This window comes from Hemitrygon akajei, chromosome 13 (genome assembly GCF_048418815.1).
Source record: "Hemitrygon akajei chromosome 13, sHemAka1.3, whole genome shotgun sequence".
Lineage (NCBI taxonomy): Eukaryota > Metazoa > Chordata > Chondrichthyes > Myliobatiformes > Dasyatidae > Hemitrygon > Hemitrygon akajei.
Genome location: NC_133136.1, coordinates 15,980,241 through 16,124,419, shown reverse-complemented (window position 1 = coordinate 16,124,419; position 144,179 = coordinate 15,980,241). Strand labels below are relative to the sequence as shown.

The following is a 144,179-nucleotide window of genomic DNA, read 5'->3' as shown; positions in this document are numbered from 1 at the left end:
GCACATTACAGGCCCTTTGGCGCAAAATGTTGTGCCGACCCTCAAACCCTGCCTCCCATATAACCCCCCTCACCTTAAATTCCTCCATATACCTGTCTAGTAGTCACTTAAACTTCACTGGTTTATCTGCCTCCACCACTGACTCAGGCAGTGCATTCCACGCACCAACCACTCTCTGAGTGAAAAACCTTCCTCTAATATCCCCCTTGAACTTCCCTCCCCTTACCTTAAAGCCATGTCCTCTTGTACTGAGCAGTGGTGCCCTGGGGAAGAGGCACAGGCTGTCCACTCTGTCTATTCCTCTTAATATCTTGTACACCTCTATCATGTCTCCTCTCATCCTCCTTCTCTCCAAAGAGTAAAGCCCTAGCTCCCTTAATCTCTGATCATAATCCATACTCTCTAAACCAGGCAGCCACCTGGTAAATCTCCTTTGTACCCTTTCCAATGCTTCCACATCCTTCCTGTAGTGAGGTGACCAGAACTGGACACAGTACTCCAAGTGTGGCCTAACTAGAGTTTTATAGAGCTGCATCATTACATTGCGTCTCTTAAACTCTATCCCTCGACTTATGAAAGCTAACACCCCATAAGCTTTCTTAACTACCCTATCTACCTGAGAGGCAACTTTCAGGGATCTGTGTATCTGTGTATAATCATATTATACATCTCCAAATGTTCATAAATCCTGCCTCTCAGGATCTTTTTCATCAACCTACCAACCACTGAGGTAAGACTCACTGGTCTATAATTCCCTGAGCTATCACTACTCCCTTTCTTAAATAAAGGAACAACATCCGCAACCTTCCAATCCTCCGGAACCTTTCCCGTCCCCATTGATGATACAAAGATCATTGCCAGAGGCTCAGGAACCTCCTCCCTCACCTCCCACAGTGGCCTGGGGTACATCTCATCCGGTCCAGGTGACTTATCCAACTTGATGCTTTCCAAAAGCTCCAGCACATCCTCTTTCTTAATATCTACATGCTCAAACTTTTCAGTCTACTGCAAGTCATCACTACAATCATCAAAATCCTTTTCCATAGTGAATACTGAAGTAAAGTATTCATTAAGTACCTCTGCTATTTCCTCCGGTTCCATACACACTTTCCCACTGTCACACTTGATAGGTTCTATTCTTTCACGTCTTATCCTCTTGCTCTTCACATACTTGTAGAATGCCTTGGTGTTTTCCTTAATCCTGCCCACCAAGGCCTTCTCATGGCCCCTTCTGGCTCTCCTAATTTCCTTCTTAAGCTCCTTCCTATTAGCCTTATAATCTTCTAGATCTCTAACATTACCTAGCTCTCTGCACGTTTTGTAAGCTTTTCTTTTCTTCTTGACTAGATTTATTACAGCCTTTGTACACCACGGTTCCTGTACCCTGCCATAACTTCCCTGTCTCATTGGAACGTACCTGTGCAGAACTCCACACAAATATCCCCGGAACATTTGCCACATTCCTTCTGTACTTTTCCCTGAGAACATCTGTTTCCAATTTAAGCTTCCAATTTCCTGCCTGATAGCTTCATAATTCCCCTTACTCCAATTAAACGCTTTTCTAACTTGTCTGTTCCTATCTCTCTCCAATGCTATTGTAAAGGAGATAGAATTATGATCACTATCTCCAAAATGCTCTCCCACTGAGAGATCTAACACCTGACCAGGTTTGTTTCCCAATACCAAATCAAGTACAGCCTCTCCTCTTGTAGGCTTATCTACATATTGTGTCAAGAAACCTTCCTGAACACTCCTAACAAACTCCACCCCATCTAAACCCCTTGCTCTAGGGAGATGCCAATTGATATTTGGGAAATTAAAAACTCCCATCACGACAACTCTGTTATTAGTACACCTTTCTAGGATCTGTTTCCCTATCTGCTCCTTGATATCCCTGTTACTATTGGGCGGCCTATAAAAAACACCCAGTAAAGTTATTGACCCCTTCCTTTTCCTAACCTCCACTCACAAAGACTCCGTAGACAATCCCTCCATGGTGTCCACCTTTTCTGCAGCCGTGACACCATCTCTAATCAACAGTGCCACGCCCCACCTCTTTTTTACCTCCCTCTCTGTCCTTTCTAAAACATCTAAAACCCGGCACTTGACATAACCATTCCTGTCCCTGAGCCATCCAAGTCTCTGTAATGGCCACCACATCATATCTCCAAGTACTGATCCACACGCTAAGCTCATCTGCTTTGTTCACAATACTCCTTGCGTTAAAATAGACACATCTCAAACCTTCGGTCTGAGCACGTCCCTTCTCTATCACAAAGCGGAATATGAACCATCCACGACCACCATTTGCCATCTGTGGGCAAGCCAGTTCTGGATCCAAAAGCAAGATCTCCTTGGATCCCATTCTCCTTCCTTTCTGAATGAGCCTCACATGGGGAACCTTATCAAATGTCTTACTGAAATCCAGATACACTCCATCCACTGCTCTACCTTCATCAATTTTGATTACATACACAGTACATTGTACAAATGTTTTTGTTACATCTCAAAGAATTCAATCAGGCTCATAAGACACAACCTACCCTTGACAAAGCCATGCTGCCTTATCTGATCACATTATGTCTCTCAAAATGCTCATAAATCCTGCCTCTCAGGATCTTCTCCAACATCTTGCTCATTGCTGAAGAAAGACTCACTGGTCTATAATTTCCTAGGTTATCTCTACTTCCTCTTTTGAACAAGAGAACAATATTTGCAACTTTTCAATCTTCTGGTACTTCTCCCTTCCCTATTGATGATGCAAAGATCATCGCCAGAGGCTCAGCAATCTTCTCTCTCACATCCCACAGTAGCCTGAGGTATATCTTGTCTGGTCCCAGCGACTTATCTAACTTAATGCTTTTCAAAAGCTCCAGTACATCCTCTTTCTTAATGTCTATATACTCAAGTGTTTCCGTCTGCTGTAACTCATCTGCACAATTGCCAAGGTCCTTTTCCCTGGTGAATACTGAAGCAAAGTATTCATTAAGTGCCTTTGCTATGTCCTTCGACTTTGTGCACATGCTTCCACTCTCTCTCCTGATTTGTCCTGTTCTCACATGGTTCATCCTCTTGCTCTTCATATACTTGTAGAATGCCTTGGGGTTTTCCTTAATGCTCCTCACCATGGCCTTCTCATGGCCCCTTCTAGCTGTCCTAATTTCATTCTTAAGCTCTTTCCTGGCAACCTTGTAATTTTCTAGAGCAGTACCTAGTTTCTTGAACCTTTCGTAAGCTTCTCTGTTCTTAACTAGATTTTCCCACACCCTTGGTATACCATGGTTCTTTTACCCTACCATCCTTTCCATGCCTCAATAGAACATACCTGTGCAGAACACCATGCAAATATTCTCTGAACATTTGCCACATTTCTGCCGTGCATTTCCCTGCGAACATCTGCTACCAATTTATGCTCTCGAGTTCCTGCCTAATAGCATCATATTTCTCCCTACCCCTAGTGAATGTTTTCCCAATTTGTCTGCTTCTATTCCTCTCCAGTGCTATTGTAAAGGATACAGAATTGTGATCACTACCTCCAAAATGCTCTCCCACTGTGAGTTCTGACACATGACCAGGCTCATTTCCCAATACAAGATCAAGTACAGCTTCTCCTCTGGCTTATCTAGATATTGCATCAGGAACCTTTCCTGAACACACCTAACAAACTCCACCCCATCTAAAACCCTTGTCTAAGGAGATGCCAGTCAATATTAGGAAAGTTAAAATCACCCATCACAACAATCCTATTATTATTGCACCGTTCCAGCATCTGCCTCCCTATCTGCTTCTTGATGTCCCTGTTACCACTGGGGGGTCTATAGAATCACCCAGTAGAGTTATTGCCTCCTTCCTCTTTCTGACTTCCACCCACATGGACTCAGTAGAAAATCCCTCTATGGCTTCTTCCTTTTCTGCAGCCATGATACTATCCCTGATTAGCAATGCCACACCCCCACCTCTTGAGCCTCCCTCCCTTGTCCTTTCTGAAGCTTCGAAAGCCCAGCATACTCAACAGCCACTTCTGCCCCTGAGACATCCAATTTTCTGTAATGGCCACAACGTCATAATTCCACATATTGATCCACGGTCTAAGTTCATCCGCCTTGTTTATGATGCTCCTTGTATTAGAATGGACACATCTCAAGCCATCAGGGGGAAGGCCACAGGGATGCTCTCCTCTACCTGACACTCTCCCTTCCCTCTCCTGATGGTCACCCACTTATCTGTCTCCAGTGTGACTACCTGTCTATAGTTCCTATCGATCACCTCCTCACTTTCCCTAACAAGCTGAAGGTCATCGAGCTGCAGCTCTGGTTCCCTAACTCAGTCAGTAAAAAGTTGCAGCTTGAAGCATCTGGCATAGGTGTGGCCATCAGACAGCATGGAAGTCTCCCAGATATCCCACATCTGACACCCAGAGCAGAAAACTGGCCTTGCAGTCATACCCACTATTCTTAAGTTAGAGGAAAAAAGAGGTATGAAAGTAACTTACTCCTTACCTTGCCTAGGCCCGTCCTTGCTAAAGCCCTACTACTCTGACTCTCACTACTCCGATGACCACTCCACTAGGCCGTGTCTCCCTTTTATCGCGGAACCTTCTCAGTAGCTTGTATAATGACAAGCTACTGCATCTGTGCACTTCTCCCAATTGAAGCTCCCACTGAAAGAAACTCCTCGCTTTATAAATCTTCTCAGTGGCCCTGCACGATGATGAGCTCCTGTGTCTGCACAATTCTCCCAATCAAGTCTAGAGAGAGTTAAATGCACCAAGTTCTCGGGAGTTCACATCATGGATGACCTCATCTACTCCCTAATATCACCTCCCTGAACAAGAAGGCACAGCAGCTCCTCCAGTTCCGGAGAAGACTGAGGCTAGCAAGGTTCCCTCCTCCCCCATCTTAACTGCGTTTTACAGGAGCACCATTGACAGCGTCCTGACAAGTTGCGTCTCCGTCTGGCATGGGGTCAGCCGATCATCGGACTAGAAATCCATACAAAGGTCTGTGAGAACAGAACAGCTGAGAGGATTATAGGGGTCTCTCTGACATCCGTCAGGGAAATTTATCAGGAGCGCTGCATTCAAATAGCCCTTAGTATTATTAAGGATTCTACCCATCCATCCAGCATCCTCTGAATTTCTACCATCAGGCAGGAGATGGCGATGCATAAAAACGAGAATGGTCAGAATGAGAAACAGTTTCTTCCCCCAGGCCATTCGACTTCTGAATTACCTGCTGCATCGTATTCAAAGTATCTCTGGTTAATCTGTTCCATACCTTACAATATTTAGTATTAATGCACTTTAGTTTGTGGTTTATGTGTGATTCATCAGTAGATTTTATCCTTACCCTCATAAGTTATCATGTGTTACGTTGTGTTATGTTTGTTATGCATGCTTTACATCCTGTGTTTGGAAAAACATTGACTCATTTCTAGATACATTATATGGCTTATACATTATATACATGTATATAGTTAAATTAACATAAACTTGACTTGACCTGATACCTGCCAATCTGTATCTGTGCTGCAAGTTCATCAACCTTAGTTCAATACTACTTGGATTCAAATATAACACCCTCAGTCCTGTATTCACCCTTTTCAATTTTGCCTGCTTTTCACATTGCAACTCAACAGCCTCTCCTCACTACATGTTGGCTCTGTTTGTAAACCTGCCACCTCATCTTCAGCACTATTACCCAGCTTTTCTATTGAAATATACGCAGCTCAGGCCACTAGTCTGTTAACGTTAATGTTCCTTCAATGACTTGTGCTTTCTTTGTGTCAGCCACGCTATTGAACTTTTGTTTCTCGTTAATAAAATTGTATTTCAAAACTGTAGAATGGAAGTTGACGATTTACCCCGATAAGAGGTTTAGATTAATTGAGCGGATGTTGTTTTATAAAATACACACGAGCCATTGTAAATTCATCTGCAACAGACTGTAAAATGTATCTTCGTTGCATCTTTCTCTTCCTCTTTCTCTGTGCTCTGCTGGACTGTTCTGTGTTTTATGTTCAGTGTTGTTTTAACTTCAGATTTCCAAATGTTTGCTTTTCATGCTAGCAAACCTGGACTACTGTCATTCTTGGCAAAGTCAATACTGTCCAAAGCCAAACCACGTACCCTGAGGTTATTCTTCAACGAGATTAAGTTTTCTCTTTATCACCCTCTGCAGCCCTTCCTGCCCTTCAACAGTTTATCAACAGTGGCATGGTGCAGCAAAGCACAGGAGAAAGGAAAGGCACAAGGAAGTTAAGCATCAGATTTAAGCACAGCGATGATTAATTGTGCATGTGTATGAGAAATTAATTAATACATCTTCTCAAAGTGTAAAATCAAGATTCAGCTCACAGCACCATAAGCAACAGGAAAATTAATGGGTCCAAATTTACATTTAAGAGGGGAGTGGAAACGTCAAATGAAAATAACGAATCATTAAAAGCCACAATCAACAAAGCAGCTATTTTATAACTGAAATACTTTCATCGTGAAAGAGTCAGCTTTCCTTCAAGGCTCTATCTTATGCTTTAGGTGTCATGAATGTTTTGTTATAGAGATTTTCATAAAACTTTGTAAGCGATATGTGGGAATCTAGTCATTGTCTGCTTTCTGGCTTGCATTCCACATCCAAGGAGTTCTGTAAACCCTGTGTCTGAGTTCTTATTTCTTCTTTGACCTTGCTCAGCTTTCTACACTCAGTGGCCACTTTTTCTCAGTACACCTGTACACCAGCTCCTCTATTGAATCAGCCAATCATGTGGCAGCAACTTAATGTGTAAAAGCGTGCAGACATGGTCAAGAGATGCAGTTGTCATTCAGACCGATCATCAGATTGGGGAAGCGATTTGCTCTAAGTGATTTTGACTGTGGAATGATTATTGGGATCAGACATGGGCTGTGAATATCTCAGAAACTGCCGATCTCCTGGGAATTCCATGCACAACAGTCTCTAGAGTTTACAGAGTTTTTAGCCGGAGAGTGGTGAATCAATGGAATTCTTTGCCACAGGCAGCTGTGGAGGCCGAGTCTTATGTACACTTAAGGCAGAGTTTGGTAGGTTGCTGACTGGGCAAGGCATGAAAGGATACGGGGGAAGGCAGGAGATTGGAACTGAGAGGAAAATGGGATCAGCCATGATGAAATAACAGAGCAGACTCAATAGGTCAAATGGCCTAATTCTGCTCCGCTATCTTTGAATCTTATGGCCTTAAATTAAAAGAGAAAATCCAGTGAATGGCAGTTCCATGGATGAAATCACCTTGTTAATGTGAAAGGTCAGAAGAGAATGGTTAGACAGGTTCAAGCTGACAAGAAGACAACAGTAACTCAAGTAACCTTTACTAGAATACGGTTTGTTGGAGATTTGGAGATTTCTTCACCCTAAAGACAATGACTTTTCTTTTTTTTCACATGTACATCATAAATACTCAGGAATTGATTATTTTCTGTTAGATATGGGATTGGTGTCTTTTGTTGCTGATTGCGTGTGTGATGCTATTGCGCTGCCGGATCGTGCGCCCATGAGACCTACCCTGAAGTTTTCTGAGAATACATGGGATGCAGCTCAGTGGAGATTTAATGCAGCATTGCTTCATGACTCAGCGTCTGTAAGTTTTATAAAAGAGCAAATCTCTTTATTTTTCATATTCAGCAGCTTAAAGAAGGAAAACTAAAGCAGAGCTTTCAGTGATACTAACAGGATTAAAGAAATAGAAAAAGTTTATTCAGTATCACCTACTGAAGATTTATATAAGGGTGAAACTTCAAACACAGCATGACTTGCTATTGACTTATTCCAATGAGCAGCAACTTTTGAAATTGAAAAGTCAATTTTATATACATGGGAGTTAAGTCAGGTAAATTGTTGGCTGCTCAACTCAAAGCAACCATGGCTAGAAGGCAGAGTTTGAAAATACAAAGATCTGACAGAACTGAAACATCAGATTGTCAGAAAATTAATAAGGCTTTTTTGGACTTTCACTCTAATCTTTATAAATCTGATTTTCCAGCCAACACTACTTTTATGAATGAATTTCTGCAAAGATTGAATATACCCCAAATCTCACCTATGCACCCATTAATCAAGAGGAAATAGCAAGAGTTATATTATTTTAGAATGTTTTACTGGGCAATTAATATTCATTACATCTCTTTTTGGATTCATTTTTCAGATATACATGACTGTCCCTTATGGGTGGATTTGGAGAAAAACTCGGTGAAGGTGTATTCATTGGCTTCTTTACTGGGAGCTCCTCTTCCTTTTTTGCTTTCTAAGATTAGTAGTCGAGACATTAATCCTATTATTAAACATACATTAAGAATTTTGGTTTCAGTTTCGTAGATCCTTCGACTTTAATAATTTTGTCTTTTCTAGTAAAATCCATCTCAATTATTTTTTTAAAATATCAATTTCCAATCAGACCTTTTTAACTTGGAAAACCAAAGGAATAGTAACTTTGTTAGATTTGTTTATGGGCAATTGTTTAATGTCTTTCACTCACTTGGTGGATAAATATGATCTATCTGATGCACACTTTTTTAGATATTTACAAATTAGGAATTTTCTACGTAGTTTACTTCCAGATTTTCCCTCGGCTTATTCACCCAGTATTATTGATACTCTTTTTCAGGTTAAACCATTTCAAAAAGGACTGATAGCTATAATTTATAAATGGTTATTGAACGTGCGTATGTTATCTAATGATAAAATTAAAGCTGCATGGGAATTGGAGTTTTTAAAGTTACTTTCAGATAATCAATGGGATAAAATTTTTTATTTGGTAAATACTTCATCTATTTGTGCCCATCATTCCTTGATACAGTTCAAGGTAGTGCATCAGGCACATATGTCAAAGGACAAATTAGCCCGTATCTTTTCCAATATTAATCCTATTTGTGATAGATGTAATATTGAGGGTAACACATATGCTCTGGTCTTGTATCAAGTTAGATAATTTTTGGAAAGAAGCGTTTAAAGCTTTATCTAAAGTCTTGAATTTGGATTTACAACCGAATTTATTTACAGCAATTTTTGGGATCATTCCATTGGAAGCAGGAGATATTCCTGTTTCCGCTCAATGGATGATAGCTTTCACAACTTTATTGGCTAGGAGAGCCATTTTGCTTAAATGGAAGGATTCTAATCCACCTACTGCTATTTATTGGCTGACCTCCATTATGTCTTGTTTAAGTTTAGAGAAAATAAGAAGTCGGACATTTGATACATCCTTTAAATTTGAGGAAACTTGGTGACCTTTTATTCAATATTTTCATATGCTCTGACTTTCAGTCTTGATCGCAGACCTGTTTGAAAGGCGGATCTTTTTACACACTCCCTCTCGTTGATTACCCAACTCTCTATCTTCCTTCCCCTCCCGCCATCTTTTTTCTTGTCATCTTCTCCCTTCCTTTTCTGTCCCAAAATGTCAGAGTTTTATTCTTTTCCATAGATGCTGCCCGATCTGCTGAGCTCCGCCAGCATTTTGTGTGTGTTGATTTGGATTTTCAGCATCTGTAGATTTTCTTGTATGTATAACTAAATATATTCTATGGTCAATGAATAAATATGAACAGGGAAACCAAATTTGAAGCAGTCTTTACCCATGTTTCATCATTGTTTAATGGTATGAATTTAACTGTCCTCTGAGGGTAGATCTGATTTCTGGTTTAATTAGAGGAACACTATTCTGACAGTATTTCCAGTGATTATCATTATTATCATCATTAAGTGGCATGTCATATGACGTGAGCGATCATGGTCTAATGACCATGATTGTTCTTGGCAAATATTACTACAGAAATGGTTTGGCATAGCCTTCATCTGTCTTTATAAGATGGGTGACCCCATCCATTATCAATACTTTTCAGAGATTGTCTGCTTGGTGACAGTGGTCACATAACCAGCACTTGTGATATGCACCAGCTGCTCATATGACCATCCACCACCAGCTCCCATGGCCTAACATAGCCATGATTGAGGGGCTACACCTTGCCCAAGGGTGATCTATGGGCTAGTGGAGAGAAGGAGCACCTTACACCTCCCTTAGTAGAGATGTATCTCTACCCTGCCTCCCATAATCCAGTGACATGCAGTCTAATTCTCAGTGAAAATCAGAATGTATGTTTGAATTTGAGTACTTCTTACCTTGTCACTAAGAGTCCAATTTCATTGCCACACATTGATTACACCTGGGAATTTCCAATCCTGTAAGATGTGTTTCCTGAAGGAAACACTCAATGAAAAGAAAATGTATTTAAATTCTAAAATGTATGCTGAACTCTCTTCTACTAAAATTCACCCATCTGATATACAATTACGAGGAAATCTGCAGATGTTGGAAATTCAAGCAACACACACAAAATGCTGGTGGAACGCAGCAGGCCAAGCAGCATCTATAGGAAGAAGAAGAGTTGACGTTTCGGGCCAAGACCCTTCGTCAGGACTCATAAAGGGTTTTGGCCCGAAACGTTGACAGTGCTCCTTGCTATAGATGCTGCCTGGCCTGCTGCGTTCCACCAGCATTTTATGTGTGTTGCTTGATACACAATTTCTTAGTTTCAGTCATTTTTCCCTAAGATGGACAGCATAATATGTTCAATCCCATTGCTTCCATCCTGTGTTTCTTACCTTGTATATCATTCATGCTTAAGCGGAACATGATGGGAAACTTGACTCTGAGGGTCATTAGAGTGTCAAACGAGCTACCAACACACATGGTACATGTGAGCTCGATTTCAACGTTTAAGAGAAGTTTGGATTGGTACATGGATGGGAGAGGTATGGAGGGCTATGGTCCCAGTGCAAATTGATGGGAGTAGGCAGTTTAAATGTTTTGTCTTGGACCAGATGGGCCGATGGGCCAGTTTCTGTGTTGTACTTTTTGATGACTCTACAACTTTATGTAGTACATTGCTTATTTTACCAAAAGAAAAGCAAATCTGTGGAATAATTTCTTTATACAATTTACCACCATTAATCTGTATTAACTTGGAATGTTAAGGCTAGTTTAAGAAAATCTTCTCTGCAAAAGAATCAAAAGAATGTATTCAATCAGTGTCATTGTTTGAACTGTGAGGAATGAGGCAGAGAAATTAAACAAACTGCATATGCTGGGAGTGAATAATCAAAATTCAGCTCATCTGAAAGTCTAGACTCTGAGGCAAGTGGAGCCTTCAAATGCAAATATAAATGTTCAAAGCCATAATCATCACTTCAGTTGTTAAACTTAATTATTCCATGATGAAAGATTTTTGCTTTAGAAATTTTGAGAGAACCTTTTGAGGGATTTGTGGAAAGACTATTATTTGCAGTCTCCTGATGCAAATTCTACATCCAAGAAGCTGGAACCTTATGACCAGAGATTTTGTTTCCTTTAGGACTTTGTGCCAATCTTTCACAGATGTGCTTATTATCTAGTCCAGTGTGTTTCCTGTTAGCACTTTTATAAATATTTACAATGCAACTATATTATGCAAGTTCTGAAACCAGTTTACTTGGAACCTCTTCAATCCCATTACATTGCTGTTCTGTGAAAATGAAGCGGAGAACATATTTTACAAACATGCTATTTCTATTTACTTCACATAATTTAATTGTTCAATTGGATACACTCCTAACCCTTTAAACTATTTTGCTATGTTTTTCTGCAATCATAAATTTCTGTAGAATTTACTTATGCTTAATTTTGGCTTTTATTGTTTTGGATATTCATTCTATTGTAGGTTACATGGTTGGCACAACATTGTGGGCTAAAGGGCCTGTAATATGCTGTAAATTTCTATGTTCTACTTTCTATGTATTATTATCATCAGTTATTTATTTAAATTTTTTTTTATTTCTATACATCTCAAAATCACAGCTGTTTCAACATTTTAAATGAAAATACCTCTGGACTATGCCTCAAACATTCTGTTTTTCAATGTTTCTTATAAAATACAACCTCAGTTGGGGATGGAACTGCTGATATTTTTATAATGCTGCAGGATGATATATTGGAACATAGAGCATTCAGTGGAATATAGAACATAGAAGAGTAGAACACAGTCTGGACCCTTCAGCCCACCAAGTTGTAGCTATTCTAAGATCAATCTAACTCTTCTCTCCCACATAGCCCTCCATTTTTCTATCATCCCTGTATCTATTTTAAGAGTCATTTAAATGTCCCCAACGTTTTTACCTCTACCTCTATTGTTAGCAACATGTTCCACATACCCAACACATTCTGTGTAAAGAAACTACCTCTGACATCCCCCTTATACTTTCCTCCAATCACCTTAAAATTATGTCCACTTACCTTAGGTGTTTCCGCCCTGGGAAAAAAAAAGTCCCTGGATAAACACTCAATCTTTGCTTCTTATCATTTTGTACATCTCTATCAAGTCACCTCCCGTTCTCTTTCCCTTCAAAGAGAAAGGCAATAGCTTGCTCAACCTTTCCTCCTAAGACATGATCTCCAACCAATTCTGGTAAAACTGTTCTGCTCCCTATCTAAAGCTTTCACATCCATCCTATAGTGTAGAGTTCTGGATCACTGGCCTTGATCTAGCTCCCAGCAGACTGCAAACCTCAGCATTGATCCATGGCTTCTGGTCTGGGCATGTCCAGTATGCTCTTGAAGACCCACACTCATTACACTGGTCTTAATGGAGTTGGTAACAACTATGGCATATTCAATTAGATCCAAAGATAACTCCCTGTACATGAACCAGTCCACTGATTCAAAGCAGTCCTGTAAATGCTCCTCCACTTCCTTTGTAGTCCTCACCACAGGTGCTGTCGTGCTCATTCTCTGCCCGTATGCACAGAGTAGAGGTACAGCCAGGCGACTGGACTTGCTACAGTGTGGGCATAGGAAGGCATGGTAATATTTCTTGATGGCGATGAACAGTGATCAAGTGGTTTGTTCCTCTGGTTCCACAGGTGACATGTGAGTGGCAGCTAGTCAGAGTCTTTTTCAAACTGGCCTGGTTGAAGTCCCCCACAATGATTAGGAAGGGTGCACTGTCCCCTGACTGCTGATCATGTTGCTCAGCTTCTCCAGTGCCATTCTGGCTTTGGCTAGGTGTGGAATGTGCACTGCAACCAGGATGACGGTGAAAAATTCCCTTGGTAGATAGAATAGACATCATTTGAAAGCCAGATGTTCCAGGGGAGCAGCAATAGGGCAGAACGGCCACATGTGTGCATCATGATGCATTAGTCACTTTGAACTTTCTCTTAATCTTAGAAATTGGCTTTTGTTGCCTTATTATTCCAATAATTATGAAAGCAGAAAATGTGCAACAGTCATTTGACACCTGAAGATGCTGACTATGCAGATGAAATAATTTCAAGTCTATTTAAGCCGTTTAATGTCACTTCCAATACACAAGTATAAAGGAGAACAAAATCACTGTTACTCCAAATCCGATACAGCACTAAAGCACATAATAAGATAAAGAACACTATGATAAAGCAACACAATGAATAACACAATACAACAAAAGATCAGGATGATTTGGCAGATAAATGTGTGGCTCAGAAGCTGGTGCAGGGGGCCGGGCTTCAGGTTCTTAGATCATTGGGATCTCTTCTGGGGGAGGTATGACCTGTTCAAAAGTGACTGGTTGCACCTGAACCCGAGGGTGAGCAATATTCTCGTGGGCAGGTTTGTTAGAAATGTTGGGGAGGGTTTAAGTTAACTTGGCATGGGGGTGGGACCGAGTGTGGAAGGACTCAGGATAGGACGGATGGTAAAAAAGTAAAGACAGTGTGCAGTCAGACTGTCAGGAAGGGAAGGCAGGTGATGGGACTTAGTTGCAAGCAACAGGCTGAGTATTCAATCATTAAGGATGCAGAATCAGAAAGGATAGCAAATACGGTGCTCAAGGTGTTGTATCTAAATGCACGTAGTATAAGAAATAAGGTGGATGATCTTGTTACAGTGTTACAGATTGTCAGGTATGATGTTGTGCTCATCACTGAATCATGGCTGAAGGATGGTTCTGGTTGGGAGCTGAATGTCCAAGGTTACACGTTATATCGGAGGGATAGGAAGGTAGGCAGAGGGGGTGGTGTGGCTCTACTGGTAAAGAATGATGTCAAATCGGTAGAAAGATGTGACATAGGATGGGAAGATGTTGAATCCTTGTGGGTTGAGTTAAGAAACTGCAAGGGTAAAAGGACATTGATGGCAGTTGTATACAGGCCTCTCCATAGTGGCTGGATGGTCGGCCATAGATTATAACAGGAAATAGCAAAGGTGAGTCAAAAAGCCGAAGTTATGGTAGTCATGTGAGATTTTAACATACAGGTCAATTGGGAAAATCAGGTTAGTAATGGATCTCAAGAGAGTGAGTTTGTTGAATGCCTAAGAGATGGCTTTATAGAGCAGTTTGCTGTTGAGCCTACTAGGGGATCAGCTATACTGGATAGGGTGTTATGTAATGAATCTGAGGTGTTTAGGGAGCTTAAGGTAAAATTACCCTCAGGAACCAGTGATCACAATATGATTGTGTTCAACTTGAAATTTGATGGGGGAAAGTCAAGTCTGATGTAGCAGTATTTCAGTGGAATATGGGAAATTACAGTGGTATGCGAGAGGAGTTGGCCAAAGTAAATTGGAAGGAGCTTCTGGCAGGAATGGCAGCAGAACAGCAATGGAGTGCACTTTTGGGAAAAATGAGGAAGGTGCAGGACGTGTGTATTCCAAAAATGAAGACATACTCAAATGGTAAAATAGTGCAACTGTGGCTGACAGGAGAAGTCAAAGCTACTGTAAAAGCAAAAGAAAGGGCATACAACAAAGCAAGAATAGGAAAACTGATTATTATCTGAATGGTGGCCGATTAGGAAAAGGGGAGGTGCAACGAGACCTGGGTGTCATTGTACACCAGTCATTGAAAGTGGGTGAAAAAGGCAAATGGTATGTTGGCATTCATAGCAAGAGGATTCGAGTACAGGAGCAGGGAGGTTCTACTGCAGTTGTACAAGGCCTTAGTGAGACCGCACCTAGAATATTGTGTGCAGTTTTGGTCCCCTAATCTGAGGAAAGACATTCTTGCCATAGAGGGAGTACAAAGAAGGTTCACCAGATTGATTCCTGGGATGGCAGGACTTTCATATGAAGAAAGACTGGATCGACTAGGCTTATACTCACTAGAATTTAGAAGATTGAGGGGGGATCTTATTGAAACGTGTAAAATTCTAAAGGGATTGGACAGGCTAGATGCAGGAAGATTGTTTCCGATGTTGTGGAAGTCCAGAATGAGGGGTCACAGTTTAAGGATAAAGGGGAAGCCTTTTAGGACCGAGATGAGGAAAAACTTCTTCACACAGAGTGTGGTGAATCTGTGGAATTCTTTGCCACAGGAAACAGTTGAGGCCGGTTCATTGGCTATATTTAAGAGGAAGTTAGATATGGCCCTTGTGGCTAAAGGGATTAGGGGGTATGGAGAGAAAGCAAGTACAAGGTTCTGAGTTGGATGGTCAGCCATGATCATACTGAATGGCAGTGCAGGCTCGAAGGGCCGAATGGCCTACTCCTGCACCTATTTTCTATGTTTCTATGTTTAAAAATTAGTCAGAAGATAGAGGATTGGGAAGTTTTTAAAAACCTGCAGAGAGCAACTAAAAATCAGTAGAAGGGAAAAGATGTAATATAAACGTAAGCTAGCAAATAATATCAAAGTGGATAGTAAAAGTTTTTTCAAGTAAGTTAAAAATAAAAGAGAAATGAGAGTGGATACAGGACCACTAGAAAATGAGACAGAAGTAATAACAGGGGACAAGGAGATGGATGATGAACTAAATGAGGATCTTGCATCAATCTTCACTGTGGAGGACACTAGCAGTATGCCTGATGTTGTAATGTGTGAGGTAAGAGAAGTGAGTGCAGTTACTGTTACAAGGGAGAAGGTGCTCAAAAAGCTGTAAGATCTAAAGGTACATAAGTCACCTGGACCATGGGAACTGCATCCTAGGGTTCTGAAAGAGGTAGCATTTGAGATTGTGGTGGCATTAGAAATGATCTTTCAAAACTCATTAGACTCTGGAATGGTTCCAGAGGACTGGAAAATTGCAAATGTTACTCTACTTTTTAAGAAAGGAGGAAGGCAGCAGAATGGAATTATAGACCAGTTAGCCTGACTTCAGTGGTTGGGAAGATGTTAGAGTCAATTGTTAAGGATGAGGTGATGGAGTACTAAGTGACACAGGACTAAATAGTACAAAGTCAGCATGGTTTCCTCAGGGAAAATCCTGCCTGGTGAACCTGTTGGAATTCTTTGAGGAAATTAAAAGTAGGATAGACAATGGATGTCATATATTTGGACTTTCAGAAGGCCTTTAACAAGGTGCCACACATGAGGCTGCTTACCAAGTTAAGAGGCCATGGCATTACAGGAAAGTTACTAACATGGTTAGAGCATTGGCTGATTGGTAGGAAGCAGAGAGTGGGAATAAAAGGATCCAGTGACTGGCGGTGTTCCACAGGGGTCGGTGTTGGGACCACTTCTTTTCATGCTGTATATAAATGATTTAGATAACGGAATAGATGGTCAAATTTGCAGATGATACCAGGATTGGTGGAGGGGCAGGTAGTGTTGAGGAAACAGGTAGGATGCAGAAGGACTTAGACAGATTAGGGGAATGGGCAAGAAAGTGGCAAATGAAATACAACGTTGGAAAATACATGGTCATGCACTTTGATAGTAGAAATAAATGTGCGGACTATTTTCTAAACAGGGAGAAAATCCAAAAAACTGAGATGCAAAGGGACATAGGACAGAACTCCCTGAAGTTTAACTTGCAGATTGAGTCGGTGGTGAGGAAAGAAATGCAATGTTAACATTCATTTCAAGATGGTTTGAATACAAGAGCAGAGATGTTATGCTGAGGCTTTCTGAGGCACTGGTGAGGCCTCACTTTGAGTATTGTGTGCAGTTTTGGGTCCCTCATCTTAGAAAAGATGTGCTGGCATTGTAGAGGGTCAAGAGGAGGTTCACAAGGATGATTCCAGGAATGAAAGGGTTATCATATGAGGAACTTTTGATGATCCTGGTCTGTACTCGCTGAAATTAAGGAGGATGATGGGGGATCTCATTGAAACCTTTTGAATGGTGAAATGCCTAGACAGAGTAGATGTGGAAAGGATGTTTGCCATGGTGGGAGAGTCTAGGATAAGAGGGCACAGCCTCAGGATAGAGGGTCACCCTTTCAAAACAAAGATGTGGAGAAATTTCTTTAGCCAAAGGGTAGTGAATTTGTTGAATTTGTTGCCACATGCAGCTGTGAAGGCAAGTCGTTGGATGTATTTAAGGCAGAGATTGATAGGTTCTTGATTGGACATGGCATCAAAGGTTACGGGGAGAAAGCTAGGAAATGGGGTTGAGGAGGAGAAAAAAAAGACTCAGCCATGATTGAATGTCAGACTAGACTCAATGGGCACGATGGCCTAATTCTGCTCCTATGTATTATAATATAAATATATAAAATTTTGGAATTTTATACTTCACTTTAAAGAATATATTTGTGCAGAGGAGTACCTTAAGCTCATTCCAATCTAATTGATATTTTTATATTTCAATAGGAAAGGATTTAAAACATTTGAGCAAAAGCAAACGTCTGCCACACTTGTGAAAGACTCACCTTATTCGGAGCTTCCTTAACACTTTAAATGCATCAAACTTTCTTTATATTTTATGGCTTATGATTAAACTTCAGATAATTCAAACAAACGATAAAAGGTTTACTATTGCCATATGCAATTACGAAAAAGATTAAAAAGTTCAAAATTCAATGCAAATTTATTATCAAAGTACAAATATGTCACCATATACAACCCTGATTCATTTTCATGTGGGCATACTCAATAAATCCAATAACCATAATAAAATCAATGAAAGACCACACCAACAGGGTGGACAACCAGTGTGTAAAGACAACAACCTGTGCAAATACTAAAAGTTGAATAAAAATAATAATAAATAAGTAAATTTAATAAATAAGCAAGATGTTGCAAGATATATCTTATTTAATTCAATTATTTAAAAGAAACTGATATTGAATTATAGTTACTTTCATCCTGTGGATCAAAGAGCTTATTAATATGTTGCATCTTTCAAAATCTCGTGAATTTTAATACTTTGTCATATAATGTTACCAAAATATTTATAAACAAAATTAATGAAAATCTTTTATTTTATACATGTACTAGCATACTATATTATAAATAGTACAATATAGAACTGTGCATCCGTCATTCCATCTGTGATACACTGAAGGGCTTGTTTCCATGTTGTATCCCTCTGAAGGTATAAAAACAGTTTTCAAATATTTCCAGAAAGGTTGGTCTCCGGCACTCTGCCAAGATCAAAAATTGAAACCCTGGAGAGTCTGTGCATAATATATTCATCTACAGAGCACTGCAACTATGTTTTTCCTTATCACATCTTCAGGATATACTCAGAGCATGCAAGCTGCAAGTTATTTTATGAAATGAAACACCCACTGACTTACAGGCAAATGGTCGTATCTGATTACCAGATGCTTGAGTTTCCACATCACCAATTAATAAGTAGTACAGTGAAAAGCGAAAAATATTCACTGTCACGGTTAGCATAACACTTCGCAGTGCAGGCGACCCAGGTTCAATTCCTGCCACTGCCAGTAAAGAACTTGTATGTTCTCCCCTTGACCAAGTGGGTTTCCTCCTGATGATCCAGTTTCCTCCCACTGTCTGAAGACATACCAGTTGGTAGGTTAGTTGGTCATTGTTAATTGTCGCATGATTAGACTAGCATTAAAATGGGGATTGCTGGGTGGCGTGGCTTGAAGGGCGGGAATGGGCTAATCTGTGCTGCATCTCGATAAAATAAAAAACAAAGGTAAGAAGTAATGGCTAACTAAAGTAATCTTGTACTGATAAAATTAAAATCAATTGAATAGATTTATGTCACTTCAAATATTCCACACAGAAATACACTCAACATGAGCACTTAAAATTTCATGATTAATATAATCTTTCTATTCAACCATATAATTTTCAGAAAACTCTTAGTTTGTGCCCCATCCATCATGTCTTTAAGTATATCTCGTTGTTGGTTTCTTTCACTTATTTGGGAGGAAAATCGAGCAAACTGAATTGTGGATCAGTTTGATAATTTTTTAAAAATCTACAGCACGTTACAGGCCCACAATGTTATGCAGACCATATAGCATACTCTAGAAATTACCTAGAATTTCCCTACCACATAGCCCTCTATTTTTCTAAGCTCCATGGGCTATCTAAGAGTCTCATAAGAGACATTATTGTATCCGCCTCTACCTCCTTTGCTGGCAGTTCATTCCACACACCCACCACTCTGTGAAAAACTTACCCCTGACATTCCCCTTGTATTAAATTCCAAGAAACTTAAAACTATGCCCCTTTGTGTTAGCTATTTCAGCCCTGGGAAAAAGCCTTTGGTTATCCACATGATCAACGCCTCTCATCATCTTACACACTTCTATCAGGTCACCGCTCATCCTCCGTCGCACCAAGGAGAAAAGGTCAAGTTCACTCAACCTATTCTCATAAGATATGCTCTCCAATCCAGGCAATATCCTTGCAAATATCCTTTGCACTCACTCTATAGTATCCACATTCTTCCTGTAGTGTGGTGACCAAAACTGAACAGAGTACTCTAAGTGGGGTCTGACCAAGGTCTTTTATATCTGTAACGACTCTTGAACTCAATTCCATGGTTGATGAAGGTCATCACACAATATGCCTTCTTAACAGCACTGTCAACCTATGGACACGGACCCCAAGATCTCACTGATCTTTCACACTGCCGAGTGTCTTACCATTCTGTCTTCAAATTTGACCTACCGAAATGAACCACTTCACAATTATCTGGTTGAACTCCATCTGCCACTTCTCAGACCCAGTTCTGCATCCTACCAATGTCCCACTGTAACCTCTGACAACCCTCTGGACGATCCTGAATACCCCCAACTTTTGTGTCATCAGCAAACTTACCGACCCACCCAGGTCATTTATAAAAATCACAAAGAGGAGACCCCGGCGGAACACCACTAGTCACTGTCCTCCATGAACACTCACTTAAGGGGAGGATTTAAATAGTTACGTTCCTCTGGACAAGGCTATTTATACAGTAGAGCCACTTTATGCTCATTTGCACAGGTCCAGAAAATCTCCATGCTATTAGTTCTTCAAAAATCATTCGTTTAATTTAAACTTAAAATTTAGTGTCAGCTAGTTTAATTGACTGGTTGAAAATATTGCTGAGACCTTGGTTAAAATCAAAATAAAATCAGGATTTTTCAGTAGCACAAAGATGAGAAAATCTGCAGATGCTGGAAAGCGGGATCTCCCGGCGGCTACCCACTTCAATTCTACATCCCATTTCCCTTAAAACTTGTGAGTCCTTGGCCTCCTGTACTGTTGCGATGAGGTTGGAGGAGTAACACCTTATATTCTGTCTGGGTAGCATCCAACCTGATGGCATTGAATATCGATTTCTCAAACTTCTGGTAATGACCCCCTTCCCCCTTCACCATTCCCATTTCCATTTCCCTCTCTCACCACATCTCCATACCTGCCAATCACCTGGTGCTCCTCCCCCCTCCCTTTCCTCCATGGTCTTCTATTCTCTCCTATCAAATTCCCCCTCCTCCAGCCCTTTATCTCTTTCTCCATTTGGCTTCCCAGCTCTTTACCATCCCTGCTCCTCTCCTGGTTTCACCTATCACCTGTCACCTTGTACTTCTTCCTCCCCTCCCCCACCTTTTGCTCTAATTTCTCACCTGCTTTTCCAGTCGTGATGAAAGGTCTCGGCCTGAAACTTTGATTGCTTATTCTTTCCCTGGCCTGCTGAATTCCTCCAGCATTTAGTGTGTGTTGCTAGGATTTTTGATTGCTTAGGTTAATCTAACCACTCAAAGAAATTTGAATTCTGAGAGCATGCTGAAAGCATAGTGAACTGATGTGGCGTTTGTTGTTCCACTGGTACCTACTTAACCCTTTGTCTCCCCTCCTAAACAAAGATATTGCATTCCTTCATATGCAATTTAAACACATATTTGTGATGGAAGCAAGTGAGGCTTCCCCTCCCACTCCACTTTAACCAATTTTTACAGGATCACCATCCAGAGTGTCCTGACTAGCTGCATCACTGTCAGGTACGGCAATTGCAAGGCACCTGATTGTAAGTCCCTACAAACAATTGCAAGGGCAGTTGAGAGGATCATTGTGGTCTCTCTTCTAACCTTTAGAGATATTTATCAGGAACACTGAATATGCTGGGCCCATAGCATTGTCAGTGATCCTTCCCATTCATCCAATAATCTCTTCGTCCCCCTACCATCAGGCAGGAGGTACCACAACATTAGCACAAGAACCGTGTAGATGGGAAATAGCTTCTTCTCCCAGGATGTAAGATTATTGAATTCCCTGCCACCACCCAGGTTTCATCACTTATGAAGTGCCAGTAGCATTATACTGTTTACTTTTTAACTTGTGTTGTAAATGTATATTATTATTTGTTAATTTATTTGTGGTAATATGACTTTATGTGTTGTGCACGTGTGTTATATGTACCATGTTGAGCACATTGATCCAGAGGAACGATGTTTCATTTGGCGGTATATAATTGTATGGTTGAATGACAATTAACTAAATTTGAATTAACTTCAGCTTTAATTAACTAGAACTTTCTCTTGAAACTACTGAACAATCCAGTGTCCATACCATTAGACAGAGCTATATTTTTCTTATACAGAGGTATCTATTTCTCTCTTAAATCAAATAATAGCTTATCAGGCCAATAGGGTCTCAAGGGTAGTAATCTCAGGATTGCTGCCTGTGCCACACGACAGTGAGAATGGGAATAGAATGAGGTGGCAGATAAATATATCACTGAAGAATTGGAGCAGGGGGCAGGGATTCTGGATAATTGGGACCTCTTCTGGGGCAGGTATGACCTGTAAAAAAGGAACGGGTTGCACTTGAATCCGAGGGGGTCCAATATTCTTGCAGGCAGGTTCATTTGTGCTGTTTGGAGTGGTTTAAACTAATATGGTAGGGGGATGGAAACCAGTATGATGGAGTTGAGGATGAGCCAGCAGGTTTACAAGTAGATGATGGGTGTAAAATGAATGTAAGGAAGGACAAGTCAATGGTTGGGTATAAATGCAGACAGAGCAAAGAGTTAAATTGCACCACAGGGGCAAAATTCAAAAGGGTGAAAAATACTGGACTGAAGGTGCTGTACTTAAGTGAACGTAGCTTTTCGAATAAGGTGGATGAACTTGCGGCACAATTAGAGATTGGTCAGTATGACATTGTGGGCATCACTGAGTCGTGGCTGAAAGAAGGCCATAGTTGGGAGTTTAACATCAACGGATATACTTTGTATCGAAAGGGCAGGCAGGAAGGCATAGGTGGTGGTGTGGCTCTGTTGGTATGAAATGGAATTACATCTTTAGAAAGAAGTGACATGGGGTCAGAGAATGTTGAATCTTTGTGGGTGGAGTTAAGAAACTCAAAGGGGTAAAAATACCATTATTGGAATCATAAAGAGGCCTTCAAATAATAGCTGAAATGTGGGGTTGAGATTGCATAGGGAGCTGGAAAAGGCATGTAATAAGAGTAATGTCACAACTGTAATTGTAAAGGAACACTTAGGAGGCAGTCATCATATTATGATTGAATTCATACTGCAATTTGAGAAGGAGAACCATAAGTCACAGGTATCAGTATCACAATGGAATAAAGGGAATTACAGAGGCATGTGAGAGGAGCTTGTCCAGGTGGTTTGGAGGAGGATACTGGCGGGGATAACAACAGAGCAGAAATGTCTGAAGTTTATGGAAATAGTTCACAGGGCGCAGTATAAATATGTCCCACAGAAGAAATTGCTCTCAAATGGCAGGAGTAGGCAATTGTGACTGATAAGGGAAGCTAATGACTGCATAAAAGCCAAGGAAAGGGCATATAAGGGAGCAAAAGTGATTGAGAAGTTGAATGACTGTAAAGCTTTTAAAATCCAAGAAAACACAACTGAAAAGGCTATAAGAGGGGAAAAGATAAAAACATGAGGACAAACTAGCTAATAAAATAAAGCAAGATATTACAAGTTTGTTTTTGGTTATTTAAGATTGAGGTGAGAGTTGATATTGGACCAGTGGAAAATGATGCTGGTGAGGTAGTGATGGGGGACAAAGAAATGGCAGATGAACTTAGTAAGTACATCGCAACAGTCTTCATTGTGGAAGCCACCAGCATTGTGCAGAGGTCCACGACTGACAGGGAGAAGGAGTGAGTGCCATTGTTATTACAGAGGAAAAACTGCAAGGCAAACTCAAGGATCTTAAGGTGGATAAGCCACCTGGATCAAATGGACTACATCCCAGAGACCTGAGAGTAATTGCTGAAGAGATAATGGATGCGTTTGTCATGATCTTTCAGGAATCACTTGATTCTGGCATGGTACAGAAAGGCTGTAAGATTGCAAATTTCATTCCACTCTTGGAAGGGAGGAAGACAAAAAAAAAGGAAATTATGGGCCAATTAACCTAACCTCAGTGGTTGAGAAATTGTTGGAGTCTATTATTAAGAATGAGGTTTCAGGGTACTTGGAGACTAATGATAAAATAAATCAAAGTCAGCACAGTTTCTATAAAGATAAATCTTGTCTGACAAATTTGTTGGAATTCTTCGAAGAAGTAACAAGCAGGGTGAAAAGGAAAGGAAGTGGATGTTATTTACATAGATTTTCAGAAGGCATTCAGAAGGATAAGATGCCTCACATGAGGCTGCTTAACAAGATAATATCCTGTGGTGTTACAGGAAAGATATAGGAATGCCATGGATTTAGGAATGGCTGAGGAAAGAGGCAATGAGTGGGAATAAAGGAGGCCTTTTCTGGTCGGCTGCCAGTGACTAATGGTGTTCCTCAGGGGTCAGTATTGGGACTGCTACTTTTCACATTGTTTGTTAATGATTTGGATAATGGAATTGATAGATAGATAGATAGATACTTTATTCATCCCCATGGGGAAATTCAACTTTTTTCCAATGTCCCGTACACTTGTTGTAGCAAAACTGTTACAAACAATACTTAACTCAGTAAAAAAAAATATGATATGCATCTAAATCACTATCTCAAAAAGCATTAATAATAGCTTTAAAAAGTTCTTAAGTCCTGGCGGTAGAATTGTAAAGCCTAATGGCATTGGGGAGTATTGACCTCTTCATCCTGTCTGAGGAGCATTGCATCGATAGTAACCTGTCGCTGAAACTGCTTCTCTGTCTCTGGATGGTGCTATGTAGAGGATGTTCAGAGTTATCCATAATTGACCGTAGCCTACTCAGCGCCCTTCGCTCAGCTACCGATGTTAAACACTCCAGTACTTTGCCCACGACAGAGCCCGCCTTCCTTACCAGCTTATTAAGACGTGAGGCGTCCCTCTTCTTAATGCTTCCTCCCCAACATGCCACCACAAAGAAGAGGGCGCTCTCCACAACTGACCTATAGAACATCTTCAGCATCTCACTACAGACATTGAATGACGCCAACCTTCTTAGGAAGTACAGTCGACTCTGTGCCTTCCTGCACAAGGCATCTGTGTTGGCAGTCCAGTCTAGCTTCTCGTCTAACTGTACTCCCAGATACTTGTATGTCTTAACCTGCTCCACACATTCTCCATTAATGATCACTGGCTCCATATGAGGCCTAGATCTCCTAAAGTCCACCACCATCTCCTTGGTCTTGGTGATATTGAGACACAGGTAGTTTGAGTTGCACCATATCACAAAGTCCTGTATCAGTTTCCTATACTCCTCCTCCTGTCCATTCCTGACACACCCCACTATGGCCGTGTCATCAGCGAACTTCTGCACATGGCAGGACTCCGAGTTATATTGGAAGTCTGATGTGTACAGGGTGAACAGGACCGGAGAGAGTACGGTTCCCTGCGGCGCCCCTGTGCTGCTTACCACCGTGTCAGACCTACAGTCTCCCAACCGCACATACTGAGGTCTATCTGTCAAGTAGTCCACTATCCAATCCACCATGTGAGAGTCTACTCCCATCTCCGTTAGTTTGTGCCTTAAGATCTTGGGCTGGATGGTGTTAAAGGCACTAGAGAAGTCAAGGAATGTAATCCTCACAGCACAACTGACCCCATCTAGGTGAGAGAGTGATTTGTGCAGCAAATACGTGATAGCATCCTCCACTCCCATCTTCTCCTTATACGCAAACTGAAGAGGCTTTGTGATGGCTTTGTGGCAAAGTCTATGGATAATACAAACATAGTTGCAGGGGTAGAGGGTGTTGAAGAAGCAATGTGATTGCAGCAGGACTTAGATAAATTGGAAGAATGGACAGAAAAATGTGGTGGATGGAATACAGTGTTGGGAAATGTAGGATAATGCATTTTGGTAAAAGGAACAATAGCTCAGACTATTATCTAAATAGGGAGAAAATTCAAATAGGTGCAAATGGACTTAGGATTCCTCGTGCAAGACTCGCAGAAGGTTAATTTACAGCTTGAGACTGTGGTAAAGAAGGCAAATGCAATGTTGGCATTTATTTCAAGGTGAAAGCTTTTATTTTATTTTATTTTAAAAGCTATTATTAATGCTTTTTGAGATAGTGATTTAGATGCATATCATATTTTTTACTGAGTTAAGTATTGTATGTAATTAGTTTTGCTACAACAAGTGTATGGGACATTGGAAAAAAAGTTGAATTTCCCCATGGGGATGAATAAAGTATCTATCTATCTATCTATCTATCTAAAAGAATATAAAAGCAAGGAGGCAATGCTGAGACTTAATAAGACACTAGTCAGGCCACACTTAGAGTACTGTCAACAGTTTTGGGCTCCATATTGCAGAAAGGGAAAGGTCCAGAAGAGGTTTACAAGGATGATTCCAGGAATTAAGGGGTTAACATATGAGGAGCGTTTGGCAGCTTTGGGCCTGTACTCACTGGAATTTAGAAGAATGCAAGGGGATCTCATTGAAACCTACTGTATGTTGAAAGGACTAGATAAGGTGGATGTGGAGAGGATGTTTCCTAGGGTGGGGGTATCCAGAACTAGAGGGCACAGCCTCAACATTGAGGAGCAAACTTTAGGAACAGAGGTGAGGAGGAACTTTTTTTTTAGTAGGAGTGTAGTAAACCTCTGGAATGCTCTGCCCCAGACTGCGGTGGAGGCCATTTGTGGGTATACTTAAAGCAGAAGCTGATGGTTTCCTGATTGGTCAGGGCATCAAAGGATATGACGAGAAGGCAGGTGTATGGGGTTGAGTGGGATCCGGGATCAGCCATAATGGAATGGATGAGCAGACATGATGGACTGAATGGCCTAATTCTGCTCCTATGTCTTATGGTCTTATGGTCTCATCCCACAGGTCCACCCCACATACTACAGTACAATGTGGATATAGTCATATTTATGCTGCAATAAATCACCTAGCAAAAATTGTTCTGTAAAGGAAGTAGTGTATTTATAGTTACTTTGTTAGTTCCAATATGCACCATAGCAACAATATCTTCAACTAGTCCACGAAGACCTTTTTTCAGTCAAAGCTGAGTTAATTATGATGTGCACAAATACATATATGCATAACTGCAGCAGCATCACAGGCTGATAGAATTACACACAGCTTATATGAGAAAGTACACAATTAAAACAAAACAAAAACAGTTTCATTTTCATGCGCAGTGATCAAAGTGGTCACAATGTCTCTAACCTGTGTTGATTAGGATTTTGCTGGTTTGTTCAAGAAAAATAAAACTCTGTGGGACTACAACCTGAGGTCATGGATTAAGGGTAAACAGTTTAAGGGGAATGTGGTGAAACGCTTTCACTCTGAGGGTGGTGAGAGTGTGGAATGAGGTGTCTGCACAAGTGGTGCACGCAGGCTCGATTTCAACATTTAAGGAAAGTTTGGATGGGTACACGGATGGTATGGATATGGAGGGCTATGATCCTGGTGGAGGTCGACGGGGCTAGGCAGTTTAAATGGTTTAGTGTGGACTAGATGGGCCAAATGGCCTGTTTCTGTGCTGTACTTTTCTCTGACTCTAAATGAATGGTTGAAGGGAAGTAGCTGTTCTTGAATCTGGTGGGGCAGGGCTTCAGGTTTCTGTACTTCATGCCCCATGGTAGCTGTGAAAAGATGGCATGGCCTGATGAAAATTTACATTGCAGATCGATAAAACCCTGGTTAGACCATACTTGGAATATTGCGTTCTGTTCTGGTTGCCTCATTATAGGAAGGAAGCTTCAGAGAGAGTGCAAAGGAGATTTAGCAGGTTGCAGACTGGGTCTTAAGAGGATAGGTTGAGTAAGTTAGGACTTTCACTTTAGAAAGAAGAAGAAGAATGAGAGGTGACATGATAGCGGCATAGATAGAGTGGACTGCGTGGGACTTTTCCAAGTGAGAAAATGGCTAAAACATGAGGGCATAATTTTAAGATGATTGGAAGAAAGTATAGGGGAATATTGGAGTGATTATTTTTACAGAGTGGTGGGTGTGTGAAATGCTCTGCCAGAGGTGGTGGTAGAGACAGATACATTAGGGACATTAAAGAGACTCTTAGACAGGCACGTGGATGATAGAAAAATTGAGGACAATGTGGGAGGGAAGGGTTAAATTGATCTTAGAATTTGTAAAAAGCTTGGCACAACATCATGGGCTGAGGATCTGTATTATTCTGTACTTTCTGTATTCTATGTTCTAGATGCTGCTTGAGTCATTGAGTTCCTATTGAAGGGTCTCGGCCCGAAATGTCGACTGTACTTTTTTCCCATTGATCTTGCCTGTTCTGCTGAGTTCCTCCAGCATTTTGTGTGTGTGAAATGTGAGGAATTTTATTCTTTGAAATTTAATTTTAATTTTAAAATATAAAAAGGGTGCAGAGGAGATTTACAAGGATGCTGCCTGGATTGGGGAGCATGCCTTATGAGAATAGGTTGAGTGAACTCGGCCTTTTCTCCTTGGAGTGACGGAGGATAAGTGGTGACCTGATAGAGATGTATAAGATAATGAGAGGCATTGATCATGTAGATAATCAGAGGCTTTTTCCCAGGGCTGAAATGGTTGCCACAAGAGGACACAGGTTTAAGGTGCTGGGGAATAGATACAGAGGAGATGTCACAGGTAAGTTTTTTATTCAGAGAGTGGTGAGTGCATGAAATGGGCTGCCAGCAACAGTGGTGGAGGCAGATACAATAGGGTCTTTTAAGAGACTTTTGGATAGGTACATGGAGCTTAGAAAAATAGAGGGCTATAGGTAAGCCTAGTAATTTCTAAGGTAGGGATATGTTCAGCACAACTTTGTAGGCTTAAGAGCCTGTATTGTGCTGTAGGTTTTCTATGTTTCTATGTTTTAATTGGTTCAGAGAAAGAGCTCAGAAACAATGCACAATTACACCCATGTGACCAATTCATCTACTAACCTGTATGTCTTTGCAATGTGGGAGGAAACCTGAAGCATGCAGCAATGGAGAGAACATCCCAACTCCTTATAGACAGAGGTGGAAAATGAAGCTGGGTTGCTGGTGCAGTAATAGCATTACATTAACTGCTATGCCCATGTGAAAGGTTTAATTCAGAGTTCCTATGAATTACGAATCTAAATCAGTTTCCATAAGACATAGGAGCAGAATTAGACCATTTGGGCTATCAGGTCTGCTCCACCATTCTATAGTGGCTGATTTATTATCTCTCTCAATGCCATTCTCTGTCTTCCTCTCATAACCTTTGACGTCCTGACGAATCAAGAACCTATCAACCTCCACTTTAAGTATACCCAATTACTTGGCTTTCCCAGCCATCTGTGGCAATGAATTCCATAGATTCACTACCCTCCAGCTAAAGAAAATCTTCCTTGTCTTTGTTCTAAATAGAAATTTATTTCTATTCTGAGGTTGTGCCCTCTCGTCTTCTCCACATCCACCCTGTCTGGGCTTTTCAATATTTGATAAGTTTCAATGAGATTCCCTGTCTTTCCTCTAAACTTCAGCAAGTACAGGTCCAGCACCAACAAATGCTCCTTATTTGTTAACCCTTTCATTCCTGGAATCATTCTTGTGAATTTCCTCTTGACCCCCCCCCCCCCCCAAGCCAATACATTTTTTTCTAGAAAAGGGGCCCAAAAGTAGAACATAGAACATTGAAAATCTACAGCACATTACAGGCCCTTCAGCCCATAATGTTGTGCCGGCCATGTAACCTACTCTAGAAGATGCCTAGAATTTCCCTACTGGATAACCCTCTATTTTTCTAAGCTCCATGTACCTACCCAAGAGTCTCTTAAAAGATCCTTTTGTATCCACCTCCACCACCTTCGCTGGCAGTGCATTCCACACACCCACCACTCTCTGTGTGAAAAACTTACCTCTGACATTCCCCTTGTACCTACTTCCAAGCACCTTAAAACTATACCCCCTTGTGCTAGCCATTTCAGCCCTGGGTAAAAGCCTCTGACTATCCACACGATCAATGCCTCTCATCATCTTATGCACCTCTACAGTCACCTCTCATCCTCCATTGCTCCAAGGAGAAAAGGCCAGGTTCACTCAACCTATTATAAGGCCTGATCTCCAATCCATGCAACATCCTTGTAAATCTCTGTACTCTCTCTATAGTATCCACATTCTTCCTGTAGCGAGGCAACCAGAACTGAACACACTGCTCCAAGTGATCACAATAATTCATGTGTGTTCTGACTAATGCCTTATAAAGCTTCAGCATTACAGCCTTGATTTTATATTCTTGTCCTCTTTTAATAAATATCGACTTTGTATTTGTCTTCCTCACAACCAAATCAACCTGCAAGTTAACCTTTAGGGAACCCTGCACGAGGACTCCCAAGTCCCTTTGAACCTCTAATGTTTGACTTTTCTCCTTATCTATACCTTTATTCCATCCAGAGACAGAGAAGCAGTTTCAGCGACAGGTTGCTATCAAAGCAATGCTCCTCAGACAGGATGAAGAGATCAATACTCCCCAATGCTATTCAGCTTTACAATTCAACCGCCAGGAGTAAGATATGTTAAAGTGCCGGGGTTAGGACTCTATTTAAGTAAACTACTTAAGAACTTTTTAAAAGCTATTATTAATGCTTTTTGAGAGGGTGATTTTAGATGCATATCATATTTTTACTGAGTTAAGTATTGTATGTAATTAGTTTTGCTACAATAAGTGTATGGGACATTGGAAAAAATGTTGAATTTCCCCATGGGGATGAATAAAGTATCTATCTATCTATCTATCTATCTATCTATCTATCTATCTATCTATCTATCTATCTATCTATCTATCTATCTATAAGCATGCAATTCCCTACACAATATTCTCAATGTCATTTCTTTGCCTTTTGCCCCAATCTCTCCTCCAGCAGATACCCTGCCTCTCTACCTATCGGTGCATCATCTGCAAACTTCGCCTGAAAACCGTCAATTCCATCATCCAAATCATTGACATATAACATGAAAAAACAGTCCCAACACGGCTCCCTGTGGAACAGCACTAGTCACCAGAAGCTAACCACAAAAGGCCCTCCTTATTTCTACCCTTTGACTTCTTCCAGTCAACCTGTCTTCTATCTATGCTAGTATCTTTCTTGTATCACCATGGGATTTTATATTGTTATGCAGCCTCATATGCAGCACCTTGTCAAAGGCCTTCCGAAAATTCACATTTACAGCATCCATTGACTGTCCTTTGTCTATCCTGCTTATTATTTCCTCCAAAAATTCCAACAGATTTGTCAGGCAAGATTTCCCTAAAGGAAACCATGCTGACATTGCCCTACTGTATCATGTGTGTTCAAGTACCTTGAATCCTCATCCTTAATAATGGGCTCCAACATCTTCCCGACCACTGAAGTCAGGCTAATTGGCATATAATTTCCTCTGGAAGATCAGAACAGTAATCTATGCATGGAGAGAAAGAGATGAGGGAGATCTTTAATAGAAGTTTTGCAACTGTATTTATTTGGAAGATGGACTCACAGTTATAAAAATGAGGCAAAGCAGCTTTACAGATTATAGAGGAGGAGGTGTTTGCTGTCTTGAGGCAAATTAGGGTGGATAAATCCTCAGGGTCCGACAAGGTGTTGCCTTGGACCATGTGGGATGCTAGTGCAGAAATTGCAGGCACCGTAGCCGAGATACTTAAAACATCCTTAGTCACAGGTGAGGTGCTGCTGGATTGGAGGATAGCTAATGTTGTTCCATTGTTTAAGAAAGGCCCTAAGAATAAGCAAGGAACTAATAGGCCAGTGAGCCCAACATCAGTAGTGGGAAAGTTATTGGAAGATATTCTAAAGAACTGGATATAAGTATCTGGATAGACAAGGGCAGTTACTTAAAATGGCTTTGTGCATGGTAAGTCATGTCTAACCAATCTTATGGATTTGTTCGAGGAAGTTACCAGAGAAACTAATGTAGGCAAGTCAGTGGATGTTGTCTACGTGGACTTTAGGAGGGTCCTGCATGGGAGGTTGTTTGACATTCAAGATGAGATAGTAAACTGGATTAGGCATTGGTTTTACGGGAGAAGCCAGAGGGTGGTAGTGATTGGTTGTCTCTCTGATGGGAAGCCTGTGACTAATGGTGTGCTGCAGAGATCAGTGCTGGGTCCATTGTTGTCTGTCATCTATATGAACAATCTAGATGATAATGTGGTAAACTAGATCAACAATTAAGGTACTTGGAGGTAGGTGCAAGGGGGTTGTCAAAGGTAAGTTTTTCATGCAGAGTGTGGTGGGTGTGTGGAATGCACTGCCAATGAAGAGGCGGACACAAAAGGATCTTTTAAGAGACTCTTAGATAGGTACATGGAGCTTAGGAAAATAGAGGGCTATGCCGTGGTAAATTCTAGGCAGTTTCTAGAGTAGGTTACATGATTGACAAAACATTGTGGGCCAAAGGGCTGTAAATTTCTGTGTTCTACATTCCATTGTAGTACTGATATATCTGACTTTAACTTCTCCCTCTCAAACCGCAGGGTGAATTCTATGTTATTGGAATTGCTGCCTTCTAAGTGTTACTTTACTTTGAGCTCCAAAATCATCTGTGGTTCTTTACAGAACACAAAATCCAAAATGCCTTTCCCCTAACAGGCTCAAACACAAGCTGCTCTAAAATGGCATCTTGTAGGATTTTACAAATTACATCACTTGGGATCCAGGCCCAATGTAATTTTCCTAATCTATCTGCATTTTGAAATCCCCATGACTATTGTAGCATTACCCTTTTTACATGCCTTTTCAATCTTCCTTTGTAGCCCATATCCTGACTGCTGTTCAGGGGCCTATATATAACTCCCATTAAAGTCTTTTTATCTTTTCAGTTTCTTAACTCTATGCATAATTGTTAAGGATGAGGTTATGGGGTACTTGATGACACAGGACAAAATAGGATCAAGTCAGCATGGTTTCCTTAAGTGAAAAATCTTGCCTGACAAATCTGTTGGAATTCTTTGAGGAGACTGCAAGTAGGATAGATAAAGGGGATGTAGTGGATGTTGTATATTTGATTTTCAGAAGGCTTTTGACAAGGTAACACACACGAGGCTACTTACCAAGTTAAGAGCCCATGGTATTACAGGAAAGTTACTGGCATGGTTAGAGCATTGGTTGATTGGTAGGAGGTAGTGAGTGGGAATAAAATGATCCCATTCTGGTTGGCTGCCAGTGACTAGTGGTGTTCCACCAGGGTCAGTGTTGTGACTGCTTCTTTTTATTTTGTCTATCAGTAATTTAGATGATGGAATAGATGACTTTGTTTCCAAGTTTGCAGATGATATGAAGATTGGTGGAGGGGCTTTTAGTGTTGAGGAATCAGGTAGGCTGCAGAAGGACTTAGACAGATTAAGAGAATGATCCAAGAAAGTGGCAAATGAAATGCAATGTTGGAAAATGCATGGTCATGCACTTTGGTAATAGAAATAAATGTGCAGGCTATTTTCTTATCAAGGAGTTCAAAAAATCTTAGATGCAAAGAGGCTTGGGAGTTCTTGTGCAGAACACCCTGAAGGTTAACTTGCAGGTTGAGTCGGTGGTGAGGAAGGCAAATGCCATGTTAGAAGTCATTTCAAGAGGTCTAGAATACAAGAGCAAGGATGTGATGCTGAAGCTTTATAAGTCACTGGTGAGGCCTCACCTTGAGTATTGAGAACAGTTTTGGACTCCTCATCTAAGAAAGGATGTGCTGCCATTGGAGAGGGTTCAGAGAAGGTTCACAAGGATGATTCTGGGAATGAAGGGGTTATCATATGAGAAATGTTTGATGGCTCTGAGTCTTTATTCACCAGAATTTAGATGGATGAGGGGGTATCTCTTTGAACCCTTTCTAAAGTTGAAAGGCCTATACAGATTAGATGTGCAAAGAATGTTTCCCATGGTAGGGAGTTTAGGACGTGATGTGTGTGCACCCATGCTACCCTCCGCCACTGGAACTCCTTCCCTGCCACCTGTTCCAATCCCTCCAGCAGCACTCCATCCTCACTGTTCCCAATACCCTTTGTTCCTGCCAGATATACAAACTCTTTCTGCACTCCACCTTGACAAATACAGTACAGTGCAAAAGTATTAAGCACCCTAGTTGTATATGTGTGCCTAAGACTTTTGCACAGCAATGTATGTCTTTGTGCCAATATATCCCTTGACTTCCAGCTGCTCCCTCTCCCATATTAGAATGCTGTAGACCTGATCTGAGGCATCCCTGACCTTGGCAACATACCATGTGGGTATCTTGTTCACGTCCGCAGAATGACCCGCCTGCTCTTCTGTCTATCGTCACTGCACTCCTCTTCTCCATCCTTCCCGTCTGAGACACAGAGCCAGCCTAGGTACCAGAGACCTGACCGCTGTGGCTTTCCTCTGCTAGGTCATCTCCCCAACAGTATCCACTGCGGTATACATGTTATTGAGGGCAATGGCCACAGGGCTACATGTCATACAATCACACTATTAATTTTTTATTTGATTTTTAGTCCAGGATCACAACTATCTAAGTGTAACATGACAACCCATTGAAATTGAGCAAAAAGATAATTGCGTTGTCTTGACAGCCTTAAGGTTTCTCTGAGCTATTCAGAGTGACAAGAAATCAGAAGGAAACAGCATGGCAAGAAAAATTATTCAAAAAAGAAGTTCAGAAGGTTCTCAAATTGTAAAAGAAATTAATTTGGCCAATTTTTTGATCTTCAGGTCCCATGAAAAATTTATTGCTTCAAATCAACTTGATTGCTTTCAAGACACACACACAAATAAAAACTAGGAGCAAAAATAGAGCATAAATTCCCTCAGATTTGCCCCAGGAATCTACATACATAAATATGGATGATCTTATAGATACTTAACTAGTCTTCTTCTATCTGAATGTAGATTTTTGTCCAATGGGAACACATTTTAGGAATTAGGGCATTGGGCATCTTTCTGAATTCCTGAATTTTCTTGCTGGCTCTGGTGAAAGCTATGTCCACATTACATTGACAAGGTTTCATTCTAACAGAGAAAGCTAAATACATAGGAACTTTATCCAGCCATATAATATTCTTTACTTTATTCCCCTGATATTAATTTAGACTTTATTGGAATAACATCTAATTACCAGTGAAGCCTGAGACATTTAATTATTTGGAGCTTGCATCCCAGTGAATTGACTAATTACTGTGACCATCATATTAAGTACTCCTCTACACCTGCTCAGTGATGCAAATATCTAATCAGCTAATCATGTGGCTGCAACTCAATGCAGAAAAGCATGCAGACATGGTCAAGAGGTTCAGTGGTTGCTCAGTCCAGACATCAGAACCAGAATCTGATCTAAGTAACTTTGACCGGGGAATGATTGTTGGTGCCAGAGGAGGCGATTTGAGTATTTCAGAAATTGCAGATCTCCTGGGATTTTCACACACAAGTCTCTAGAATTTACAGAGAATAGTGCAACAAACAAAAATAAAAATTCCAGTGAGTGGCAGTTCTGTGGGTGAAAATGCGTTGTTAGTGAGAGAGGTCAGAGGAGAATGGCCAGACTGGTTCAAGCTGACAGGAAAACGACTATAACAAGTAACCATGCATTACAGCAGTGGTGGGTAGAGGAGTATCTCTTAATGTTCAGCATGTTAAACCTTGAAGTGGATGGGCTAAAGCAGCTGAAGATCATGAATATGCACCCAGTGGCCATTTTATAAGTACAGGAGGTGCTGAGTGTAGTGGGGTGTTTAAGGTGCGATCTGAGTTCTGGTAAGGGGAAATTAAGAAAGCTAAAGAAGAAGAACAAATCAAAGGTGAAGGATAATAAAACAAGTGGGCATTGTCAGCATGCTATGTTGTGGCCAGAATACGTGGCAACCCTTGTGAGCTGCCTCATTTATTGCAATAATATATAACAGTGGATGGTAATCACAGGTAAGTAGAGATGTGGATTGTGCTAATGTGGTAATGGAACCGCAGACAAAGCCTAGAAGCAGAGACATGGAATGTAACAATGACAAAATCGAAGTTTCAGGAACTTCACTAATTATGTTATAATTTCCACCCATTGTTGTAATAGAAAATTGGATTTGCTGTTAGACCTGCGGGTAATCATTTTACTCTGAAATGAGAATCTAATCTGTACTTAATTTTTTAAGTCTTCCTGTAGCCACCATTCATTTATCAAAATGTAGTTTTGCTGGCAATCTCATCAACTGAGAAGGTAAAAGCTGTATCAAGTTCACGCTCAGGTAGGTTGGCTTTGGCTGGTTTCCTGGTGCGCACTCGTTATTTTGAATACCAATTCTGTGTGACCTTTCAGTTTGCTTCAACCAGATCCTTGATTGATTGTTAATGCAAGCGCTATATTTCACTGGATGTTTTGATGTACACTCAAAGGCCACTTTATTAGGTACTTCCTATAGCTAATGAATGCTCACTGTGTGTGAACGTGATCTTCTGTAGCACATCCATTTCAAGATCAACAAACTGTGCATTCAGAGATGCTTTTCTGCACACCACTGTTGTAATGCGTTGTTATTTGAATTACTTTCACCTTCCTGTCAGCTTGAAGGAGTGTGGTTCTTCTTCTCGATCACTTTTATTAACAAGTTATTTTTGCCCACAGACTGCCTCTCACTGAATGTTTTTTTTTTGCATATCGTATCATTCTCAGTAAAATCTAGAGACTGTTGTGCATAAAAATTCTAGAAGATCACCAACTTCTGAGATACTCAAACCACCTGTCTGGTACCAACAATCATTCCATGGTCAAAGTCACTTAGATCACACTTCTTTCCCATTCTGTGTTTGGTCTGAAAAACAATAGAAGCTCTTGACCATTGCCAATGAGTTAGTAATAATGCATACTCAAACTCCTCTGTTTAGAAGACTGAGCTTTCCAGTCTTTGTGGAAAATTGAGAAGCAATTGTGCTGCAATGCTGTGTCTGAAATGGTGGGTGTGAGCTATGTTTCTGTGAACACAGCAGTCCCTCAATTCCACCTGGTACTGCAGTCTTGCTTTGAGGTTGCTCTCAGCTTGTAGAGTGGCGTCACAACATGAACCTTGCACTCAACTTCAGTAAGACAATAGAATTGATCATAGACTTCAGGAAAGAGAAGTTAAGGGAACAGACACCAGTTCTCATTGAGGGATCAGCAATGCAAAGGGCGAGCAATTTCAAGTTCTTGGTTGTCAACATCTCTGAAGATCTATCCTGCACCCAACATATTGATGCAATTACAAAAAAAAGCCATGACAGCAGCTATATTTCTTCAGGAGCTTGAGAAGACTTGGTTTGTCACCAAAAACTCTTGCAAGTTTCTACAGATGTCCTCTGAAGAGCATTCTGACTGGTTGCATCACTGTCTGGAATGGAAGGGCCGCTACAGAGCATTGGAAAAAGCTGCAAAAAGTTGCAAACTCAGACAGCTCCATCATGGGTACTAGCCTCCCCAGCTTCCAGGAGACATTCATAAGTCAATACCTCAAAAAGGCTGTATCCATTATAAAGGACCCCCATCACACAGGACATGCCCTCTTCTCCTTGCCACCATCAAAGAGGAGATTTAGGAGCCTGAAGGCACACACTCAATATTTCCAGAACAGCTTCTTCTGCTCCACCATTAGATTTCTGAATGGCCATTGAACCCATGAACTCTATCAATATTTTGCTCTTTTTTGCACTATTGATCTAATTAATTAAAAAAATATTATTATGTATTGCCAAGTTGCCTGTACTAGTATCCAAAGTTAGCTCCAGTGGACTAGGTGTTGAGATCTACTGTGAGAAACAATGGTGAGGTTCTGCCACGCTACGTGGAGAGCAAAAGGCATGACAAGATTCTGAAGATGTCATGGTCATGGCCACTTTTTGTCTGGATTAAATCGAAATTCTCACCCCTGCAGTTTCATATTTAAAATGTTCACTTTTGTCATAGAGATCAGCTAGGTTTGCCACATCTCCGAATGAGATTTTCAATCTTGTTTCCCAAGCTCTTGTCGACTGAGCAAAAATTGAATCACAGTGTCAAAAAGAACCAAGAAATGTTTTAAGCAGCAGCCTTTTGACAACCAATGCACTGATGTGTGCAGAAGCAAGTGTGCAAACTCTTCATTGTCATCTTGGCATAACTGGCAAAATATTCTACTTATTGGATGAGCTTTAATTTTGTCGATAGCAGATATTACAGTAGTCATTCTTGAAAAAAGTCACTGACTGAGGTTTTTGGCTGTGAGATGTTGATGGTGTGGATTGCAAACAGACTTGGGAATTTCTTTTTTCATAAATGCCACTAAACCAGCATGGCAACCTGTCATATATTGGTGCTCCATTTATTGCACGTGAAATCATGTCCTTAAACTGAATACTTTTATCTGTAATATACATTTTGAGCTTGTTGCAAATTGATTCTCCATTGATAATTGCTTTTAACTTTTTACAAAAGAGAATCTCTATTTCATAAACGTGTCCATTTTTGATAAATCATACATATGAAATTAGCAAAGCCTTATTGTCTTGCACAGTCAACTCATCCAGTTGTATCTCAAATTCTATTTTTTTGTAGCTCTGTGCATAGTTGACAGTCAATGTCTTTACTCACTTTGTCAATATGACAATCTACAGAGTTTTATTCAGAAAAATTGATTTTAAAGTACTGGTATCCATTTTAAGAATAGTGGTGAGCACTTCTGATACAGCAGGCATTATAAATCTTTCACCAGTAGCATGAGATTTTGCTTTGCTATCATCTTGGAAATGTTATAAGAAGAAATGAGACCACTATCAAGGTAATTTTTAGCTTTCTTGGCAAATGATTCAAGTGCGCAACACTTTTCAAATGCTTCTTTCATCTTCTGGAACTGACTAATACCATAATTAGCTTTTTCAGGGTGTCTTTTATCTAAGTATTCCTGCAATCTTGATGGTTTCATGGCTTCATTAGACGGTGCAGTATTACAAATAAGGCATATGGAGCGTCACTGATCTGACAGAAATGGAATAAAACCATATTCCCGGTATATAACTTTGTATAGAAACACTTTCTGTAGTTTCTGTTTCTTAGCAGGATTAAAATTCAAGGCTTCACCACCTTCAGACTCATAAACATCATGTGGTATGTATTTATCAATTGTTAATGAGTTTAGGGGTAACACGAGGGGAACTTCCTTACTCACAGAGTGGTAGCTGTGTGGAACGAGCTTCCGGTAGAAGTGGCAGAGGCAGGTTCGATTTTGTCACTTAGAAAAAATTGGATAGGTATATGGACAGGAAAGGAATGGAGGGTTATGGGCTGAGTGCAGGTAGGTGGGACTAGGTGAGAGTAAGCGTTTGGCATGGACCAGAAAGGCCGAGATGGCCTGTTTCCATGCTGTAATTGTTATATAGTTATATTGTTATAAAATAAAATAAATTAACACAAACTGGGAATAACGATCGGATATTGACGACAGCAGTGAATTGACATGTCGGTCAGGTCTCATGCCTCAAGTTAGGGTGCTGCTTACTGCCCACCCCCAAGAATCTCAAATGCCCCCCCCCCCAGCAACTTCCATTTCACCTAATGCCCCCTTAGGATGTGTAACCCCCACCATTGGGCATCACTGCTCTAATGGGTTCAAATACGAAGTGCTCTAAAAAGCCATCTAGTACAGATGTGATAAGCAGGTGAGAAGAGAAGAGGTAAGTGAGGAGTCAGCATAGGGAATGGAAAAGGATAAAAGAGAGAGGGAGGAGAAATTACTGGAAGTTAGAGAAATCGATGCTCACGCCATCAGGTTGGAGGCTACCCAAATGGAATATGAGTTATTGCCCCTCCAACCTGAGTTGGGCCTAATTGTAGCAGTAGAGTTGGCCATGGACCAGCATATTGGAATGAAAATAGTGACTGCAATTATAATGTTTGGCCATTGGGAAATCCTCCCTGTGGTGGACAGAGCAAAGGTGATTGACAAGGTGTGTTCCCCTTATCTTTGTTGGGTAGGGAGGCTGAATACCCTTGATGAAACGTGATGGGATATAACAGTAGAGAGAAAGGATTGTAGCATATGAAACAAAGAAGGGTCCATTTGAATGGGGTTAAGAGAAAGGAAGAAGCTTTATACTTAGATGGGAATTTTTCACTAGGCCCCAAACAATAATAATATACATATATATTTAGGCATTCGTTAGTCTCAAGAGACCATGGATTTGTGCCTTGGAAAGTTTCCAGGGCGCAGGCCTGGGCAGGGTTGTGTATAATATATACATACACACACACACACACACACACACACACACAGTATTTACGTAAATATAATAAGTAATATATGTATCTAATCACAAGATGCTGAAAATACAGAGCAACATATAGAAAATGCTGAGGGAACTCAGCAATTCAGGAAGCAACTGTGCTGAGGAATAAACAGTTGATAATATGTGAAAATTGGAAGTGCAAGTTAAAAGAGAAATAAAATAAACATGGGCAATTTTAAGGAAATGTGATCCTACTTTATATTAAGACTGATGTTGATTTAGTTAAATCAAAATCAAGGGTCTTAAATCTATGGACTACAAAGTGAAAGCATTTGAAGCATAAATTGGTAATGGAGATTGGAAAGATGCATTAAAAGCTGTGACAGCAAATAAACACTGGAGAATATTTAAGAAATTTAAAAATCCAGATTATTAAATATACAGAATACAAAGCCGTAAATTGGCTATGGAGATTGGAAAGACATTTTAAAAGGCATGACAGCAAATAAGCATTGGAGAATAATTAAGAAATTAAAGCATTGTTCACAATGACTAAGCATTCCTTTGAGGCACAAATTGGAAAAGTGGGCAACCTGTGGGTATCAAGGAAAATTAAAGATGTACAAGAAAAGGCTTAGTGTTGCCAAAGAGAGCAGCAAATTGAAGATTGACAAGGCTTAAGGATTAAACAAGAAATTAATAAGAAAAGGGAAATAATTCAGAAGTAATCCAACATGAATCATAAAATTAGACTATACAAGTTGCTATAGTTGTGTAAGAAAGAAAAGATCAGCAGAAGTTAACAAAGATAGAATATATTATATTGGGGATTAAAGAAATAGCAGAGGAGTTTTTGAAGTATTCTCCGTTTGATATCTTCACAGAAGAAGACATTGTAGACATTTGGGAAATCATCAAGGACAACAGGCTCGAAATCAATGAGGAGCTGCAATAAATCACAGATGATAAGTAAATCTATTTGAAAACTGAATACAATTAAGAATTATTAAATCATGAGGAGATGGCGACATATATTGCAATGTGGCTATGGAGAAAATACTAGTTGTCATCTGTCAAAAATTCCACAAAATGTAGAATTTATATTCAGTGCCCACTTTCTACTCAGATACCTCCTGTATTTAATAAAGTGAACACTGAGCATATGTTCATGGTATTCTGCTGTGTAGCCGATACACTTCAAAGTTTGATGTTTCATGCATTCTTTTAATCCATTACCCTTGAAATAAATGCCAACTTTGTATTTGCCTTTTTTACCACAGACTCAACCTGTAAATTAACCTTCTGGGAGTCTTGCATAAGAACTCCCAAGTCCCTCTGCATCTCTGGTGTTTGAAACTTCTCCTCACTCAGATCAAAAATGCCTTCTACCAAAATGAATTATTATACCTCCCAGCACCATATTCTATCTGCCACTTTTCTGCCCATCCTTCCAATTTCTCTAAGTCCTGCTGCAATCACATTGCTTCCTCAGCACTACCTACTCCTCCACCTATCTTAAATCATCTGCAAACTTTTCCACAAAACCACCAATTCCTTATTTAAATCATTGACAAACAATGCGAAAAGCAGCGTTCCCAATACTGACACGACTAGTCATTGGCAGCCAAGCAGAAAAAGGCCCCTTTTATTCCCACTCGCTGCCTCCTGCCTGTCAGCCATTCCGCTATCCATGCCAGTATCTTTCCTGTAACGCCATAGGATGTTATCTTGTTAAGCAGCTGCATGTGTGGCACCTTATCAAACACCTTCTGAAAATCCAAGTAAATGACATCCACTTTCTCTCCTTTGTCCATCTTGCTTGTTACTTCCTTGAAGAACTCTAATAGATTTGTCAGGCAAGGTTTCCCTTCACAGAAACCATACTGTCTTTGACTCATTTTATCATTAGTCTTCAAGTACCTCAAAACCTCATTTTTAATAATAGTGTTACACAGGGGGAGCAACGGAGGAGAACCCAAGTGCAGGACACTGGCACGTCGACTCAGTTGGGGAGGCTGACGTAGACCTGAACGTAGAGCAGGAAACCAGAGGGATCTTGACCAGGAGACTGGATTCACAGGGACTCTCTAAAAGCTAGAGCGGAACTTAGAACTAACGGTTCTAATCAGAACAGGGAACAAAGTATCACATGAGAATTGACTAACGAACTGGCAACCTGTGATAGAGTAATCCTCGTATTTATTTCCCAGTCTCTGATGAAAGCCAGGTGTACGATTATTGGGTAACTAGCAGCAATTGACTGAAATTGGGGCATGATCAGGGAGAAAGTGTTAAAGGGGAACGGCCAACCGAAACCATGACAAATAGACTCCAACACTTTCTCAAATACTGAGTTTAGGCTAATTGGCCTATAATTTCCTTTCTTTTGCCTTCCTCCCTTCTTAGTAGAGTGATATTTGCAATCTCCCAGTCCTCTGGGACCATGCCAGGACCAAGTGACATCCGGGAGTGTGGGATATAGTCCATCTGGCCCGGGTGACTTATTCGCCTTAAGATCTTTCAGTTTTCCAAGCACTTTTTCCTCTGTAATAGCAATGGCACTCATTAAGTTCATCTGCCATTTCTTGGTCCCCCATTTCTACCTCACCAGCATTATTTTCCAGTGGTCCAATATCAGCTTTCACCTCCTCTTAGTTACTCTTTATCTAACTGAAAAAACTTCTAGTATCCTGCTTTATGTTTTTGGTTAGCCTGCCTTCATATTTCATCTTTACCCTTCTTATAGCTTTTTAGTTGCGTTTTCTTGAATTTTAAAAGCTTCCCAATCATCCAACTTCCCACTCACTTTTGCTACCCTATATGCCCTTTCCTTGGCTTTTATGCACCTTGTGAACTATTCCCAGAAACTTCATCTATCTCTGTGCTGCCATCATCACCGCCAGTATCTTCCTCCAATCCACCTGGGCAAGCTCCTCTCTCATGGCTCTGTAATTCTCTTTATTCCATTGTGATACAGATATATGTGCTTCTCCCTCTCAAATTGCAGTATGAATTCAATCATATTATGATCAAAGCCTCCTAAGGGTTCCTCTACGTTAAGGTTCCCAATAAAATCCAAGATGGCCTTTCCCTGAGTAGGCTCAAGCACAAGCTGCTCTAAAAAGCCATCTCGTGGACATTCAACAAATGTCCTCTCTTGTGATCTGACACCAACCTTTGCATAATGAAGTCCCCCATTACAATTGTATCATTACCTATATTACATATCATTTCCAGCTCCCTTTGCAATCTCAACCCCACATCTAGGCAACTATTTGGAGGCCTATGTATGATTCCCATAATGGTTTTTTGACCCTTGCAATTTCTTAACTCCGCCCACAAAGATTCAACATTCGCTGTCCCTATGTCATCTCTTTCTAAAGATGTAATTCCATCTCTTACCAACGGAGCCTCACCACTACCAATGCCTTCCTACCTGTCCTTCCAATACAAAGCATATCCTTTGATATTAAGCTTCTAGCTATGACCTTCTTTCAGCCACGACTTAGCGATGCTCACAATGTCATACTGACCAATCTCTAATTGTCCCACAAGTCCATCCACCTTATTCCAAATGCTACATGCATTTAAATACAGGACCTTCAGTCCTGCGTTCTTCGACCTTTTGAGTTTTGCTTCTATACTACAATTTAACTCTTTGCTTTGTCTGCATGTGTACCCAATCATTGGCTTGTCCTTCCTTACATTCATGTTACACCCATCATCTACTTGAAAACCTGCTGGATCTTCCTCAGGTCTATCATACTGGTCCCCATTCCCCTGCCATATTAGTTTAAACTGCTCCCAACAGCTCTAGTAAATCTACCCGCAAGAATATTGGTCCCCCTCAGACTCAAGTGTAACCTGTCCCTTTTGTACAGGTCCCACCTGCCCCAGAAGAGGTCCCAATTATCCAGAAAACTGAATCCCTGCCCCCGCTCCAATTCTTCAGCCATGTACTTATCTGCCACCTCATTCTATTCCTATCCTCACTGTTGTGTGGCACAGGCAGCAATCCTGAGATAACTATCTTTAACTATGTCTGTATGCTTTTATGCATTGAGTTGCTGCCACATGATTAATTGATTAGATATTTGCATTAATGGGGAAGTGTAGAGGTGTACCCACTAAATTGGTTTACTGAGTGCATATTCCAATGTGGCTATAGAGATAAGATAGGCACTGGTTGTTATCTGCCAAAATTCCACTGAATATAGAATGGTGGCAATGGAATTTAGGTAGCAATCATACTTCTTCATTAATAAAAGGCAGGGGAGAGAAAATGGGGAAAATACATGTAGGGTTCTCAGTAATGTTAACTGCTAAGGCTAATGAAATGGCTTCTCTGTAATAGTTTCTCTGTAGCTGCGATGTTTGGGTTATAACTACAAATGATGGGGAACTAACCAATGGGAGACATGTTATTCTATCTTGTATGTCTGGGAACCGAGTTTTCGCGGGCTTTTGGTCGAGGCAAATGAGGAGGAAAAACGAGTGCGGGGAGCACTCGGTGATCACCAGACGGAGTCTATGGGACTTCGAGGGTCCGGAGGTTGGCGGCATTTCGGCAGAGGTCGTTTAAGGAGGAACACCGGAGGCATGAGCTTTTTTTGCACGGACTGTTAACTTTAATAAGAGTGGCGCTTTTGTCTTTTATATTTTGTTTCTCTACTAACCACACAACAAAATAAGAGTTATAAAGTGTAATCATTTAATCGCGTATTATGCTCTGTCTGATATTTGTGTATTGAGTTTGTACTAGGGTGTATTACATAGCATCCACCCAAACTTGAATGCCCATTTTGGCGGGGCTGAAAGCTGATTCCCCTAGACGAAAAGTGGCGGGGTGGGGATACATCCTTACCAAAGGAGGTATAAGGCACTCATTCCCTCAGCTAGCCTGCAGGTCCTCCTTGGGCAAGGTGTAGCCTCTGCTCAGCCCCTGATCAGGGATATGTGAAGCCATGGGAGCAGGTGGTGGATGGTTGTATGAGCAGCTGGTGCATATCACAATTCCTGGTAATGTGACCATTGATACAAAGCAGTCAATCTCTGAAGAATATTGATAATGGCTGGGGTCGCACGTCTTGTGAAGACACTGCCAGAAGATGGCAATGGGAAACCACTTATGCAGAAAAATTTACCAAGAACAATCATGGTCATGGAAATATCTTAATGGCCTATGTCATATGACATAGTACATAATGACCAAACAATGAATGAAAGAGTATGAATGTATGAATGATTTGTTTTTACAGTGTCTGTGATGTACTCAAAGGCCATTGAAATAGTGCTACCCAGGATGTTATTAAACAAAATTAGAACTCATCTGATTCAGTGTAATAGCCTGGCATAGACTGCGGACTGGATAATGGATAGAAAAAAGGGATTCAGAAGGATATTTCTGCACTGATAGACTTTAAGTAGTAGATTATAAACACAAGAGGTTCTGTAAATGCTGGAAATCCAGAGACACGCACACAAAATGCTGGAGAAACTCAGTAGGTCAGTTTTAAATCTACGGCAATGAATAAGCAGTTGATGTTTCAGGCTGAGACTCTTCTTCAGGACTGGAAAGGAAGGAGAAAGATGCCCGAATAAAATGGTGGGGGAAGGGAAGGAGGACTAGATAGAAGGAGATAGGTGAAGACAGGTGGGTGTGAAAGGTAAAGGGCTGGAGCAAAAGAAATGTGATAGGAGAGGAGAGTGGACCATGGAAGAAAGGGAAGAAGGAGGGGCACCAGAGGGAAGTGGTAGGCTGATGAGGAGAAGAGGTACGAGGCTAGCGTGGGGAATAAAAGAAGAAGGCAGGCATAGGAGAAAAAATCACCAGAAGGAGAAAATGATACTCCTGCTATCAGGTTGGAAGCTACCCAAACAGAATATGAAGTTTTGTTCCTCCATCCTGAGAGTGGCCTCATCATGGTAAAAGAGTAGACATGGACCCACATGTCAGAATTGGAATGGGGATAGGAATTAAAATGGTTGGCCACCAGGAAATTCCACTTTTGGCAGGTGGAGTGGAGGTGCTCGATGATGCGGCCCCACAGTGTACATCGGGTTCCATCAACGTTGAGGAGGCCCCCATCGGGAGCACCCAATACAGTAAATAACCCCAGCAGATTCACAGGTGAAATATTCTCTCATCTGGAAGATCTGTTTGGGGGGCGGGGGTGTGCTTTGATGGGCAGGTGTATCGTTTCTCTCACTTGCAGGGATATGTACCAGGAGGGAGATTTGTGGAGAGGGATGAATGGACAAGGGAGTCATGAAGGAAGTAAACCCTGCAGAAAGTGGAGAGTGGGGAGGCAGGTAAAGATGTGTTTGGCGGTAGCTTGATTTATAATTCACATGGACAGTCAAAAATAGGGTGAAATGCATTGTTTATGTAAACAATCAATATGATCTGAGGATGTTCAGGGGGCAGACCGCAGGAATTGCCACACATCCGCCGGCAACATAGCATGCCAACAATGTTCAGCAGAATAAAAAGCCAACATACAACAAGCAACAGCAACAAATTAAACCCCTTTCCACTGCCCCTCATCCACTCAAACATTCAGATGAGCCTCCAACCATAGAATAGGCTGCCTTTGGACCTCCATCCTCCAGACTACAGCCCAGGAATGTAGCTAATGGACCTCTGATCTCTGGACCAGTCGACCTGGTGGCTTTGACTTCTGGACTCATCAACCTTTGTGCTTCAGTCTCTAGTTTTTGACTTCCAAACTCATAAACCTGTGAGCTTTTATCCACGACTCACCCATCACAGCCCTTCAACTTCAAGACATACCAAGTAACCTTAAGCCTTCAGGAATTAGCACTGAGACATTAGTTGTTCACAATCAATACCAAAGATTTGGTTGATGTTGATTGAGAAGTGGGTATAAATGAGTTGGGAGGAACATTCAGAGAAACGTCATCTGGATGTAGCTTCAGTATCTCTATGCTCATAGAAGACACCAGCTGAATATTCAGCAACATTAATCTAAACTTTAACCTTCATCATTCTGTTCTCACTGTTTGTGACCTACAGGTTATTATTTGAAGGCCTCAGCAGTGTGGGATAATGCGAGGGTGTCATTTTCATTAGTTATGCTTTTCTCTGTTCTCTTCAAAACCAAAATCTTGTTTCCATGCAATTAATTGGTATGCAATTAACTGATATTGACATAAATCTATAATTAATTGATATTAGCAAAAGAAAAAAAGACCTCCTCCTTAATTATATTTGATTTTTGTTAGGTTTCTACATATTTGAGTTCAACTGATTATAAGAGTACAATTAATTGTCAATGGATTTCAACTTTATAAAACCTTGATGATGCTTGCCTTCTATTCCCAACATCCCTCAACTTCTTGCCAAATAAATATGTTCATTTTACACTTACCAACTTGTTAACAAACTAAGTGCTGTGTCTGTGCACAGCCATGTATTGATTAAATAAAAGCACACATGTGGGAGATGGTTTTAATTGGTGTATTTGGTGTGTGAGAGAGAACAATATGCATTTGTAGAAACAAATCAATACTCATGAATAGACAACAGGGCAGTCATTGCTCTGAAAGAAATAAATCCATACATTACACTTCCTTCCCCTTTAGATTAATGTAACATAAAACTGTGTATGTACAAAAATTCAATTTCCCCTTCATAAACCCATATTCCAATAAAGATGCTTTCACAGAACTGGCCATAACTAACTTCACAGTTCTAAAGTTTCAGTCTTTTGGGTGGCACTCTGTTTCTTTTAGGATAGCACCTTTGGACCTGTAGAGTGGCATGGGGTTTGGTAGTTGTCTTGTTGAAGACAATATTCTCAGTTTCCCATGTCACATTGCCATCAGTGATACATTTTCAGCTCTGTAGGTCTCTAGCATCACTGAGGTCTTCTCTAATGGTATCATAGAAAACAGTCTGTTGTAGTCGGCCTCTGAAATTATAGACACAGTTGACGCTGTGTAAAGTTCCATTTTCAGTTTTACACCAGACAGCTATTGTGATCCATATGATTTTGTGATCTGCTTCAATAGTACTATGCAATTCTGGGAATGACAGCTCACCTTCATCAGAATTTGTGTTGCCTGTTTCACATTCGGTCTCTTCATGCATTTGCATAGTTTTGTGTGTGAAACTCTTCACTCGGTGTGGTTTTTCTCTTTGGTTGTGCTTTTTGTCTGACTTGCACACTCTCTCTATCTGACCTTCTCTGTTACTTTCTGCACACTTATTTCTTGAACCAACAGTCATTTGCATCATGAAAGGATTTGCCTCATCGATAATATTTTTGGCTTTTTTCTCAAATCAGCAATATCGGCATTGAGATAACTCAATTAAAAGAGAAATTCGAAGGAAAAGTTGACTCTGAGCCTTGATCTTAAAGAAGTTAGTCGAAATGCTGCTGACCTTTCTTCTCGTTTGGAAAAAGCTCAACAACGGATCGTCGATCTCGAAGCTCGATCACATCGGAATAATATTCGAATTGTTGGATTAAAGGAGAAATCAGAATCAGCCGACACACTGGATTATTTTGCAAGAATGTTTCAGTCTTTATTTCTGGAGGTTTGTTTACAGCCTTCAGATATCAAAATGGCTCACAGAATCAGCACTTTAAAATTTTTGGATCAAGGTAAAAACAGACACATTGTTGTGCGTTTTCTCCGTTTCAGAGACGAAGACCGTATTATTAAGCTTGCGGAAAAAAAAAGACTATTTCAGTATCAGGATTCAGATATTCACTTTTTTGAAGATTTTCCAAGCAAAATTGTTAAGAAGCGTGCTGGATTTGCATCGGTTATGAAATTAGCATATCAAAAAAAGCTCTTTCCACTGCTTCAGTACCCAGCGAAATTAAGGCTTTTTGTCAGAAATTCTGGTGTGCATATTTTTGATGATCCAGCTGAAGCATTGAGTTTTATTAACTCTTTACCTGATGCATCCGATGACGAGTCTGAAGCCTGAAGCTTGAATGATTTATGATGGCTTGATTGTCTTGCGGTGTAAAGAGTGATGAGATTGGAAGATTTGATGGTTGCAGAAGTCTTTACCTTAAAATGCATTTTTAATCTCTGAAAAAGACTGATTTGGATGGCTTCAACGTCAGAAGACATAGTGGGAAAGCTGTTGATAGACTGTAATAAGTTTGAACCATTTAGAATTTTTTTCTGCAGCATTTAAATGAATTAATCGTTGTTTTTGTTTCGTATGCTTTTGTAAAGATCTTTTAAGTAATTATTTGGATTTCTTTATGTTTTAAAGATAGACCGGACAATTTAAAGATGGCGATTGTTTTTCTTTTGTGCAAATATTTCAAGAATTGTTTTGGATGAGTTTTTTTCTTCCCTTATCTAATGTTATGAAGATTACTTTCAATTGAAGGTCATTTTGTTTTTACAAGAAAAACACTTTCCTTCCAAGTTAATTTTATTGAGATATATGTCGACTGTAATGAGTTTTATGTTTGGTAGAGGGAGAGAGAGATTTTTATTTACTTAGGTAGGCGGAGATTGCATTTGTATCTATGCTTTTCATGGGCTTGCTTCGATCGATATCGACTTGTTTCTGGGCTTTGTAGTTTGGGTGGGATTTTTTTTTTCTTTTTTTTCCCCATTATGGAATCCTGGAGCATATGCCAATTATTTTTATTGTTGTTCATCTCCGCCATTTTCAATCACTTTATCCTGACATACGTCTAACTACTCTTTTTAGATACAAAGTTCCATGATGATATCTAAACAGTTAAATGTTTTAACTTGGAATGTTCACGGTTGGAATCATCCTATTAAGTGTAAGAAAACATTTAAAGTTATTAACCGACTCCAGCCTGATATAATCTTTGCTCAAGAGACTCATATCAGGTTATGTGATAAAAATCGATTTTTTAAATTTTGGAAGGGTACTCAGTTTCATGCAAACTCCCAGGGTAAAACTAGAGGTGTCTTTATTTTTATTGATTCCAATATTCGTTTTAATCAGGAGGATATTACAGTTGATATTAATGGTAGATTTTTGATTGTTAAAGGAATAATTTGTAATAGGAAAATGGTTTTGGTTAATATTTATGGACCAAATGTTGATGACCCCTCCTTTTTTAAAGCTGTTTTTACTCTATTACCTGATTTAAATGAATATATGTTATTAATGGGTGGTGATTTTAATACTTGTCTAAATCCTTTAACGGATAAGTCATCATCCAAATATCAACTCCCTAATCGTTCGGCATCATTTATTAATTCCTTTTTAATTGATTATGATTTAATTGAGATCTGGAGGCATATGCACCCTAGTGATAGAGAATACTCTTTTTTCTCACATGTTCATAATAAATATTTGAGGATCGACTGTTTTATGGTTGACCTTCGACTTTTATTTATTGTTCAGAAATGTGAATATGATGTGATTGCTATCTCTGATCATGCTCCTTTAAACTTAATATTTGAACTGAAAGATGTTGTTTTTACCAGACCATTTTGGCGTTTTCCAGAGCATTTATTACAAAGTTCAGAATTTGTTGAGTTTATTGAAGCTCAAATAAAAGAGTTTTTTCTCTTTAATAATATAGGAAACATCTCTAAGTTAGTAATTTGGGATACATTAAAAGCTTATTTACGTGGTCAAATTATTTTGTATATGGCTAAACTGAAGAAACAAACAAGAATGGAATTGGATAAAATCTCTAAACAAATTAAAGAATTAGATAACATCAATGCAATCTCTCCAAATGTTGTTTCATTTAAAAGAAGAATAGAATTACAATCACAGTATAATTTATTACTAACATATCCTATTGAAGGATATTTGTGTAAATTGAAAAGTCAATTTTTTATTTTTGGGGATAAAAATAATAAGTTCTTAGCTTCTGAATTAAGAGCAGCTAGAGCTAAAAGACAAATTTTAAAGATTTGTAAAAATAATGGAGATATAGCAAGTAACCATGAGGATATTAATAATCCTTTTCAAGATTTTTATTCTGATCTTTATAGATCTCAATTTCCTGCAGATTCCTCCAAAATGAAGGCTTTTTTACATAAGATTAAATTTCCACAAATTTCTGTTGAAGATCAATAGATGCTTAATGCTCCAATTACCGAGCATGAAATTCAGAAAGCTATTTTATCAATGCAATCAGGTAAAGCTCCTGGACTTGATCGTTATTCAGAGGGATTTTACAAAAAAATTTGAAAGATTACTTTCTCTGTATCTTTTAGAAATATTTCATGAATCCTTTGAGAAGGGTAATTTACCTTCTTTTTATGAAGCATCTATTTCCTTAATTCTTAAAAAGGATAAAGATCCTGTTGAATGTTCATCATATAGACCTATTTTGCTATTAAATGTGGATGCAAAAATTCTCTCTAAAATAATGGCTAATCGCTTGGAAAATATTTTAACTAAAATCATTTCTATGGATCAAACGGGCTTTATTAAAGACTGTTACTCTTTCTCTAACTTTCAGAGACTGATGAACATTATATATTCATCATTATCTAAGCAACCTCAATGTGTTATCTCTCTCAATGCAGAAAAGGCATTTGATACAGTTGAGTGGCCATATTTGTTTAAAGTATTAGAAAAATTTGGTTTTGGTAATAATTTTAATAGATGGATTCAAATGATTTATAAGAATCCTATTGCCACAGTCATTACTAATAACTGTAGGTCTTCTTTTTCTACTTTCTTGTGGCACTAGACAGGGATTGTCAAGAGGGACTGGATGGACCCAAACGCAGGACGCAGGCACTGAAGTATTAGGGGGAGGACAGGATAGGGATGCCATGGCACTTAAGGGTAGCTGGGGTTCAGGCAGATAGAGTTCTGGCAGGCGGAGCGGAGCGACTCCCGAAGTCCAGGTTCAGGTAGACAGGTCCCCGGGTTCAGGCAGGCAGGTAGACAGGTCCCCGGGTTCAGGCAGACAGGTAGACAGGTCCTCAAGGTTCAGGCAGGCAGGTAGACAGGTCGCCGGGTTCAGGCAGGCAGGTAGACTGGTCGCCGGGTTCAGGCAGACAGGTCCTCAAGGTTCAGGCAGGCAGGTAGACAGGTCCCTGGGTTCAGGCAGACAGGTAGACAGGTCCCCGAGGTTCAGGCAGGAAGGTAGACAGGTCGCCGGGTTCAGGCAGACAGGTAGACAGGTCCTCAAGGTTCAGGCAGGCAGGTAGACAGGTCGCCGGGTTCAGGCAGGCAGGTAGACTGGTCGCCGGGTTCAGGCAGACAGGTCCTCAAGGTTCAGGCAGGCAGGTAGACAGGTCCCTGGGTTCAGGCAGGCAGGTAGACAGGTCCCCGAGGTTCAGGCAGACAGGTAGACAGGTCCCCGGGTTCAGGCAGGCAGGTAGACAGGTCCCCGGGTTCAGGCAGGCAGGTAGACAGGTCCCCGGGTTCAGGCAGACAGGTAGACAGGTCCCCGGGTTCAGGCAGGCAGGTAGACAGGTCCCCGGGTTCAGGCAGACAGGTCCTCAAGGTTCAGGCAGGCAGGTAGACAGGTCGCCGGGTTCAGGCAGGCAGGTAGACTGGTCGCCGGGTTCAGGCAGACAGGTCCTCAAGGTTCAGGCAGGCAGGTAGACAGGTCCCTGGGTTCAGGCAGACAGGTAGACAGGTCCCCGAGGTTCAGGCAGACAGGTAGACAGGTCCCCGGGTTCAGGCAGGCAGGTAGACAGGTCGCCGGGTTCAGGCAGACAGGTCCTCAAGGTTCAGGCAGGCAGGTAGACAGGTCCCCGGGTTCAGGCAGGCAGGTAGACAGGTCCCCGGGTTCAGGCAGGCAGGTAGACAGGTCCCTGAGGTTCAGGCAGGCAGGTCCTCGAGGTTCAGGCAGACAGGTAGACAGACAGGTCTAGGTGGTGATAGGCTAGCGGAGAGCCCTCCCTGGGCGGGCCGCATGTATCCCGGGTAGGGGCGCCACCCAGGTGGAAACACTGGAGGCCTGGGCACGATGCGGACCCCTAGGCGGGTGCGGGCACTATCCCAGAGTTCAGGTGGAAGAGAAGGAGGGGGCAGAACCCCTGCCGGGCGAAGGCGGGTTGGCCGGAACCGCCCAACGGAGGCAAGGGATAGGAACAGGCTGAACCACTGCTGGGACGAGGCAGGTTGGCCAGTCGTGCCTGACAGGGGCAAGGGGTAGGAACGGGCATAGGTTCAGGTCGACCAACACAACAGCCATGACAACGGGAACATTCGGAAACGGCCGGCAGACAGCACGACCGCGCAAAACACAAAACCGAGCGGAGAAGCGAGACCAGCGTATGGGAAGAAAGGTGGGAGAGCAGACCAAACTGGCAGTACTGGTACGGGCAGAGAAGCATGCTGAAGAATAGGTCTGAGCCCGGATGGGATAACAGAAGGCAGAGATGAGTTCGGAGCCGGCGGGGAAAAAGAACAAAACGACCACCCCTCTGGTCCCAGCCCCAAGGCCCCTTATAAGCACCTGCAGCTCAATGAGTTACAGGTGTGTCTCCTTGAACCAGGAGGGTCCTAACTAGATCATGGGTGACGGGAGGGACAACAGCAGGACCCGGAGTCCGGAGCCCCCGGACCGGATCAAAACCCGGAACGCGGTTCCGGATCGGACCCTGACAGGGATGTCCAATAAGCCCTTTATTATTTAATCTTGTATTGGAGCTGTTAGCTATAACATTATGTGAAGCTAAAAATATTCATGGTATCTCTATGAATGGAACCATACATAAGATTTCTCTTTATGCAGATGATCTTTTGGTTTTTATTTCAAATCCTAAGGAATCAATTCTTAAACTTTTGGAAACACTTAAAGATTTTGGTAAATTTTCAGGATATAAACTTAACTTGAATAAAAGTGAATTGTTTCCATTAAATGTCCCTGTTAGTACATATAATGATATTCCTTTTAGAATTGTTAATACATTTAGATATTTAGGTATTATAATTACTAAAAAATATGAAGATCTCTATAAAGCGAATATAGTTCCTTTAATGGACTCCATGAAACAACTATTTTCTAGATGGAATCCACTTACTCTTTCTTTAATAGGTCGTATTCATGCTGTAAAAATGATGGTTTTACCTAGATTTTTATATATTTTCCAAAATATACCTATCTTTTTAACAAAAATTTTTTTTGATCAAATTGACTCTCTTATTTCTTCCTTTATTTGGAACAATAATAGACCAAGAATTAATAAGTATCATTTACAAAACTCTAAAAAAGATGGTGGACTTGAACTTCCAAATTTAAGACTGTAATATTGGGCTGTGAATATCAGACAATTATGTTTTTGGTTATATTGGTTCGATAAGAACCAAAAACCATTATGGGTTGATTAGGAACTAAAAGCTGTTAAACAATTTCATTTAACTTCAATTTTAGGAGCTCCATTACCTTTACAGCTCTCTAAAATTCCAAATTTAAATCTTTACACAGTTATTAAACAATCCTTATGGATTTGGGTTCAGTTTTGTAATTTTTAAAATTTTAAACATTTTAAGTTGTCTAGTTTTTTATATTGAAACTTTTCATTTAAACCTTCAACAACTGACCCAATTTTTCTCCTATGGAAAAATAAAGGGATCCATTCTTTTACAGATTTATTTTGTGATGGTTGATTGATGACCTTTGAAGAGTTAATTAACAAATATTCTCTCACTCATACACATTTTGTGAAATATTTTCAGGTTAGACATTTTTTACAATATTTACCTAAGTTTCCATATTTACAAGAATCTGATTTGTTGGATACCATTTTGAAATTGAATCCCTTACTGAAAGGTTCCATTAGCAGAATTTATAATTTATTTTTGTTACAAAAAGAGAACCTAAAGATTAAACAAGATTGGGAGAGAGAACTTAATATGAACTTAGTTAATGAAGATTGGCTTCAAGTTTTGAAAAACATGAATTCTTCTTCTGTATGTGCCAACCATTGTTTAATTCAATTTAAAATTGTTCACCGTTATTATTTAATAAAAGAGAGACTATCTAAAATATTTCCTAGTATAGACAACTACTGTGATAGATATAAAACTGAAGTAGCTACTTTGTCACATATGTTCTGATCATGTTTTTCATTAAATTTGTTTTGGAAATCTTTATTTTCTACAATTTCTAAAGCTCTGAAAATTAATTTACAACCTAATAGATTGACTGTTCTATTTGAAATAGTTCCGCATAATATTCAGGGCGTTTCATCTTCAGATCAACATGTAATTGCATTTGTTACACTACTGGCAAGAAGGGCTATTTTATTAAAATGGAAAGATATTTCTTCCCCTACATTAATTGCATGGTTTTCTCTAATAATGTTATGTCTCAGTTTGGAAAAAATTAGAAGTAGAACTTTTGATCCTTGATTTGATTTTGAGAGAAGATGGGGTTCTTTTGTCAAATAATATCATTTAATTTGAATTATGCTATATTGTTTCCTTCCAATTTTATTTTTTAAATAAATATGAAATGGCGGTTGATGACTCTTTTTTAAATATTTAGATGATGGTCAAATGTATTGCTCCAGGGGGTTGATTCCTAATGTTTTTTTCCCCTTTTTTTGTAGTTAGTGGGTTTTTTTCCCCCCAGGTCATATATGTCAAACTCAAGGCCCGCGGGCCAAATCCGGCCCGCGGTGGAATTATCTTTGGCCCGCGAGATAATATCTAATTACTATTAAAGCTGGCCCCAGTAATTGAAGCACCTATGGCGTATGATATGGCTAATGCTGAGTTTATTCAGGTACCAGGTTTTCAGGGTTTTTAGTGTTTATTCGGCAGTCTTGCTCGGCAGTCTTCTTCATAAGAAACGGAATTTGTAAAGTGAAACACTTTGTAGTTATAGCAGAGACTGAGACACATGACAGCAGGCTGAAAAAACGGAGGCAACGAAAACTGCGTTCGCACGCGTCTGACTGATCCGGCCCGCATGAAGCTGCATTGCTCAATCCGGCCCGTGACCTAAAATGAGTTTGACACCCCTGCCCTAGGTAGACAGGGTTTTTTCCCCCTTCTTTTTCCTATATATAATTTTTTTTCCATTTTTTATATATTACGATCAGCTTTTTTCTTCAGCTTTATTAATTGTATGCATATTAATCTGTTGAAGTTTTGTATCATTTTATAGCTGTAGAAGATTATGGACCAATAAAAAGATTCTAAAAAATGAAAATATTTTTGGCTTTTTGCACCATTCAAGAACATTTTGTGCATTTCACATTCTAACCTCCTTTTCAGTAGTTCTGCTGCCTCCTTTGCTGCTGTGTCGACAGAGACAGCAATGGTCATTGTCCGTTCTAAGATTAGGTCTCTTTCGGGCAGTAGCCTCTTTTGAGTGCTTTGACCATACATGCCGCATATAAGCCTGTCCCTTAATGCATCAGAAAGTACTGAGAAAGTTTGTGTAGTTCTGCAATGTATTCAGAAATGCTTTCATCTTTTGACCGGTTTCTTTTGTAAAATCTAAATATCTCAGCTATTACCCGTGGTTTAGGGCTCAAATGATTTTGTAAAATTGTAACAATTTTGTCAAATGTCTTGCTCATTGGCTTTTCAGGGGATACTAGGCTGCATAAGAGACTTTACATCCTTGCACGTATTAACTAAGAAGTGTAGGGGCTTTCTTTTGCTCCTCCTCGTTGCTCGTGTTACAGTACAGTTCAGCCCTCTTGCTATACAACTCTAAGCCTTCATTCGCGCTATCTAATTCATCAATTTTCTCGACTGAAGCCAACACCACTTTACTTTCACTTTAAATTCAGCACATCTTTCACTGTCACAAACACGAGAAAATCTGCAGATGTTGGAAATCCAAACAACACACACAAAATGCTGGAGGAATTCAGCAGGTCAGCACAATCTATGGACCCAGGCTGCGTCCCCTCAGCAGGACTGGAGAGAAAAGATGAGGTGTAAGAGTTAGAAGGTCAGAGGAGGGGTGGGAGAAACACAGATGTCCTCCTTCTTCAAAGAAAATGGCTTCCCTTCCTCCACCATCAATGATGCCCAAAATTACATCTCTTCCATTTTGTGTGTATCTGGCCTTACCCTATCCTCCTGCCACCCCACCAGGGATAGGGTTCCTCTTGACCTCATCCATCACCTCACCAGCCTCCGCATCCAGCATGTAATTCTTTGCAACTTCCATCATCTCCAACGGGGGATCCCACCACCAAACACATCTTTGCCTTCACCACTCCCCGCCCACTTTTTGCTTTCCATACGGATTGCTCCCTATGTGACTCCCTTGCCCATTCATCACTCCCAAACTGATCTTCCCTCTGGCACTTATTCTTGCAAGTGGAACAAGTGTTATACCTGCCACTACACCTACTCCTCACTACCATTCAGGACCCCAAACAGTCCTTCCAGATGGGGTGACACTTCACCTGTGAGTTTGTTGGGGTCATCTACTACGTGCAGTGCTCTTGGTGTGGCCTCATGTATATTGGTGAGACCCAACATAGATTAGAAGATCACTTTGTTGAGCACCTACATTCTGTCCACCAGAAAAAGCGGGATCTCCCAGTGACCACACATTTTAATTCCACTTCCCATTCCCATTCCAATATTTGAATCCATGGGCTCCTCCACTGCCATGATGAGGCCACACTCAGGTTGCAGGAGTTATATTTTGTCTTGGTAGCCACCAACCTGATGGCATGAACAACAAATTATCTAACTTCTGGTAATGGCCACCCCCCACTTCATTCCCCATTCCCTTTTCCTTCTCTCACCTTATCTCCTTGCTTGCCCATCGCCTCTCTATGGTGCTCCTTCCCTTTACTTTCTTCCATGGCCTTCTGGCTTCTCAAATTAGATTCCCCCTTCTCCAGAGGACCAACCAGGGTGGGTCTTACATGGTGAGCAGTGGGGCACTGAGGAGTGTTGAAGAACCCAGGGACCTGGGAATACAGATCCACAATTCTTTGGAAGTGGCATCACAGGTAGATATATTCATAAAGAAGGCTTTGGCACATAGGCCTTCATAATCATGTATTGAGTACATGAGTTGAGATGTTATGTGGAATTTGTATAAGACATTGGTGAGGATTAATCTGGAGCTTTGTGTGCTGTTTTGGTCACTTACTGACAAGAAAGATGTAAATAAGATTGAAAGAGTGCAGAGAATATTTATAGGGATGTTGCCCGGACCTGAGGACCTGAATTTTAGGGAAAGGTTGAATGGATTAGGACTTTATGCTCTAGAATGTGGAAGGATTGAGATGAGATTTGATAGACATATACAAAATTATGAGGAGTATAGATTGGGTAAATGCAATCAGACTTTTTTTCCACTGAGCAACACATACAAAATGCTGAAGGAACTCAGCAGGCCAGGCAGCATCTAGGGAAAAGAGTAAACAGTTGATGTTTTGGGCAGCGACCATTCATCAGAACTGGAAAGGAAGAGGAGAAGTCTGAATAAGAAGGTGGGGAGAGGGGAGGAAGAAGTACAAGGTGGCAGGTGATAGGTGAAACTGGGAGGGGGGGGTGTGAAATAAAGAGCTGAGAAGTTGATTGGTAAAAGAGCTAAAGGGCTGGGGAAGGAGAAATCTATAGGAGAGGACAGAAGACCATGGAAGAAAGGGAAGGGGAGAAGCACCAGAGGGAGGTCAGGTGAGATGAGGTGTGAGAGGGCAACAGTAATGTGGAATGGGGAAAGAGAAGGAGATGGGGTGAAGTAAAAAGCTAAGAAGTTGATTGGAGAAAGAGATGCAGGGCAATTAGCAGAAGTTCAAAAAAATCAATGTTCATGCCATTAGGTTGGAGACTACCCAGACGGAATATAAGATGTTGCTCCTCCAACCTGAGTGTGGCTTCATTTCCCCAGTAAAGAAGGCTATGGCCTTGACAAGCCAGAATAGGAATGGAAATAGAAAATGGAAAGTAGAATTGGTGAGACTAGAAATAGAGGTCATGGATTAAAGGTGAAAGATGAAATGTTCTATGGGAACATGAGGAGAACTTCTTCACTGATGAGAGTGTGGAACAAGCTGCCAGCATAAGAGGTGGATGCAGAGTTGATTTAGACATTTAAAATAAATTTGTATAGTTACAAAAATGGGAGGGATACATAAGGCTATGGTCCAGGTGCAGGTTGATGGGGCTAGGCAAATTAATGATTCACCACTGAATGGATGGGTGAAGGACCTGTTTCTGTGCTGTAGTGTTCTATGACTCTATGACTGAAGAGCTTCTGCATTTGGTGAAAGAGGTGCCTGAAGGACTGGGGGGGGGGGGGTGAAAACTTTGCAAGTCAGTATACGCTTTCCACTCTATACACAGGGCTTCTTCTTTCTCCCAACATACCCTTCACCAAACTTTGGACCCTGGAAACTAATGCCTTCCTTTGCAATTGGATGCTTGATTTCCTGACCAACAGACTGCAATCAGTAGCAATAGGCAGCAACATCTTGTGCCACGATTATTCTAAACACTGGTGCCCTGCAAGGCTCCATCCTCTACTCCCTAATCTACACCCTGTGCCTTAATAAACTTTCTTGCCCACCAAGTTCACACTGTCGAATTATACCCATGTGACCAATTAACCCACTAACCTACATTAACCCACTAAAGGTGGCAGAGATCAATCTCTGATTAAGAGAACAACAAATGTGAAATGCTCTTGGATTACATCTTTGGGCTTGATTATGTTTGCTGCTCTCTTCAATCGGAGATTGATGTCTGCTTCCTTTTATTCTGTACCTGATCCTTCATCAACAAGGTCTGAAACAACTTTGACAGCCAGTTAAGCTATACCCCGAGACTTTGCTGCTGTCAAAATTGTCTAAGTATTTCAAATGCCTGTTCATGTCTCCTGCACTTACAAAGTTATATTGAAACCTACTTCAAATCTCCACTGATAAAAATGCAGTTGCTGATCTACTGCCAAGTAAATGTTGTCTAATGTTAGCACCTGATTTTCCAAGGAAGATAATTTTCTGTGTCCGTGGAGAATTTCATGAAGAATTCAATGTCATGGCAGTTTCAAAGTGAAAGTGGCAAGGTTCTCAGGAAATTTCAAACTTTCCTCTTCACATGAATGATCCTCAAACAGCATTCTGAGCTTCCACACCAATATAATGCACTTTACTCCATTAAACATCTCTGCCTTTTCAAATAGTTATAAATGATACTGTGGAATTCAAAGATAATGATTAAAGATTAGCTTTATTTGTCACATGTACATCAAAATATATAGTAAAATGTGTTGCTTTTGCATCAACAAGCAACACAGTTTGAGGTTTGTGCTGGAGCAGCCCACAAGTGTTGCCACACTTCTGGTGCCAATGTAGCATGTCCACAACTTACTAACCATAGCCAGTATGTTTTTGGAATGTGGAAGGAAACTGGAGCATCAGAGTTCTACAGATGTACCGTGGAGAGCACTCTAACCATCTTGTATGGGGAGGGCAGCAGCTATTGCACAGTATTGAACTAAGCTGCAGAGAGCTGTGAATTTAGCTAGGACCATCATGGGCACTAGCCTCTGTAGTATCCAGCTCAGTTTTAAGGAATGGAGCCTCAGAAAGGTGGCGTCCATCATTAAGGACCCCCACTGGAAACAGCTCTATTTCCATCTTTAATATCCTTATTTTTCCCTTTCAGAGTACTTTTGAAGACCTTGATGTGGAGTTACACACTGACTATACTTCTTTGTGGGAGTGGGACACGCTCTTGGGGTTTCATATCTGGCCGTTAGTGTTCGCCACGCCAAGGGTTTGACTTAACAGTCTGGCTTGGATTTGGAAGCCTAGGATCTCAGGGCTGTGGAGACGGGTGGATTGAGGGTCAGTGTCACAACAGGAAACCTGCATGTCATCAAGAGAGTTGGAATATCTGCGGTTGTGTCCCCAGATCTTTGGGCACAGAGCTCAAAAAAGTGACGTGACGGACTTTTAACATCGTAAACCAGCGAGATGTTTGTTATATCTCCTTGCTCACTGGGAAAAATGGAGAACCTGGGGTATGTCGAATACTGTACCGGGTGAAATGCGAAGTCTTTGGGGTAACTGCAAGTCTGTGTCTTTGCTGTTGCTTTGTTCACGCTTGAGTGCTAAGCGGCGGGTGCCGATACTTTTATTTGCCGATGGGGGGAGGGGGAATTGTTGCTTTCTGCTATTTACGCACGGGAGGAGGGAGCTGGGAGGGGGAAATATGGAGTTCTAACATTTGACGTTCATTCTTTGGAGCACTCCTCTGTTTTCATGGAGGGTTGCGAAGAAAAAGCATTTCGGGATGTATATCCTATACATTTCTCCGACATTAAATTGTAGCTTTGAAACTTTGAAACCTAGGACATGCCCTCTTCTCATTGTTACCATCAAAAAGGAAGTACAGAAGCCTGAATACGTACACTCAGTGATTCAGGAACAGCTTCTTCCCCTCTGCCATACAATCTCTGAATGGACATTGAACCCATGGACACTACCTCACTATGATCTATTTATTTTCTATTTCTGCACTGCTTATTTAATTTAACTATTTTATATTTAAATATATAATACTTATATATGCTTATTGTAATTCAGTTTCTTTTTCTCTCTGTTATTATGTATTGCATTGTACTACAGCTGCTGCAAAGTTAATAAATTTGGCGACATATGTCAGTGATGTTAAACCTGATTCTGGCTGGTCCTGCTGGGTTTCTGGTCAATGGTGATCCCCAGTAAGTTGATGGTAGGAGAATAAGCAATAGTAATACATTTGGATATCAGGGAGAGGTAGCTAAGCTCTTTTGCTGGAGATGGCTCAGCTTGGTATATGTGTAACACTAGTATTATTTTCCACTTAACTTTTACTTTTTAAAGTTCACTTCACACCTAGAAAAAAAGAAAAATATTAAATATTTAAAGTGGAAAGACATTAGTAGGGCTTAGAGATGTTTTTCCCCCAAATTGTTTAGTTGCCAGAAAAAAATAAAAGTTGGCTAAACTGATCTTAAGCTGTACCACCAGTACAGCAAATGCTTAAAACAAGCCAGCATCTTGGGAAAGGATTTGATTAAGGAACAACTATCCTGAGGATTGCTAAACAGCTTATTTCCACTGGAAATGTCACTGAGCATTATTAAATAACCTTCAAGACATTTTGGTGTCAAGCATGTCAAGTAATGAGTCTCCAAACACCAACCAGCTGTCAGGGAATAAGCACTAAATTTTGGCAGCATTAATCGGTGTTACACATTCATTTTTGCTGGAGCCACAGAGAACCCCTGAAGCACATTGAGAGCTTATCTTCAATTTTGTCAAGTCTTAAAGATGTCAGCATCACTCACTCTGCAAAGTAACTCCAGGGAAAAAGAGAGAGTGCTGTGTTATTCCATGTTTTAGAAGCTACAGGAGAAAAAGAGCAAAAGAGTTCAGTTCTCGTTACCTCATGATGGGAAGGATGTAGAAGCTTTAGAGAAGCTGCAGAGGAGGGTGCTACCTGGATTAGAGAGCATAGGTTGAGCCAGTGAGGGCTTTTCTCTTTGGAGCAAAGGAGGATGAGAGGTGATTTAGAACATACAACATAGGATAGTACAGCTCATTACAGGCCCTTTGGTCTGCAATGTTGTGCCGACCCTCAAACCCTGCCTCCCATATAACTCCCCCACCTTAAATTCCTCCATATACCTGTCTAGTAGTCTCTTAAACTTCACTAGTGTGTCTGCCTCCACCACTGACTCAGGCAGTGCATTCCACGCACCAACCACTCTCTGAGTGAAAAACCTTCCTCTAATATCCCCCTTGAACTTCCCAGCCCTTACCTTAAAGCCATGTCCTCTTGTACTGACCAGTGGTGCCCTGGGGAAGAGGCACTGGCTGTCCACTCTGTCTATTCCTCTTAATATCTTGTACACCTCTATCATGTCTCCTCTCATCCTCCTTCTCTCCAAAGAGTAAAGACCTAGCTCTCTTGATCTCTGATCATAATCCATACTCTCTAAACCAGGCAGCATCCTGGTAAATCTCCTCTGTACCCTTTCCAATGCTTCCACATCCTTCCTATAGTGAGGTGACCAGAACTGGACACAATACTCCAAGTGTGGCCTAACTAGAGTTTTATAGAGCTGCATCATTACATTGCGTCTCTTAAACTCTATCCCTCGACTTATGAAAGCTAACACCCCGTAAGCTTTCTTAACTACCCTATCTACCTGTGAGGAAACTTTCAGGGATCTATGGACATGTACCCCCAGATCCCTCTGCTCCTCCACACTACCAAGTATCCTGCCATTTACTTTGTATTCTGTCTTGGAGTTTGTCCTTCCAAAGTGTACCACCTCACACTTCTCCAGGTTGAACTCCATCTGCCACTTCTCAGCCCACTTCTGCATCTCTGCAATCTTCGACAATCCTCTACACTATCTGCAACACCACCAACCTTTGTGTCGTCTGCAAACTTGCCAACCCACTGTTCTACACCCACATCCAGGTCGTTAATAAAAATCACAAAAAAGTTAAGGTCCCAGAACAGATCCTTGTGGGACACCACTAGTCACAACCCTCCAATCTGAATGTACTCGCTCCACCATGACCCTCTACCTTCTGCAGGCAAGCCAATTCTGAATCCACCTGGCCAAACTTCCCTGGATCCCATGCCTTCTGACTTTCTGAATAAGCCTACCGTGTGGAACCTTGTCAAATGCCTTACTAAAATCCATGTAGATCACATCCACTGCACTACCCTCATCTATATGCCTGGTCAGCCCCTCAAAGAACTCTATCAGGCTTGTTAGGCACAGTACAGTATTTGATGGAAGTGTACAAGATGATAGGAGGCATAGATAGAGTAGACAGTCAGAGCCATTTTCCCAAGGCAGAAATGGCTAAAACGAAAGGGCATAATTTTAAGATGATTGGAAGAAGGCATGGAGAGGGTGTCAGAGGTAGGTGTTCACACAGAGAGTGAGGGGTACATGGAAAGGACAGCCGGGGTGGTGGTGGAGGCAGATACGTTAGGGACATTTTAAGAGAGTCTTAGGCACATAGATGAAAGAAAAATGGAGGGCTATATGGGAAGCTAGATACATTGATTTCAGAGCAGGACACAGGAAGGGGAAGGGGGTTAAGGAGACAGTGCAGAGTACCCCTGTGGTCATCCCCCTCAACAACAGGTATATTACTTTGGATACTGTCGGTGGGAGAAGGGGAGGACATGACATAACAGAGGTGAGTCAGTGGTCAGGTATCTGGCACTGAGTCCACCTCTGACTCAGAAGTAAAGTGGAGGGAAGATGCATGCTGTGGTGATAGGGGATTCTTTAGTTACAGGAATGGACAGGAAGTCTGTGGGTGAGAACAAGATATCCGGATGATATGTTACTTCCCAGTTGCCATGGTCCGGGATATCTCGGATCAAGTCCTCAGCATTCTTAAGTGGGGGGTTGAACAGCTAGAAGCCGAGGTCTATGTAGATATCAGTGACATGGGTAGGATGAGTGACGAGGTTCTACGTGAGGAATTCAGGGAGTTAAGTGCTAAGTTAAAGGGCGGGACTTTAAGGGTTGTGACCTCAGGATTGTTACCTATGCCATGTGCTAGTAAGGCAAGAACTACGAAGATTATACAGTTTAATACATGGTTAAGGAGTTTTTGTGGGAAGGAAGGCATTAGATTTTTGGATCATGGACTTAGGTTGGAGGAGCAACACCTTGTATTCTGTCTGGGCAGCCTTCAACCTGATGGCATGAACAGCGATATCTTGAACTTCCGGTAATGCCACCCCTTCTCCTACACCATTCCCCATCCCCCTTTCCCTCTACCACCTTATCCCCTTGCCTGCCTATTGCCTCCCTCTTGTCCTCCTCCCCCCTTTTCTTTCTTCCATGGCTTTCCATTCTCTCCAATTGGTCTCTCCCTTCTCCAGCCCTGTATGTCTTTCAAATTTCCAGCTCTTTACTTCATCCCTCCCCCTCCCAGTCTCACCTATTACCTTGTGTTTCTCTCTCCCCTCCACCACCTTTTAAATCTACACATCTTTTTTTCTCCAGTCTTGGCCCAAAAAATCGACTGTACTTTTTTCCATAGATATGGCCTGGCCTGCTGAGTTCCTCCAGCATTTTGTGTGGGTTGCTTGGATTTCCAGCATCTGCAGATTTTCTCTTGTTTATGAATTGATATCAGACTCCTGGAAAATGATGCTGGAGAGGTAGTAAGGGGGGGGGGGCAATGAAACAGAGGATGAACTGAGTAAGTATTTTGCATCATTCTTCACTGTGAAAGACACTAGCAGTATGGTGGAAATTCCAGGTGTCAGGGGGGCATGAAGTGTGTTAATTTACCATGTCGAGAGAAGGTTCTTGGGAAACTGAAAAGTCTGAAGGTAGATAAGTCAACTGAACCAGATGATGTACACCCTAGAATTCTGAAAGAGGTGACTGAAGAGATTGTGGAGGCATTAGTAATGGTCTTTCAAAAATCACTAGATTTTTGATTGGGAAGGTGTTGGAGTCGATTATTAAGGATGAGGTCTCAGGACACTCGAGGCACATGATAAAACAGGCTATAGTCAGCATGGTTTCCTCAAAGGAAATTCTTTCCTGACAAATCTATTGGAATTCTTTGAAGAAATAACAAGCAGGATGGACAAAGGAGAATTGGTTGATGTCATGTACTTGGATTTTCAGAAGGCCTTTGACAAGGTGCCATACATGAGGCTGCTTAACAGGCTACGAGCCCACGGTATTGCAGAAAAGATTTTAGCATGGATGAAGCAGTGGCTGATTGGCAGGAGGCAACACGTGGGAGTTAAGGGAGCCTTTTCTGGCTGGCTGCCGGTGACTTGTGGTGTTCCACAGGAGTCTGTGTTGGGACTGCTTTTTTTTAATGTTGTGTATCAATGATTTAGATGATGGAATCGATGGCTTTGTTGAAAAGTTGGAGGTGCAGGCAGTTTTGAGGAAGAGGCTCCAAAAGGACTTAGACAGATTAGGAAAATGGCCAAAGTAACGGCAGGTGGAATGCAGAGTCTGTAAGTTTATGTTCATGTACTTTGCTAGAAGTAATGAAAGGCAGACTAGTTTCTAAAAGGACAGAAAACACAAAAAATAAACTGAGCCGCAAAGGGACTTGAGAGTCTGTGCAAGATTCTTCAAAGGTTAATTTGCAAGCTGAGTCGGTAGTGAGGAAGGCAAGTGTGATGTTATTCATTTCAAGCTTTTCATATAAAAGTAAGGATATAGTGTTGAAACTTTTATGAAGCACCAGTGGTATCTTATTTGGAGTATTATGAGCAGGTACGGGCCCTTTATCTTAGAAAGGATGTGCTGACACTGGAGAAGGTTCAAAGGAGGTTCACAAAAATAATTCCAGGATTGAATGGCTTGTCACGTGAAGAGCATTTGATGGCTCTAAGCCTGTGCTCACTGGAGAATGTATGAGGGGTGACCTCATTGAAACCTATCAAAAGGTGGAAGGCCTTGATAAGAGACCATGTTTCCCATGGTGGGAGAGTCTAAGACCAGAGGACACAGCCTCAGAAGAGGGGTGTCCCTTTAGAACGGAGATGAGGAATAATTTCTTTAGCCAGAGAGTGCTGAACCTGTGCAATTCTATGCCACAGGAAACTGTGAAAGCCAAGACTTTATGTATGTTTAAGGTAGGGTTTAATATGTTCTTGATTGGTCAGGGCATGAAGGGATATGGGGAGGGGGGAAGTAGGCAGGAAATTGGGGCTGAGAGGAAAACTGGATCAGCCCTGATGAAATGCGGAGCAGACTCGATGGGCCAAATGGACTAATTGTGCCCCAACATCTTGCGGTCTTATTCTGAGGCTGTGCCTGCTGAGCTTACACAACCTACTACAAGGAAATATCCTCTCCGTTGCAAGTTTGTGATCGCCATAAATACTTGGACTTGCTTGCTCCGTCAGCTGAAAACTTGCAGCTGACGGACAGGGAAAAACCCGCGCACGCGGGAAACCCGAGCGGGTGACGTCCTTTCCCCCGCCCGTGACGTCACCGGGGCGGGAACCGCCGGGTTCCGTCAGTGCGCATGCGGTGTGGGGGCGGGGCGGGGGCCGGGTGCCGGCCGCGGGAGAGCGGCAGGTTGTGTGTAGTGTCCGTCGTCCCGTCTGGTTTCTCCGTTCTGAGGCAGGGGAGCAGCGCCTTTACTCCACTTCGTTCCGTTTCTGATTCTTCCGTGTTTGGGACCGGGCATTGCACAGCCAGATCTGCTGCCGTCCGCTGGAGGTGGAGACGGCCCCTTGGCGAGGTGAGCAGTGGTGTCCGGTGGGGGGAGCTCTTCACTTAGGCAAGTTCCTCACCTCAGATCAGTGGTTCCCAGCCTTTATTTGGCCATGACCTACCTAATCACCTCTAAAATCCTGATGCCCACTGTGGTGATATATAATTCTTATTATTCAAAAAGTGAACTCCTATTCACCTGGAGGAAGCCTAAAAGACCATTAACTTGGTTTAAACAAGCTTCCAAAGAACATGGCATTCATGAAAGAGAAAAATAAAAGAACCAAAGGACTGTTAAAGTTCTGAGGAAGAAATTACTAAGAAATTGTAAAAAAAGAACATTAAGTGATATTAAAATAATAATAATAATAATAATAATAATAATAATAATAATAATAAATAACTAAAACAATGCCGATTCGTTTCTACAGTGTATGGGACATTGGAAAAAAGTTGAATTTCCCCATGGGGATGAATAAAGTATCTATCTATCTATCTATCTATCTATTGCTTCTTTGGTTTGTTACGAGTAGGAATGTTTCTTTGTCTGTTAAATGTTTCTCTCGCCGTTGTTTCGCTTTAGAATGGCTGATATGGTAATTGTATTGATTTGTTAATCAATGGGGAATGTTATTGTGTTTTGTGAGGCGGGGAACTTGGAGGAGGGGTTGCGCGGGCTTGGAGGGGTGAAGGGAGTAGGGAGGGAGACGCCGAGGAAGGTGGACGTGCGCTCGGAAGACCACAGGGGAGTCCGAGGTGGAAGACGTGGCAGTTGGGAGGGCAAGCGCCGAGGAGTCGAATGGTTCGTTGGTTGAGCTCCAACGAGTGCACTAAACTGACTGAACTTTGATAAGTTGGCACCTTTTGTTTTTTTTCTTGTATATTTATATATTGTATTGCCTAATACTCTTTTAATTTTAGTAAACTCTTTAAAGTGTATTTCATACCGGTATTTGTTGTGGGTTTGATATTGTTGGCGGGCGCGAGGCATAAATTCGATTCTCACAGCACCTGCGTGTGCGGGAGGTGGGTTGGTGTGTGGCTGGATCTCCTTTTCCCCTAGACATATACCAGCCTGTTGGGTAAGTGTTACATTTGTGGGGTGCTGGTCCGGGATTGGATTGTCAGGGGGCTGTGGAATCGCGCAGGCAGCAGAGCGCAGATGGACAGGGATAAGATTGTTCGCTGGTGCGAATTTGAAGGTGTACCGGTACAGTATGCATGCGTAGTGAGCGGAGTGGATTTTCGAGTTTCGGGAGACGCGGTAGTGCGGGGGTTACGTTTGGTGAAGGGTATGGGGCAGGTAGAATTGGTAGCTAGATGGTGTGGTAATAATAATAAGTGTGGTCTTAATAAGCTGGTAATGAAGGCGGGCTCTGTCGTGGGCAAAGTACTGGAGAGTATAACATCGGTAGCTGAGCGAAAGGTGCTGAGTAGGCTACGGTCAATCATGGAAAACCCTGAACATCCTCTGCATAGCACCATCCAGAGACAGAGAAGCAGTTTCAGCGACAGGTTGCTATCGATGCATTGCTCCTCAGACAGGATGAAGAGATCAATACTCCCCAATGCCATTCGGCTTTACAATTCAACCGCCAGGATTAAGATATGTTAAAGTGCCGGGGTTAGGACTAAGCTTAAGTTACCATTCAATGTATTTAAGAACTTTTTAAAAGCTATTTATTAATGCTTTTTGAGAGGGTGACTTTAGATGCATATCATATTTTTACTGAGTTAAGTATTGTATGTAATTAGTTTTGCTACAATAAGTGTATGGGACATTGGAAAAAATGTTGAATTTCCCCATGGGGATGAATAAAGTATCTATCTATCTATCTATCTATCTATCTAGCTGGGTGTTGGTTAGTACGAGTGCTGACGTCAGGACGTTGGAACTGCCGGCGACGGTCAGTGTACCGGGGGAGGAGGGGCTGTGGGGGCTCCACCCCTTCTCCAAGGATGAGGCGGAGGAGACATCGGAGGAGGAGCTAGAGCTAGAGGAAAACCCCAGAGAGGTGGCAGGCACTAGCAAAGGGAGGAGGGAGGAGGAAGTTGTGACTAGGCCCCGCCCCCCAGGTAGGGTGGAAGCCTCCGAGCTGGCAGCCGCACTTAACTCCCTGGTGGGAGTGGCCGAGAGGCCACGGCTGAAGCTGGGGGTGTTCTCTGGAGCCAAGCCTACTCCAGACAGGGAGGTGGACTATGAGACCTGGATCGAGCATACGTCCTTGATGTTAGAGGAGTGGCCAGGCTCGGAGGAGGAGAAGAGGCAGCGATTGGTGGGAAGTTTGAGGGGTTTAGCAGCCAAAACAGTCCAGGAGTTGAAAGCTGAAAAGTCTGGGGCCTCAGTGGAGGAATGTATAGAAGTTTTGGAGGGAGCATTTGGGTTGTCAGGGGAATCCTGGCTGCTTTTAGCAGAGTTCCAACGCCTGGAACAATGGAGAGGGGAAAAGCTCTCCGAGTACATATTTAGGATGGAGGGGATGCTCTCGGGGCTGCGGCGCCGGGGGGTAGTGAAGGCGCCTGACGTGGCTAGTGTGAGGATGAGTCAGTTATTCAGTGGCTCTCTGGAGGAGGACAAGGTGGCGTGGTCTATCCGGCAGGCTTATAGGAAAGGCCCTCCTCCATCGTTCGGGCCACTGATCAGAGAGGTGCGGGAGGAAGAGAGAGCGTTGGGGCGGAAAAGGGGCGCGGGCCTACGGGAGCGATCCTCAGCGATACAGGAAGTGGTGGCTGGGTGGAGGAATGACAACCCACCGGGGGGTAGAGAACCTCCTCTGGAGGGGAGGGACAGGGGAGGTACCCACTCTCAGGGGTGACCAGTGCAGTGGGTTGGGAGCGGGAGCCGTCCTGGGAGAGGAGGGGCGGCAGGCAGCGTGTGCTTTAACTGTGGGAAGGAGGGGCATTTCAGGCTGGACTGTGGGCGGCCGAGGGTATGCTATAGCTGTGGAGAGGAGGGACACTTTAGGTGGGATTGTGAGAGACAAGGAGTCCCGCGGAGGGCAAGCCCCCCTGCGACTAAGAAGGGGGAGGTGTCGGGAAGCTTAGGAGAGGCTCAGTGAGGGAACGGACTGGAGCCTCTGGAGGAACACGTTCCCAGAGTTCAGCCAGGGGACCACCGGGTGCCCACGCCTCTATTCCAGATGGGATGGTAGGACCCCGTGCCAGTGTGGGTCTACGAATAGAGGGAGTTTACGCAAAAGCCGTTCTGGATACGGGATCGCAGGTGACCTTATTGTACCGGTCTTTCTACAACCAATATCTAAAGCATTTGCCCGTAACCCCATTTGACGCCCTGCAGATTTGGGGTGTGAGCGAGGGTGACTACCCGTACGATGGGTACCTATCGGTGAGATTGGAGTTCTCGGAGGGTGATGTGGGAGTGTCCGAAGCTATTGAGACGTTGGTGTTGGTGTGTCCTGACCCGGTGGAAACCGGTGGTGCTGCCCTCCTGGTGGGGACTAATTCCCCCGTTGTGCGACGGCTCCTGGGAGCTTGTAAGGAGAAAGCAGGGGAAGACTTTCTGGAGACCCTCTCGGTGCATCCAGTGTTTCGAGCAGTGTTCGAAGAAGGGGTTGCCTCCCTGGGACTGGACCCGGAGTGTAAACGAGGGACGGTGTGATGTACGCAGGCGAGGCCCAAGGTGATCCGACCCGGGGAGGTAGCACTAGTGATGGGGACCCCCAGATTCCCAGGAGTGCCGATGGGCGAAGCCCTGTTCGTAGACGCCCCGGACGATCTTGAAGGGGAGACACGATTTCCGGCGGGGGCGCTGGTGAGGCCCGAAGTGCAGAGACCAGGGGTGGTACATGCGAGGCGTATAGCTATAAGTGTCAGGAACACCACGGCAAGAGAAATCACCTTTAAGAGGGGAATGCCGCTAGCACATCTGTTCCCAGTGACGGAAATGTCTAGCGCACCAGTGAGGACCCCTAACGGGGAGGGATCGGAGCATCAAAGGGAGCTGACCGCTGAAGCCTTTAACTTTGGGGATTCCCCTGTGTCGCCGGAGTGGAAACACAGGCTAGTGGAGAAGATGCTGAAGATGGAAGCTGTTTTTTCTCGGGGCGAGTTTGATGTTGGCTGCTCCAAAAGCACTCGCCACACCATCCGGGTGACGGAGGACACCCCGTTCCGAGAGAGATCCCAGTGGCTGGCTCCGGCAGATGTTGAGGATGTGCGGCAGCACTTGTACAAGTTGAAGGAGGCCGGAATCATAGCTGAGTCCCGAAGTCCTTATGCGTCCCCAATAGTGGTGGCACGGAAGAAGAATGGGCGAGTGTGCATGTGTGTTGACTACAGGACGTTGAATCGGCGAACTGTCCCTGATCAATATACTGTCCCAAGAGTCGAGGATGCGTTGGCCTGCCTGAGCGGTGCAAAGTGGTTCAGTGTGCTGGATTTAAGAAGTGGGTATTACCAGATCCCGATGAGTGCGGGCGATAAAGAGAAGACCGCTTTTATCTGCCCGCTGGGATTCTTTCAGTTCGAACGAATGCCCCAAGGCATATCGGGAGCCCCAGCCACCTTCCAGAGGCTCATGGAGAGAACTGTGGGGGATATGAATCTGTTAGAGGTGCTGGTGTACCTGGACGATTTGATAGTGTTTGGATCGACTTTGGAGGAACATGAGGAGAGGCTGTTGAAGGTGTTGGGCTGGCTTAATGAAGAAGGTTTGAAGCTTTCCCTGGACAAATGCCAGTTCTGCAAGTCGTCGGTTAGCTACGTTGGCCATATCATTTCGCGAGAGGGAGTGGCTACTGATCCAACCAAGATAGAGGCCGTGACCACCTGGCCGAGACCCCAGAAAGTGGGCGCTCTGTGCTCATTTTTGGGGTTCTGTGGGTATTACCGGCGATTTGTGAAAGGATACGCCAAAGTGTGTCACCCGTTGACTCAGCTGTTGTGTGGCTATCCCCCGGTGGGAAAGAAAAGGACGGGGGACCAGAGGCAGGACGCTGGAGGATACTGGAACCCGGTGGAACCTTTTGGCTCGAGATGGGATGATCAATGTGAAGAGGTGTTCCGATCTTTGAAAAGGGCACTGACCCAGGTCCCGGTGTTGGCTTTTGCCGATCCCCAGAAGCCATATGTGCTGCACACGGATGCCAGTCGAGAGGGTCTCGGGGCTGTTCTGTACCAGGAGCATGGCAAAGCATTGAGGCCGGTAGCCTTTGTCAGCCGAAGCTGTCACCATCGGAGAGAAACTATCCCACTCACAAGTTGGAGTTCCTGGCGCTGAAGTGGGCGGTGGTGGACAAGTTGGGCGATTACCTGTACGGAGCCAAGTTTGAGGTGCGAACAGATAACAATCCTCTCACTTATATTTTGACTTTGGCAAAGCTGGATGCCACAGGACATCGGTGGCTGGCGGCCTTGTCGGTATATGATTTCAGCCTGAGGTACCGGCCCGGAAGCAAGAATGTCGATGCGGATGCTTTGTCTCGTCGAGAGCCGGGGGAACAGGAGAGGGACGAGGAGTGGGAGAGTGTCCCTGCCCCTGGAGTGAAGGCGATGTGTCAGTTTGCTATCACCGTGCCATACCCCTAGCTTACTGTGACCCGCACTGCGGACTAAACAGTTGCCGGAACTGAGTCCAGGGGAAGTGGCAGCTGCTCAGCAAAATGACCCGGGCATTGGCACAGTGTGGAGAGCGGTCGAGAGGGGGGATGGGGCGTTGGCTGAGAAGGCGAAACACCCATTCGTGCCCCTGTTGTTGAAGGAGTGGTCTCGTAAAAAAAAAAGAGATGACGCAATGTACACACCTTCACACCAAGAACCGAAAGCTACTGCAAAAAGCAGCATTGGCGCGACCTCGTACGAGTTTCTTACTCGTTTGGACTTGTTCATTCGTTCCTTCCTACATCAGTCAATTCATTAATTTAATTATAAAAGCCATTTGATGGTTGTAATGATGGTGATACACTATATATACGGTACATACGCAATTACACATGTACATACACACAAGTATTTTTACGTATATACACATATGTATTAACTCGCACACACACTCATACACAGACTTACTAGAAAAAATTCACTGTTAATAACATTCTCAAATTGCCCCCCTTAAAAATCAAATTACCCCCTGTGGAGCATACACCCCACGTTGGGAACCACTGCCTTAGATTGTGGGGTTTTGTTTACCAAGGCTATCAGTGAAGGCAGAGGAGCTTTCAGAGTAGATAATAGGTGTCAGTTTATTACTGTCACATGTACCAAGATGCAGTGAAGCTTGTCTGGCATACGGTTCATACAGATCATTACACAGTGCATTGGGATAGAACATGGTAACAATAACAACAGCTACAGTGGAAATACAGTGCAGCTAATAAAAAAGTTAGCAAAAGTTTGAGGAAGTCTTTGATATATTGGCATTGGTTTATGTACCTAGATAACAGTGAAAACCTTGTCATGGAGTTATTGAAAAATGCAACACAGAAACATGACTTTTGGCTCATCTAATCTGTGTCAAACCGTTTAAACTGTCTACTCCCATCGATCTGTGCCTGAACCATAGCCATACCCCCATCACCCATGTCCCTATCCAAACTTACATGCTGTTCATGTGGATAAAAACAGTACAAAATAAAGGGTAATTGATATAGGAGAAATTCATATGAAGGGTGACTGCAGGCTAGCAGAGGGAAGGAGCACCTTTACACCTCCTTTCGTAGAGATGCATCTCCACCCTGCCTGGGGTAGTGGGGGAGGCAAATGTGATCGAAGTGTTCAAAAACTTCTTGGACAGCAGGGAATGGAAAGATATGGACATTGTGTAAGAAGGGGTTGGTTTAGTTATGCATTTAATTATTAATTTACCCAATTTGATAAAGTATTTTGGGCCAAGGAGCATGTTTCTGTGCTGTTGTATGGTTCTGTTGTAATACAGTATGCTAAAATGAGAAAGCATGAGTGTTTTCTCACAGTTAATGATTTTTAAAAAAATTTTAGGTGCTGGAAATCTGAGAAAATTTCAGAAACACTCAGCAGTTATAGCATTTTCCACACGTGCTACCTGGTCTAATTACTTAGAACATTTCCTGTTTTCATTTCTTTCACACAGATACAGATGCTGAGTATTTCTAGAATATATATATATATTTAGGATTTCCAGCAATCATATAGAGGTTCAAAGGTTGAAGGTTCAAATGCAAACAGGTTGACAGGCTGCTGAGGAAAGTGCATGATGTAAGTCAGTTTAGCCACTGACAGTAAGAATTGAGGTGTTAAGTTACAGTTGTTAATATTGGTTAGGCTGCTCATGTGCAGTTCACATGCTCGTGCACTTTAGGAAGAATGTGGTTAAGTAGAGAAGGTACTGAGAAAGCATCACAAAGATTTTACCCAGATTGCAGAGATTAGATAGAGTAGGCTTGTTTTCCTTGGAGCAATGAAGGCTGAGATGAGATATTAGAGGTATAGTACTGGCAAAAGTCTTAGGCACATATATAAGGTGCCTAAGACTTTTCCACAGTTCTTTAGTAATTTTATGTATTACAAATTTCATGACATGTGAGTGATGATAAACCTGATTCTGATATGGATCTCTTTTGTGGACTGAGAGTGGGAAGGGGGCAGGGAGGGGAGAGGCATGGTTGGGGAAGGGAGAGGGGAGGGAATGGGAAGCAGCAGAGAGACATTCTGTAATGATCAATAAAACCAATTGTTTGGAAGCAAATGACATTGCCTGGTGTTTCAGGGTTGGGTGTATCTGCACCTGCACCACCCCCCCCCCCTCCCCGCCACTGGCACTGGTCCTCTGCCACTCATCCCTCAGCATTCCCAATGTCTTTGCTTCTGCAGAAATGCAAACTTGCTCTATGCTTCACATTGACAAATACAGTACTGTGTAAAAATCTTAGGCACAGTAGCTGTGTAATGTGCCTAAGACTTTTGCATGCTATTGAGTTTACAGTTATGCGAGGCATAGATTTACATGAACACCATTGAAACTGTCCTGACCAGATGCATCATCATCTGATATGGGAATAGCAAAGCATGTACACCCTATACTCGTTATATGCGGGGGAAACATTCCTCGCAGTGGATGCATAGTATGGGAAACGCATAATGTGAACAATTATGAAAATAGGGATGCGTTCTGGAGGGCTTCCTAAATATGTTTTATCTGTAATTCATTCATATTTTCATACCAATACGACACAAAAACAGTACCACACGGCAACATTAGTATTATATTTCATTAATTTAAGGTAATATTCAACGTAATAAATCATAGAAAGTTCGCCTTGAAACCTGACGCAGTCTTTTCATCCTTACTTATGTAAGTGCATTTCGGCATACGCTTCCAAAAAAGCCCAGTCTCGTCTGCATTAAACACCTGCTTTGGTGTGATGCCTAACTCAGCTATCATAGCCTGCAACTGCGAAGGGTAGTGTCCAGCAGCTTCGTGGTCAGCACTAACTTGCTCACCACGGACAGCTAATGTTGTGAAGCCTGTGACGATTAACAAATTTAGAAAACCATCCCCTACTTGCATTAAAGCTAACAATATCACTTGCATGATGGCATGAACATTGACTTCTCTAACTTCCGTTAATGCCCCCCTCCCCTTCTTACCCCATCCCTGACATATTTAGTTGTTTGTTTTTTTCTCTCTCTGCCTGTTCTCCATCTCCCTCTGGTGCTCCCCTCCCCCTTTCTTTCTCCCTAGGCCTCCCGTCCCATGATCCTTTCCCTTCTCCAGCTCTGTATCACTTTTGCCAATCACCTTTCCAGCTCTTAGCTTCATCCCACCCCCTCCGGTCTTCTCCTATCATTTTGCATTTCCCCCTCCCCCTCCTACTTTCAAATCTCTTAGTATCTTTCCTTTCAGTTCGTCCTGACGAAGGGTCTCGGCCCGAAACGTCAACAACACTTCTCCCTATAGATGCTGCCTGGCCTGCTGTGTTCCGCCGGCTTTTTGTGTGTGCTGTTCGAATTTCCCGCATCTGCAGATTTCCTCGTGTTTGCTGAATATCACTTAATACTTCCTCACTAGCCTCTGAACAAAGGCAACCATAAATTTCCAAAGCTTTCACACGAAGATGATCAGAACTGAGTGTTTTTTTTCTTTGTTTCATGCTCAATGTACAAACTCAACATTTTCTCAATTTTTTGTCATAATCAGATTACGCACTTTGTTAACAATCTTTGAAGACACCTGTGATGAATCAATCGCTGCACTTTTTATTTTCTCTGCATTTTTCTTTATGTTTCTGATCGTGGACTCACCCAGGCCAAAGTAGCATCCCAGAACTGTGTTACCTTCACCTGACGCGGCCCTGTTTATAATTTCCAACTTCTTTTCAAGTGTTAAAGCGGTTCCCTGCCTCTTAGCTGATGGCCCAGGACTTGACATAGGATGCTTAGGAGGCATGGTTAAATATTTCAAGCACAAAATCAGTGCACCAAAGGTAATAACAACAAAAGTCAAAGGTTTAAGAGCGCAAGATCACACGTCCACACGCTGCCAAAGCCAATGTGAGACTGGTGGGAGTGAGACTGAGGCGTGCGCACATGACTTGTATTGGCGGGAAAGCGGTGCATCTCGTTTCAACAGCCTCACATAACTGTGAGTTTTGGACGCATATAAGGAGAAGTTGGTAGAAATAGGTTCAACGCATAACTGTGAATCCGCATTGTCTGAAGACGCATATAATGAGGATAGGGTGTAACTGCAAGACCCTACAAAGGATTGTAAAGATTGTTTAAAGGATCATCGAGGACTCTCTTCCACCCATTTGAGATAGTCATTTGGAGTGCAATGTACATGACCCTTAGCAATGTCAACAGTTTCTCCCATCTGTCCCACAATCTCCTTGAGACCCTTTACCACCAGGCAGGAGGTACCATAGCATTAGGACATGGACTGCTAGATGGGAAATACTTCGTCCTCCAATCTGTGAGACCATTGAACTCCCTACCACCACCCGGGTTGCATCATTTATGAAGTGCCCATGATGTTAAATTATTATTTTTTTACTTGCCTTGTAAATGAACCTTATGTTCTAAATGTCAATCTTCTGGAATATATTTATTATTTTTTATTTATTTGTGGTAATATTACTTTGTGTTGTATGTGAGTTATAGGCACTGTATTGTGCACCTTGGTTCAGAGGAACCTTGTTTCATTTGGTCTATAGTGGATCATGTACAGTAGATTGTGGTTAACTGGGACAAGTACATTTTGGCCCAGTTAAGCTGCAGTACTATAAACTGCGTATTAGTTCTTAATAGTTATCAACAGAGGAATTCATCAGCATCACATTCCTTTGATTGTAAATAATCAAATTCCGTGCCGACACTGGTGCAGATAATGAACAGCCTTCATACAATGCTTTTGACAAATGCACCCTGCAAATCTTAATCTCGTTGTAACATTCAAGATCATTGTTGATAGCTTGAAATTCTTCATAGTTTCTAACTTGTTGATGGAGTGAAGTTGTTCCGTTTTCACTTGTGGCTATTTCTGGCATGTCCAAGTTTGAATGCTGTGAGCAAAACTGTTCTGAATTGTCTTACTGCTATTGCTCATCAGAGTCAACAATCACTGCTTTTTGAACACAAACACATGCAACAAACGCTATTTGAAAACTGTTTGCTTGAAGCTCAGCGTTGTTTCTAATGACCATGCAAGTGCATATCACTAACTCAAGTTAAAACTATTTGGCAATAGTCTCCTGTCCCAATTAAGTGGCATAGTGTTCCAGATAAGTGAAGGGAATCCCAGCTATTTTCTCAATTAGTTTTGTTCTTTAAGAGTTATCCCAAATAAGTGGCTGTCTCCATTAACTGATGTCCCAATTAACTGGAATCAACTATATGGTTGAATGATGATAAACTGGAACTTGAGATAGGGTAGGTAGCCACTATCTGTTTCCTGTGATAGGGGTATCTAAAACTAGAGGGCATAAGTTTAGACAACTGGGGTGCCCTCTAATTTTAAGGGGGAGGGAGGAGGTTTAGTGGAGATTTGAGAAGTAAAACTTTTGCCCAAAAATGAGACAGCAGTGACAGCAGTGGAGGCAGGAACAGTAACTGCATGTAAGGGAATCTTGCCAGGTACCTGAATGAGGAGGGCATAGAGACATACATAATTAATACAGGCTGGTCTGATTTGTATAAATAGGCATAATGGTTGACATAGAAGCAGTGGATTGAAGTCATGACATATGACTGTATAATTTTATGGTGTAATGTCTTGGAACATTTCTAAGTCAATGCTATTTTGTATGTGAAGTAAAAACTGAAATCACTGGCCTTCTAGGCAACAGCAGTGGGAAGAAAACAGTTAATATTTCGTCAATGACTTTTCTTCAGAACTCCCACCTCAATGAAGCATTTTTCAATTTGCAGAAAAGTGGAGAGAAAAATAAATGCCTGTGGTGAGCAAGGGAAAGTCATGACACAGATTGATGCCAACTAGATTATTGCTTGTTAATGACAAGTAATAAGACTAAGATATAGGAGCAGAATTAGGCCATTTGGCCCATTGAGTCTGCTCCACTGTAGCTGACTTATTTCCTTCTCAACCCCAGTCTCCTTCCTTCTCATAACCCTTGATACCCTGACTAATCAAGGATCTATCAACCGCTGCCTTAAAAATACCCAATGACTTGACCTCCACAAATGACTGTGGCAATGAATACCAGATTCGGTGCTCTCTGACTAAAGAAATCCATCCTCATCTCTGTTTTAAATGAATGCCCCTCTATTCTGAGGCTGTGTCCTCTGGTCCTAGACTTCCCCACCATAGCAAATATTCTCTCCACATTCAATCTATTGAGGTCTTGAAACATTCAATAGGTTTCAATGAAATCTCCCCTCATTCTTATGATTTCCAGTGAGTATAGGCCCAGAGCCATCAAATACTCCTCATAAGGTAATCCTTTCATTCCTGGAATCATTCTTGTGCACCTCCAATTTACCTAGAACAGTGGTTCCCAACCTGGGTTGCACAGACCCCTGTGTTAATGGGTAAGGCTTAATTGCATAAAAAAGGTTGGGAACCCCAGACCTAGAGGTCGTGTGCATAAGAACATAAGAGATAGGAGCAGGAGTAGGCCATCTGGTCCATCGAGCCTGCCCTGCCATTCAATAAGATCATGGCTGATCTGTAAACTCAGCTCCATCTACCTGCTTTTCCCCCACAACCCTTAATTCCCCTACTTTGTAAAAATCTATCTAACTGTATCTTAAATATATTTAGTGAAGAAGCCTCCACTGCTTCCCTGGGCAGAGAATTCCACAGATTCACCACTCTCTGGGATAAACAGTTTCTCCTCATCTCTGTCCTAAACCTTCTCCCCTGAATCTTGAGGCAGTGTCTCTTGTTCTAGTCTCACCTACTAATGGAAACAGCTTTTCTACTTCTATCTTATCTGTCCCTTTCAAAATTTTGTATGTTTCTATAAGATCCCTCTTATTCTTTTGAATTCCAGAAAGTATAGTCCCAGGTGACTCAATTGCTCCTCATAGGTTAACCCCTTCATCCCTGGAATCAACCTGGTGAACCTCCTCTGCACTGCCTCCAAAGCCAGTATATCCTTCCTCAAGTATGGAGACCAGAGCTGCACACAGTACTCCAGGTGCGGCTTCACCAGTACCCTGTATAGTTGCAGCATGACCTCCCTGCTCTTGAATTCAATCCTTATAGCAATAAAGCCCAACATACCGTTTGCCTTCTTAATAACCTGTTGTACCTGCAAGCCAACTTTTTGCGATTCATGAACAAGCACTCCCAAGTCCCTCTGCACAATAGCATGCTGCAATCTTTCACCATTTAAATAATAATCTGCTCTTTTATTATTCCTTCCAAAGTGGATGATATCACATTTACCAATGTTGTATTCCATCTGCCAGACCTTGACCCACTCACTTAACCTCTGTTATCCCTCTGCAGACTCTCCTCATCCTCTGTACAATTTGCTTTTCCACTCAGTTTAGTGTCATTAGCAAATTTTGCTACACTACACTCATTCCCTTCTTCCAAATCATCAATGTAAATGGTAAACAACTGCCGCACCTCACTCACCACTGACCGCCAACCGGAGAGGCACCCATTTATACCAAGTCTTTGCCTTCTAGTGGTTAACCAATCCACTATCCATGCCAATACACTTCCTTCAACTCCATGCATCTGTAGCTTATTTATAAGTCTCTTGTGCAGCACCTTATTGAATACCTAAAAATCCAAGTATATGACATCCGCCTGTTACCCTCTATCCACTGCACTCATTATGTCCTCAAAGAACTCCAGTAAGTTTGTCAAACAGGACCTACCCTTTCTGAATCCCTGCTGCATCTGTCTAATGGAACCGCTCCTTTCTAAATTTCTTGCTATTTCTTCCTTAATGACAGCTTCAAGCATCTTCCCAACTACAGATGTTAAGCTAACTGGCCTGTAGTTGCCCGTCTTTTGCCTAAGTCCTTTTTAAAAAGTGTTGTGATACTTGCTGTCTTCCAATCCACCAGGACCTGCCCACAGAGTTTTGGTAAATGATTGCCAATATGTCTACTATAACCTCCGCCAATTCCCTCAGCACCCTGGGATGCATCCCATCAGGACCAGGGGCTTATCTACCTTCAGGCCCTCGAGTTGGCTCATCACTATCTCTTTAGTGACAGTGATTTTATCAAGGTCTTCACCTTCCATTTCATCCATAACATCATTCTTTGGCATGTTAGACGTGTCCTCCACCATGAAGACCGACACAAAGTAGTCGTATGTGTATCTAAAGGGAGGACTGATGCAGGAAAAAAGTCAGCTGCTGAATCTGTGCAATACAGAACAAGTCAGTTGCTGTACTCTTAAAGGGCAATGCTCAGAAAACCCACAGTCTGTTGGCAGCAGTGGAGGTGATGAAAAACTGAGTCACATTAGAACTGGCCTGGGTATGAAATACACTAAAATGCATGAGGGTAGAGTTTGGCTTGCATAATTGTGATCACCTGGCAGTTGCTTTTGACAATTTCTAACTGCTCATGTTAACATAATGTGGTCACCAAATGGCTTCATCAGTGGCTGTTACCACAGTCTCATCCTCTTTATTTATTTCCCAGCCTCACTAACTTAAAACCTGCTTGTTTTCTCTTAATAACATTTGTGACAATGGATCTTTAACCTGAAATGTTTAACTCTTTCCACAGTTGCTGTATGATCTGCTGAGTGTTCCTACAATTTTCAGTTCTTGTTCTTATTTCAGATTTGTAGCATCTGTAGTTTTTGGATTTCATACCTGCTACTAACCATAAACCATAACTGATTTTAATGTTGGTACCATTAAATTTGATCTGACATTCTTTCAGCAGACTAACGGCATAACAATTGCTTTGAAGCAAAGTCTATGTTGAAAAATCACGTCATCTCATTGGGGACTATCATTTATATTTAAATGTTTGATAACCATGCGACAGTACTTCTGTCAATAAATGAAGTTACTGGTTTGGGTTGTGTCACTGCAAAATGCAGGTTTTATTTTAGAGACTTAGACCACTATGATACAGGCACAGAAACAGACCCTTCAGCTCACTGAGTCTATGCTGACCTGTTTCTCTGCATAGTCCCATCTACTTGCACTTGGATCATAGCCCTCCATACTCCTCTCATCCATGTACCTATCCAAACTTGTCTTAAATGTTGCAGTTGACTCCCAAATCGGCCACTTCCGCTGACAGCACATTCCATACACACCAAGAAGCTCTCCCTCAAGTTCCCCTTAAAAAATGTGTTCCTTTCACCCTAACTCTATGACTTCTTGTTGTAGTTCATCCAACCTCAGACAAAAAAGCCTGCATAATCTATCATTTTGTATACTTCTATCAAATCTCTCCTCAATCTTCTATGTTCCAAGGAATAAAGTCCTAACCTGTTCAAACTTTCCTTATAACCCAGGTGCTTCGGTCCCAGCAACATCCTTGTAAGTTTTCAATGTACTCTTTCAGTCTTATTTGTAGCTTTCCTGTAGGTGAGTGACCAAGACTGCACGCAGAACTCCAAATTGGGCTTCACCAGTGTCTTATACAAATTCAACATAACATCATATCTGCTATATTCAGTGCCCTGATTTATGAAATCATTGTGCTAAAAGCTCTCTTTATGACTTTATCAACCTGTAATGCCACTTTCGAAGACTTGTGGATCTGTATTCCTGGATATTTCGTACCTCTGAATACCTCAGTGCCTTCCAATTCAGTGCGCAGCTCTTAGCCTGGTTTATCCTGCCAAACTACAAGACTCAACACTGTTCTGTATTATATTTCATCTGCCATTTTTCAGCCCATTTTTTCCTGCTTGTCCAGATTACTTTGCTAGCCTTCCTTGCTGATCCCCATGCCTCCAGTCTTGTTGTCAACCACATATTCTGTAAGCACTATAGACTTGTTAAAATCGATCAGATGAGAAATTCAGAGATCATCAATTGTAGGTGCATGCTGGAAATAATAATAATATATCTATTATGATGATATCTGCACAAATAATAAGCTGGCAAAATTCAGAAGCGATTGTCAGAGGTACTTGTTTATTATGGGGACAGTGGATTTTAATTTGAGAACATTCTGCCGTTTGCAGTGGAATTATTAATATTAAATTCACATGGACTTTGTCAAAGCTTTTGTCAGTTAGTTAGTAAGTTAGTTTGGAAGAGTAGATCACATGGGAGCTAACCAGCTGGATATAAAATCAGCTTAGTGTAAGAAAACCACATGGAGGTTGATATTTGGACTGGAGGTTGGTGACCACTGGTCTGCTACAGAGATCAAATAGTGCGTGGTCTGCTGTTGTTTGTCATTTTTTTTTTAGTGATTTGGCTGCCAGGGATGTTAACAAGGTCAGTAAATTTGCAGATAACACTAGTGCTGGTGCAGTGGATGGTGAAGAAGATATCTATGGTTACAACAGGATCTAAATGGGCCAAAGAATGACGGATTGAATTAATAACTCGTAAAGTGTGAGGTGTTGTATTTTGGTTAAACCAAGTTGGAACTTGCACATGGTACAGTAGGTTCCTGAGATTGTAGTAAAACACAGAGACTGAGGGACACAGGTATTTAGTTTGCTACAGGTAGTGACACAGGTGTGGGGTCAATGAAGAAGACGTTTGGCCAGCTTAATTTTATTTGTCAGGTTACTGTGTAGAGGAGGTAGGAGATCATCATGCAAATGTGCAAGTCATTGATGAACCTGGACTTGGAATATTGTGTGCAGTTCTGATCATGTAGATAAGGAAGGGTGTTATTAAGCTGGAAAGGGTGCAGAAGAGATGCACAAGGATGTTACCAGAGGATGGTTAGGCTAAGACAGCTGAATAATGACATGATGGAGCTATAAGATCCTGGGGGGTGTAGATAAGGTGGATGACCATGTTTTTCATAGGACTGTAAGGGCATAGATTTAAGATGAGAGAGAAAAGATTTAAAAGGGACCTGAGGGGTAGCTTTTTCACACACAGGGTGCTGTGTGTCTGGAATGAGTTGTCAGAAGAAGTGATAGAGCTGGACACAAAGTCTTTAAATACACTTGGACAAGTGCATGGATAAAAGCAATTTAAGGGCATATTCACCAAACACAGGCAAATGGGATTAGCTCAGATAGACATTTAGACATCTCGGTTGGCACAGGTGAGTTGAATCAATAGGCCTGTTTCTGTGCTGTATAACATTATGACTCCATGACAGTCATGACTCCAAAATAAGGTGCCTCTGAAATGTAACTGAAAAGTTGTGAATTGATGCTTAGTAACTGAATCGCTATTATTTTCCAGGTTAGTAAATTTGCTAATGTTTGGGTGAATACAGCGATAAGTGTTGGAAACAAGCAGCAAATTGGGAAAATTTGAACAAAGTATTTATGAGGACCAGGAATAATAAAAAGGCCCTAACTATCATAAAGGAATAGAGGTCCCTAAGGTGTTTGTGCTGATTCATGTAGTGATAAACTTGTTTTATCTTTTTGCCAATCTCCACTGTTTTCCCTTACTTATTCCTGTATTTCCCCACAGTGTATGATGGGTAAATATAGATGCAAAGGATACACTTAAGATCTCCTTGTATGATAGGCAAAATAGGGATGCTCCTATCGTGCAGGGAAACAACTTGGTCTCCATTTTATTGGCCCATTCCTGTTACTATCACTGAGCCCTCCAAACCCCAATTGTTCCCCTCTCTCTTTCAAACTGGAGTAACTCACAACTTATTTCTATCCTGCTTCAGCATAGGTTCTTTGTTCTTTTGCCCCAATCTAAAATCTTTTTACTTTTTTTTATCCACTGTTATAGTTGACTCCAAAAGATACTTGGATCTAGTTGTCTACATTATGAATTAAATGAAATAATAGCTTTGGGTCCTCCATACCCATTGCAGACATATTGTTCATATTATATGTGAAAAGTAAATTTCCATGCATTTATTAAGCTAATAATGAATTGTTTTTGCCTCAGAACTGAAACAGAATGGCTCTAGCAGGAATTCGTGTGATTGAACTCGCTGGTCTGGTACCTGCACCATTGTGTGGAATGATTCTGGCAGACTTTGGAGCCAAAGTAGTGCGTATAGATAAACCAACGAACTATCCGCTTACTGACTCATTGGCAAGAGGCAAACATTCAGTTGTTTTGAATCTGAAAAGACCAGAAGGAGTTGAAGTGCTGAAACAACTTTGCAATCAATCTGATGTTCTCATAGAACCATTCCGTAAAGGTAAGATGCTAACAAATTTTCTTGTGCTTTCTTGGGTACAGGATATACATTGCCTAGCAAAATTTGAAAATCATAATTTAAGTTGGAAGTGTTTCCCATTTGTTCCTGTCTTTAGTAAAATCCGTATCTAATACAAGTCATTGGCACAATTGTTACAACCTTTGTAAAGAATAACAAATGCTTGATGTTTAAAGCATCATCAAAATGTTTTCATTTTTATTTATAATAGACAATGGACATTAGGTGGAGGGGTAGGCCATTTGGCCCTTCAAGCCAGCACTACCATTCAATGTGATCATGGCTGATCATCCATAATCAGTACCCCGTTCCTGCCTTCTCCCCATACCCCTTGACTCTGCTATCTTTAAGAGCTCTATCTAACTCTTTCTTGAAAGCATCCAGAGAATTGGCCTCCACTGCCTTCTGAGGCAGAGCATTCCATAGATCCACAACTCTCTGGGTGAAAAAGTTTTTCCTGAACTCCATTCTAAATGGCCTACCCATATGCTTGATATTAAGCTGTTGTACTATTGAAATGTTCCAGTTTACTTTTAACAAGTAATTTAAAATCTAGTAGGATATAGTGTGTGAATAGCATTGTAGAATTTGCATCTTGTGGCTATCGTGGCCTTCTGCATCTTAACTCCTTAAAAAAAACTTGAGTTTGAGTGGGAAGTGAAATTTGAAGCAGGTAATCATTTGCTCAATTAATTTATTTAATAGCTACCGTGATATCTCTTGGAGAGAAGATTATTCATAAAATAGTAACTTCAGAAGATAACAAATTTGCAAGGATATCAGGCAGCATCTGTTGGGAGAAAATCAAAGTTGATGTCTCAAATTAATATAATCTCAGATATCAAAAGTAGTTCTTTTTTTTTCTCTGCACATTTCCTCACTGTCGTGATTCACAGTTTTCTAATTACAAGCTTTTTGGTAAAACATTATGGTTTCTTTCAAGCACTATATTAAGGTTTCCTGCACAAATCCTCAGGCATTGAATTCCAACAAATCATTTTTAAAAATTACTTAAATCAAAGCATGTATAGCAGGACTCATTATTGGCATATTTCTGAAGTTACCATCAGAAATGTAGCTCAATGAACAGTTCAATCCCTGGCATCTCCATTCTGATAAACATGAATTTTGAAGGTAGGTAAATGTCCAGGGCCCAATCAGGTAACTTGGTTTATTATTGTCACATGTACCAACAGTGAAAAATGTGTCTTGTATACTTTATACAGATTAATTCCTTACATCAGCACAGATAGTGCAGTGCAGATAGACAGTTAGATTCAAGATCATATCGAGATAGATTGTGAAGTCAAGACTCCATCTTTTTGTACTAAGGAACTGTTTAGTTGTCTTATGACAGCTGGTGATACTTGCCTTCAGACTTTTATATTTTCTGCCTGAAGGGAGAAGGGAGAAGAGAGAATATCTAGGATGGGTGGGTTTTTGATTATGCTGATTACTTTATTTTTGGATATTCACATATCTGTGCACTTGCAATGTTATTGTGACACTAATTTCCTTTGGGATCAATAATGTATCTATCTATTGAGGCAGTATCGTTGACAGAGATGTTATCAGGCTTTACAGAGGAATCTAGATCAGCTGAGAAATGACAAATTGGGTTTAATTTGGTGAGGTGTTTCATTTTGGGAAGGCATGAGATATGACTTTCACAATGAATAGGCCCTGGGAGTGTGGTAGAACAGAAGAACATAAGAGTACAAGCAGCTGGTTTCCTCAAAGTGCCATTGTAGGTAGACAGGGTGATGAAGAAGGCTTTTGGGATACTGGCCTTCATCAGTCAGAGCATTGTGAGTAGAAGTTGGGACGTTATGTTTGTGTTATTAAAAACAATGCTGAAGTCCCGTTTGAAGTATTGTACTCTGATATGGCCACCCTGCCATCAGAAAGATACCATTTAGATAGAGAATACAAAGGAGATTTAAGAGGATATTTCCAGGACTCAAGGGACTGACTTGTGCAGATTGAGACTGTTTTTATGAGTGCAGGAGAATTAGATCTTATCGAATTGTACAAAATAGTGAGGGGTCTAAATAGGGTGAATAAACAGTCTTTTTTCCCCAAAGTTAGGAAATCAAAAACTAGAGGACATAGGTTTAAAGTGAGAGGGGGAGACATTGAAAAGCAACTTGAGGGGCAACTTTTCCACTCAGAACATGGTCAATATATGAAATGCACTGGCAAAGGAAGTGGTTGAGGCAGGTATATTAACAGGATTTAAAGGCTACTTGGACAGGTACATGGATAGGAGAAGTTTTGAGGGAGGTGGGTCAAACGTAAGCAATCTATATTCCTAGCTTATAGATTGGAATCTTGATCTGCATGGAACAGTTGGCTGAAGGGTCTATTTCTGTGCTCTATGACACTGACTTCGGACTAAAAATGCCTTCAAACTTGAAAGATAGATTGCTGATGCAGAAATTCATCTCATGTAATTTCATGGTTGACTTCTTATTGAACAAGTCAGGAAATTGAAATGACATTATCTAAGGTCCAATGTATTTGAGAGCTTCAGACAACTTGAAAATGTGCTGAAAGGCCAAGATGAACACATAGAAAGGGGAAATATGTCATTCACTCACTCTAAATGAAAATGCAACTTCATACGCTGTTTCTTTATTCACAACCATTCAATTTCCCAGGGTTGATGGAAATGTGCCCATTTCAGGAAATGTTCTTTGAATCATCTTTCAAACAACATAATAAACTCCGAAGCCTTAAGAACATTCCACCTGATAAAGCAGGAGGTGCAAGGCAGAATTAAATTATGATGTCTGTGATACACAAAACTTAAGAATCCATGTATTCCTGCATTGTCACACTCTGGTAGTGGGTAATGATGTTCAAATGACTGTAGAGAGACAACAGAGCATGATAGATTGAGTGAGCTAAAACTTTTCTCTTTGGAGTGAAAGAGGATGAGAGGTGACTTGATAGAGGTATGCAAGAAAGAGTCATAGATTGAGTGAACAGCCAGAGACTTTTACCAAAGACGAAAATGGCTAATACGAGGGGCATAACTTTAAGGTGATTGGAGGGATGTCAGAGGTATGTTTTTTTTCACATAGTGGTGGATGCATGGAATGCCCTGCCAGCGTGGTGGTACAGGCAGATACATTAGGGGCATTTAAGAAATTTTTAGATAGGCACTCAGATGATAGAAAAGTGATGGGCTATGCAGGTGGAGAGGGTTAGGTGGATCTTGATTTAACAGGTCAGGGCAACATCGTGGGTAGAAGGGCCTGTACTGTGCTGTGATGCTCTGTGTTCTATAACACTGGACAACAAACTTTTTCAAAAGTGTTGCTTCCTCAGAATTTTTTTTTGTTTATGATAAGACTGCATAAAATGAACACAGATATAATTTCAGAATACTTGTATCATGTAGAAATTTGGAGAAACAACAAATTAACTTTTATTGAATATAATGTGTTTAATTGCACAATGGTGCAGATGCTTTACAATAGTTCAACTAAGTTAAAAATATTTTGTTAATGATTTTCATTTGTACTCAGTGTCTGAGGCTTCTTGCTTAAATGTCCAACAATAATTCGCCAGCATTGATGGATTCCAGTTGCCCTGGTATCTTTTCTCCATGACCGCAATGTCCTGGTGAAACCTTTTCAGCACCAAGATTTGCAGGGAAGAAGTCTAAGTGGGAATGCAGAAGATGAATCTGTAGTGACATGTTGTATTTCATGGTTTTATGTGCTTGAAGCATGCTTTCAACCAGCTGCATGTAGTTTGGTGCTCCGTAGATGCTGAGAAAAATTTCAACAACTTCCGTGAATGCCTTCCGTGTGATTTTCTCCGGTCCCACTAGAAATTCTTCAGATTGCCTGTCATTGATGACCTGTTTGATTTGTGGACCAACAAAAAAATGCTTTCCTTAATCTTAGCATCAGTTATTCTGGGAAGTATCTGTCTGAAATATCAAAATCTTTCATAGACATTTTTGTGTCTGTTGATAACAAATTCCATCCTTACAGTCCTGAACCCAATAATTACTACTAAAACCCTGTCCTGCCATGCAGCAGTCGCGCCACCTAAGCATACCCAAGCATGCCTGGGCAAGATAGGAAACTTTCCAGCTTACATTGTAGTTAACATTTTAATTGACTTGAATTATGAATTGAAATAATAAACATAAGTTTATTAAAAAAATGGTGTGTGATAAGGAAATTTCATGGTGATTTTCATGATCAGGAGCCCAAAATTCATAAGATACACCTAAAGGTATTCAGGAAGCAAAATCTTTGTTGTCCCGTGGATAGGCTGTAGCAGAGGTGGTACTTGGTGGTTGGCATGAACATAATGGGTTGAAGAGCCTATTTCTATGCTGTGTGCCTGAGAAGTGGGCTGGCATAAAAGAAGCTATGATGACGGGGTGATGCTTCCTTGGCGACAGTGTGAAGAGTCTTGCCTATCCTTTTTCCATAAGGAATGCCAGACAACCTTCACTTTTAGTTTTCCTAAAACTCACATAGCTGTGTGGTTTTTGAGTGGCTTAATTTGGGAGATCTGTGCGGACTGGGGCACATTTGCGAAGGCTGGCTTTGTAGCCTGCAGTGAGCTGGCGGCACTGAACTAAACTGAAAACTAATGGACCCTTGGTTTGATATTCTATGTATTGTTTGCTCACATTTTGCCATTTGTGCAATGCATTCTTTTCTCACGCTGAACCTGTTTGATGGTCAAACAGGTTCAATGATGTTTCCTTGTTTCATAGCTGCCTATTGGAGGACAAATCTTAGATTTGTATTCTGTATATGTACTTTAATAATAAATGTACTTTGAATCTTTGAACTCTAGGTTGTAGCTGCACTGTGTGGATTAAAATTGGCCCAGATACTATTTGTCTTGTTCACAAAATTAAAGCAGGGCAAATCCAATCCAGATTATTGCTACCCATCAGTCTATTCTCAAGTCATCAACAAACTGCTGGAAATGCAATCAGCAAATGTTTCAAATAGCATTTATTTAGCAATAACCTGTCCATTGATGTCCAATTGGTGTTTGCCTGAGCTACTGTGCTCCAACCCTGGTCCAAACATGGACCAAAAATCTGAATTTCAGAATTGAGACATATAGTATGTGCCTGGCTTTAGCATCAAGGGAGCGTTCGACTAGGCATGGCATTGTGGTAAAACTGAATTTCAATTGAGATCAAAGGGGAAATATTTCAATGGTTGATGTCATAATTTGCCAACAGATTGATGGTTGTCATTTTATGTTAATTATGTCTAGGATGTCTTTTCTGTCTGCCTGATAACCAACACTTCATTCTAACAGATTTTGGGAATCTTGTGTAAGCCCAGTGTAAATGGGGACAATAGGCTGAGGAAGTCTGGGTGATTGTGACTACTCCAGATCAAAGGTTACTCAAACTTGAGTAGCTGAATTGTGAAGGCAGCATGTTAATTGAGCATATTGAATGGAGGTGGTAGCCAAAAGTGATTTGTAGAGATTCAATTATTGGATTCTCGGGGTGTGTATCTGAAAGGAAAAAATTTGCAGGGCTATGAGAGAGATTGGGAGAATAGAGCTACCTACACTGCATTTATCTACAGCCTGTGCAGACTAAATGGACTCTCTTGTAACAATTTTATGATTTTGTAATGGTAATGGAGCCTGTGTGGGTTCAGTCAGAATAGAAATCTATTGCATTCATGCTCAAAAAATAGTTGAAGTCATAAGCTTACAAACACAAGAGAATCTGAAGGTAGTGCAAATCCAGAGCACAATGCTGGAGGACCTCAGCAGGTCAGGCAGCATCTATGGAGAGAGATATACAGTCAACACTTTGAGTAATCAGGACTGGAAAGGGAGGGGAAAATAAGTTGGAATAAAAGGGTGCGGGGAAGGAGAGGAGTCCAAGGTAGAAGGTAATGGGTGAAACAGGTGGGTGGGTGAGGTAGGGGGATGACATGAGAAGCCTGGAGGTGATGGGCAGAAAATATACAGAATGAAGAAAGTGAAGCAAAGCATCTGGTTTAAAAAGTACTTCAGACAATTAAACAAGACAGAAAGAAGCTTTTCAGTTCTACTTAAATTAGGTAAAGCTTCAATACCTTCATTATAGCTCAATAATTTGTTTTTGTTTTAAGCACACAATTTGAAATGCTGAATCAAATGTTTCCATTGCACCAATATGCCATGTATTGGCTTTCTACTGGGCAGCACATCTTGCCTTCGGATTGTTTTACTTAAAACTCTCATGCTTTTCTTTTAAGAACATAATAGTGATGTTAATAATAATTTGACAGTTTGCTTGTTGATCTAACTGCACTGAGTTTATGTTGTCTTGCAGGTGTCATGGAGAGGCTGGGTCTTGGACCTGAAGTTTTATGTGGGCAAAATTCAAGGCTCATCTATGCCAGACTGACTGGGTTTGGACAAAGTGGACCATTGTCCAAAACTGCTGGGCATGATATCAACTATATTGCTGTCTCAGGTAATTGAAATGGATTTTATTATAAGTAGATTTAAGAGAAATAAATCAACGTTACTTCATTTCTGCTGTAAGGTATCTGTTTTTACATCAAGTGATGCAGAGATTCAATTAAAACGCTTTTCTGATTAGTCCAAAGCTTACATTTAGAGCATAAAGCATTACAGCACAGGAACAAGCCATTCAGCCCACAATATTATGCTCAACTAATTCAATTAACACCAACACCAACATTAGCTCCGTAGCAAAGAAAGCCCAGCAGCATTTCTACTTTCTGTGATGGCTGAGGAAAGTCCATCTCCCACCCCCCCATCCTTATCACATTCTACAGGGCTTGTATTGAGAGCATCCTGAGCAGCTGCATCATTGCCTGGTTCAGAAATTGCATCATCTTGGCTCGTAAGATCCTGCAGCGGATAGTGCGGTTAGCTGAGAAGATCATCGGGGTCTCTCTTCCCACCATTACAGACATTTACACCACACGCTGCAGCTGCAAGGCAAACAGCATTATGAAGGACCCCACACACCCCTTATACAAACTCTTCTCCTTCCTGCCGTCTGGGAAAAGGCACCAAAGTATTCGGGCTCTCATGACCAGACTGTGTAACAGTTTCTTCCGCCAAGCTATCAGTCTCCTCAATACCCAGAGCCTGGACTGACACCAACTTCTGCCCTCGACTTGACTATTGTCTTGTCTATTATTTATTGTAAAGCCTGCACTTTACACTCTGTGCACTTTAAGCAGTTCTGGGTAGGTCTGCAGCCTAGTGCAGTTTTTTTTCTGTGTTGTTTTTCACGTGGTTCAGTGTAGTTTTTGTACTGCTTCATATAGCACCATGGTCCTGAAAAACATTGTCACGTTTTTGCTGTGTATTGTACCAGCAGTTATGGTCGAAATGACAATAAAAAGTGACTTGACTTGACTTGAATTAGTAATCAAATGTCCAATGAAGTTAATCCCTTCTGCCATACTCACTTTTCCACTGTCACACTTAATTGGTCCTATTCTCTCACATTTTATCCTCTTGCTTTTCACATACTTGTAGAATGCCTTGGGATTTTCCTTAATCCTGCTCACCAAGGCCTTCTCATGACCCCTTCTGACTCTCCTATTTTCATTCTTAAGCTCCTTCCTGCTAGCCTTACGATCTTCTAAATCTCTATCATTACCTAGTTTTTTGAACCTTGTAAGCTGTTCTTTTCTTCTGGATTAGATTTTCAACTGCCTTTGCACACCATGGTTCCTGTACCCTACCATCCTTTCCCTGTCTCATTGGAATGTACCTGTGCAGAGCTCCAGGCAAATATCCCCTGAACATTTGCCACATTTCCCTGAGAACATCTGTTCCCAATTTATGCTTCTAAGTTCCTGCCTGATAGCTTCATATTTCCCCTTACTCCAATTAAACGCTTTCCTAACTTGTCTATTCCTATCCCTCTCCAATGCTATGGTAAAGGAGATAGAATTATGATCATGATCTCCGAAATGCTCTCCTCTGAGAGACCTGACACCTGACCAGGTTCATTTCCCAATACCAGATGAAGTACAACCTCTCCACTTGTAGGTTTATCTACATATTCTGTCAGGAAACCTTCCTGAACACACCTAACAAACTCCACCCCATCTAAACCACTTGCTCTAGGGAGATGCCAATCAAAATTTGGGGAAATTAAAGTCTCCCATTACGACAACCCTGTTAATACTGCACCATTCCAGAATCTTTCTCCCTATCTGCTTCTCGATGTCCCTGTTACTATTGGATGGTCTATATATTAAAAAGTACCCAGTAGAGTTATTGACCCCATCCTGTTTCTAACTTCCACCCACAGAGACTCAGTAGACAATCCTTCCATGACTTTCTCCTTTTTTGCAGCTGCATCACTATCTCTGATCAGCAGTGCCACTCCACACCCCCCCCCCCCACCTCTTTTGCCTCCCTCCCTGTCCTTTCTGAAACAACTAAAACCTGGCATTCTTAAGTAACCATTCCTGCCCCTGAGCCATCCAAGTCTCTGTAATGGCCACAACATCATAGCTCCAAGTACTGATCCAGGTAAGCTCATCCACTCTGTTCATGATGCTTCTTGCATTAAAATAGACACATCTCAAACTATAAGTCTGAGCGCATCCCTTCTATTCACTTGCCTATCCTCCCTCTAACACTGCCTACAAGCTTTCTCTATTTGTGAGCTAACCGCCCCTTCCTCTGTCTCTACTGTTCGGTTCCCACCCTCCAGCAATTCTAGCTTAAACTCTCCCTAATAGCCTTAGTAAACCTCCCTGCCAGAGTATTGGTCCCCCTTGGATTCAAGTGCAACCTGTCTTTTTTGTATGGGTCACGCCTGCCCCAAAAGAGGTCCCAATGATCCTTCTGTGCTGCAGTATTCAATGACATCATGATAATCGTCAAGAAGGCGACTCCTCATAAAGGCAGCATTCATCACTGGGGACCCTCACCACCCAGGGCATGCCCTTTTCTCATTGCTACTGTCAGGAGGGAGAGAAAGGATACACTCAGACATTTTAAGAAAGCTTCTTCCACTCTGCCATTAGATTTCTGATAAGATTATAAACACTACCTTACTATTTTGCTCTTTTTTCAGCATTTTAAAATTTCTTATTGCAACATGGTGATTTTTTTTTGCCTTGCACTGTACTACTACCGCAAAAATACAAATTTAATGTCGTGTCAGGGATAATAAATCTTCTTTCTTCTGAACGTGTGCATATAATGGTTTTGGGCAGCAAATTTCAATGTTTCTCACAGGTCTAGGAATCAGAGATAGGTCCCTCAGGCTGTGAAGCATTTGTGAAATTCGCTACACAAAACTACTATGGCTGCTCTTCCAGAAGGACTGCAACACCTTCATCGCTACCTTTTTTGACAAAAACCACAATTAACTGCTTATTTATAGTGAGGCCCATAATATAGAAAGCAAATTAGAAAAAAAAAGTTTCTTTTAATGGAAAAGATATATTGAGATGTTTTTTGTCAAACGATGTACTAATCACATTTATCTGTAATAGGTCTGCTGTCAAAGTTTGGCAGGAAAGAAGAGAAGCCCTATGCACCACTAACTGTTGCGGCTGACTTTGCTGGAGGTGGGGTTTTGTGTGCTATGGGTATAATTCTAGCACTGTATGAAAGAATGCAATCTGGAAAAGGACAAATCATTGATGCAAACATGGTGAGATGATACTTATAGATTTATTTCTTGTTATGGGGAGTTGGTTATTTGTTTAACTGCAGAAAGCTCTTCTACAATATTGAAAAATACCAGCAAGTCTGGTTACATAGATTCTGTCAAGGGTTGGGAACCTTGAGATATTGTCTGTCTTAGTGGCAATCATTCAGTTTTGATTGAGGTCCTTACAGAGGTGCAGCATGAAAGCACTGGGTTAATGTTAAAGAAAATAATTGGCTGGAGTTGCTTAGCACTTCAGTGCAAGGGTGTATTAGGTGCGCCAAAAACAAACTTACACAGGATAGCAAAAATAGTGAAAATCTGGCAATATTTACAATCGGTATCTACCAGAAAACACAACAGTAACTACATACTATTTTTGTCCAGTGTGAACTCTTGGTTCATCACCTGAGGGTGATGAACTCCTTTTTTAGACATTCCTAGGAGCTTGATGTTCTTAATATCCTGTGGTGTGTTGTGATCATAAAGACATAAAGAACAAATAATTACTCCTTTGGTTGGGCCCAGAGAGTGAGCCGCCATTGTACTGGAAGCCCTAAGCCCTAATATTCATGAAAGAGAAAGATAAAGAATAGTTTTAGCAGTATGGGACATGTTAATATGGTTGAGTATTTTGAGATCATGAAGAGGGTGGTGCTGGGTCTTTCAAAGAGCTTCAAGGTGTATAAGTCCCCAGGGCTTGATCTGATGTTTGCTAGGTCATTGAAAGGGGCAAGTCAGGAAATTGCTCTGTTCTGGAGAAGATCTCTGTAGCTTTACTAGTAAAGGCAAAGTCCCAGAGGACTGTAGCCAATGTTGTTCCTTTGTTCGAGAAAGGAAATGGGGATGATCCAGCAAATTGTAGGCCTATGAGCCTCGCAATAATGGGAAAGGAAGCAGTTGAAGAGGATTTTAAAGGATAGGATTTATGCACATTGGGAAAAACCTAACCTGACTGCGGACAATCAGTTTTGCTTTGTGCAGGGCAGATTATCTCTTACAAACCCTATTGAGTTTTTTTTTGTGGAGGTGATGTGAAAGTGTAATTATTAACAACCTTAATAATGTAAAAAACAGGGTAATGATGGAAAGTTTTATTCTGGCTGGAAGACTGTGACCTGTGGTGTTCTGCAGGAATTGGTGCTGGAATCTCTGTTCTTTTTGATATATGGTGGCATGCAAACGTTTGGGCAACCTGGTCAAAATTTCTATTACTGTGAATAGTTAAGTGAATAGAAGATGAACTGATCTCCAAAAGTCATAAAGTTAAAGATGAAACATTCTTTTCAACATTTTAAGCAAGATTAGTGTATTATTTTTGTTTTGTACAATTTTAGAGTGAAAAAAGGAAAGGAGCACTATGCAAATGTTTGGGCACCCCAAGAGATTTGATCTCTCAGATAACTTTTACCAAGTCTTGGACCTTAAATAGCTTGTTAGGGCTATGGCTTGTTCACAATCATTGTTAGGAAAGGCCAGGTGATGCAAATTTCAAAGCTTTATGAATATACGGACTCCTCAAACCTTGTCCCAGCAATCAACAGCCATGGGCTCCTCCAAGCAGCTGCCTAGCACTCTGAAAATTAAAATAAATGATGCCCACAAAGCAGGAGAAGGCTATAAGAAGATAGCAAAGCATTTTCAGCTAGCCATTTCCTCAGTTCGTAATGTAATTAAGAAATGGCAGTTAACAGGAATGGTGGAGGTCAAGTTGAGGTCTGGAAGACCAAGAAAACTTTTTGAGAGAACTGCTGGTAGGATTGCTAGAAAGGCAAATCAAAACCCCAGTTTGACTCCAAAAGACCTTCAGGAAGATTTAACAGACTCTGGAGTGGTGGTGTACTGTTCCGCTGTGGAGCGACACCTGCACAAATAAGACCTTCATGGAAGAGTCATCAGAAGAAAACCTTTCCTACCTCTTCCACAAAATTCAGCATCAGAAGTTTGCAAAGGAGCATCTAAACAAGCCTGATCCATTTTGGAAACAAGTCCTGTGGACTGATGAAGTTAAAATAGATGGCCACTATGAGCAAAGGTATGTTTGGACAAAAAAGGGTGCAGAATTTCATGAAAAGAACACCTCTCCAACTGTTAAGCACGGGGGTGGATCGATCATGCTTTGGGCTTGTGTTACAGCCAGTGGCACGAGGAACATTTCACTGGTAGAGGGAAAAATGAATTCAATTAAATACCAGCAAATTCTGGAAGTAAACATCACACTGTGTAAAAAAGCTGAAGGTGAAAAGAGGATGGCATCTACAACAGGGTAATGATCCTAAACATATCTCAAAATCCACAATGGACTACCTCGAGAGGTGCAAGCTGAGGGTTTTGCCATGGTCCTCACAGTCCTCCAACCTAAACATCATTGAATTCTGTGGATAGACCTCAAAAGAGCAGTGCATGCAAGACGGCCCAAGAATCTCACAGAACTAGAAGCCTTTTGCAAGGAAGAATGGGTGAAAATCCCCCAAACAAGAATTGAAAGACTCTTAGCTGGCTACAGAAAGCGTTTACAAGCTGTGATACTTGCCAAAGGGGTATTACTAAGTACTGACCATGCAGGGGGCCCAAACTTTTGCTTCGGGCCCTTTTCCTTTTTTGTTATTTTGAAACTATAAAAGATGGAAATAAAAAAAGAAAACTTGCTTAAAATATTAAAGGAATGTGTTATCTCTAACTTTATGCGTTTTGGAAATCAGGTCATCTTTCACTTGCTTAGCTATTCACAGTAACAGAGATTTTGACCAGGGGTGCCCAAACTTTTGCATGCTACTGCAAATGGCTTCAATGAAAATAATGATGGGTAGTTTAGTTAGTTTGCAGTTGGCATTAAGTTTGGTGGGGTTGTAGGCAATGTAGAGGGCTGTCAAATGATACAGTAGAATATAGATTGGTTATAGAAATGGTAAGTTAGTAAATTAAGTAATTATTGTCACAACTTCCAAAGTACACAATGAAAAATGTTCTTTTACATGCTGTCTGTACAGATTATTTCTTCACATCAGTGCACTGAGGTAGTACAAGAGAAAACAGTAACAGTGTAGAATAAAGTGTTACAGTTAGGGTATTGCAGGCAAATAGTAAGGGGCAAAGCCATAACGAGTTAGGTTGTGAGCTCAAGAATCCATCTTATTGTACTAAGGAGACCATTGAATAGTCTTATCATTGTGGAATTCATTGCCACGTACAGATGTAGAGTCCAAGTCATTGGGTATGTTTAAAGCAGAGCTTGATAGGTTCTTGATTAGTAAGTGTCAAAGGTTATAGGGAGAAGGCATAAGTTTATGGGTTTGAGAGGGATAATAAATCAGCCATGATGGAATGGCAGAGCAGACTCGATAAGCTGAATAGCCTAATTCTGCTCCAATGTCTTATGATCTTGTAGTCAATTGATGCAAATTTGATGAGTGTTATAGTGCTATCAGACAGACAGACAGACTTTATTGATCCTGAGGGAAATTGGTTTTTGTTACAGTCGCACCAACCAAGAATAGAGTAGAAGTATAGCAATATAAAACCATAAATAATTAAATAATAATAACTATCTAATTATCTCCAAATGTACTGCATTTCAGCTCTGACTGTAATGTTCAACAGGTTGAAGGAGCAGCTTACTGTTGCTCCTGGCTTTGGAAATCACAGCACCTAGGATTATGGGATCAGCAAAGAGGCGAAAACCTACTGGATTCTGGTGCACCATTCTATGAGACTTACAAGACATCTGATGGAAAGTACATGGCTGTTGGTGCATTAGAGCCTCATTTCTACGAACAGTTTTTAAAAGGCAAGTTTGCTTTGTAAGTTCAAATGTAATACTTTTAACACGAGCTTCTGCAGATGCTGGAAATCCAGAATAACACAAAGTGCTGGAGGACCTCAGCAGGTCAGGCAGCATCTATGGAGAGGTATAAAGAGTTGGTGTTTCAGGCCAAGACCCTTCATCCATAATATTCAGAAGACCAGAGGTGTCCAAGAGGAGGAGGAGGGTTGAAGTGGAGCGATGTGCAGAATAGGGAATTTTTGGTTTTCAACCCAAAACATCAGTTCTTTATTACCATAAATTCCGGACTACAGAGCGCACCTGATTAAAAGCCGCACGCTCTAATTTTAGAAAGAAAATCAATTTTGTACTTGTACAGGCCGCACCGGATTTTAAGCCGCAGGTGTCCCACGTTGTAATATGAGATATTTACACAGAAAGATATTACATGTGAGGATTTTTTAACTTTTAATTAAATCCGTATGGTAACATAAACAAATACATATTGCAAATGCTTTTTTTCGAACAGTGCCTGTAACACAGCTACTTTTAAATATACATACGTATCGGTAACACACAAATTACGTTGCGTATACTTTTTTACTGAACAGTGCACGAACAACATTCCAATATCTCCTAACGACTGGTAAAAAAAATATATATACTGCAGCCTACCAGGAAAAGTTATTGATCGCCTTCTTCATCTTCCTCCTGCGCACTAAAACCATCAAAGTCCTCTTCTTCAGTGTCCAAATTGAACAACCTCAGGATCTCGTCACTCACTTCAGTCTCTTCGTTGTCGCTCTCACTTGAGCGCACGCGGTCCTCTTCATCACGCAGCAGTCCAGCCTTTCGAAACCCGTTGGTGATGGTGGATGTTGTGACACGGCTCCACGCATTTAGGATCCACTGGCAGACTTGAGTTAAAGATGCTCTTCGCATGCGGTCTGTTTTGGTAAAGGAATTCTCGCCGCCCGTCATCCAAGTCTCCCACTCAACGCGCAGCGCCACTTTAAATGCCCGGTTCACGCTGATGTCCAGTGGCTGCAAATACTTCGTGGTGCCCCCAAGAATCACAGCTGGAATTGAGTTTGTACTCTTGATGGCAGCTTTCACTGAATCTGTTATATGGGCCCTCATGCTGTCCATAACGAGCAATGCTTTTTTTCTGTGAAAAAATCCCCCTGGTCGCTTGGCGTAGCACTCTCTCAGCCAATCCTTCATTAGACTCTCCATCATCCAACCTTTCTTATTGACTTTCACCATGATTTTTTTGGGGAATTTTTCCTTTGGCATTGTCAGCCGCTTAAAAATCACCATCGGTGGAAGCTTTAGTCCGGATGCTGTGCAGCTCAGAACACAAATAAAATGCGTTCTCTCATGGCCACTTGTTTTCAGTGTGATGGACGAGTCACCTTTTTTATTAACAGTCCGAGTGAGAGGCAGGTCAAACGTCAAAGGTACTTCATCCATATTTATGATATCATCTGGCCCAATGGAATTCTCCGCTATCTTTGTTTGAGTGAATGTGCGGAAGTTAGCAAGTTTTTCCTCGTGGTCGGGAGGGAGCTGCTGACACAGAGTCGTGCGTACCCTGACGGACAGGCCTTTTCGTCTCATAAATCTAAAACACCACGATGGCCCACCTCTAAAATCTTCGATTTTCATTTTGGTGGCGATTGCTTTAGCCTTCAGTTTGATCTGCATGGTGGAAACACCGCAGCTGCCTGCTCTCTGTGTGTTAACCCAGTCTTCAAGAAAGTTTTCAAGTTCGGGCCATCTGCTATGATTACCTCTGAAAGCTTTTGTCGTCTTTTTGCATTGACTCAGTTCTTCACGCTGGCGTCTCCACCGTCTCACCATCGATTCATTTATGCCAAGATTATGTGCAGCAGCTCGATTTCCTTCTTCAACCGCCAGATTGATCGCCTTTAACTTAAAAGCTGCATCATATGCTTTTCTTCGAGTGTTTTCCATGTTGATGAGGGTGAGTACAAATGACTGATTTACAATAATTTAATTGTGAAAGTGCGCTTGATTTATCATACAATTTCATTGGACCTCTGTGAACTACTGATCAATTTTATTGGTCTACTGTTACGAGGCAAAATGTTTTTGGCGGCATGAAAAAAAAACATGCATTAGCCGCACCGTAGTTTAGGCCGCAGTGTTCAAAGCGTGGGAAAAAAGTAGCGGCTTATAGTCCGGAATTTACGGTACTTTTTGTAAATGCTGCTTGACCTGCTGTGTTCCTCCAGCATCGTTCGAGTGTGTTAGTATGTGATACTCTTTCACCTTTGTTTGCATTCAAAGTTGAAAGTTCAATTCTGAACTGTTGATTTCTTACGACAATGTCTGAGGATAAGTTGTATTTTACTGTAGTAACTGAAGATTGAAACAATTGATTTGTGGTTTGTGGAATGAGCTACTTGTAAATATATATACCAAAATATTTAAGATCTCTGAAAAAAAATTGAAGTGAAAATGTAGTGAAGTACAGTAAAAGCATTGGAGTTGTTCCCTTGTTAAGTAGAGAACATGACACAGATGTTGCTGGGCAGTTCTGCAAGTATTTTTTTTGACAGCACCCTTGAATGAGCGTGCATTAATTTTAAAGATAATAGTTATTTGCAATGATGTTGCAATCTGAAGGCAAAGGTTCTTCTCATTCATGTAAGTGTGGCTTTATTCTTTTGCAAAGATATGATTTTTGTAATCTATAATGGATGGAAGAAAGGGAGAAAGGCTGCAAAGTAATACTGACTAAGTGTGACTTTAATAAGATGGAAAATGCAGGAATCTAATGTTAAGGATGTGATAACATGGCACTTCGAAAATAATTGAGTTGGGCAGAACTGCTGTGAATTTATGAAAGGGTATTCATTTTGGACACATTTGTTTCCAAAATGAGTACCCTTTCATAAATTCACAGCATTAATTTTCTGAGATTTTATCTCCTAGATAAAGACAGATAAGTGAAGGAGCTATAATTAGACCTTTAAAAAGGCTTTTGATGTAGTACCACACCAAAGATGATTTGTACATTAATGGAGCTATTTTACAGGCATGGGTTAAGATTTAGGCAATAAACAGAATACTGGAAGAATAAAGAGGTTATTATGATGTTAGGAAGCTTTGTGTCTTGCAGATATTGCTACTGGGGCCACTTGTTCAGTCTATGCAGATGATGTGAATAAGGAGATGAGACAATGGTGAAAGTATGAACTGCAAGAAGGACATAGACTTAATGATAACGTAAAAAGGTTCGGTGAATGGGCAAGCTCATGATGAGTAGGATGTGGAGTCAAAGCTGGTGACAAATCGATGTATAGGAGCGAGATTGAAAATCTGGTTGAATGGTTCCAAAACAACAACCTGTCACTCAACATCAGCATTATCAAAGATCTGAAATTTAACTACAGTAGGAAGAAAACTCAGGTCCATTAGCCAGTTCTCACTAGGGGATCTGAGGTCGAGTGGGTCAGTAAATTTAAATTCCTTAGTGTTACCAGTTTGCGTACCGTCCCAACTGCTCAGCAGACGACGCCATCGCCACCACCCTCCACCTGGCCCTCACCCACCTAGACAAAAAAGACATGTACATTCAAATGCTGTTCATAGACTTCAGCTCAGCATTCAACACAATCATTCCTCAGAAACTGATCGGAAAGCTGAGCCTACTGGGCCTGAACACCTCCCTCTGCAACTGGATCCTAGACTTCCTGACTGGGGACCTCAGTCAGTCCGGACTGGGAGCAGCATCTCCAACACCATCACACTGAGCACGGGGGGCCCCCAGGGCTGTGTGCTCAGTCCACTGCTGTTCACTCTGCTGACCCACGACTGTGCTGCAACACACAGCTCAAATCACATCATCAAGTTCGCCGATGACATGACCATGGTGGGTCTCATCAGCAGGAACAACGAATCAGCTTACAGAGAGGAGGTGCTGCGGCTAACAGACTGGTGCGGAGCCAACAACCTGTCTCTGAAAGTGAGCAAAACAAAAAAGATGGTTGTTGACTTCAGGAGAGCACGGAGTGACCACTCTCCACTGAACATAGATGGCTCCTCCTTTGAGATCATTAAGAGCACCATATTTCTTGGTGTTCACCTGGTGGAGAATCTCACCTGGTCCCTCAACACCACCTCCATAGCCAAGAAAGCCCAGCAGTGTCTCTCTGCGAAGGCTGAGAAAAGTCCATCTCCCACACTCCATCCTCACCACATTCTACAGAGGATGTATCGAGAGCGTCCTTAGCAGCCGCATCACTGCCTGGTTCGGGAATTGCATTGTCTTGGATCATAAGACTCTGCAGCAGATAGTGAGGTCAGCTGAGAAGATCATCGGTGTCTCTCTTCCCACCATTGCAGACATTTACACCACACACTGCTCCCGCAAAGCTAATAGCATTGTGAAGGACCCTGCGCACCCCTCATACAAACTCTTCTCCCTCCTGCCATCTGGCAAAACCTCTCATGACCAGACTGTGCAACAGTTTCTTCCCCCAAACCATCAGACTCCTCAATATCCAGAGTCTAGACTGACATCTACATCATTTATTACTATATTGAAATGTGTCCTCTACTGTGCTTATTGTCTTGTTTATTATTAATTAATTAATTAATTATTGTACTGCCCTACACTGTTTTGTGTACTTTATTTAGTCCTGTGTAGGTCTGCAGTTTAGTGTAGTTTTTGTGTTGTTTTACATAGTCTAGTGTAGCTTTGAGTTGTCTCACATAGGCTAATGTAGTCTTTGTGTTGTTTCATGTAGCACCAGGCTCCTGGAGGAACGTTGTTTTGTTTTTACTGTGTACTGTACCAGCAGTTTATGGTCAAAATGACAATAAAGAGTGGCTTGACTTGACCTTGGGATCTGTCCTGTCCTGGGACTAGTGTATAGTGCCATTTCAAAAAAGACAGCAGCTCCTCTACTTTCTTAGAAGATTCTACAGATTTGGCATGTCATCTAAAACTTGGACAAACTTCGGGAGATGCACAATGGAGAGTATATTGACTGGTTGCAACATGGCCTGCCTGGTTTTGAAACACCAACGCCCAAGAATGGAAGCGCCTACCTAAGTGTTGGATAGAGTCCTGTCCATCACAGGAAAAGTCCTCCCCACCATTGAGCACATCTACAAGGAGTGCTGCCAAAGAAAGCAGCATCCGTCATCAAGGACCCCCATCATCCAGGCCATGCTCTCTTCTTGCTGCTGCCATCAGGAAGGAGCTAAGGTCGCACAATCTCATTAAACAGGGTTGCAGCATATCACCTCTCAAATGGTCTGCTCTTGCTTCTATTCCTCAATTTGTAGTAGTCAAAATGCTTGTGACTTACAACAATATCTATATTAAACTGAATCAATAGAAATCAAAGAAAAAGTGATAGTGTTCTAAAAACTATTGCACCATTCAGGCCACACACTGTTCTCGCCACTGTCATTGGGAACGAGGTATAGGAGCCTTGAGTCCTACACTACCAGGTTCAAAAACAGTTAATAACCCTTCAGCCATCAGGCTCCTGAACTAGCGTGGATAACTTCAGTCAGTTCAACACTAAAATTATCAGTGTAATTACCCTCAGGTTTAGCCTGTGTTATTTAGCAGTTTTTTAAATTTTGCAACAGCCATAGCCTATTGTGGGAAAGCTGTTTGTGAGGGTGATGTTTATTGCCAGTATATTTATGAGATCACTCAGGGCTTACTCCAGTGTTCAGATCTGAAGACTCAATTTTGGTTCGAAATGCGTCGTTCACTTCAATTGTTTGCATGAGTTGTGTATTTTGTTTTCATTCTCTTGCATGTCGAGTGTTGGTCTTTTCTTTTTTTCTTTTTTTTAAATTGAGTTCTTCTGGGTTTCTTGCTTTGTGGCTACCTGTGAGCAAACAAATCTCAAGGTTGTATAATTTATACATTCTTTGAAAAAAATGTGCTTTGAATCATTTGAATCTTTGAATATAATGAGTGGTATGGATAGATTACTGAAGTTGGGTAAGACTGGAACTAGAGATCATGGGTTAAATGTGAAAAGTGAAATATTCAGGCCGTAAGATCATAAGATATAGCAACAATCATAAGACATGGGAGCAAAATTAGGCCATTTGGCCCATCAAGTCTGCTCTGTTATTCAATCATGGCTGATGCTGTGTCCAGTCAAGAGCCTGCTTTAAATACACTCAATGACCTGGCCTCCACAGCTGCATGTGACAACAAATTCCACAAATTCACCACCATCTGGCTAAAGAAGTTTCTCTACTTCTCCACAAATGGACACCCCTCTATCCTGAGGCTGTGCCCTCTTGTCGTAGACTCTCCCACCATGGGAAAGATCCTGTCCAGATCTACTCTGTCTAGGCCTTTCAACATTCAAAAGTTTTCAATGAGATCCCCCCCTCATCCTTCTAAATTCCAGCAAGTACAGTCCCAGAGCCATCAAACGTTACTCATATGATAGCCCTTTCATACCTGGAAGCATCCTTGTCAACCCCCGCTGAACCATTTGCAATGCCTGTACATTTTTTCTTAGATGAGGAACCTAAAACTGTTCACAATACTCAAGGTGAGACCTCACCAGTGCCTTATAAAGCCTCAGCATCACATCCTTGCTCTTGTATTCAAGTCTTGAATTGAATGTTAACATTGCATTTGCCTTCCTCACCACAGACTCTACCTGCAAGTTAATTTAGGGTGTTGTGCCAAGGACTCCCAAGTCCCTTTGCATCTCAGATTTTTAGCTTTTCTCCCCTTTTAGAAAATATTCTGCACATTTATTTCTACTACAAACATGCATGACCATGCATTTTCCAACATTGTATTTCATTTGCCACTTTCTTGCCCATTCTCCTAAACTGTCTAAGTCCTTCTGCACCGTATCTGTTTCCTGAACACTACCTGCCCCCCCCCCCCCCCAACCAATCTGTAAACTTGGCAACAATGCCATCACCTAAATCACTGATCTACGGCATAAAAAGAAGCAGTCCCAACACTGATCTCTGCGGAACACCACTAGCCACTGGCAGTCAACCAGAAAAGGATCCTTTTGTTTCCACTTGCTACCTCCTATCGATCAGCCAATGTTCTAACCATGCCAGTAACTTTCCTGTTATACAATAGGCTCTTAACATGGTAGCAGCCTCATGTGTGACACCTTGTCAAAGTCCTTCTGAAAGTCCAAATATAGAACATCTACTGCATCCCCTTCATCTATCCTACTTGTAATCTCTTCAAAGAATTCCAACAGGTTCATCAGGTAAGATTTTCCCTTAAGAAAACCATGCTGACTTTGTACTATTTTGTCCTGTGTCACCAAGTACTCCATAACTTCATCCTTAACGATTGACTCCAGCACTGAGGTTGGGCTAACTGGTCTATAATTTCCTTTCTGCTCCTCCCTCCTTTCTTAATGAGTGGAGTGACATTTACAATGTTTTAGTGCTCTAGCACCATGCCAGAGTCCAATGATTTTTGAAAAATCATTACTAATGCCTCCACAATCTCTTAATGCTACCTCTTACAGAACCCTAAGGTGCAGTTCATCTGGTCCGGGTGACTTATGTACCCAAAGGTTTTTCAGTTTTTTGAGCACCTTCTCCCTTGTAGTAGTAATTGCACTCACTTCTCTTCCTTTACATACTACAACATCTGGCACACTGCTAGTGTCTTTCACAGTGAAGGCTGATGGAAAGTATTCATTTAGTTCATCTGCTATCTCCTTGTCCTCCATTATTAATTCTCCAGCCCCATTTTCTAGCGATCCCATATCCACTCTCATCTCTTTTATTTTTTACATGCTTAAAAAGCTTTTACTATCCACTATGATATTATTTGCTAGCTTGCTTTCATATTTCATCTTTTCCCTTCTAATGATTCTTTTAGTTCTCTGTAAATTTTTAAAAGCTTCCCAATGCTCTGTCTTACCACTGTTTTTTGCTTTGTTTTATGCCCTCTTTTGTTTTTATATTAGCGTTGGCTTCCCTTGTCAGCCATGGTTGTACTATTTTGCCGTTTGAGTATTTCCTCATTTTCCCCAAAAATTCACGCCATTGCTACTCTTGACCCTGACACTTGGGAGGCAACATACTGTCCGGGTGTCCCGTTCACGTCCACAAAATCTCCTATCTGTTCCTCTGACTATTGAGTCCCCTATCACTACTTTCCCTTCTGCACCACAGGCTCATGCTCAGTGCCAGTTCCCCTGGGAGGTTACTCCCCACAACAGTCTTCAAAACTGTATAAACAAGAGAAAATTTGCAGATGCTAGAAATCCGAGCAACACACACAATCAACTTCCAAGCTCTTTGCTTCATCCCTCCTCCTCCAAATTTTACCTATCACCTGGTGTTTCTCTCTCCCTTCCCCCCACCTTTCAAATCTACTTAGGTTTTTTTCACCAGTCCTGCCAAAGGGTTCTGGCCTGAAATGTTGACTGTGCTTTTTTCCATAGATGCTGCCTGGCCTGCTGAGTTCCTCTAGCATTTTGTGTGTGTTGCTCCAAAACGGTATACTTATTTTTGAGGGGAATGGCCACAGGGGTGCTCTGCACTAACTGCCTATTCACATTTCCATTTCTCCAGACAGTCACCAGTGCATTGGAAAATGAATTCTGGAGACTGGTGACAGTGAGTCTCTTCCCTTATGGATGATTGCAGATAATTAGCTCAGATGAATTTTAGGTTGATGTAGAACACGAGGGAAGGAACAGACTGCTGGGGTCTCAACCACAGATCCCTTGGTTAATTGTAAGGGTCCATGGCATAAAAAAGGTTGGGAACCCCTGGTACAGAGAGATATTGATGGTGAGCGTTTGGGAAAATGGAGCGGAGGAGACAACTGGCCTGATAGAGTGCTGCATTTTCACTGTACTTCTATAAACATAAACTGTGTGCCACTAGGTTGCCGTCTAGATTCTGCTAATTGAAAACAAAAACTACAAATGCTGGAACTCTGATATAAACCTGGAGTATGATGGAGATACTCGCCAGAATAGAAGGCAGTTGTAGTGGGAGAAAAATGGAGTTTTAGGTCGGCAAAACCAGAACAGGAGAACTAAGAAAAGCAACAAGGTTTAAGTTGCTGAGAGAGGACAGCAGAAGGAACAAAGGGGATGTCTCAGAATGGATGAAATCAAAGATTGTCCCGACTACATAAATTCTCTTTATGTCTTCTGATGGAGAGAAATTGAGTGTTCATTGATCATAAGTGGTCTGTCAGGAGGAGTGTAAATAGAGCACAATGAATGAGTGCAGTTGGAGGGGTAAAGCAGCAAAAATGCACAGCAAAATAAAAGTTTTTCTCTTTACAAGTTTTTAGAAATGAACAGTAAATGTTGGCATGTCAAAGATGCCCACAACTTATTTTTAAAGAAAACATCTTACTATATTGGAAAGCAGAGGCCAAAATAGAGAAGATAGCAGAAATAATAAACACAAGGTTTTGCAGATGCTAAAAATCAAAAGCAGGGGTGCAGTGCTAGCTGCAGTGCATCCGGCACCTCTAAGAAAATGAACTTAGGTGCTGCCCAGGGTGATTTGAGTATCTCAGAAACTGATGATCTCCTGGGATTTTTATGCACAACAGACTCTGGAGTTTACAAAGAATGGTGCCAAAAACATCCAGCGCGTGGATTTAACAAGATACTTTCGCTCACAGGACAGCCACTCACTGGATGCAGTGAATGATCCGGCTAGCACTGCACCCCTGATGAAAAGTAATTCATACAAGTGTTGGAGGAACCCATCAGGTCAGGCAGAAACATCGGCTCTTGATTCCTTTCCATAGGTGCAATTTGTGTGTGTTGAGGGGAATGGCCATGGGTGCAGAAGTTATATGTTTACAGAGAGACTTGGAAATGTGGGAGGATTTTGTAGATAGATGGGGAGATTGTCTCCATCTTCTCCCAGCAGTCCTGGGATGAGTTAGGTGTTTATGATGTAACTATCAAGTTTCTGATCATATTTAAGTCCCATGGTAATCATCCACTTACATCCCGATGAAGGGTCTTCACCCAAAACATTGACTTGCTGAGACAACCAATCTGGATAACTTCAGTCACCTTATCACTGAACTGATTTTGCAACCTATAGACTCATTTTCAAGGACTCTGCAACTTGTGTTCTCAGTATTATTTATTATGTTTCTTTTGCATTTGCAGTTCATAATCTTTTGCACAATGGTTGTTAGTCTTTGTGTGTAGATTTTGTTTATTCTATTGTACTACTTTGTTCTGCTGTAAATGCCTGCAGGAAAATGAATGAGTGAGATCATTCACTTTGTTGGAAATATTTGGAAGGCCAAATAAAATTAAAACAAAAAGCATCAATAAGCCTTTGAGAAACAGCACATTACTCAGTAATCAGGCAGAGGTGACTTTGTTAACACGTAAATTAAACTGTACGGTTACACAGCCTTAATCATCAGGTCAACATGAGGAAATCTGCAGATGCTGGAAATTCAAGCAACACACACAAAATGCTGGTTAACACAGCAGGCCAGGCAGCATCTATAGGGAGAAGCACTGTTGATGTTTCGGCCCGAAATGTCGACAGTGCTTCTCCTTATAGATGCTGCCTGGCCTGCTGTGTTCCACCAGCATTTTGTGTGTGTTGCTTAATCATCAGGTGCTCATCTGTGCCTTCATCCCTACCTTGTGGTAGGGAAGTGGTAACCATGTTGTCACATATAATAGACTGTATTTTTGTCCCTTGCTTCTTCTGTTAAACACATTCTAAGGGTCATTCACTGTGAATGCCCTGCTCAACTTTAACTTGCCAGTGTGTGTTAGTTCACACTTACCAACTCTTGTTAAGGGTGCACTGCTCTCGTGTAACTACAGTGCAAAGCTGCAGGAAACACAGCATGAGAGGGAGAGAGATTGAGATTCAATTCACTTTCTTTTTCGACATTACACAGTAGTTTAAGGGACAGGGCTGGATTAACCTAGTAACAAAAGTAGTATGTGCTACAGGCCCTGCATTTTCGAGGGCCCTGCCTGCACTAACTGCTTGCAAGCTGCAGTCTGGTGAAATCGGCATGCTCCCCGTTTTCTCACATCTGTTAGAGTGAGTTTTGGGTAGATGATTCATTTACTCTTAAATAAATGACTTCAGCCATCAGTCTTCCGTTCTTTGACAGAGTACTGTGGATTGAGTTCAAAACAATGCATTTCCTAAAAGCTGTGAGCCCAGTTTCAATGCATCTCTGGTGCCTCTGAGACAAGAATGCTAAGTTTACAGGAAGTTTTGAAGACACCATATCTATGCTTTTTGAATATGAATTGTCCTCTATGTTAGCACGTAACATACCAAATAATGTATTATGGATTTTAACTGCAAAGCCTCATTTGTTTCATCAATGACCTTCCGGGAAGGAGAATAGTCGGCCTTGCTGGATTTTACGCGGTGTATATCCGAGGATCTTGTGAATTGCTACCTTAATCCTGTAATTGCGGGAGTTAGAGGGGGATAATAATATCCGAATTGCCGGCGATGCTCACATACTGTGAACCCAGAGAAGAAAGCGGAAAGCATTTTCACAAGTTGAAATCGAAGTTACAGTCGACTCTCCTTATCCGCGAATTCCGCATGCGCGAATTCAACCAATCGCGAATTGTGAAAACCTGGAAGTGCTCTTCCAGCACTTGTTGTTCGAGCATGTACAGACTTTTTTTTTCTTGTCATTATTCCCTAAACGATGCAGTATAACAACTAGTTTACATAGCATTTACATTGTATTAGGTATTATAAGTAATCTAGAGATGATTTAAAATATACGGGAGGATGTGGGTGGGTTATTGTGGATCAGGATTAAAAGAAAATCGGAAGTTCTCTTACTAAGTAAGTCGGAACAGGTACATTCGGTATTATTTAGCGTCAGTTAATTAAATGTTTGTCTTAGCATATAGTATATATTTTACCTTTCTATGCATATAAAACACTTAAGAATGTATGTTTCAGCGCCAGGCTCGGGAATGGAGTGCACTCTCCACCATGCCGGGTTGATGTGGAGGATCAAAAAGCCAAAACCCCAAAGCAAAATAATAAAACCACTACGTTGCTTAGTAATAATTGTAGCTTCCATCGGGGTAGAGCCTTTCTCACTTTATCCTTTAAAATTGTTCCAATCGTTGACCGATGTAGCCTAATGCTTTTCCAATGACCGATGGCATTTCACCTCTTTCTGATCGCTTTATTATTTCCACTTTATTTTCAATCATGATCGTGATTATTTTTGTGAACAGAAACACTGCAGATTCAGAGTTCTGCCACCGGGTCCTAATGTCCACTGCACTGAGACACGTTAAATAAGGTCTGGGGTTCTGCTTGGTCCTACGATCCACTGCATTGAGACAGGTTGAATAAGGGACTTGAGCATCCGCAAATTTTTCTATCCGCGAGGGGTCCTGGAACCAATCCCTCGCGGATAAGGAGGGCCGACTGTACTTGCCCTGAGACAGAATATCTTAATCGATTACTCATATGAAATAAAAGTTCGAATGAATGAGGTCTGTTTATGACAGGACCTTTTGATAGACATGGATTGTGTGTGTTGTTTCTGTGTAGTTCGATGTCTTGCGTTACAAATGAAAAAGCTACAAACAGTTCCAGTGACAAGTCTGCATGACCCAGATTAAATTTTCAATTGGTATTCATACACGAAATGAGACTGAGAGGAATGAGACAGCATTCTAGGTACTGTCAGGAACATGAAAATCTGAAAGGGAGTGCTGAAAAATCAGGTTATCAGTAAACACCTCTGGTACTTGTTTCAAGGCATCAGATGATTTGCGAACAACCCCGTTTGACAGAGGCCCGCGTATGCAACGATTCTAACGTGGAATGTGAGTTGGAACCAGAATATCATCCCATATAGAAAACTGCAGTGTGAATGCATTTTCATTATCACGGACTAAAATCGCATCAGCAGTTGCTGAGAGCGAGGAGATGTTGCGGCCTCCGTACAAGTAACTGAAAGGTACTTACCCGGGACACCGATAAATCCAATTACTGTGTAACAAATAATCTGTGTTTGTACCATTGTTAATCCCGGGCTGTTAGAATTTAAAAGTCTGCTCCCAATTTTCTAATGTTCTACTTTTCATAAAAGACAGTGAGGGTAAATAAATTCAAACAAAGCACAATTGTCAGATTTCTTCTGCGTCTACTGGGTAAAATACTTCAGGGATCAGACGTTCAGAGTCCACCGCGTGCAGAAGAGCATGAACTTCTGCGTGCAATAGGCATTTCCAGTATCATTAACAAATTTGCTCATGCTAAATCTAGAAAATCTAACTTTTAAGTTGTAGTTTCGTTACTTTTGGCATTTGAAATTGATACCTACATGTAAGTAATACTATTATTGAAGTGTCAGACATTTGTCGTATTATCTGGCTATATAGCAAATGAAAAAATTGGATTACTTTACTATGCAAGTAAATAATTTATGCTTTAATACTTGTGTTTTTTTTAATTTAGGGCCCCTTTATAACATATGCTACAGGCCCCACGCTAGCTTAATCCATCCCTGTTAAGTGACCTTCCACTGAACAGGTTAGTTCAAAGGGAGTACAGGAAACAAGGTTCTAATATGTTAGTGAGTTTCAGGAAAAAAGTGCACAGATAACTAACAGGCCCTTATGAGTTTGAAATGAGTGTGGGATTATGAGCCCTGGTGAGTTTAAAGGGAGCGAGGGAACGGGGGCCCTGGTGAGTTTAAAGGGAGCGAGGGAATGGGGACCCTGGTGAGTTTAAAGGGAACGAGGGAACGGGGGCCCTGGTGAGTTTAAAGGGAGCGAGGGAATGGGGACCCTGGTGAGTTTAAAGGGAACGAGGGAACGGGGGCCCTGCTGAGTTTAAAGGGAGTGAGGGAACAGGGACCCTGATGAGTTTAAAGGGAGAGCGGGAATGGGGGCCCTGGGGAGCGAGGGAATGGGGCCTTGGTGAGTTTAAAGGGAACGAGGGAACATGGGCCCTGGCGAGTTTAAAGGGAGTGAGGGAACAGGGGCCTTGGTGAGTTTAAAGGGAGCAAGGGAACGGGGACCCTGGTGAGTTTAAAGGGAGTGAAATAATGTGGGCCCTGGTGAGTTTAAAGGGAGCGAGGGAAACTGGGCCCTGGTGAGTTTAAATGGAGCGAGGGAACGGGGGCCCTGGTGAGTTTAAAGGGAGTGAAATAATGTGAGCCTTGGTGAGTTTAACGGTAGCACAAGAAGATGCTGATCTATCAAAATGCTGGAAAAAAATTTGGAAGTGGATTGTTGGAGTTTTAGATTTAAGTTTTTAAAATATATTTCAAGTTTCTTGTTTTCTTTTGGAACTGGTAGCAAAGATTCTGAAGCAATGCATATACTGTTGTGCTTTTCCTGATTTCTCCCTTACTAAAATGGGCGTGGGTTTATGGTTTCTCAGCAGCTAACCACATGATCTGGCAACTGACCTTGGGCCATATTCAACTGATTTTATTCTCAAATGATCCTGAGTAACTTGTGCCTGGCTAGATACTTAACATGGGTGATGGGTTTTCATGAAGCCATAGATTCACCCAGCACAAAAATGGATCTTCCACCCACAATGTCCACATTGCTCTTTCTGCCCATCGACACTAATCCCATCTGCCTGTATTGGGACCATTTCCTTCTATGCATTGCCTATTTACGTGTCACTTGAACGTTATAATTGTAGTTCTTGGTTTGAATGTATAGAGGAATATCAAACACATTTGGATTATTATTTTTGCATTTGTAGTACAGGAAGAATGCACTCAGAACCATATCCTAATTTGTAGTCATAGAGTGGGAGAACACCCATCATCATCAAGATTATGTGCCATGGGCGATCATGTTCTCAAGATAATGATTGTTCTTAGCAAATTTTTCTACAGAAGTGGTTTGTCATTGCCTTCTTCTGGGCAGTGTCTTTATAAGACAATTAACTCCAGTCATTATCAATACTCTTCAGAGGCTGCCTGCCTGGCATCAGTGGTCGCATAACCAGGACTTCGTCCCCAAAACATCAACAGTGCTTCTCCTTATAGATGCTGCCTGGCCTGCTGTGTTCCACCAGCATTTTGTGTGTGTTGTTTGAATTTCCAGCATCTGCAGATTTCCTTGTGTTTGCTCTTTAAAAATGAGATGAAACCTCTTTTCGCAATTCTTGGACCATATTCACAATAATGCCTGGATCTTGTGCTTTACTTTTTTGAAAAGTGGGAAAATGTGCACAATTTCCTTTTTGAAGCTGGTACTCCCACAATTGCAGCTTTCTTTCAAAGGCCACAATATGACCATACATTGTGGAATGTAGGGCATTGAGGAATGCAGTAGAACAGAGTGATCTGGGAATAATGGTGCATAGTTCCCTGAAAGTGGAATCTCATGTGGATAGGGTGGTGAACAAAGCTTTTGGTATGCTGGCCTTTATAAATCAGAGCATTGAGTATAGGAGTTGGGATGTAATGTTAAAATTGTACAAGGCATTGGTGAGGCCAAATTTGGAGTATTGTGTACAGTTCTGGTCACCAAATTATAGGAAAGATGTCAACAAAATAGAGAGAGTACAGAAGAGATTTGCTAGAATGTTACCTGGGTTTCAGCACCTAAGTTACAGAGAAAGGTTGAACAAGTTAGGTCTTTATTCTTTGGAGCGTAGAAGGTTGAGGGAGGAATTGAGAGAGATATTTAAAATTATGAGGGGGATAGATAGAGATGACGTGGATGGGCTTTTTCCATTGAGAGTAGGGGAGATTCAAACAAGAGGATATGAGTTGAATGTTAAGGGGCAAAAGTTTAGGGGTAACACGAGGGGGAACTTCCTTTACTCAGAGAGTGGTAGCTGTGTGGAACGAGCTTCCAGTAGAAGTGGTAGAGACAGGTTCGGTATTGTCATTTACAGTAAAATTGGATAGATATATGGACAAGAAAGGAATGGAGGGTTATGGGCTGAGTAGGTGTGACTAGGTGAGAGTAAGCGTTCGGCCTGTTTCCGTTCTGTAATTGTTATATATATGGTTATATCTCATGTATCATCTGATTTTTTTCTTCCTTGAAGTTGTAAATTCACGTTATTTAGATGAGAGTGACGCTGTTTCTGGTTACAAATTTGAACGATCCCATCTGAAAACCTGCGCATGCACGGAGTGTATCTGTTGCATATTAATAAGGTAGTCTGCCTTCCCGTCATTTGTATATACCAGTGTTTGGTTTGGAACAAAACGGAACCTGGGACCAGTGTAACAAGACGCCATGCATGTCCATCAGTGAGGTCGCGTGAAACACTCAGAATAGGGAAAAATCGCTCGCGGTCTGGATAAGAATAGTATCCCAATATTTGCTTGCTATATTGCCTACCCCTGTGCTACACCTTGCCTGAGAATGGCCTGCAGGCTAGGGGAGGGAAGGAGAACCTTACACCTCCTTTGGTAGAGATGTAGTTCCACTCCACCACCCACAAAGAACACTACAGCAGGCCCCTTGGTCAATATAGTATGAGCTAAACTATTAATCTGCCTAGTCCCATGAACCTGCACACTTCATACCTCTCCCATCCATATACACCATCCAATTTCTCTTAAATGTTGAATTCAAAGCCAAATCTACCTTTTCCACTGGCAGCTCATTCCATACTCTTACCATCCTCTGTGTGAAGAAGTTCCCTCTCATCTTTTCCCCCTTAAACATTTTGCCTTTCACCCTTAACCCATGATTTCTAGTTCTAGTCTCAGCCAATCTCAGTGGAAAAAGTCTGTTACCACTCATAAAAAATGTGTGTCGACATATAAATTATACTATTTTTCTGTGACAGCCAAGATGGGGAAAGGCGTTAAACAGATAGTGCAGAGTACCCCTGTGGCCATTCCCTCAAATCAAATCATTAGAAAAGGGTAGGGTAGATGTTGAATCATCGTGAATAGAGTTAAGGAACTGCAAGGGTAAAAAGACCCTGATAGGGGTTGTATACAGACCCCAAAACAGTAGTAAGGATGTGGCCTGGAAATTCAATGGGAGATAGAAAATGCATGGCAAAAGGGCAATGTTTCAATATCATGGGATACTTCAATATGCAGATAGTTTGGGAAAATCAGGTTGGCGCTGGATTACAGGAGAGGGAATTTCTTGAGTGTTACTTAGAGCAGCTCATGGTTGGGCCCACTAGAGGATCAGCGATTCTGGATTGGGTGTTGTGCAATGAGCCAGAATTGAATAGAGAGCTGAAGGTAAAAGAACCCTTAGGGGAGGTGATCATAATATGATTGAATTCACCATAAAATTTGAGAAGGAGAAGCTAAAGTCAAATGACAAACAAGAAAAAATCTGCAGATGCAGATCAGCTGAAAGGTCTAAGCCTGAAACAATGATTATTCTCTTTTCCTGACCTGCTGAGTTCCGCCAGATTTGTGGGTGTGTGTGTAGAAGAAGAAGAAAGCCCTTAACTCTGAGTGGAGTCATCGGGACGCCGTCGTGACGGCGTTTTTTTTTAGCAGAGTGGGTGGGTGTGTGTGTGTGTTGCTACAGTCAGATGGATCAGTATTACAATGGAGTAATGGGAATTGCAGCAGGGTGGGTGGGTGTGTGTGTGTGTTGCTACAGTCAGATGTATCAGTATTACAATGGAGTAAAGGGAATTGCAGCAGGGTGGGTGGGTGTGTGTGTGTTGCTACAGTCAGATGTATCAGTATTACAATGGAGTAAAGGGAATTGCAGCAGGGTGGGTGGGTGTGTGTGTGTGTTGCTACAGTCAGATGTATCAGTATTACAATGGAGTAAAGGGAATTGCAGCAGGGTGGGTGGGTGTGTGTGTGTGTTGCTACAGTCAGATGTATCAGTATTACAATGGAGTAAAGGGAATTGCAGCAGGGTGGGTGTGTGTGTGTGTGTGTGTTGCTACAGTCAGATGTATCAGTATTACAATGGAGTAATGGGAATTGCAGCAGGGTGGGTGGGTGTGTGTGTGTGTTGCTACAGTCAGATGTATCAGTATTACAATGGAGTAAAGGGAATTGCAGCAGGGTGGGTGTGTGTGTGTGTGTGTGTGTTGCTACAGTCAGATGTATCAGTATTACAATGGAGTAATGGGAATTGCAGCAGGGTGGGTGGGTGTGTGTGTGTGTTGCTACAGTCAGATGTATCAGTATTACAATGGAGTAATGGGAATTGCAGCAGGGTGTGTGTGTGTGTGTGTGTTGCTACAGTCAGATGGATCAGTATTACAATGGAGTAATGGGAATTGCAGCAGGGTGGGTGGGTGTGTGTGTGTGTTGCTACAGTCAGATGTATCAGTATTACAATGGAGTAAAGGGAATTGCAGCAGGGTGGGTGGGTGTGTGTGTGTGTGTTGCTACAGTCAGATGGATCAGTATTACAATGGAGTAAAGGGAATTGCAGCAGGGTGGGTGTGTGTGTGTGTGTGTTGCTACAGTCAGATGGATCAGTATTACAATGGAGTAAAGGGAATTGCAGCAGGGTGGGTGGGTGTGTGTGTGTGTTGCTACAGTCAGATGTATCAGTATTACAATGGAGTAAAGGGAATTGCAGCAGGGTGGGTGGGTGTGTGTGTGTTGCTACAGTCAGATGTATCAGTATTACAATGGAGTAAAGGGAATTGCAGCAGGGTGGGTGGGTGTGTGTGTGTGTTGCTACAGTCAGATGTATCAGTATTACAATGGAGTAAAGGGAATTGCAGCAGGGTGGGTGGGTGTGTGTGTGTGTTGCTACAGTCAGATGTATCAGTATTACAATGGAGTAAAGGGAATTGCAGCAGGGTGGGTGTGTGTGTGTGTGTGTGTTGCTACAGTCAGATGTATCAGTATTACAATGGAGTAATGGGAATTGCAGCAGGGTGGGTGGGTGTGTGTGTGTGTTGCTACAGTCAGATGTATCAGTATTACAATGGAGTAATGGGAATTGCAGCAGGGTGGGTGGGTGTGTGTGTGTGTTGCTACAGTCAGATGTATCAGTATTACAATGGAGTAAAGGGAATTGCAGCAGGGTGGGTGGGTGTGTGTGTGTGTGTTGCTACAGTCAGATGGATCAGTATTACAATGGAGTAAAGGGAATTGCAGCAGGGTGGGTGTGTGTGTGTGTGTGTGTTGCTACAGTCAGATGTATCAGTATTACAATGGAGTAAAGGGAATTGCAGCAGGGTGGGTGTGTGTGTGTGTGTGTTGCTACAGTCAGATGTATCAGTATTACAATGGAGTAAAGGGAATTGCAGCAGGGTGGGTGGGTGTGTGTGTGTTGCTACAGTCAGATGTATCAGTATTACAATGGAGTAATGGGAATTGCAGCAGGGTGGGTGTGTGTGTGTGTGTGTGTTGCTACAGTCAGATGTATCAGTATTACAATGGAGTAATGGGAATTGCAGCAGGGTGGGTGGGTGTGTGTGTGTGTTGCTACAGTCAGATGTATCAGTATTACAATGGAGTAAAGGGAATTGCAGCAGGGTGGGTGGGTGTGTGTGTGTGTTGCTACAGTCAGATGTATCAGTATTACAATGGAGTAATGGGAATTGCAGCAGGGTGGGTGGGTGTGTGTGTGTGTTGCTACAGTCAGATGTATCAGTATTACAATGGAGTAATGGGAATTGCAGCAGGGTGGGTGGGTGGGTGTGTGTGTGTTGCTACAGTCAGATGGATCAGTATTACAATGGAGTAAAGGGAATTGCAGCAGGGTGGGTGGGTGTGTGTGTGTTGCTACAGTCAGATGTATCAGTATTACAATGGAGTAAAGGGAATTGCAGCAGGGTGGGTGGGTGTGTGTGTTGCTACAGTCAGATGTATCAGTATTACAATGGAGTAAAGGGAATTGCAGAGGCATGAGAGAGGTGTTGGCCAGAGTTGACCAGAAAAGAACACTGGCAGGGATGATGGCAGAGCAGCAATGGCTGGAATTTCTAGAAGCAATTTGAAAGGTACAGGATATATACATACCAAAGAGGAAGAAGTATTCTAAAGGAAAGATGACACAACCATGGCTAACAAGAGAATTCAAAGCCAACATAAAAGCCAAGGAGAGGGCATATAATAAAGCAAAGATTTGTGGGAAGTTAGAGGATTGGAAAGCATTTTAAAACCAACAGAAGGCAACTAAAAAATGTCAGTAAAAATGTAAAGCTGAAATATGAAAGTAAGCCAGCCATTAATATTAAAGAAGATACCAAAAGAGAGGCGAGAGTGGATATCAGACTGTTGGAAAATGATGCTGGAGAGGTAGTAAAAGGGGGGGGGGGGGTAACAAAATAGCAGATGAAATACAAAAAAAAACTGAGGTTCAAAGGGACTTGGGAGTTCTTGTGCAGGATTCCCAAGGGTTAATTTACAACTTGAGTCTGTGGTTAGGAAGGCAAATGCAATGTTAGAATTCATTTCAGGAGGACTAGAATATAAAAGCAAGGATGTAATGTTGAGACTTTATAAAGCACTGGCGAGGCCTCAGATGGAGCATTGTGAGCAGGTTTCAGCCAATTATCTTAGAAGGATGTGCTGAAACTGGAAAGGGGGCAAAGGACCCTCTCGAAAATGATTCCAGGATTGAGTGGCTTGTCATATAAAGAGGGTCTGATGGCTCTGGGCCTGTTATCACTGGAATTCAGAAGAATCAGGGGTGATCTCATTGAAACCTATCAAATGGTGAAAGGGCTTGAATATGGAGAGGATGTTTCCTATGGTGGAGAGTCGAGATCAGAAGGCACAGCCTCAGAATAGCAGGGTGTCCTTTTAGAGTGGAGTTGAGGAATTCTTTAGCCAGAGGGTGGTGAGTCTGTGGAATTCTTTGCACAGGCAGCTGTAGAGGCTGTCTTTATGTATATTTAAGATAGAGGTTGATAGATTCTTGATTGGTCAGGGCATGGATACGGGGAGAAGGCAGGAGATTGGGGCTGAGAGGAAAATAGGATCAGCTATGATGAAATGGTGGAGGAGACTTGATGGGCCAAATGGCCTAATTCTGCTCCTATTTCTTGTATCTTATAACAAGTGTAGGGAACCTTGGTTTTCAAACGATATCGAGGTCCTGGTTAAAAGAGAAAAGTAGGTGCATAGGGGGTAAAGGCAAAGAAATCAGGAGAGCTAAATTAAGGCATAATATTACCTTAGCAGACAAGGTAAAGAAGACTCCGAAAGGATTCTACAGATATGTTAAGAGCAAAAGGATTGCTGGGGACAAAATTGCTCCTCTGAAAGATCATGCGTGGAGCCAAATGAGATGGGAGACCTCTCAAATGAATTTTTTGCAATCATATTGAATGAGGAGGTGGACACCAAGTCTAAAGAAATGAGGCAAAACAGCATTAACTTCATGGACCCTGTACAGATTATAGAAGGGGAGGTGTTTGCTGTTTTTCCACAAGTTAGGATGGATAACTAGCCTGGGTTTGACAAGGTGCTGCCATGGACCCGACAGGAGGCAAGTGCAGAAATTGTCGAGGATACCTAAATCATCCTTGGCAACAGGTGAGGTACCAAAGGATTGAAGGTTAGCCAATATTGTTCTGCTGTTTAATAAAGGCATTAAAAATAAACCAGGAAATTATTGGCTGGTGACCCTGAAGCTAGTAGTGGGAAAGTTAATCAGTCACTAACAAGAGAAAATCTGCAGATGCTGGAAATCCAAGCAACACACACGAAATGCTGGAGGAACTCAACAGGCCAGGCAGCATCTGTGGAAAGAGTATGGTCGATGTTCTGGGCTGAGATTCTTCAGCAGGACTGAAGAAAAAAAGCTGAGGAGTAGATTTAAAATGTGGGGGGAGTTAGAGAGGAACACAAGGTGATAAGCATGTGGTCGAAGAATTAGAGGGCTGCAGAGATCACAGAGGGGGAACAGTGAGAGAGGGTTTCGCTGAACTCCTGTGGAAGGGAAGATTTAAACTTCTTCAGGGTACCATCCCTAGAAGAGACTTTGTAGTGTAGTAGTCCAATCACAAACAAGAGAAAATCTGCAGATGCTGTAAATCCAAGCAACACACGAAATGTTGGAGGAATTCAGCAAGCCAGGCAGCATCTATGGAAAAGAGTACATTCGTCGTTTCAGGCCGAGACCCTTCGGCAGGATTGGAGAAAAAAAGCTGTAGATTAAAAAGAAATGGATTTAAAAGGTGGGGGAGGGGAGAAACACTAAGAAACCCTCTCTCATTGCTCCCCCTCTGTGATCTCTACGGCCGGCTGACTCTTCAACCACGTACTTATCACCTTGTGCTGCTCTCTCCCCCACCCCCCCCCCCCCCCACCTTTTAAATCTACTCAGCTTTTTTTTCCAGTCCTGCTGAAGGTTCTTGGCTTGAAACGTAGATTACTCTTTTCTGTAGATGCTGCCTGGCCTGCTGAGTTCCACCAGCATTTTATGTGTAGGAAAGTTATTGGAAGGTTTTCTGAGGAACCCAGATATATGAGTATTTGCATAGACATGGACTAACTAAGGAGAGTCACCATGGTTTCGTGCATGGTAGATTATATCAAACTAATCTTCAGAGATTTTCGAGGAAGTTTCCAGGAAAGTTGATGAAGGCAAGGCAGTGGATGTTGTCAATATGGACTTTAATAAGGTACTTAACTAGGTCCCGCATGAGAGGTTGGTCAAGTATGTTCAGTCGCTCAGCATTCATACTGAGGCAATATATTGGATGAAACATTGGCTTTGGGGTAGAAGCCAGAGAGTGATAGTAGACGGTTAACTCTCTGACTGGAGGCCTGTGACTAGTGGAGTGCCCCAGGGATTGATGCTAGGTACGTTGTTGTTTGTCATCTACTGTATATCAACGATCTGGATGATAATGTGGTTAACTGGATCAGCAAATTTGCGAGTATCACCAAGACTGGGGGTGTAGTGGACAGTGAGGAAGACTATCAGAGCTTGCAGCAGAATCTGGACCGACTGAAAAATGACAAATGAAGTGTAATGCAGACAAGTGTGAGCTGTTGCACTTCAGTAGGACCAAACAGGGTAGGTCTTACTCAGTACACCGAGGAGTGTAGTAGAACAAAAGAATGTGGGAATACAAGTCCATAATTCATTGAAAGTGGTGTCACAGGTTGATAGGGTCATTAAGAGATCTTCTGGCATATTGGCCTTCATAAATCAAAGTATTGAATACAGAAGATGGGATGTTATGTTGAAGCTGTATAAGACATTAATGAGGCCTAATTTGGAGTATTGTGTGTAGTTTTGGTCACTTACTTGCAGGAAAGATGTAAATAAGGTGGAAAGAGTGCAGAGAAAATTTACAAGGATGTTACTGGGTCTGGAGGACCTGAGTTATATGGGAAGATTTAATAGGTTAAGACTTTATTCCTCGCAACGTAGAAGATTGAGAGGAGATTTGTTAGAGGTATGCAAAATTATGAGGGTATAGATAGAGTAAATGGAAGCAGACTTTTTTTTGCAATGAGGTTGAGTGGGACTTCAACTAGAGGTCATGGGTTAAGGGTGAAAAGTGAAAAGTTTAAGGTTGAACATGAGGGGAAACTTCACTCAGAGCATCGTGAGTGTGTGGAACAAGCTGCCAGTGCAAGCAGTACATGCAAGCTCAATTTCAACATTTAAGAGGAAGTTTTGGTAGGTACATGGTTGATAGGAGTATGTAGGCCTATGGTCCTGCTGCAGGTTGATGGGAGAGGGCAGTTTAAATTTTTCATATGGAGTAGATGGGCTGAAGGGCCTGTTTCTCTGCTGTACTTCTCTATGACTCCAGACTCAATAGAACCCATTCAAAAAAAAGACCATCGGCACACAGTATGCAGGAGAAAAACTGTTCAGACAATAAAAGTGAGCAAATAACATTCAGAACTGAAGTTCTCGGAAGGGAGTTCACAGCCATGAAGTCAGGCATATCATGGAGTGCATTTAAGAGCTAACCACGATTGTTTGGGTCTGGAGTCACCCCAGGTATGAATGAGGACTTTCTTCCCTAATACACTGGCAGTGTTAGAAATGGGCAGTATTTGTGGCAGCTGATAATGTTTTCGTTATTCAGGGTACAGATTGTTGTCAGTTAAATGCAACACAAGACATACCTCCCTGAACAATTACTTTGCCTGTGAAGTGTATTAATTGTGGTTAGTTAAAGCAATTCAACAATTCATTACCTAGTTTCAAATAAAACTCAGTAATTCTTCTATTTTAGTTTGTTTCATAATTTCCAAAACTTACTAATTCTGTTTGGGTCTTACCCACTGCCCCTGAACCTGGCCATGGTTCGATGCCATGAGTGCTTCTCCCATTCAGAGTCTTGAGTCAGAGAATTCAGGTCTTCACCAGTCGTTGGTCTCTGGAGTTCTTGCTGCCAATCATTTTGTACATCTGCTTGTAAATTTTCCAGACATTGCTTTGACTTTATTGCCAATTATATGTCTATAAGTCAACTTCTTTTCTATTGTCTTTTTTGTCTATTGTCTTTTTTGTCTATTGCTTGTCTTTTTTGTCTATTGTCTTTTTTGTCTATTGCTTGTCTTTTTTTCTCTCAAAGTACTACCCCTACCTTACCCATCTGATCCATAGTTATCAGAGTTTAAACTTGTATAGGTTATCAGACTGTCCTGATACATAGTATTTTATGTATTTCACAGTGTTGTTAGGGGGTGGGGTTGGTTGTGTTCACTGTGCAGTAAGGCTGTCTCACCTGGAAAAGTACTGCAATTACATTGTCTGTCTAATATTAACTTGGGCGTCAAATATCAGTGTGACCCCACTTCATACAGTCCCTCCTTTTCACATTGTTTATTTTTGGTTCCAGTTCTACTTAACTTTCTCCTGTCCTTGTTTCCAGTTCTACTTAACTTTCTCCCATGATTAATAGATCACACAAGTTATTTAGATGAGTGGACACTGTATAATCTGCTATCACTACTTACGTGGCAAAAGGCTGTTGTGGCCCCAGAAAACGCCAAAACACATTTATGGTCAACAACCAAGGTGTTGGTGTGATGAATAGTCAACAGCCAGAAGGTCTTTTTTTTTAAGTAATGCAAAGAGTGCTGCTTTTATACCAAAACCATCAACAAAAGCAGTACAGTATTCTTAACAGTGTGGAAGAATGGAGGGATCTTAGGGTCTTCATCCATAGATCTCTCAAAAATCCCTCACAAGTTGATGGGATTGTTAAGAAGGCGCTTGGTGTGTTGCCCTTCATTAGTCAGTGAATTGAGTTCAAGAGTTGCAAGGTAATGTCTATAAAACTGGATAGACCACTTGGAATATCGCATTCAGTTCTGATCGCCTCATTATCGTGGAAGCTTTAGAAAGGCTACAGAGGAGATTTACTCAGAATAGAACTCAGAATACCACCTGAGTTCTAGAGAAATTCTTATCAATATAGGTTAAGCAATCTAGAGCTTTTCTCTTTGGAGCAAAGGAGGATAAGAAACGACTTGATAGAAGTGTGCAAAATGAACAGGGGCATAGATCAAATGGATAGCCAGAGACTTTTTTTCCCAGAGCAGAAATGGCTGATATGAATGAGGTATAATTTTATGGTGATTGGAGGAAAGTATACGGGGAACGTCAAAAGTAGGACATTTTCCACAGTGGTGGGTGCATGGCCAGCCCTGCCAGGAATGGTGGTAGAGGCAGATATACTGGGAACATTTAAGAACATCCTAGATAGAATGATGTGATAGAAAAATGGATGATAGAAATGAAAAATAGAAAGTTGTATAGGAGGGAAATTGAATGGTAGAGGTTAAAAAGTCAGCACAACACTATGGCCCAAAGGGCCTCTACTGTGCAGTAGTGTTCTATAGTTTCATCAATAACCGATTAACCCCAAAAATGTGTGGAGAGAAGAAACATCAATATGGTTAATTTGGCAAAAATGTCCCACATTTCTGTTAAGTTTCATGTTTTTTTTTTCATGACAGTAATCCCCAAAAATGAAACCTGTGTTTTCATAATTTGAGCCTTTTTGGAGGTTAATTTATAAATCCTGAGGAATGCAGTAACTGGAGATAGCTCACTGGCCAAGATGAAAAAGTTCCTCTTCCTTATCGGTCAGTGGTAGTATGTCTTCTGCATACTGAAACAGGCACTTGAGACAAGAAGATTGCAATCCCTTAGCAAAATGTTGGTGGAAAAATGGAGGAAGAATTGTGTTAAACAAGCTTGGGTTTTTGCTAAACCTGGAAATTAAAACCCGATTGACCAAGTGGTGGAAACCTAACTTACTGTCCGTTACACCACTGGCGTTTAGGGCAGCAGTGAAGGTCCTCCATCTCTATCTGTGTAAAAATCTAAGACCATTACTAATGTCCAGAATAGTAAAATAGCTAGCCCAAGGACTTTCTTTGATCACAGTTGCTGGGATTGTAGAAACAGTAGGAGTGACTTGATTAAGCTGGTAATAATCCAAGGTTACATACCAGGGTCCATCTGGTTTACAGACAGGCCAGGTGGATGAGTCCCTGGAAGAACACCTCATTAGAATAACCTATTGATTAATTCAGCATCCTTAATGCTGCTTCTGTTGGAAAGCTGTACGGTGTCTGGGGCCTGGGGTCAGGCCTTTCAACTTTAACCTGTCCTTGCGTATTTCCATAATCTTGCTTGCATTTTGCAAAAACCTGGAAACATTTCTGGATTAATTCATGGCTTTAGGATAGGGAATATGTGGAATAAGGCCCGCCCTAAACTTACCCATGATACAGCTGTGGCCGTGATAAAAGCCAGTCAATATCGGTTTGAGGGTGCTTTGTTTACCAGATACAGTGATTCACAGGATAAAACCTAATGGAAAAAATGCCCAGAATCAGAATGCTCTGCTTTAGGGTACTAATCTACTAAAATTACCATTGAGCAGGAGGTATAGAAGCATTTTTGTCTTGTGGATAGACTGGAGAAATTAAGTCTGTTTTCCCTGGAGTGGAGGAGGTTTAGAGACTGTGGTTGAGGTTCACTTTTCACTACTACCAATGAGAAGGAGGTACAGGAGCCTGAAGTCCCACTCCACCAGATTCAGGAACCATTATTACCCAACAATGATCAGGCTCTTGAACCAGTGTGGATCAAGTCAAGTATTGTCATTTAACTATATACATGTATGCAACATATATAACAATATAATATCTATAGAAACAAGACAACGTTTCTCCAAACCAGGGTATAAAGCACAGTATTACACATTACACACAATAATTTATGAAAGTAAGGATAAAATTTACAGATGAATCATGCAAAAATAATGAACTAAAGTGCATAAATTTAATATTGTAAGGTACAGGACAGATTAACCAGGGACACCTCGAATGCAATGCAGCAGGGAGTTCAGAAGCCTAATGGCCTTGAGGGAAGAAACTGTTTCTTATCGTGACCATTTTTGTTTTTATGTATCAGAGTCACCTGCCTGATGGTAGAAATTCAAAGAGGATACTGGATGGATGGGTTGAATCCTCAATAATACTTGAGGGCCCTGCTTACACAATGCTCCTGATAAATGTCCTTGATGAATGCTATGGAGACCCCTATGATCCTCTTGGCTGTACTCACAGACCTTTGTAAGGACTTCCAGTCCGATGCTCGGCTGCTCCCATACCATATGGAGATGCAACTGGAGGACACTCTCAATGGTGCTCCTGTAAAATGCAGTTAAGATGGTGGTGGGAAGGGGGCTCGCTTGCTTCAATCTCCTTAGGAAGTAGAGGTGTTACTGTGCTTTCTTGCTCATGGAAGTAACCTCACTCCTCAGAGTTCTGAACTGATTCTATGACCTATCGACTTACTTTCAAGGACCCTTTACAACTCATGTTCTCAATATTATATTTTTAATTTGCACAGTTAGTCTTTTGCACATTGGTTGTTTATCAGTTCTTGATTATGTCTAGTTTTTTTTGTAAATTCTATTGTATCTCTTAATTTTCCTGTAAATGCTTGAAAGAGAATGAATCTCAGAGTAATATATGGTAATATATATGTATTTTGAACTTTTAACTTTAAAGAGCCTGACATGAAAGAGGAATACTAATATTCCCTTTTGTATATGCCCAGTAAATTCACTTAGCTGTACTCACAATTGCCAAGTGCCAATTTGGATTTGTTGTAGGAATTTGGAGTAGTGTAGGAATCTCCTGCGCCTGAAAGGAATTCTACGAGGTGGCTTCCTACCACATATTCTACTTGGGGTTTCCCAACACCTGACATTACACAGCCAATGCCAGACACAATCATGCAGATGAGGGGTCCCACATGAGAAACCACTCATTATAATAAGATTCCTCACTCATAAGTCCCCCCTGATCTGTCCATAGCTGTTGTGGGCTTTCCAAGGGAGAATTTCATCTTGGAACACCCCCCCCCCCCCCGCTTTCCAATCATTTGATGCATTGGCAGTCCTAGGCATTATGACCTTTGCTACTGGAGTTAAAGGTTCAAGGATCAACTTGATTTGACATATATATTTACATGTATTAATAATTTTTGTGGTGTGTTGTGCGATGTGCAGCAAGGAACAACAAATATAAAGAATCGTACTGAAATAAAGTTTGATGCTAAAGTATGGATATGGAATAAAATGTGCACAAATACATAAATACCAATATGTGTTTGCAATGAAAACAGCATTATGAAAGCTGGTTGAAACTGTTTGCAGTGCAGTACAGTGGAATTTGTCCCCTACCCCTACATTCCCTGGTAAGGCAAAGGTGCATTCTTCTGTCGTGCTGTTCCCCTTGCATGAGCTATCTGTTGCCCCCTATCTCAACCTTCATTTCTAAATAAATCCTTGTATTTTTTTCCTAACAAGGAAATTTTCTAGATTATCCTAAACTCTTTTTCACAATTTAAAAGCTGCCTCCTGCATTTGCAATATGGTGACCCCAGCCATTATCAATACTGTTCAGAAGTTGTCTGCCTGGCGTCAGTAATCTCATAACCATGACTAGCTGCTCATACAACTATCCACCACCTGCTCCCATGACTTCATGTGACCTGATTGGGGGGGTGGGGATGCTAAGCAGATGCTACAACTTGCCCAAGGGTGATCTGCGGTCTAGTGGGTGGAAGGAGTGCCTTACACCTCCTTTGGTAGAGATGTACCTCCACCCTACGATACCTTGTGTATTTTCTCACGGGGGAAACATTCTAGATTATCCTAAAGTCTTTTCACAATTTAAAAACTGCCTCCTGCATTTCTTTCTCCCATGCTTGGATGATTCCATGCTTCTTCAATTAGGGAAGGCCAAACCACATCCATCCCATCTTCACTTTCTCCAGCCTTTGTTGTATAACCACACATAAAACCCCTCTGACTGCTGATTGAGCAATTTCATTTTCCCAATGGCATTTAAAAAGATTGGCTCCTTTCTCCCTGTTGCTTCATGGCCTCATCAATATTGCTGAACCTATACTGATGTTTCTGAATCATTACATTTCCCTTCTAATTTTTGACTTCTTCCTGTTTTTTTTTCTCTGTTTACTTTTCTTGAGTTTCTTTCACTGTGCCAGAGTCTGAAAATGACTCAAATGTTATATATTCAGTTCTCCTTTACTTTTCTCCTCTTCCCACCAGGATTTGTACCTTGAGTTACTTCAGTTACATTATTTTCTTCCTCTTTAAAGATTTTAAAGAGATTAACTTTATTTGTCATTTGTATATAGATCATCGAAACAGACTATAAAATGCATTGTTTGTGTCACCGAACAGCACAGTCAGAGAATTGTGCTGGGGACAGCCCACAAGTGTTGCCACACTTCTGGTGCCAACATAACATGCTCAAAACTCACTAACCATATTAATAGTTTCAGTTATTCCCTTCCTGGAGGGCAATGTAGGAGGGAAGGTTAGATTGATCTTAGAATAGGTAAAAAGGTCAGCACAACATTGTGGACTGAAGGGCCTGTACTCTGTTCTATATTCTATGTATGTCTTTGGAATGTGGGAGGAAACCGAAGCAGCAGGAGTAAATCTATGTAGTCACCAGGAGAACATACAATCACATTATAGACTGGAGATAATTTGGAATACGTGTAGCTCGGGAGGTTGATGATTGGGTTGAGTTACCAGTATTTTCCTCTCATGGCAACTTACTTACAAACATTTCATTACCATATGAGGAGACATCATCGGTGTGTCCTCCGAATGCTTGCCCTTTATATACCAATCAATCAGCTGATTTGTCGCCATTTCGGAAACTCAATTGTGATGTAGGGAGAGAATTTTGTCGCTGTTGGTTGTGTGGCAAATTATGCACTGTGGTCTGGAATTTTGCTTGCATTGTCTCATAAATAAGATCAAAGTGTACATGTCTGTTTACAGAATTGTTCATGCTTCTAGGAATTCTCGTGCATGCTGCATGTTTTGCTTGTACCATGACTTTCACTGATGCCCTGTCAAATTTGTGCCCCTGTTAATATTCATAGGTGGAGAGTTGGTCATGCCGCTTGACAACCAGTTGATATTCAAGGATCCTTGTAGATAGTTTTCTCCCAGTTAGGCTGACGTAAAAATTTGCTGCAGTCCTCGCATTGGATTTTGTAGACCACATTTGTCTTGTCCAGACCAGTGGGAATTGAACCCCAAATGGCACAGTAAATCGTTGCACTAACCTCCATGGTACATTGGTTATCCTTAACTTAAAATTCTAACTTCTAATTTAACTTCTAAATCCAGCGTTACACATGCAACTGCAATTGATAGTCTTAATTTTTTTCTCTTTTGCTCTCTTTGGCTTGAGCCTATTCCCAGATTGCATTCCATGAGAAGCCAGTCCTTAACAGAATTTAGCCATTTGTGCCTTTTTTATTGAAATAATTTCTCAAATATCTATACCATAATCTTGTTTTCTATCTTTCAAAACTATATACCATAATCCTCTGTTGTCCATCAAAATAATATTTCTAAGCTCTATACCGTACCCCTCTGGCTTCTGTCATTGTCTGATGCTGCCTGCTATGTTTTGTAACTTCAAAACATTAAACTTTTTCAAAGGAAAACAAGAGAGTCAGAAGTTGAGTCATGTACTTCATTTTTTCCTTTAATTGAGGTGCGCACGTATCATGACATATGCATATAACTTGTAATGAATTATTTAAACAAATAAAGAATGCTTAATCAACAAAATATTTACAATATTACTTAAATATTACTGAAATACTTAAATACACAACAATGGCTGCTAGACAGATAGCTGTGGTATTACTAATCAGACTCTTGTACAAACTTTTAATTTTTCAGATTAGGTCAGAATGATTTTCGTATCAGCTTTTAGCAAGCTCAACCAGGGATGCCAAACTTTATCTCTTAGATGTAGCTTTGCAAGAAACCACAGTCTGCCTACTAATTATACTTCACAAGTCATGATTAGTTCAAACAACTCAAGGATTCATTATGTACTTCAAACAAAACTCATTAATTCTTTAGTTACTTAAGTTCAAAGTAAATTTATTATCAAAGTACATATGCATACGTCACCATATACTACCCTGAGATTCAATGAGAAACTATACACAAAGACTGACAAAAAACCAATGGACAAAAGGACACTACTAACCCCATCGCTGAACTATTCTCACAACCTGAGTACTCATTTTTAAGTACCCTTCATCTCATGTTCTCTATTTATTGTTTGTTTATTTTTTTCTTTCTATTATTTTGTCTTTGCAGTTTGCTGTCTTTTGCACATCAGTTATTTGTCTGTCGTGTTGGATGTGGTCTTTTAATTGAATCTATTGTGTTTCTTGGATTTACTATGAATGCCCATAAGAAATTGAATCTCAGCGTTGTATGTATTTTGATAATAAATTTTCATTGAACTGTGCAAATACAAATAAATAATATCAAGGATATACATTGTAGTGACCTTGAAAGTGAATCTATAGGTTGTGGAATCAATTCAATATTTCACAATTCTTTTTGTTAATTTCACAACTTCAAAGATTTGTTAATTTTATTTGTATTTTACCCACACTAGATCAACCTGGCTGTGGCAAATTCTTCCAGTCAGAAACTTGAGGTCTTCTGGAATTACTGGTCTTGAGTTACTGCTGCTGATCATCTCTTTGCCCACCTTTTTGTACACTTCTGTATAAACTTTCCAGACATTGCTTTGATTTTACATTTAAGGCAATTTCAACTCCTTTTCTATATACAGTCGGCCCTCCTTATCCGCGGGGGATTGCTCAAGTCCCTTATTTAGCATGTATCAGTGCGGTGGTCTTTAGGACCCAGTGGATCCCCAGACTTTATTTAACATGTCTCCGTGCGGTGGACATTAGGACCCGGCGCAGCTCTGAATCTGCAGTGTTTCTGTTCACGAAGATAATCACGATCGCGATTGAAAATAAGGTGGAAGTAATAAAGCGATCGGAAAGAGGTGAAATGCCATCGGTCATTGGAAAAGCGTTAGGCTACAGTTGGTCAACGATCGGAACAATTTTAATGGAGAATGTGAAAGGCCCTGCCCCGATGAAAGCTACAATTATTACTAAGCAATGCAGTGATTAAATTATTGAAATACGTATGTTTCTTAAGTGTTTTATATGCATAGAAAGGTAAAATATGTACCGTAGATTCCGGACTACAGAGCGCACCTGATTAAAAGCCGCTGGCTCTAATTTTAGAAAGAAAATCAATTTTTTACTTGTACAGGCCGCACCGGATTTTAGGCCACACCGGATTTTCGGCCGCAGGTGTCCCACGTTGTAATATGAGATATTTACACAGAAAGATATTACACGTGAGGATTTTTTAACTTTTAATTAAATCCATATGGTAACATAAACAAATACATATTGCAAATGCTTTTTTTCGAACCGTGCCTGTAACGCGGCTACTTTTAAATATACGTTGCGTATACTTTTTTACTGAACAACATTCCGATATCTCCTAACGACTGGTAAAAAATATATATACTGCAGCCTACCAGGAAAAGTTATTGATCACCTTTAACTTAAAAGCAGCGTTCGCTCAGATCCAAAGCCGCTCACGTAATGTGTTCCCCCCCGCCGTCCCGTTTATCGCAAACGGCATTTTTCCCACAAGACGCGGCGAAACCGGGTGTGACGTCATAGCATCCCGCGATGCAGTACAGAAAACAAGTATAGTTAAAACACTTCTAACTTTAACTAGAAAATGAATTACTAAGCGAAAATATTATAAACTAAATAACTGCCATAAAGGCAGCACAATGCTTTTCTTCGAGTGTTTTCCATGTTGATGAGGGTGAGTACAAATGACTGATTTACAATAATTTAATTGTGAAAGTGCGCTTGATTTATCGTACAATTTCATTGGACCTCTGTGAACTACTCATCAATTTTATTGGTCTACTGTTACGAGGCAAAATGTTTTTGGCGGCATGAAAAAAATCATGTATTAGCCGCACCGTATTAAAGGCCGCAGAGTTCAAAGCTGTTCAAAATGTGGGAAAAAAGTAGCGGCTTAAAATCCGGAATCTACGGTACTATATGCTAAGAAAAACGTTTGACTAACTGATGCTAAATAATACCGGATGTACCTGTTCCGACTTCAAATCCGACTTAAAGACGGACTCGGGAATGGAACACATTCATAACCCGCGGACTGCCTGTACTTTTAAGTCATTTCTAGATTACTTTTAATACCTAATACAATGTAAATGCTATCTAAATAGTTGTTATACTGTATTGTTTAGGGAATAATGACAAGAAAAAATAGTTTGTATATGCTCAAGCAACAAGTGCTGGAGAGAGACCTTCTGGGTTTTCCCAATCTGCGGTTGGTTAAATCCGCGGATAAGGAGGGCTGACTGTATGTATCTCGTCGTAGAGCACTACAGCACAGAAACGGGCTTTTCAGCCCATCTAGTCCATGCTGAACTGTTATTCTGCCTCATTCCATAGACCTGCACCTAGACCATAGCCCTCTCACTCCTCCTTTCATGTACTTATCCAAACATCTCTGAACTGTTACAATCAAAACCCACACCCACCGCTGATAATGGCAGCTTGCTCTGCACTCGGACCACTCTCAGTGAAGAAGTTTCCCATAAATATTTCACCTTTTGCCTTTAACCTATGACCTCTAGTTCTAGTTTCACCCACCAGTGAAAAAAGCCTGCTTGCATATACCCTTTATATACCTGTCATAATTTTGTACATCTCTATTAAATCCCCCTCCCCAATTCTCTTACACTCCAAGGAATTGGGTCCTAACCTATTCAGCCATTCTTTATAACTCAGGTTTTCAAGTCCCAGCAAAATCTTTGTAAATTTTCTCTGTACTCTTTCAATATTACTGATATCTTTCCTCTAAGCAGGTAACCAGAACTTCACATAATACTCCAAATTTAGTCTCACCAATATCTTATACAACTTCAATATAACATCCAAACTCCAGTACTCTATACTCTGACCTATGAAAGCCAATATGTCATAATCTTTCTTTACGGCCCTATCTACCTGTGATGCCACTTTCCAGGAATTATGGATCTGTATTCCCAAATCCCTCTGTTCTACCACACTCCTCAGTGCCCTACAATTCATGGTGTGAGTCCTATCCGGGTTTGTCCTCACAAAATGTAATACCTTACACTTTCCTGCATTAAATTCCATATGCCATTTTTAGCCCATTTTTTCCAGCTGGTCCAGATTCTGTCTCAAGCTTTGATAGTCATCCTCGCTGTACACTGTGTCCCTAATCTCCTAATCTTGGTGTCATCTGTAAATTTGCTGATCCAATTTACCACATTATTATCCAGATTATTGATATAGATGGGAAACAACAAGGGACCCAACACAGATCCCTGCACCACACCACTAATCACAGATCTCCAGTCAGAGCAGTAACTCTGGCTTCTCCCACTAAGCCAACATTGAATCTAATTTCACCTCATTTTGAACGCCAAGTGACTGAAGCTTCTTAACCAACTTTCTCAGCAGGACTTTGTCAAAGGCCTTGCTGAAGTTTAATTTTCTTTAAGGCGTTGCTTGTCTCTTTGGTTCTTTTAGATGCTTGCTTGCTTTCTGAATCACCTTAATCATTTGGTCCATAACTATCAGAGTATTGGCCTTATATAGTGTACTCTCCGCAGCCCACAGTATCTCAAATACACATGTGTGTCTCACTGTCAGTTGGGTTGGAGGAGTGATGTTCACAGTGTGATGCAGCTGCCTTCAGCTGGAAATTACTACAATTACATTCTGACCCTCACATTAACCAGGTGTCCAAATGTCAACATGACGTTTTCTCCCCCCACATAATCACATAGTCCTTTCTGCCTCATGCTGACCAAATCTCTTTTGTTGTTTCCTGTTCTTCTACTTAACTCTTTCTTCTCACCTCATTTGTATACCTGGCACTGTTCTGAAAAGCAAAATAAGAATTGAGTCACTTTATAGAAGATTGGCATATACCAGAACTAGCCAGCCCCAGTACAAACAGATTAACACAAGAGATTCTGCAGATGCTAGAAGTAAAGATAGTGTGCAGCCAGATTGTCAGGAAGAGCAGGCAGGTGATGGGACTTAGTTGCAGCCAACAGGCTGACTATCAAATCATTAGGGATGCAGAGTCAGAAAGGACAGCAAAGACAGTACTCGAGGTGTTGTATCTAAATGCGCATAGTATAAGAAATGAGGTGGATGATCTTGTTGCAGTATTAAAAATTGCCAGATATGATGTTATGGCTGAAGGATGGTTGTAGTTGGGAACTGAACGTCAGTTCCCAAGCAGACAAAGAGGACGCAGTAGACGTGGTGTACTTGAATTTTCAGAAGGCCTTTGATAAGGTGCTGCACATGAGGCTGCTTAGCAAGATAAGAGCCCAAGAAATTACAAGGAAGTTACTAACATTGGTTGAGAATTGGCTGGTCGGCAGAAAACAGAATGGAAATAAAGGGATCCTATTCTGGCTGGCTGCCAGTTACCAGTAGAGTTCCACAGTGGTTGGTGTTGGAACCGCTACTTTTTATTATGTACGTCAATGATTTGGACTACGGTATTAATGGATTTGTGGCTAAATTTGCCAGTGATACAAAGATATATGGAGGAGCTGGTAGTGTTGAGGAAACAGAAAGCCTGTAGAGAGACTTAGATAGTTTAGGAGAATGCGCAAAGTAGCAAATGAAGTACAATGTTAGAAAATGTATGGTCATGCATTTTAGTGTAAGAAATAAACAGGCAGACAATTATTTAGATGGGAAGAGAATTCAAATGCAGTGGTGCAAAGGGACTTAGGAGTCCTCGTGCAAGATACCCTAAAGGTTAACCTTTAGGTTGAGTCAGTTGTGAAGAAGGTGAATGTAATGTTGGCATTCATTTCTAGGGGTGTAGAGTATAAGAGCAGGAATGTGTTGTTGGGGCACTATAAGGCACTCCTGAGACCACACTTGGAGTATTTTGTGCAGTTTTGGGCTCCTTATTTTAGAAAAGATATTGGAGAGGGTTCAGAGAAGGTTCACAAGAATGATTTCAGGAATGAAAGGGTTACTGTATGAGGAATGTCTGGCAGCTCTTGGGCTGTATTCCCTGGAGTTCAGGAGAATGAGGGGGGATCTCATAGAAACATTCTCAATGTTAAAAGGCCTGAACAGATTAGATATGGCAAAGTTATTTCCTATGGTAGGAGATTCTAAGATGAATGGGCATGACTTCGGGATTGAAGGATGTCCATTTAGAACTGAGATGTGAAGAAATTGCTTTAGGCAGAGGGTGGTAAATCTGTGGAGTTTGTTGCCGCGAGCGGCTGGCTGTGGAAGCCAAGTCATTGGGTGTATTTAAGGCAGAGATAGATAGGTTCTTGATTAACCAGTGCATCAAAGGATATGGGGTGAAGGCAGGGAGTGGTGATGACTGGAGGAATTTGATTAGCCCATGATTGAATGGCAGAGCAGACTCAATGGGCCGAATGGCCTACTTCTGCTCCTATATCTTATGGTCCAGGGTTGCATGTCACATCAGAGGGATATGAAGGTAGGCAGGGGGTGGTGTGGCTCTACTGGTAAAGAATGGCATCAAATCAGTAGAAAGATGTGACATAGGATGGGAAGATGTTGAATCCTTGTGGGTTGAGTTAAGAAACTGCAAGGGTAAAAGGACATTGATGGCAGTTGTATACAGGCCTCTCCACAGTGGCTGGATGGTCGGCCACAGATTATAACAGGAAATAGCAAAGGTGAGTCAAAAGGGCAAAGTTATGGTAGTCATGGGAGATTTTAACATGCAGGTCAATTGGGAAAATCAGGTTGGTAATGGATCTCAAGAGAGTGAGTTTGTTGAATGCCTAAGGGATGGCTTTTTAGAGCAGTTTGCCATTGAGCCTACTAGGGGATCAGCTATACTGGATAGGGTGTTATGTAATGAATCCGAGGTGTTTAGGGAGCTTAAGGTAAAAGAACCCCTAGGAGCCAGTGATCATAATATGATTGTGTTCAACTTGAAATTTGATAGGGGGAAAGTCAAGTCTGATGTAGCAGTATTTCAGTGGAGTAAGGGAAATTACAGTGGGATGAGAGAGGAGTTGACCAAAGTAAATTGGAAGGAGCTTCTGGCAGGAATGGCAGCAGAACAGCAATGATGTGTGTTTCTTGGAAAAATGAGGAAGGTGCAAGACATGTGTATTCCAAAAATGAAGAAATACTCAAATGGTAAAATAGTACAACCGTGGTTGGCAAGGGAAGTCAAAGCTATTATAAAAGCAAAAGAAAGGGCATAAAACAAAGCAAAAATTAGTGGGAAGATAGAGGATTGGGAAGTTTTTAAAAACCTGAAGAGAGTAGCTAAAACAATCATTAGAAGGGAAAAGATGAAATATGAAAGCAAGCTAGCAAATAATATCAACATGGATAGTAAAAGTTTTTTCAAGTATGTTAAAAATAAAAGAGAAATTAGAGTGGATATAGGAACTCTAGAAAATGAGGCAGGAGAAATAATAACGGGGGACAAGGAGATGGCTGGTGAACTAAATGAGTATTTTGCATCAGTCTTCACTGTGGAAGACACTGGCAGTATGCCTAATGTTGCAGTGTGTAAAGGAAGAGAAGTGGGTGCAGTTACTGTTACAAGAGAGAAGGTGCTCCAAAAGGTGAAAGATCTAAAAGTACATAAGTCACTTGGATGAGAGGAACTGCACCTTAGGGTTCTGAAAGAGGTAGCACTAGAGATTGTGGTGGTATTAGAAATGATCTTTCAAAACTCATTGGACTCTGACATAGTGCTGGAGGACTGGAAAATTGCAAATATTACTTCACTCTTTAAGAAAGGAGGTAGACAGCAGAAAAGAAATTATAGATCAGTTAGTTTGACCTCAGTGGTTGGGAAGATGTTAGAGTCAATTGTTTATGATAAGGTGATGGAGTACTTGGTGACACAGGACAAGATAGTACAAGGTCAGCGTGGTTTCCTTCAGGGAAAATCCTGCCTGACAAACCTGTTGGAATTCTTTGAGGATATTACAAATAGGATAGATAAAGGGGATGCAGTAGATGTTCTATATTTGGACTTTAAGAAGGTCTTTGACAAGGTGTCACACATGAGGCTGCTACCAAGTTAAGAGCACATGGTACAACGGGAGAGTTACTGGCATGGTTAGAGCATTGGTTGATTGGTAGGAGTGAATGCAGCAGATGTTGTATATTTGGACTTTCAGAAGACCTTTGACAAGGTGCCACAGATGAGGATTAAATTGGGGATTGCTGGGTTGCATGGCTCGAAGGGCCACAGGGACCTACACCACACTGTATCTCAATAAATAAATTTTGTTAGTTTTTTTGTTACCAAACTGCACTTCCATTGTGGCTGTCACACTTTATTCTGTATTATTTTGGTAGTGGCTTCATTAATCAAGGGATTGAATTCAAGAGCTGTGAGGATATGTTGCAGCTTTATAAAACCCTGGTTATATTACACTGGAATATTGTATTCAGTTCAAAGATATGGAAGCTTAAGAGAGGGTGCAGATGAGATCTACCAGGGCGCCTCCTGCATTGGAGAGCATGTGTCATGAAGATAGTTGAGCAATGTAGAGCTTTTCCATTTGAAATGAAGGAGGATGAGAAGTGGCTTGATAGAAGTGTACAAAATGGCAAGGGAGTAGATAGCCAGTAGATAGCCAGGGACTTTTTTCCTAGAATGGAAATGGCTAATACCAGGGGCAAATTTTTAAGGTGATTGGAGGAAAGTGTAGGGGGGTGTCAGAGGTAGGTTCTTTATACAGAGATTGGTGGGTGTGTGGAATGCCCCATCAGGGGTGGTGGTAGAGGCAGATAAATTTAGGATATTTAAGAAACACTTAAGTAGACCAATGTATGATAGAAAATGGAGGGTTATGTAGGATATGTTAGATTAATTTTAGAGTAGGTTAAAAGCTTGGCACAAAATTGTGTGCCATAGGGTCTGTATTGTGCTATAATGTTCAAAATTCTATTTTCTCTAAAATAATGCAATATACCCATAGAATCCTTTAGTGTTTTCAATCAAAGTCGAGAAGGAACTCTGAGGATAGTATTTAAAAACTTCAGGATCAGGTCTTGACAGCGCAGAGCCTCTGTCGATGACCAAAGGAGAACACTAATCTTACCTTTCTCTCTCATTTTTAAAAAAAATTCTAACTTCCCTTAATAAAAATCTTCATGGACACTAGTCTCCCCACTGAGGATAACGGTGACAGTCAGGCAACAACGGCGGGCTTTTGTGCCCCACCGCTGGTGGTAGAAACACCACTGTTCACTGTCCTCCTCACTCCTGTCTCTGTGTCGTGTGCGCTCCCCTGCTGGGCCTGTTCTGGTCTGCCGTTGGGCGCATGGCTCAGTAATCTGACCGACGGACGCCACGCTGTCCCTCTTGGCTTTCCACAGCACGTTTGTCTGGGCCGCCACCTTCCGGGGGTCATTGAAATCTGCGTCGGCCAGCAGCAGATGTATGTCCTCGGGCAGTCGCTCTATGAATGCTTGCTCAAACATGACGCAGGGCTTGTGTCCGTCTGCCAGGGCCAGCATCTTGTTCATTAATGCTGATGGCAGCCTGTCTCCCAAACCGTCCAGGTGCAGCAGGTGGGCACCTCGCTCATGCCGTGAGAGGCCAAAGGTCCCAATGAGCAGCGCTTTGAATGCTTCATACTTGCCTTCTTCCAGGGGCGACTGTATGAAATCCGCAACTTGGGCGGCTGTCTCCTGGTCAAGGGCGCTCACCACGTAACAGTAACGCGCCGAATCTGGAACTGGGCTTCTGCTTGGCTAAACCACACGCGTGGTCACAGCATTCAGAAAGTCGGCAGTTTTAGCGAAACTGTGTGAACAGATGAAGAGTCGGTCATCTTTGGTCCAAATCCCGTTTGGACCGTCGGGGTCACCAATGTAGTGATGTACTACATACAGAGCTAGAAACAATGACGCGCGGTCGGTAAGTCGTTTCGAGACAAGTTTATTTGAACTTAGCGGCACTGGTTTTAAATCCCTAGCTCCCGCCCTCTCCGGGCGGAAATGACGTCAGAGGTGCATTACCAAAGTCTCTCCCCCCGCGCTGGCTATTTGTGAACCGGCTTGCCTGCGCAAAAAGTGGGTCGCCACAGTATCATTATGATCTCTATCCAGACAATGAGTACAAATCTTTATTTAACAACAGGAATACTCATAAGTTAATAATCATGTGAATTTGAAGTGATTATAACACATTCATGAATATTTCATGAAGATGTACTTGAAAAATTAGTGACTTAAAATTAAAACAGCATTAGTTTGACACTTGCCAGTATTTTTCCTCCATAACAAAGTAATGTCTTATGAATTGTATGCTGTGTTTGAATTGCACATTCTTGCTTGTTGTTTGCCTTTCCATTCTGTATTGCTATAATATGCAGGTTACAGAAAAAGATATTGATCACTGAGGAAAATCTCTGCCCCCAGCTATTTTTGTAGTGGGTTAGGACAGTATACATTGTGCCTCCTAAAGCTGGTGCAGTTGATATTGATCCCAGCAGGTGAGCACTAAACTAACACCTCACACTTTGTGTTAACCTGTCAGTCTTCAGGCCTTGCCATTCTACCAAATGTTAATATTGGATTATTTATATCAAGGTGCTAATGTTCCTCATCCTTGGCTATGTGGGGATTGCACGTTTTTCCAGAGAATTATTGTATGTGTTACTCCTGGTTTCTTCCTAAAGTACATCACAATGATACCTTGGTTGATAGGTTTATTGGCCAGTTTATATTACTTCTGGCACAGGCGGGTGGCAGGGTCACTGGCTGGAGTAGATGACCTTGTGACACAGTGGGTTAATGGGAAATAAAAGAGGAGATACAACTGCTCTGAAAGATGGCCCACACTTGCAGACTAAGTGGTTTCTCCTGTGTCATAAAGAAAAATGAATTGGGTAACAAGGATTATTTGTGAATGTGTCCAGGACAAAGAAGTGGGCAGGAAAAATCATTGCAGACAACACCCATCCTTCAAGAGCTCCCTTTTGGAAGGTGCTATGGGACTATTAAAACAAAAACAAAATCATGCCATCTTATAATTTTCTTCCCTCAGAGTATTAATCTGGTCAACTAATCATAATAGCTCCTCCCTCTATATATTACTTCAGTTTCTGCAATGCACTGTAAACACTTTAAACCATGTGTTATAAACACAAGAGATTCTGCAGATTCTGGAAATCCAGAACAAAACGCACAAAGCGCTGGAGGAATTCAGCAGGTCAGGCAGCATCTATGAAGAGGGATAAAGTGTTGATGTTTTAGAGTTGAGACCCTTTATCAGGACTCCACTTTTTATAATGCTCTTTACATTGTAACTACACGCTGGTAATGCATAAATCTCTTATTGATTATAACTGACGTTTTGATGGCAAACTCTGCCATCTTCAGCAGGGATGATGCTTTGAATTATTGCATAAAGAGAAGGCAAGGCTTCTTTGTTCTTTAGCATTCCTTCAGAGATGTTGGGACAAGGACATCATCACTAAATTTAGCATCATCCCTGATGAAGATGGCAGAGTTTGTCATCAAAACATCAGTTAAAATTGATATCTGTACCTGGCTAGAAGCTCGATAAAACGTTTTTGTCATGTACACTGGGAAAGCACTAGGTTCTTTTTTACATCCTGGTATTTATGAACATTTTATTCTATATTTGTACTTTAATCTCTAACTTATTTTTGTGTGATTATTTGTAATTGTAGAATTTTGTTTTTCATTGTGTATCGCACCCTGACAAATACACCACAGTACATTCCTAACACAGAGGATTCACTTTAATTGGGGCAGCTGTTATTTGGGGCAACTCCTAAAGAACAAATACTAATCAAGAAAATATCTGGGATTCCCTTTGTTTTATTGGGACACAATGCTACTTCATCGGGGCAGGAGACTTACCGATTATTTTCCAACTAGTGCCAGTCGCGTGCATTTGTGTGCCAGTTAGACTCTACACCATGCTTAGAGTGAACAGTTTTTAAAAAGCAAGCAAGAGAAAATCTGCAGATGCTGGAAATCTAAGCAACACACGCAAAATACTGGGGGAGTTCAGCAGGCCAGACAGCGTCTAGGAAAAGAGCACAGTCAACGTTTCAGTCCCAAACCTTTCGGCAGGACAGTTTTAAAATAGCATTAGCTGTGTGTGTTTGTATTTAAAAAAGTGATTTTTTTTTGTCAATTGGTGAGAAATAAGCAGTAAAGTAATTCCGAACTGTTTTATTCACTGTGGTTTCAAGCACTAAGGCTTGGAGATGCCAAAAACAGCCGAGAGTGAAATTGAAAAGATTTCACTCCCTCAGCAAGTTAGGAACAATGATGAATTTGAAGGTATTGACAATTATGTTGAATGTTACGATGAAATGAAAATTTGGAGGATGCAGTCATGGCTCTGTGTTTTATATATCTTTTGATCTATTTCCATGAAACTTTGGCTAAGTGGGGCAGCCGCTTAATTGGGCCAACATGAACTGGTCTGGCTGTATTAACCGGAATTGACTGTACATGTAAATGTATATGATTGATCCTTGATCTTTAATCCTTATTTTCCATGCAGATTTTACAATATACGTTCTACAAATTCTGATAATAGTTTGGTCTTATTTATCATTGTAGGTCTTGGTTTGGATTCTGCCAGACTTGCTCCTCAGATGAGCCAGTCTGACTGGCCAGAGATGAAGAGAATTTTTGCAGAAGCCTTTGCCGCAAAAAGTCAAGAGCAGTGGTGTAAGATCTTTGATGGGACGGATGCTTGTGTGACTCCTGTTTTGTCATTTGAAGAAGCTCTTAATCATCCACATAACCAAGAAAGAGGATCTTTTGTCACAGATGAGAATGGGCAAGTCAGCCCCAGACCAGCCCCTATCCTTTCCCGGACCCCAGCCACTGTCAGTTTGGGAAGAAACCCAGAAGTGGGAGAACACACACAACTTATATTAACTGAATATGGTTTCACCAAAGAACAGATAAATATGCTGCTGTCTGCTGGAATTATTGAATGTAAATCAAAATCTAATTTGTAATGATTTTATATCTGTCATTTAATTATATTAGACCAGAAGATATAGAATGGAACAAATTCTATTTGCCATTCGATCATGGCTGATCCCAGATCCCATTCAGCCCCATACACCTGCCCTGTCACCATATCCCTTGATTCCCTGACCAATCAAGAATCTATTAATTTCCTTTTTAAGTATACCCACATACTTGGCCTCCACCACAGTCTGTGGCAGAGCATTCCACAGATTCACCATCCCTGGGCTAAAAAAAAAATCCTCTTCTGTTCTAAAAGGTTGCCCCACAATTTTGAGGCTGTGTCCTCTAATTCTGGATATCCCCACCATAGGAAACATCCTCTCAACATCCACCTTATCTAGTACTTACAACATTCAGTAGGTTTCAATGAGATCCCCCCCCCCCACATTCTTCTAAATTATTCCAGTGAGTACAAGCGCAAAGCTGGCAGATGCTCCTCATATGTTAACCCCTTCATCCCTAGAATCATCCTCGTGAACCTCTTCTGAACTCTATCCAATGGCAATACATCTTTTCTGAGATAAGGAGCCCAAAGCTGTTGACAATACTCCAAGTGCAGCCTGACTAGTGGCTTATAACGTTTCTGCATTATCTCCTTGTTTTTATATTCTCCTTGAAATAAATGCCAATACTGCATTTGCCTTCTTTACCAAAGACTCAACCTGTGAATTAACCTTCGTAGAGCCTTGCACAAGGACTCCTAAGTCTGTTTGCACCTCTGATGTTTGAATTTTCTTCCCATTTAGATAATAGTCTGCACTTTTCTTCCTTTACCAAAAATGCATTATCATTTTTCAACACTGTATTCCATCTACAACTTTTTTGCATATTCTTCCAATTCGCCTATGTCTTGCTGCAATCATATTGCTTCCTCAGCACTACCTACCCCTCCACCTATCTTCATATCATCCACAAACATTGCCACAAAGGCATCGATTGCACTATCTAAATCATTGACAAACAATATGAAGAGTAGTGGTCCCAATACTGACCCCTGAGGAACACTATTAGTCACTAGTAGCTAATCAGAAAAGGCTCCTTTTATTCTCACTGGCTGCTTTCTGCCTGTCAGCCATTCTTCTATCCATGCCAATATATTTCTTGTAAAACCATGGGATTTTATCTTGTTAAGCAGCCTCATGTGAGGCAGCTTATCCAATGCCTTCTGAAATTCCAAGTATATGATGTCCACTGCCTCTCCTTTGTCCACCCTGCTTGTTACTTCCTCTGATAGATTTGTCAGACAAGATTTCCCTTTACAGGAACTTTGCTGACTTTGACTTATTTTATAATTAGTCTCCAAGTACCGCGAAACCTCATCCTTAATAATGGACTCCCAACACATTCCCAACCACTGAGGCTAGGTTAACTGACCTATAATTTTCGCTCTTTTGTCTTTCTCCCTCTTTAAGAGTGGACTGACATTTGCAACTTCCCAGTCTATTGGTACCATCAAGTGATTATTGAAAGATCATGACCAATATATCTATTATCTTTGCAGCAACCTTTCTCAGGACTCTGGGATGTAGTCCATTTGGTGCAGGTGACTTATCCACCTTGAAACCTTTGAGTTTGCCTAGCCAATAAAAATTGTTATTTCAATAAAAATAATGACCTTGATATAATGAAGGAATTCTGCAATTTTATTATTGTAACCAAATTAACATGCTTTCAAAAATAAACATTTCATATAACTTTACAAAATCTTGGCAAAATTTCATTATGAAACACAAAGAACTTTGCAGTCTTATACATTCAGTAGCCACTTTATTAGGTAAAGGAGTGGAACTGCCACTGTAACCCATCCACTTCAAGGTTCAATAAGTTGTGCGATCAGAAATTAGAGAACGTGGTTATTTGAATTACTGTCACCTTCCTGTCAGCTTGAACCAGTCTGGCCATTCTCCCCTGACCTCCCTCATTAACAAGGCATTTTTGCACACAGAAATGTGGCTCACTGGATGTTTTTTTTTGTTTCTTGCACCATTCTCTTGAACTCTTGAGACTTGTGTGTGAAAATCCTAGGAAATCAGGTTCCAAGATGCTCAAACCACTCTATCTGGCATCAAAAATCTTTTCATGGTCAAAATCACTTGGATCACATTTCTTCCCCAGTCAGATGTTTGGTCCGAACAACAAACTGAACCATTTGACCATGTCTGAGTGCCTTTATGCATTGAGTTGCTGCCACATAATTGGCTGATTAGAGGAGCCCTACAAAGGTTGAGGTCAACCATGGATGTTGCGTCATATCTGTCTATGTAATACACAAACCAGAGTGGCACAAATGAAGAGCAAGCAGCTGCCGATGCAGCATGCTCCCCTGTTCAAGCAGCTAATAAATCCAAAGGAACAGCGGAGACCAATACAGTTTGGCACCAGCAGCGTCGCAGGAATTGCCAGTCAGTGTTGAACTCAACATAGGACTATCTTAAGGACTTCGGCTTCAGATTTTTCCTTGGGTTTTATTCCCAATACTTTCCCCATGCATGGGTATAGCCGCAAGGTGGTGAAAGTTTGTGACCAGAGTTTTCTTTCTACGTGAGCTACCAATCACAGGTGATGAGCCCCATCTGCCCAAAGTAACTGGTTTTCCTCTTCTATCAAAAGAAATGGTTCCACCAGGCTTAGCTAAGCCACACGTGAAGGCCAGGGTCTGGACTTGGTTGTCAGAGGCTATTTGAAATGCACACCATTAGGGGCATTTAATAAGTAGTGGAAAATTATCCCCACTATCCCCCAACCAACCCCGCCACTGGCTATGACAACCTTAAGAACCTTGGTTAATTAGATTGTT

At 41.5% G+C, this 144,179-nt stretch overlaps 1 protein-coding gene across 2 annotated transcripts; it reads left to right on the top strand.

The window, feature by feature from the left end:
* Window positions 1-66,672: 66,672 nt before the first annotated feature.
* amacr (alpha-methylacyl-CoA racemase) lies at window positions 66,673-143,086 on the top strand. Of its 2 annotated transcripts, none has more exons than XM_073064186.1 (6): window positions 66,673-66,874; window positions 84,291-84,549; window positions 90,896-91,039; window positions 94,065-94,225; window positions 97,823-98,009; window positions 140,960-143,086. In XM_073064186.1, exons 2-6 carry the CDS (start codon window positions 84,303-84,305, stop codon window positions 141,364-141,366), a joined length of 1,146 nt encoding a protein of 381 aa, XP_072920287.1. In that variant the 5' UTR covers window positions 66,673-66,874; window positions 84,291-84,302; the 3' UTR covers window positions 141,367-143,086. The 2 variants fall into 2 exon arrangements, with proteins under 2 accessions (XP_072920287.1, XP_072920288.1); XM_073064187.1 differs by lacking the exon at window positions 66,673-66,874 and adding an exon at window positions 67,598-67,699.
* The last annotated feature ends 1,093 nt before the right edge of the window (window positions 143,087-144,179 follow it).

Excerpts from the sequence above, each read along its gene's own strand:
- amacr (XM_073064186.1), top strand. The coding sequence starts at position 84,303 with ATGGCTCTAGCAGGAATTCGTGTGATTGAACTCGCTGGTCTGGTACCT. Across the intron at positions 94,226-97,822 it reads AAATCATTGATGCAAACATG|GTTGAAGGAGCAGCTTACTG; the intron begins GTGAGATGATAC and ends AATGTTCAACAG. Across the intron at positions 98,010-140,959 it reads CTACGAACAGTTTTTAAAAG|GTCTTGGTTTGGATTCTGCC; the intron begins GCAAGTTTGCTT and ends TTATCATTGTAG.